The following is a 143,317-nucleotide window of genomic DNA, read 5'->3' as shown; positions in this document are numbered from 1 at the left end:
CAGTTACTGATTTTAAGATTGCCTGCCATGGCCAGTATCAATCAGCCACCAACTGCCTGGGGTAAACAGGAATAAGTACATACTAATAGCAAATTTGTTCTCCAGATGCTTAACTTTTTGTAGTTAATACACTACCATCACCCCCAAAATGGAGATAGCAGCAGGCTTTGGCTAACCTCAAGGTTTACAGAAGTAGAAAAAAATGGGGGGAGAAACGTATGTGGACAATGCCCTCTCCCACCCAAACTGGGACAAAGCAAAAGTGTAATGGACTGCTACAGAATGATGCGGGGGGGAGGAATGAAATGGAATATTGCAGAAAAGGGCATGGTTGACTGCCTTAGACAGGTGCACTTCGTGGTGCAGCATTTTGTTGTAGTTTTAGTAAATAGAGTACACTTTTGAAAGGTTATCCTTTTTTTATGTATACATGTATTTTTGGCTTCTCTCATAGTATCAATTTTAAACGATTTCCACCACCTAGAAATCTATAAAACAGCACTAAATGGTGTAGAAATACTTCTAAATAAATAAATGATAAGAGAGGCCTGGAATCTCTGAGCCTAACTCAATCTGATAAGATAGGCCAACGTTTAAAACAAGGCTTTGAACTTTTTTGGCTTTAAAGTTGGCAGACCAGGAGTCTGGCTGATGACAATAAAAAGCAGTAAGGGAGGAGCCAACCCTTCCATGGGATTGAAAGGCTGGGATGTGGCCTTCCAAACCTGCCTCAGGCTGAGGGAAAATGTAAATGGGCTGCCTTCAAGTCGATTCCGACTTATGGCGACCCTATGAACAGGGTTTGCATGGTAAGGGGTATTCAGAGGGGGTTTACCATTGCCTGAGGCTGAGAGGCAGTGATTGGCCCAAAGTCACCCAATGAGCTCCATGGCTGTGCAGGGATGCGAACCCTGGTCTCCCAGGTCGTAGTCCAGCTCCTTAACCACTACACCACACTGAGGGAAGGGGGTCTCCAGCGGAACGTCTGAATAGAATAAAATAAAATGGGTTCCTTCCTCTTCCCCCTGACTAAACATCTGCTTCTGAGGGACATCCTGTATTCTATTTTCATCGATTAAGCACTGAAATGGTGCTTATGAAGAAGGTCATCGAACGTGTATAAATTGGGTTATGCTTCTGGTAAAGACTTATTTAGCATTTGTTGACAATATTTTCAACTGATTTTTAAAGAAAATTGGAAGGGGTTTGTGGAACATTTTACATATATTTAATTGCAACTACGTTCGCTGTCTAATCACTATTAAAATGGCTGCCAGCCTCGTTTCTCGTTTCTTTCGAGGCTCTCTGGGGAACTTAACAAGCTCGAAATATCGCGAGACTGCGCCTCACAGGCAAAAAATATATATATATATATATATATATACAACCCGCGGAAGGGGCGTGCCCCAGCAGGAACGAGGAGAGGAGTCGTGCCAAGACAGCCCCGCCCTTCTGGCTTCAAATTCCCTCCCCCCATTTTTCCTTCCCTCAGATAACCCCGCTCCACAGCAACGCAACGCCATCAAAAGGCGACGCAAAGGAGAAAAAGGACCCCGAGCATTAAAAAAAAAAAAAAAACCTTTTAAACGTTGCGAAGAAAGGGGGAAGGGCCTTTGACCCATGGCGCCGCGTCGGATAGGCGTATTTCTTAAATTACTAATACTCCGCCTGATTTTTTTTTCTCCCGTCGTGAAAGCGGCTGCCTAGAGGATCGTGGTGGGAGGCTGGGAGCGAGAAGGAGGAGGAGAGACGGGTTTAAGTAAGCTGGTCTCGGCTTAAGCACGACCCGGCTGGAGTTCCTCAGCGGGTCAGGCGGGGCTGCCCGCGGCGGGGGCGAAGCTGTGGCAATGGCTGGCGGCTCCCTGACCGGAGTCGAGCCTCGGCGCGTGAAGCAGGGCCCGGATTAGGAAACGCTGAGGAGGCGGAGGCGGCGGCGGCTTCTCCCCTCCTTCTCTCTCTTTTACCTCAACCGACCGTCCTTTCCCCACCCCCGCCGCGAAGAAAGGTCTCCCGCGCCTTCCCCGCCGTCCCCCTTTCCTTCCCTGGCTGGGCGGGGATGAGGCGGCAGCCCGGCGAAGGAGGCGGTGGCGGAGGAGGTAGCGGCAGCAGCGGAGGAGGAGGAGGAGGCGGTGGAGGTGGTGGTGGTGACAACGACAGCGACGACAGCGACTTGGAGGGGCGGCCCCCTGCCTAGCCCGGCCTCGCTCCTCCTCCCCCGCAGGCTCCCCTCGCCGGGCCTGAAGCGGCGGAGGATGTCGGAGGAGCCCGACGCGGACAAGATGATCAAGGTAGCAGAGCTTGCTGGAGAGCGTTTCCAAGCGCACGGCGACCCCCAAAAACTCAAGGCGATCACTTCATTTATTTATTTTTAAGCCTGCGCCTGAAGGGGCCGTAGCTCAGTGGAACATGCCAAAGGGCCCAGGCAGTCGTGTCGTGGCGAATTCAGAAGTGCAGGGTCCCTTCATGACAGTCACAGCCACTCCCACTCCCTCCCCCTTTTTTCTTATTTTGCTGCTGGGTTGAGAACGAGATCCTTGTTAAATGCCTTCTCCCGCAACAACAGACCTCCCTAGGAGCCCGACAGCACGAAAGGCAAGAGTGTTAGCTACTCAAAAGAGTCTTCTCAGTGGCTGGCTCACCTCCTTTCATTCTGATTATCTCCAGTCAGTAGGAAAAAGACAAGGGAGCATGCTAGAAGACTCCCCTTTCATTCTGATTGGCTTGTAGGATGCTGGAGACATTAGGACCCTGCTGGACCCTGCTCCCAAAAAAGTAAGGGGTCTAAGACCACCACCGCCAGAGACTCTGGACTATTACACTCTGGGATCCAGGTTCAATCTCTGAGCAGATCTCCAGGTAGGCCTGGGAGAGAGCCCTGCCTGAAACCCTGGAGAGCCACTGCCAGTCAGTGTAGACAATACTGAGCTAGATGGCCCAACGGTCTGGTCCAGTGTCAGGCATCTTACTATGTTCGTCTTAGGTTAGAGTGCTCCTGAGCATGTACAGAATCCAGCCCACTATAGGCCTGGCTGCAATGCAGCCACTCCCACCTATCCCAGACACCACCCATTAAACATCTCTCTTCTGTATTTGTAATGTATTTAGTTATTCTCAATTTGGTGTTCTCCAGATGTTATTGGATTCCTGCTCCCATCAGCCCTAGCCAGCATGACCAATGGTTAGTAACAATGGGAGTTGGAATCCAAGACATCTGGAGGAACACCAGACTGGGGAAGGCTCATTTATGACATTTGTATGCTGTCCTGTGACATAAAGTTCCCTGGGTGGCTTGCGATAAATAAGCAAACCTGGAAACAAATAGACATAAAACCTTAACATCGACGATGACATCAATACAGCAAAAACAAAACTCATCATAGTCCTAGAGTTAAAACACAGATTTGTAAAACTGAGAGGACCAGAGGACATACTTTATTGAAAATGCCGGTATAGACAGAATGGTTTTCACCTGGTGCTGAAAAAGCTGGGAAGAAGGTCTTTTCCCAAGCAGGCATCCCTGGGAAAGCCTTTCCAGAACTACAAAAAAAGTAGTCATCAGGGAAATGGCTTGTCTCTCTTCATTTGGCAGGGCAGCCATTGTTATGATGATATACCTAACAAGCACCTCAAGTTTTCTAAGCACTGTAAAGATACTTAAAAAAGAAAACAGCCCCATATTAAAAACACCATACAAAAGGAACAAAGGATGGGGAAGGAAAAGGAAAGTAAGCGCTGGAGCAGCTGCCACTTCACTAGGCAATTTCTGTGCCAGGTTGGTCTCCCCCTCGCCAGGATATCTGGCTAATAAGTCACATGTTCTGCAGGCCTGGGCTTCAGGAGTACAGTGGCGCAGAAAATAGTAAATTATTAAATAGAAAATGTATTCCAATGTTTACAACATTTATTCCCTCAGTTAGGAACATCGAAGTGCATCCAGCTCATATTGTTTCTACAAGGACTGACCCTGATACTCCAGGATCTCAGACAGGAGCCTTTCCCAGCCCTACCCAAGATGCTGGGGATCAAACCCAGGATTTTTTGCATGCAAAGTGTCTAGTCTATTAGTGAGCTATTTGTGTTTGCTAGCGATAGTGTAGGGCCATTGTGCACGCCTGTTAAAAATCAAAATGATTACTTTGTTTCTAGCACATTGATATCATTTCCAAAGAACGATTATAATGATTTTATTTCTATAGCACCATCACCATGTATGTTGCTTTAGAGAGTATACCTACACAAGAGAGACAGGAGGCAGATGCAGGCAGAGTTAAATAGGGGAGGAATGTGTGCATATTGCAGTTATACTAGATTTGTATCCCACTTTATAATTGGAGGGATTTCAACGTGGAATATGTTAATTAATGAAAATGTAAAGAAGTTATTAAAAGACTAGTGAGTCTAGAAAAGCCTCAGAGTCTAACTAGATCAGATGATCAAGATCTAAAACCTAGAGATGCCTGAGTATATATAAAGGTCATCACATGGCGCCAAAAAGGCAAAATGCTGCTAGCTTATGTTACTCCCCTTCTCTCTCCTGCTGCCTCCCCTTTTCCCTTGTGTCAACCAATTTCCTGTCGTTGTTTAGCCAGAGGCTGTTGTAGCTTAATTTGTAATCAAATATATATAAAAGTTTCTTGCACGTAAACAGTAAAAGGCTATAATTACGGCTAAATGAGACTAAGCATGAAAACTGAATGGAACAAATGGGTATTGTAGTAGATTTGTGGAGGTGCTATTTATATGATTATAATATTACACTAAACATCTTCACTGTCCCACTTCAGGCATCTGAGGTGAACTCTTGCCTACAAAAACTCAGGCCACCATACATTCATTTGCTATTTCAGCTCTAGAGCCTCTTTGTTGTTTGCCCGCTTATGAGGGCACTAATGCAGCACAGAAGGAAGTACCAAGATTTGTGGATGGTATTGCACAAAACTCTGCCTTAGCACTCCAGAGGATGCAGTATTTCCATGTTTCCTCTCTCTCTCTTTTAAAAAAACTAGGAAACTTCTATTTTAGAAGAATACCACATTAACTGGACTCAGAAGCTGGGAGCTGGAATCAGTGGCCCAGTAAGGTAAGAAGATGCCTCTTCTTGGCTTGTGATTGAAATTTTACAATAATAATGAAATACTGAATGCTTTAATTATGCAGTGAGCAGAATTGAACATTCCTCTCTTCCCCCATTTCTTGTTTGGTACGTAACAAAAACAAAGTTGTTTTGTAACATATCTTGAATGCTTGCATTTATTAGACTTTTAACTGGCTACTGCATTGGGCTCCCACCATCAATTTGCACCTAACTCCAACAGTGCTGCAACAACAGGGTTTCCCAGACAGTTCACAGGGTTCCTTTCCAATGCTTTTTTAAAATACTTTAAAATGCCATTCAGTTGAACAGCTCTCAGATGTGTGTAATCCCAGTAAAATGTGATTTTCAGACATATTCACATATACCCTTTTGTGTTCATGTGTAGGAAAAATGTGAAGTGTAAATTGTCCTTTGATCCAATCACTTAAATAAGCACAGAGAAATGACTAGTCTTCAAAATCATTATCCCACCTATCCATAGTCAGTTGTGGCTCAGTGACGTCTTAAAAGAAAAAGAGAAACTATTCTCTCACATCCTACGAAAGCTTCTCTATCTGGTTGCCTAGAGCAGATTCTTACTTGCCATAGGTGACCAGGCATATATCTCTTTGCAAGCTGTTTGAGGATTAGCCACAGGCATAAGCTAGCCCAGCTAATGAGTCTTCCTCTGCTGAATTGGGATCCTCTTTACAGTTGACTCCAGCACTGTTTGAGGGTTGAGTAAATTCTGATAATAGCTGATATTAAAATCAAAGGAGAATGGAAAACAGTTTATGTGAGGAAGAAAAAGAGTCTCTTTCCCTGCTAGTTGTGGTTCCCAATAGCTTTTTAGGAGGCCTGGGTAGCCTAATCAGGGAGGGGTTATATCTGGGTTCTGGCCAATCAAGAAGCAAAGACCACCAGTGTTGAAACAACGATCCTCCAACATTAACTTTGCTGGACCGGCCATGTTGTTCGAATGCCTGATCACCGTCTTCCAAAGCAGCTACTTTACTCCCAACTTAAGAATGGAAAACAGAATGTCAGTGGACAGCAAAAGAGGTTTAAAGATGTTCTCAAAGCTAATCTAAAAAAATGTAATATAAGCATTGAAAACTGGGAAGCCTTGGCCCATGAGCATCCCAATTGGAGGTCAGCCATTATTAAAGGTGCTATGGACTTTGAAAAAGCACGAGTACAGGGCGAAAGGGACAAACGAGCTAAGCGGAAGGCACGTCAAGCAAATCCTCATTGTGACCATCTTCCATCTGGAAACCTATGTCCTCACTGTAGAAGGCTGTGTGAATCCTTATCTTGGAAGATAATCTTACTCGGCCACAAGTGATTGCCAATGAATGATATCTGGGTTCTGGCCAATCAACTGACTTTGGCTAGGAACCAGTCAGGACCTGTGAGTCATGACAAAACCATTGGAGAAGTGCAGGTTGATTTGAGTACTTGGCTTGCCTTTTGTGTTCATCATTTCCCAACCATTGGGTCCACAGATGTCGTTGGACTACCACTCCCATCAGCCCCAGCCAGCATGGCCAATGGTGAGTAATGATGGGAATTGAAGTCCAGCAATATCTGGGGACCCAAAGGTTGGCAAAGGCTGACACAAACCGTGTTTCAGCCTCAAAAGATGTGAAACATCTGAAGCTGTGTGGATTAACTTCCCATCACCTCTGACTGACCACAGTAACCCCATGTATGGGGTGGTGGTGGTGGAGAGGCAAGCCTGTGGGATTGGAGGCCAAGCAGTGTGTTGGGTCCTGTTGAAGCCATGTTTCCCAGCACACAGTGTCCAAACATTAATGTGGAAATAATGCAGGAGAGTAGATTGGGAAGGGGTTCTTCTCTTTTTTCCCTGTCTTTTTTGTCGAGTGATGAATGCATTCATATGTCACTAGCTTCTTTCCAGCCTCCCCACTAACCAAATGATTCTACTACTATCTGGACAGAGTCTGCATGAAAAAATCATCTCAAGAACGCTTTGCATTGAAAATCCTTCTCGATCGCCCTAAAGCTAGAAATGAGGTACAGTCCACTGTTATTGAAACATGTTCTCTAGATCTGTCTCTCCTCTTGTTTATTCCTCCCCCACCCACTCAGTTATCCTGAAACAACTTAGAGTAGTAGAAAACACTAACACAACTTGGAAAGCTGCAAGTTTTGGGCTGGCAAAGCACTTTTTTTCTCCCTTCCCCTGGAGAAAAAGCTTTCTTTGGCTGCACACACCTCTTCCCAGCAGAGAATAGGCATGTGTGGTTAACATAGCAGGATTTAATCCCTGCGTGGCAGCTGACAAGTGGGGGTTAAGTTTGGCTGTGTACGCCTTCAAAGGCAGCCTGTAAAAGTCAAGGTTCTTCCCCCCCCCGCAAAGGAAGAAAGTGCTTTGCCAGCCTTATGTGCAGCGTTTCCCAAAGCAGAGCTTAAGGCTGCAATTGTGCTGTGATTCACATGTGCCTGCCAGCCAGCAACACCTGCCCACCTGTCAAATTTGACCCTAGAGGCCAATCCTGATAAGGATCTAGCCTTGAAGCCCAACTTACAGTCTGTGTGGAGAGCCAGTGTGATTTGCTGTCTAATAATTTATCTCTTTCTTTTCTGTACCAAATAAGCTCAGACTGACTTCCAGTGTAAAATAAGAAATCCCAACATGACAGAATCCTGTGGGAGATCAGGCAGTCCCCTTCCTTGGCCATGCTGGGCAAAATCTGAAGACACTTTTATTTGTCCAGGTCTTTGGAGATTGATAGGAACTTTTAAGCGCTGCAGTTTTTATAACTCTCATTTTAATTATTGGATACTGGATATGGTTTCATCATATTTTTTGTTGTTTAGTGGGAGAAAGGGAGGGGTATAATGTCACTAATAAATAAAATGCAGCATAAAATGTGAATTCTGCAGCAGCATATAGCAAAAGGGCACAACTAAATAACTGTGCTGCTGCGAGTTGTCAGGCAGAATCAGCAGGAAGCTCTCTGAAAGAGCCGAGTCTTGGCCAGGCATCTGAAAGCACTATCCTGTCAAGCTCTGGGGAACTCCTTTGGGGAGGGCATTTCACCAGGCGGGGGGCACTGCTGCGAAGGCCTTGCTCTTTAGCAGGTCCTTGCCTGGCTCCGTTAGGCAGCAGGGCCCAGCAAGGCCTCCAGCGTTGACTGGAGCGTATGCAGGGGGCATACATGGAAGACAGGGTCATTCAGATATCTGGGCCACAAGTTGTTTTGCCCCTCAAAGTCAAACCACCCCGTTAAACTGAGCCTGGAAAGAAGCAGGCAGCCTGGTTTATGATTGTATTGCATTTACTTGTACTGTACCATATCTATATTCCCTTTCTCAGCAAAGGGGTCTCAAAGTAGTTCATCTAACGCAGAATGGCTTACAGGCACGGTTGAATAATTGTTTCTATTCACAGCGAGGGGAGCTTTCTATTTGTAGGCCTTCCACCCTAGAACAAAGGAACAGAATCCCTCACTCTCTGTCTGAGGTCTGCTCAGCTTCTGCCTCACAGGAGGTGGCTTGATGGAGTTGCCCACCTCCCTTGCCAATGGCAGCAGTAGTTCGGATGGGGTGAACTCGGGAGCCATCCCCAAAGGCCAGATCTGGAAGTGGAGCAGGGAACAGTGGCCAGGTTAGGAGGCCAGGGCTGCTCCCACAGACTCTTATCTGTTGCTGCAACATGGGTGAGATTTTGGAGGTACTCCCAACACTCTGGTGATCCCACGCAAGGGTGCTGTTGCTGAGTTTCTCCGTGGCACCTTGGGCTTCCATTAGCCCTTTTCTGACTCTGCAGCCATCAGGAAAATTCCTTAACCCTGCCCGACTGCCCTTGGTTCTGCTGCTGGAACCAGCTTGCCTTCCCCCAGCTCCCTTGAGCCCAGCTCTCAAGCACCCCGACAAAAGGACTCACGGGAGGCTGACCAGCATACTTGCTCAGAGCAAACTGACCTCTTGGAAAACTTTCTTTTGCTGCTTCCGCTTTGCTTGCCTGTTTGTGACTCTCCTTGTCTTTGCCTGCCTTACACCTTCTAGGAACTAAATCAGCATCCCTTCTCTTCCCTCCCCTTCAATTCCTTCTCCCAGCCTTGTTTGCCTTGTTGCTTCTGTGCCTGATCCTGCTGCTTTGCCTCTTGTCTGATCAAAGCGTGGGCTTGTCTTAGCTTGACAAACACTGCAGCTCAAGCTAGAACAGCCTCCTCCCAAGCTGGTGCCTTCCAGATGTTACAGACCACACCTCCCATCAGCCCCAGCTAACATGGGATTTGGAGTCCAAAACATCTGGAGTTGGGGAAGGCTAATATAGAACATCCCAGGCAACTAGTGTAATTTGGGAAAAGAATGGAATGCCTTGGAGCATGTGGATGATGTGTTTCCCTCACTGCTAAAATACGAGTAGTCGGTCCCCGTGCATCAAAGAACCAGAGACAAAGAGCTTCAGGAGAGGCAGGATCATTTCCGTGTCACTGATGCTGGCAATGGTCCTCACGGTGGCCTTAATTCTGCCCGCAGGCGTAGGCATGCAAAAATGCTGCCGGTTTTTATGTTCTTGGGGTGGGGGAGAAGCCGAGGCTCGGGGGGCTGTTGCCATGCCAAAGCAGAGGGTCCTGCCTGTCTGGTGACTCGCCTTCTCTTTCCCGTCAGGTCCGGCTGCACATGATGTGTGCAACACATCCCAATATTGTCCAGATCATTGAAGTCTATGCTAACAGTGTGCAGTTCCCACACGAGTCCAGTCCAAGGTAAGACTCTGCAAGGTGGTTTGATTTTTCCACGACACCTTTTCTACTTTTAGGCCACAATAGCGTGGGATTCTGTTTTGAATTTCCAACTGCCTTTTCTCCAAAGCAGACTGCAGCTGCCATTTGTCTTGTTTTTCTCCCCTCTCCTCATCATAGTAGTGTGTGTTCCTTTTCATTGTGACAACTGTGTTGTTCAGAGTGTGTTGACATTTTTTTCTTCCTGCTGGTCTAACTTCTTAGCCATCTGGCTCCCAATTGCCATGTTTTGGATATTGGGATGTGTGCAGCATAGATCCTGGCCTTTTTTGAGAGGGCCAGTAGGCTTTGTCTTTTTTTCCCTTGGCTTTTTAAAATACTGGTGCTCTTGCGAGGTAAGGTAAAGCATCTCCTGAGATGCATCTTGGGTGCCATTAAGGCTGGCAGAGCAGCAAAGCTCAGGCCTGAACCTGGGGTGTGATCTCCTAGGAGGTTCTGCTGCTTAAGCCTCACAGAAGCAAATGTGAGCTGTGTTGGCCAAAGGGGTTTCGACTTGGCACTTGCTCTGAGCTTGCATATGCATCAGGTGGCAAATGGCGCTTTGCTCACATGCACATTCCTTCAGACGCCTTGCCTGTAACGTGTTCACTTTTTCTTTTCTGTGAGTAAGAGGGCCTCCCTATTTGCAGTTTTCCTTTCTCAGTGACGTCCAGAAAAATGGAACCCCTCAAACTCCTAAACCCTAAACTGCTCATCTTCTCTTTGATGTTGAACTGGGTAGTAGAGCAGTTGCTCTGGCCCCCTTGGTTTGAAGTGTGGGGTGTGAGCTGAAGTTTTTAATTAACGTTTTGACCTTTTTTTTTCATGTAACAAACTGGAATGCTTTTAAAACAGGGCTCGGCTCCTAATTGTAATGGAGATGATGGAAGGGGGCGAACTGTTTCACAGAATCAGCCAACATCGGCACTTTACTGAGAAGCAAGCAAGCCAAGTAACAAAGCAGGCAAGTTCTTAACACACGCACACACCCAACCCCCCACCCTGCCCTTCTTTAAGCAAAAACCACTGGAGAAATGGTTCATAAAGTAACTGTCCATTTTTTGGGGTGGGCAAGAGGCAAGCTTTTTTAAAAAACCAAAAAAAACCAACCCCAACCCTCTGATATGATATTGCCTGCTTTGTTATGATCTGCCCATTTGTCTCCTACTTCCGGCTGAGGCACAGTCTTTCTCTATTATTAGTTAAAACTGGAGGAACGGGTCACACTTTGCACTCCCCAGATTTATTTTTTAGAGTGTATAAGAACAGGAATTGCTTCCCTTAAAGGAGCCCACTCCCCTCTCTCTGTGTGTGAGTCTCTGTTCTGAGAGGAGGCCAGCCCAGCGTCAGTTGCTTATGCAAAGACTGAGTGGGCTTCCTCCTTTGGAGGTGGGTGATTTTGCAGCGTCTGTCTTGGGAGTGAATGAATAATTGCGCCTGACAGATTGGGCAGGATTGCCTGCTACCAGCAAAGGCTGATGGGAAGGAGGCAATGCCCACACTATGATTTGTGCAAGGCTGTAGCAGGCAGCTTCCTTTGTTGGCAGATACTTTGGGCTCCCAGGAACCTTGAATTTATTCTCTTGTAGCACACTGTTTTGGGATTTTCTGGTCTGTGCAAATGTGTTAAACAGAAGAAGAAAAATCATTTAATGTTTTGGTTAAAGATCAAATGAAATTCTTATCAGCAGGCCCATGATTCAGAGTAGATTTATATAGCTATGAATTCCCTGCCAACCCCACCACTACAAGGCCATTGAAGAAAGGGTGGCCAGGGGTGTATTGAGACGGCTTTCAACACAGCTGGATTCCCAGCATTATTAATTATTTTTTAATTAAAATTATATCCCACCCTTCCTCCCAGTAGGAGCCCAGGGCAAAACCTTGGTCTCGGGCAGGGGTTCCCAAACTTCCCCTCCATGGACTGCTTGAAAATTGCTGAGGGTCTTGGCCAACCACTTAATGATTTTTCTGCCTGTTGTAGCCATTGTAATGTGCTGTGCTAGATTTCATAGAATTCAAATTGTAATACAACACAAGAAATATAGGAAGCAAAAAAAATACAATTAAAATCAATATTAGTATTTAATGGAATGGAATTCCCATCTTCAACCACAGACTCACAGACATGCCACAGACTACCTGATTGTAGCTCATGGGCCACATTTGGGAACCTCTGGTCTAGGGTCAGTTGAATCTCTTCCAGCTCTTGACCCTTTGTTAGAGGTTCATACCGAGTAGGACATGTGGTGAGTAGGACAATGTATGACCTGGTCACAGCCCAGCAGGTGCCAGATGCATGTCTTGAAACTCAAACCCCCACACCTGTGTGCGATGTGGGCAGTCTGTGCAACAGAAGGAACAGTTGTTTCTGAATACTGTAACGTATCCAGAGATAGGACAGTGCCTTCCCAGTGGTCTAGTCTTCAAAGTTACCTTGTCATCTTCAGACCATGGGGACTAGCAGGCTGAGAAGTATTGTAGCACAAGGCTAAATAAATGCAATGTTTCTTTTCTGGGAGTACACATTTTGTATTTTTGGTGTTCATGTTGATGTGGTTGCTTCTTCCTATCTCTCTTGGCATGATTTGTGTTGCTGGTGAGTTTTAGGAATATGGTACAGACAGCGGGGACAAGGGGTGAGGAAAGAGATTTGAGTAATCTAGCCTGTGGAGCACCTCTTTTCTCCAGATGTGTGTGTGTGTGTGTCACTGGGTGCCTTGTTTCTTGTTCTAATGAAGTCTTACCCATGAGCCTCCCTGCCTTTTGTTCCCTCTGTGTTTTCCACCGCGGCTGTTCCATCGCAGTGTACTTTGCAGTGCTTTGCTCTGATTGAACATAGGAGAATTTCTTCAGGAAAAGCTCTTTCCAGAAAAGTATCTTATGGAGAAACATTTAATCCTAAACTTTCTGGGTGTTTTTTTATTAATAATCCTGTATGAACAAAGTGCTGTTCGTTGAGGATCTGGTGAAATGTGTCCATTCAATCCTCCTTCGCCTTGCTTGTAAAGTAGACTCACTGAAGAGTCCCGCTAGTAACTATTCTAAAGTGACCGTCTCGAATGTTATAACATTTATACTTCCATCTAGCTCCATCCATTTCAACAGGTTGACAACTACTTTTTAAAAACTCTTGTCTCTAAATTATGTTTTTTTCAGAAATACCTGAAGTTAAATATATGTTAATCCAGCTGAATTTAAGAACATTGATTTAATGGGAGAGGATTTTAATCTAATTTCCAGTTAAAATCTACAGAAATTTAAAATGCTTAACTTTGGCTGAATATTAACCTGGTTAAGAGTGTACAGTTTAATCCAAGGTTGGTTATGAGCAAAGTATAGAATTGTGAATTCTGGGTCAGATTTTAAAATTTCAAGTCCGCATGGTTGCTGGAATTTTTGTTTGAAAATAAGATCAACCTAAAAAAAAAGGAAGAAAAAAATATTGGAAACGAGAAGGCTTGGATTTCTAATAATTGAGAAGAATACTGTGAAAAATAAGTGCAATGTCTCCACCAGCCTGTTGTTATTACATTTATTAGTTGCTTTATACAAAGAAAAAATTTCAGAGCAACTTGACAAGATAAAATACACCACATAAAACCAACTTTAAACCAGAACAAAAGTAAAACAATGAACAATACAAAACACATAAATTGCCCATCCAGCAGGTCCTGCCTACCCCACTAAAAGACTGTTCCTGTTTTGGTAATGACAATACTAACATAATTTTCTATTCCATGGAAGTAATTGTGCATTTTAGCCTGACATTCTGTGTTAAACAAATTGCCTACCTTTTGGGGTTTTACCTTCCTTTTTGATTTCAAAATGTGATTTTAACCAAATAAAAATGTTTAGCACTGAGCATCTGTAGACTTGATCTTTGTTTTTGGGCTCACCTTTTAAATGCTGCCATTCATTTTGCTCTGGTTCTAAATGGTCTTAACCTTTTCCTTTCGTAGGGATTTATGATCATGATGTTTCATGTTAGCACTGTGGTTTGCTCTGAGGGTGGGGTGGGCAGCAGTGACTGAAGCTGCCGATTGTCCCTGGAGCAAGTTGCAAGGAAGGGAAAGTATGTCAAAGATTCAGTTAGCCTGGTTACTGCAAATGAAGGGACACTGTGGTGATGCATTCTCAGTACTGATTTTTTAAAAGTCGGATTAACACTTTGGTCTTGAAATCTAAAAGTAATTGGCAATAAACTGGGATGTGGAGCAAAATCTTTCCCTTAATGTTTTCACTTGGCTTGGCTCAAGGCAAGACAGTTTCAAGTACAACATGTCAAACTGTCCCTATCCTGTGGCAAGGTGAGCTTTTGAGGTGTTTCCTCCTCTCCCCCACCTTGGCTCTCCAGGAATGCTAAAAAGTCCCTGCTCAGGTTCATTGAGAAGATTAGTAAATGCCTGCTGTGCTTCATCCAGCTTAAATGCCCAGAGAGGTGAAAGCAAGGGTTGAAAACTTTCCTTAAGGACCCAAGCAGCAGACATCTTAAAGGTGGCTTTGCACAGCTTACTTGTTTTTCTTACTCACGCCCTCTCCAGCCGAATGGCCTTGCCTCAAGCCAGGAACATCTGTGCTGGCAAAACAGGAGGAAGCGTTTGCTCCGTAGGCGCCACTTGCCTCAAGCTGGAAAGGATGGTTTGCTTTATAGAAGCAGCTTGCAAGAAGCTTTGGGAGGAGCTTGCCTGAAGACAGAAGCCGCTGCTTGTTTTGTAGGCGCAGTGTCTGTGTGCCTCTCCCGCCTCAGGAGCAAGCTGCCCTCGTTGCTGTTTGCTCAATGGGGTGTCTTGCCTGTTCCTAGGTAACCCTTTCGAACAAATGCTCAGTCTGCTGTTTTTCTGATCTTTGTTTAAGGCCTGCCGAAAGGGGATCCCCACATGTGCATACGGGCACGATGGGGATGGTAATCGAGTCGAGATTTGTGATCTTGGAACCAGAGCACAATGACTGAGCCAGAGCCGAGGGCTGCAGTCCCGTGTCTCCATTCCAGATCTCAAGTTGCCCTTTGGCCTCCTGCACCCTTTTGAGGCAAACACTCTGTGGCGGTGCTGCTGCTGAGGGCGTCAACCACGTCCCCCACTTTTTGTTTTGGGAGCTGCAAATGCCATCCTGTCAGCGAGAGCCTTTCAGTGACTGTGTTCTGACAACTTGTGCCCTCTTTCCAGATAGCTTTGGCTTTGCAACACTGTCATTCTTTAAACATTGCCCATCGAGACCTCAAGCCTGAGAACCTTCTTTTCAAGGATAATTCTTTGGTAAGGTGGAGATTTGCTATTCTTGGTATTGTTGATTCTGTCATGCTGCTGGTTAGTTCAAATCAGGATGTGAAATTGAGCCACCTGGCCGCTAACATTTTGCCCCTACACTCACTGCCTGCCCCTCCAGCCAATAGCATGCAGCCCCTTCTCTCCCTGGGCCCTGTGTGGATTTCCCCCTCTCTCTCCTTGGCTCTTCTCACTGCTGCCTCTCTCCGTTGTTCCCTCCTTTCCAGCTGATGAGTTATTCTGCCCTCCGCTTTTCAGCCACCAAACTCCCAGTCTCTTAGCTTCTGTATCACCCTCAGCATCTCAGCCCTCAGCTGCTGTGTGATTTACTCACCCACCCCCACTCCATCCCACTTCACACAGACCTGTCACTTCTCTCACAGAAGTTGTACTGGTTTGCCCACATTCCATTGCTGACTGTTTCACACTGAGCGACGGCAGTGTTCGTGGAAGGGGATGAGGGGTGGAATTGGGGTAGAACTAATCTCTCAGATAGCCCTTGTTGCTTGTCTTCAGGATGCCCCGGTGAAACTGTGCGACTTTGGATTTGCCAAGGTGGACCAAGGTGACCTGATGACACCGCAGTTCACTCCTTACTACGTTGCACCTCAGGTAAAGGAGGGATTCCGCCTTTGGGAGGAAGGGGGGATATAAATTCAGTAAACAATAATCATACAGTAGGGCCCCACTCATACTGCAGGTTACGTTCCAGACCCCCGCTGTAAAGTGAAAACCACTGTAAAGCGGATCCCATTGACTTACATTGACCAAAATGGCGCCCGGTGGCAAAAAAACACCGTAAAAGCGGAACAAGCGCTGTAAAGCGGGGCCTTTCTACAATTCACAACCGTTGTATTAGCGGAACGCTGTAAAGCGGGGCCATGCTGTACATGTAAGTGGCTTAAACGGCTTGCAGAGGCAATCCAGTTCTGCCACCTGTTGGCCATGACACGTAATCTCTTCCTAGCCCAGGGGTGGAGAACCTCCGGCTAGGGGGGCTGAATGCGAATGTGACTCTTCAGGACTCTCTCCACACCACACCCTCTCTGTTCTGGCCACACCCATCACCAGCCCTTTTCCACACCCTCTCATAAGTGCCTTTGCCTAGCTGAAATGTCTCCTGGGATAATGCCTCTCGCTGGCCTGGATGGAAGATGAAGAGCTGGGTTGGTGTTTAGAAACCTCTTGATGGCTGGGTGGCTGGAATGTAGCCTCCTGTCCAAAGTCACAAAGTTTGTGCTCTGGCTGCACGAACCACTGGCATGTAGCTCCTGGAAGGTGTACAGGGTATTTGCAATATGCAAAATGTTACATATGGAACACAGAGAAGTTTCTAGTCCCTGTGATGATAATAATCTGATATATCTTGGGACCAGGATACCTGAGAGATCAGCTCACCTCTTTTTTCCTGGTTGAACTTTGCGCTCTACAGGTGAGGGTTAGCAAGAGGTCTGTTCCACACAACATAGGAAATGAACCTTTGGTGTTGTGGCATCCACTTTTTGGAATTTCCTCCCCTTAAATATTAGACAAGCCCCATCTCTGTTTCTCTTTGGCGCCCACTGAAGACCTTCCTCTTTCGAGTATCTTTTAAGCCTACCTTATCCCAGTCTGCGGCTATATTGGGATTGTTCTTAAAATGTTTTTAAGATGTTTATTTTTATTGTTTTATCACTTGAGTTTTGCCACCGTGGGGTGCTTTTGGGAGGAAGGGCGGGGTATAAATGTCATTCGTAATAAATAATGAAACACATGGAAGCTGTGCCTTGTGAAATCTTGGGAGGAAGAGGGAGGATAAGCAGCGCTTCACGGGAGCAGGGCTTCCATGCCCTGCATCACTCCTTGGCTGTTATAACCAACACAAGCAAAATAAATCAGCAGATATTTGCAAACTTTTTTATTATTCGCAGGCTTCAGCTTTTATTTTGCCGGAGTAACAACAGCTTTATTTGTTCCAAAATTTTTGTGGCTCTTTTGGAGCAGAATTGCAGTAGCTGTTGACTTAATGAGGAGCTTGCTTTTTTAAATTCCTTGGGCAAGCGGCAAGCACTGACAAGCTATAGTGTGACAAGCTTTGTCCCCTATCCTTGCAGAAGATGCTGAAGCTGGGTTGTGTCCATATTGCTTGACTACAAAGGTGTCTTTTGATGGAAAGTGTGCTGTTAAATGTCTGAAGACTGCCCGTTTCCTCTCCGTCCCCCCAGGTACTAGAGGCACAAAGAAGGCATCAGAAAGAGAAATCTGGTATCATCCCTACCTCACCAACACCCTACACTTACAATAAGGTATGCTTCTCCCCCCCCCCCCGGTGTCCTTTCCTGACTGTGTTTCAGGTACATTCAGTGGACGTTCTTCCATCTGCCCAGTTTTTCAGGCCTTTTAGACCTGGCAGCGCAGAATGACAAGAAGTATATAATTCTGTGGTGTTAAACGTTCATTTTTATGGCTTGCTCTTGTTGCTTTTTAAACAGCTAACTCTTGTCCTCAAGGTTAGGGAAATGACTGAAAAGTTGCAGGCACCCTCTGCAAAAGTCTGTTGTGTACGAGGGTGGGAACGTGTCTCTCCTTGGCAACGTGGCCTGCTACTGTAGACTCTAGTCAGTTTCCCATATATGTTCCCACTTACACTTTGCCTCCCATGGCCACATGGATTAAAAACTCTGTCCATGGCAGTCCCTACGATCAAGGGGACAAGATGTCGCTCGGGGACAGAGCCTCTGCTGCTTTCCATGCATCCGGTCTTTGGTTCAAACACTTTGGGATCTCCTGGTAGGGTTGGGAAAAGATCCTTGTCTAAAACTCTGGAGAGCTGCTGCCAATCAGTGTGGATCGTACTGGAGTAGATGGACTGACAACCTGCTGGTGTTGGGCAGCTTCCGATGGACTCAAGTGTCCCTCTTAGGAATGCCATCTATGCATGTTGTTTGAATAGGATTTTTGCAAAAAAGAAAGTTGGGGGGGAGAATCTGTTCTGCTCATTGATTTGCATAATTTAAGTACTGCATTTCACTTTCCCTAATGTAGAGTTTGCCTCTTCAATGTAGGATGTTTCCATAGCCTCCTCTGTGCCTGTTCCTTCCTCTGCCCCCCCCCACGAAGCTGTGCCCTTTATTGACAAACTTTTCTGCTGTTTCATCTTGAGTGTCAAAATCTGTTGTAAATCGCCTAGAGGCCGTTTGGTATTAGGCGACTAACAAATGAAATAAATAAATAAAGTTAAGCTTTCTTTCCCTCCCTCCCCCAGAGCTGTGACTTGTGGTCCCTGGGTGTCATCATTTACGTGATGCTGTGCGGCTACCCACCTTTCTACTCCAAGCACCACAGTCGGACAATTCCCAAGGACATGCGGAAAAAAATCATGACGGGGAGCTTTGAATTTCCAGAGGAGGAGTGGAGCCAGATCTCCGAAATGGCCAAAGACATTGTGCGCAAGTAAGTCCGTCGCTGGGTGTGGAGGAAGGAATTGTTGTGTGAGACTCTCCTTGTTCCTTCTCTCTCCTACCAAAGGAGCCAGGCACTGCCCGGTGGGTGAGTGGGCTCCACAGCTGCCTGTGGTGCCCTTGGAAGCCACCAGTGATACAAGCAGGTGGGTGTTTCTGTTCCCATACTGGCTGCTTCTCAGGCATGAATCAGTCCTCTGTCACCGGTATCTTTGGAATTTGAAAAGCTTTCTCTCATTTTAACTATCACTTACTTTGTTACCTGCCCCCCACCGCACCCCACCCCCTGTTTACCAGAATGTAGCATAAAATGATAATGTTGGCCCACTTATCAGGCACACACAACATTTTTGTAGACATACCCTTAGAAGGGTGATTTTCTTTCAAACTTTCCACCCTCACAGAACCTTTTTTTGTCACAGGACCAGTTTATCTGACATAGAATTTCTGCCCGTTGCCAAGGAGTCTGAAGAGGGACTTAGGGGGCCCCACTTGATTCTTGTATGGCCTTGGCCTGGCCACCCGGGCCTACATCCAGGTGGGGAATGGGAACTGGCCAATGAGCCACATTGTTATCTCACGCCCCTTCCTGCGGGCCAGATTTATCTGGAACTCGCATCAGGCTGATATTGGGGAGAGAGAACACAACATTTTTATGGCCTGAAAAAGCAGAACTTAACTGCACTAAGCTGGGGAAGGCAGAGTCTCAAACAGGTGCGATCCCACCCATCTCTCGGCCTCACTGGGGCTGCCAACTTTCTGACAGTGGGAGGGGTATGTGGCCACTTCTCCATCTTTTGGCTTGGAGAAGCAGTAAACGGGTCTAAAGTCCAGCTGCTGAAAAGAAAATTCTGCCACATGCAGCCAGCCAGAACAAGCCCCAGGCAGCCGAGCGCCAGTATCCCTCACTCCTAGGTAAGTACAATGATTTGGCCTCCCTGCCCGCCGTGTCCGGAGAGGAAAGAATCCTCTTGGGTGGGTTGGCTGCCAGCATGCCCTTTGGCGGTGAGGCTTTGGCCCAGCCGCACGTTGTGTGACCCACCCACTAGGATGGGGCATCTGCTGCACAGTTGACTTCAGGCAGAGCCTGAATTTTTACCCTTCCCAATTCCAAACGTGTGCTCAGCATGGGCATGTTTTAAAATCAGTCGAGACCAATTTAATGATTAAGCGAGACTGGCCTCCTCTTCCATCAACTTTGCCTCCACAGCCAAGTGCAACTTGCTAAAAGATGGTTGGATTTTGGGAAGTCTCCAAGGCAGGGAGGGTTGTTTCCATGACTGAGGGCGGGGCCAGCCAAGTGAAGCAAGTTGCTTCTAGTGCTAGAATTCAGGAGGACAGCTAGAGACGGAGATTGATGGCTGAAGGGGTGCGGCAAGACCTCTAGGGTTGGTCCGAGCAAGGCCTGGGGTGCCGTGGCTTGGGGCAGCAATGGCTGCTGCCTCTGTGTGGGTTCTGGTCACCTAACTTGACACCCTGAGCTCACTTTCCAATCTGTGGTGAAGGAAAAGGATGGCGGCAGTAGATGGGCTGACCTCGAGCTGTTTAGGGCTTCCTAGGTCAAAAGCAGCAGCGGGAAGAACAGGACAGGGTAAAGAAACAAGCGGTTTGGGATTAACGTTTTAAAAATACCTTTTTAAACTCATAGGCTGCTGAAGGTGAAGCCAGAGGAAAGACTGACCATAGAAGGTGTTCTGGACCACCCTTGGCTGAACTCCACGGAGGCTCTCGATAACATTTTGCCCTCTGCCCAGTTAATGATGGACAAGGTTCGTGCCACTTTGTTTTTCCTATTTTTTTTTTTAATTTAAAATTCCGTGCTAAGCTATTTGTTGCCAGTCTAGTCCAGTATTTCCTACTCTGGCTGGCAGTGGCTCTCCAGGGTCTCAGGCAAAGAGAAAGATCTTTCCCATCGCCTGCGACTGCCTGATCCTTTCAACTGGAGATGCTGCCAGAGACTGAACTTGGGACCTTCTCCATGCAGTGCAGGTGCTCCACCACCGGCCTCTAATTTTAGTGCCATCTGCTGTTCTGAGAGAGCAGCCCTTAATCCCCTCCTGTTGCCCATCTGTGTACATGCTCAAACAAGGCATGAATCAGAAGCTGAAACGAATACAAAGGAGGAAAGAATCCTTGGTAAAAAATCAGAGGCTCAGTACTCCTCTCAGGGGTAGACGGGAAATATGCAGACCTTTTCTTTCAGCCAGGGGTGGGGAGCCTGGGGGAGCCCTCCAGATGTTGCTGGGCTCCCAACTCCCTTCGGCCCCAGGCAACATGGCCAGTGGCCCAGGATGATGGGAGCTGTACTCCAGCAACATCTGGAGGGCCACCGGTTCCCCACCGACATTGGGCTGGTTTGCACTTTGCACTAAGCCAAGCCTGCCTGTGCATGAGGGCTCCAGGAGAGGAGGCTGTGGCCACTTTGCTCCTCCTTGGTTGTTCTGCAACACCGCCCTGAGTTAAGCCATGTTGCGTGTCATCCGAGCCCAGGCTTGTGGCTGAGCTCTTCCTCCAAGCTAGCCGTGAGCTGGAACCAAGATTTGTCCTATGATTTACAGCTCGCAGTCTGTCCACAAGCCCAGTTTTGGATGATAGGCTAAGCCCAAACGGTGGCACAGCTCAGGGCAGCCCAGCAGCGGATGCCTTGGAAGGAGCAAAGTGGCCGCAGTCTCTTGCCACAGTTTGACGTAGTGCAACCCGCACGCCAGCCCACCGTCTCTCAGGCTGGTGCAGAGATCATGGAGCCAAACCACAGACTTGTGCGGATGCACATCCCACACAGGTCACATGGCACATAGGAGAAGTCCCCTCCTCCACTTCTTGGTTTTCTCTAACCATAATTTACCGGGACCCTTGAGACAGCAATCTTGGTCAGCTCTTTGCTCCCACGTTATCCTTTGAAATGCGTTCGCAAAGCATGGTTTCTACGTCAGCTGTAGTTTGCAGATGCAAAATGTGTGTCCCTAAAACCTAAGAAGTGGGGTGGGGAGGATCCATGCATGGGGGAGGGGGGAGCCCCTGGCATGTCCATGAACCTGCTAAGCGTGGCTTGGATTTTTATTGTTTGAGCCTTAGAAAAGCAGTTTGCAAACATTTAAATAAATAAAACAGGAGGTTTGTGCTGTCCAAATAAGGCCTTTGTGTCTTCAGGGTCCATTTATGAGGGTTTTCATTTATTTAAGATATTTACAAATTGTTCCCCCTCCCAACGAACATGCAGCAAATATATAGACATCATAACACAAGTAGCAATAAAAACACAACCCTAAAAGAAAAGCATTAACAGATCATTAAAGCCCCAATTCAAACACGCTGCTGATAAAAGTTGTCATGCTACAAGAATGAGGATGACAGGCGTACTTCTTAAGGGGAGGTCATTCCAGGATCAGGGCCCCACAACAAAGAAGGCCCTCTTAGAAGTTCCTTCCCCTAAATCCTCATGATGACCACAAGCAGAGCCCTCCATGCCAGTCATATTGGCTGATAATGGAAGAGAGACTCCTGTAGATATTTGGATACCAAGCCATTGAGGGCTTTGTAAACCACTGTTAATACCTTGAATTGGGTGCAGTAGCGTGCACACATCCAGTGCAGATTTTTTTAGGATCGGTGTCATATGATGCCATCTTGCTTGCCCCGGTTAATAGCCTGGCAGCCAGATTTTGCATAACCTGCAGCTTCTGGGCTGTTCTGAAGGGGTAGCCCCACATAAAGCGCATTGCAGTGATCCAGTTGTGGTATATGGTAGAAACACCCTGAGAATCTTTGCCTGTGTGGGACAGGATATTCCAAGAGGGGATCTGGGGACTGCTACAGCCTTTCTGGGAAGGTGTTTTGTTGCCAGCCAGCTCCCTGTGACCTTAGACCAACCTACAGCTCTTGGCAGCACCAGTGTACTGAGCCATACCTGGGCCAGGTGTAGCAGTCAGTTGATTTGCACGGGGACAGGCCTCCCCCCATTCCCCCTGATTGGCTCCTCGGTGAGCCAGCCTGCTCAAAGTCTGATCACTGAATGCCAGCCTTCAGTCAACAGTCTTGCACTATCTTCTTGCCTCTATGTGTGTGAATTCTTACTTTGCCCAAACGATGTAAGCCAAATTCTCCCCAGTGCCTTGTGAGCAAGGATCATTCTGAAGTGTTGCAGTCAGTCCTGCTTAACGTAACTGTCCTGATGAGTGCTGGGCGATTTGTCAGCTTGCGCTAGTTGTTGTTGTTGTGAGGGGAAGGGAAGAGGTGTACGCTAAGGTGTAGAGCAGCAGTTCATAAGTATAGGTGGCCAACGTGTGGTGCTGGGGTTCCCAGAGAAGGAAATTCCACGGTTGAGGACAGCTGCAGAGATCACTTATCTGAGTGCCCTTGAAGTTCTGACTAGATACACACCTGGAATCTGAAGAGGGAAGCCCCTGTCTGTCTTAAAGTCTGAGCTGGATCATAAGAGAGGAAATGTCCCCTTGCATCTGCCGGTCCCAGACCATTGAGGGCTTTGAAGATCAGAGCCAGGTCAGACACTGGAGCCCTGATGGCTGGGTGCTTCCAGTAATTCATCCTTATCACAAGTCAGGTGGTGACATTTTCCTGAAGCTTCCACGCTGTTGTTGGTTAACAGTTGGCCACTGCTGTTGCTGAGCCCACTGCCACTCAAGCACTGTCTGTGCCCTTGATGGAACCCTCACGTGGCAAGTTCACACCAGGCAGCCCTGAGAGCTTTCCAGCCAGAGGGTTTTGTAAACCGCTCTCCCTCTTTCCAGCCGGTAATCTAATACTGAGGAGCTGAAGTGGCCCACAGTCTCTGTGTGATGTTCAAGAAGCACGGGCTATGTTCAGGCATGAAGCTCCTGCTGCTGCTGGTTCCCATTACTGCATCGATTCACAACCTGAGATGTCACTTCTTTTCCTTCTTCCCCCTCCATCGTACAGGCAATGGTTGCTGGGATACAGCAGGCACACGCAGAGCAGCTGGCAAATATGAGGATCCAGGATCTCAAAGTCAGCCTCAAGCCCCTCCACTCTGTCAACAACCCAATCCTGCGCAAACGGAAGCTGCTGGGGTAAACTGCCAAAGACAACTGATATAAGCAAACACAACCGGTCTGTCCTGCACCAGATATTGGGGCCTCATCTGTGAGCAAAACCTACAGGAGGGACAGCCAACGAGAGCCTAACTCTTGCTTGGGAAGGGAAGCCTTGCAGACTTCTGGAGCAGGGAATGGGGAACTCGTGGCTGTCCAGATGCTGGACTGCAGCTGCCATCCGCACCAGCCAGAATGGCCAATGGGCGGGGGTGGTGGGAGTTGCGGCCCAAAGGCCCAGCGACATCTGGATGGCCACACGTTCCACACCTCTGTTTAAAAAATAATCTATTCAAGGTGGATGCCTCTCCCTTGAGAAGGAGCTGGACCATGTGGCCTGTTTGAAACAGAGACATGGAAGACTGTGTCTCATTAGATACCGAGCAGGCACCGCTCTTGGCTGTCTTCCGTTTCCTCTGGATCAGGGAAGGGGGATCTGCAGGTCTCCCAATGTTGCTGGGCTCCAGATGCCAACACGACCAGCAGTCAAGGACGATGGGAGTTGTAGTCCAACAACGCCTGCAGGGGTACGGGGGCCCCTTCCTGTGGTGGAGGGACCAGGGGCCTCCCAGGAGCCAGCCTGCTTCCCTCCTGTGCCTTGGTTGGCGTCTGAGAACGGTGGCTGAGCAGATCGTGAGCTCGGGGGGTGGGAAGGCACCCGTTGTCTCTAGACGATGGGGGGCACCCGCAGGTTGCTCCCTTCTGGAAGGAGGAGCTGCTCCAAGTCTCCTTCAGCTCAGTGCCTAGAACAAGACTGAACAATTCGACTGAATGTCAGGAAAAAATTCCTAACTGTTAGAGCCATACGACAGTGGAGCCCATGACCTAGAGAGGTGGGGGGCTGTCCCACATTGGAGGCATTCGAGAGGCAGCTGGACAGCCATCTGTTGGGAATGCTTTGATTTGGATTCCTGCATTGAGCAGGGGGTTGGACTTGATGGCCTTATAGGCCCCTTCCAACTCTACTGTTCTATGATTCTAGGACAGTGGAGGCAATAAAAGGAAGGCTTTTGTGTTTTAAAAAAGAAACAAACAAACAGAAGAAGCTCTCAAGTGTCCAGTCCACCCTAGTCCACAGGTTCCCGCATGCCGTAGCGGGATGCATACCGTTGTCGAGGGAGAATCTTCTCTCAGCCACCAAATACACGCTTGGCAAGGGGTTGGGGCGGTGGCAGCGAATCTCAAAAGGTAGAATACATTCAGAGGAGGGTGCCAGGCGCAAAAGCGGAGGATCCTGTGTTGGTGGCTCTTTCTTCGTGGGCATCTTCTTGCCTCACTTGGGTGCTGCTGCCTCCCAACAGATGAAACAGCAGCCCAGAACCACTGCCTGATGCTAGCCGGAAGAGGGCCTGGGGGACCCTGAAGCTTACGCCCGAGTTGTGCTCATATTTCCCCATCATCTCATTACAGAACAAAACCAAAGGACAGCGTATATATCCACGATCCTGAGAACAGTAGCGAAGACTCCAATGTCGCCCTGGAAAAGCTCCGCGACGTGATCGCCCAGTGCATCCTGCCGCAGGCTGGTAAAGGTCACAGATTTTAAGACAAGCTGTGTTTGTGGGAGGGGGAGAGGGTGGGGGAAGCCTGGGGACTGGGAGGGCAGTGGCACGAGTCTGCCGTACTCTTTTAACCCTTTCTCCAACAGCCAGTTTGTACGTTTGTATGTCACGCTGGTTTACAGCAGCATCAAAACAAAACAATACAATATCTCACAAGAAGGCCAGAGTAGCAGTGCAGCAGATCAAATACTAAAGCGAGCTAATAAGAGCAGGAAAATTTTAAATGCCTGGAGGAGGGATAACACTCAAGGGCTTCCTTGACAATAGCGCTTCATAAGCAGGGCACCCCAACTGAAAAAGCCCTCTCCCTCGTTCATCATTTTACCTAGCAGTGGAGCTTTCCTTACTGACTCTTCACAGGTGAATCTCTCTTTGTTTTTCATGTGTGTGTACCTGTTGCTAGGACAGCTGTGGCCCACCCAGTGACCTTGCAAAGGCCCAGGCTGGGCAGATAACCCTGACTATCCCTCTGCTGCCCTCTGCTAGCCACTTAGCATTTTCCCACAGCCGACTAAGATTATTTTCCAGACTTTCCCAACCTTCTGCTCCAGGAGTGAAGAGAAGAGGTGATAAATAATTTTATGTCCTGCCTTTCCGCCTTTAGAAACAGGAGGCCAACTAACAATCATTTTTTTAAAAAAATTATAGTTAATTAACATAGCAATAAAAGGCATGTTGGTGACAAAACTAGAATAAAATAATTTGGGGGAGACGTGCCTCACTACCCTACTAGGCTTGCGTCAGATGCGTTGCAAAAAGCCAGGTGTGGTTGGACTTGATGGCCTTCTAGGCCCCTTCCAACTCTACTATTCTATGATTCTATGATCTAGACCTCTTAAAATACCTGCTGCCGTCACCTACTGACTTAAAGAGAGCAGTAGGAGCCTCTTTTTATAAACTACCCCTGTACCAACTACGTGAAGCAAGATAGATTTGCTTTGGAATCCGCCCAGACCACAATATAGGCGCTCAACCATAAACATACATTTTATTAAGGAGCATAACATTAGGAACAAAGTAGTCTTTATTGCAGTCGATGGCCAGAAAGTATTGCCACAGTAGCACAGGTGAGGAGAGGAAGGGTGGCAGCAGCTGGTTGCTCCTCCTTCCTCTCCACCCCTGCCCCGCCTTTCACTCCATGCTGAGTAGCTGGGGAGGGGGGCAAGCACTGAGGGAGGGGGCACGAGGAGCACAAAACAAACCAGGGAATCAAAAAACAGCAGTGAAAATCCACAGAGAAGAGGAAAATCAGCTCCAAGGACCTGTAACTTCCCGATACGTTTCAACGATATCTTTAGCAAGTGGCAAGCTAAGCTGAGTCTAGTTAAGTGTAGGAAGTAGCTTTATTGGATTAGTTTTTATGACAGAGCAAATGAGAGAACTTTCCCTTGACAAATGCAAGCTCAACCGTTCACTTGGACCTTTACCAGATCGGGAGTGGTCTGTGAACTTGTGTGCTTCCCCCTCCCTTGCAGAAATTCCCCGTTGCTTTTCTTTTGGGGCCAGATGACAGAGCGGCAATACATCTGCACTGCACTGGGGGATGGGATGTGGGGGACAGCAGCCCTCCCTCTCTCTATGCAGTCTGGCATAAGCCATGAGAAACACTCCTATGACCTTCTTTTCCATCCTGAAACAGGCGAAAATGAAGATGAGAAGCTGAATGAAGTGGTGCAAGAAGCCTGGAAATATAACAGGGAGTGTAAATTGTTACGAGACACCCTTCAGTCTTTCAGCTGGAATGGTAAATGTTGCTTGGCATTGCTTGCGGAGGGGAGAGGGGGCACTCAGGCTGAAGTGGCATTAAGGGCAGTTCAGCTTCCCTCCTCTTCCAGCCTCCAGTTTCCCACGTGTCAAAATGTGGCCCTTTCATCACTGGGTAGTTGGGAGATTTGAAAGCACGTAGAGCATCTCATGTTGTATCAGTGGGAGACGTTTTGTTCCTGGACGCTTCTTCATCTGCTGCCATGCTGGAGTCAGTGGAAGAGGATTTTGGGGAGCAGGGAGAGGGCCTCTGTGTGTACCTTGAAGCTCTTGACACACAGTGGGGTAAAAAAAGGAAAGCTCAAGTCTCTTCAGCAAGGATAGACGGAAGAAGCAGCCATTGCTGTCATTCCATCAGCTAGAGCAGGAAGTAGAACATTGAGCCTGGACTCTAGAAACCTAGGGTCAAAGACTCATTGGAGTGCCCTTGATATGTCTCTCAGCATAACCTACCTCACAGTTGCGAAGATAAAATGGGGCAACCCATGTGTACACTCTTGAGCTCCTTAGAGGACATTCAGGGTACAGATTTCATAACAAGAATCATGGAAAGCTGCCTCTCTGTCTGCTCTCAACGATGGGCCTTTTCATCCTTCCACTGAGTGAGTGGTTTGCAAACACACTTGCCAGCTTTTATAAACTTAGGAACTGTCGCAAAGCCTGAGAAGGGCCCCTTCCTCAACTTCTGCTTCGGGCCAAGAGAGCTGCCTCCTCTGGCATGATTCCTTGTCTGATCAATGTCTGCATATACACATAACGCTAAACCATGGTTTGTTTTAACCATAGTTTGTTCAGGAAACCACAGTTCGTCCCTCAAATGGGCACACAAGTCACAGTTTGTTTCTCAAAGCTTGGCTTGTTTTGCAGATGCTCTTGACTCATGCCTCCGTAGCTTGGTGAGAGTCTGGAGTGGGGTGGCCGAGGAAACAACAGTTAAGCAAGACTTTTTGATTCAGACATCATGCCAAACCATAATTAAAATAAGCCACAGTTTTTAAGCAAGCAGCATATCATTGCTTCACATTGTGGTTGTTGCCAGAAAACAAGCCATGGTTTAGTGCTGCATGTGAACCAGGCCAATGAATGCATCTGAAAGAGTATTCCCCCCTTCTCCTCTGGCTGTTTTCTTCGTTTCACTGGCTTGGCACTAACCAGGGTCATGTCTTATATTTTAGGCAGAGGATTCACAGACAAAGTGGACCGACTAAAACTTGCAGAAATTGTGAAACAAGTTATTGAAGAACAGACAAATTCCCACGACTCTCAATAGCTGGAGCTGCTTATTCTTAACAAAAGAAGAACACCCCCCCTTTTTTTTAACCATTTGAGATTTATCCTTTAAAATGTAAAAAGTATTTTTATGTAAATTAATAAATCATAATTATTTCATTAAATTTTCATGCAGCTTGAAAATTGCTGTATAGATGTAGATAGCGAGAATCATTGGTACTGTAATATTTTTTTAAAAGCTCGGTTCCTCAAAATATATATACTTATATATATTATATATTATATATGATTTTTATGTACTGTTTAACACATGACTCTGTGAAATGGGGCACATTATTATTGTGTTCTCTTCTTCAATAACCAGATGCTGTAGGCTCTCTCCCCCTCCAGCTGCCTTGATCGAATGGTTAAGAGCCTCTATCGGTTAACATTGTTCTGTTTCTGTCCTTTGCATTTAGCTCACTAAATTACTTGAACAAAGCACTGAAGGATATGAACAGCATGATTGTCTTTTGTAACTTTCTTCCGAGGCAGCCACTTCAGTGGCAAAGAGTTGGCTGTGGAGGACAACCCAACCTCTGGCAATTGCTAAGGCTTCCCTGTTCCCTGGTCCCCGAGCTGCTTCAAGCTCTTCCCCTTTCTTCTGGCTTCCCAGCGTGAAGCTGAAAAAGGACAGAACCTCACTCTCTAATCTGGATATGTTTGCTTTTTAAACTTTTTTTTAAAAAACAATTTCAGTTAACAAAGATCTGTACATATTTCTAGTTTTCTATCTTACAACACTTTTGCTTTTTAAGGCTGGGCTGATGACAGTTTTATAGAATTATTTTGGTACAATCACCTGTGCCGTTTAGTATGTGAAGCGCCAGTTCAAGGCTGCTAGGAGCTGTTGACTTTTCAAATTAATGTTTTTCATAGCTCATTTACTTCCAGGTCATTTACACTTGGTTTCCTTAGCCATAGTGGCTCATCATTTGCTGCACACTATTTTTGTTCTTTTACTGCTATTTAGCTAATTGCTCAGTGGGTCTCTCTCCAGTAATTTTTGTAAGTTAGAACTTGGAACCCTCCCCTGACAGAGATGCAGCCTCATTGCATCACAGCCTCTTTCTTGGTCCTTTCCAACAATTCCCAGTGAATAGCATTAAATTGTCTCCTCACTGTTAAATTTTAAGGTGGGTAACGTGTGCTTTTAGGTGAGCTCTTCAGCACTGATCATGAAGCAAAGAAATCTCTACTGGCAGGAAGGAAGATGGAGGGGCTTGATACATCCACAGGCTATCCTCCTTCATTTCTGTTCACAACTAATAGATTGGAATACGACATAAATACAAGACCACGATCTGATGTGGACATGAAGAGCATGCACCCAGAAACTAGTAAAGCAGTCCCTCTCTGGGCATGTCCACAAACTAAGTGTCTCAAGACAAGAGTAGATCGGCCTTCTCAACTCTTCCTCGCAGCAGGAAGTATTTTAATCACTGATGCCAGGGAGAGATGGAGGTCTCCATTCAGAAGAACACTGCCAAAGTGGAAATGTGGCTTTTGGATGCTCTTCAAAAGACCTAGGCGAGGTGGGTTTTTACCACCAGCTTGTTGATAGTTGCCTGGTGGGAATTTGCTTCTGCATGGGAACATCAAGCCAAAAGCTGGTATTTCTGATGCTGTTCTTCCATGAATGAAAGTAGCATCTTCCCTTCCAGGATATCGCCAGAAGTGGCGTTATTTTGCTCTGATAATTGGCATCCGTCGTGTTCAAAGTTTTACACATACCTTTCTTTTGGAGCCACTGTTCCTTCATTGCCCTCCATGCAGAGGATATTACAGCCACCAACTTGAGCTGCTGTGCTGCAGAATTAACAACAGTGTTTGTCTTGCCTTTTTTATATTTTTTTGCAGAAGTGCTGTGAGAACTTCCATGCACACACATGTGCAAAGAGAAGGCTGTTGTGAAAGAAGTGCTCCTTTGAGGTTGTGCTTAACTTCCAGTTGAAAGTGGAGGGAACTGTAAGTGGCTGACGGGCAACAACAGTTCCCAGAATGCTCTTGTCTTCACCACTCTGGTTACCAGGTTGGCATCCAGACCAGATCAGTCACTTAGAACATTAAGCAAAGAAAAAGTAGAGGAAGGTTAGTATGACAGTTTGAGGCTGAAGATCAAATGCTGTTGTTTCTGTATTACAAAGGATTAGTTTTATGGCCTTAACTATTTTAAGTGGTTTTTAAAAACATATTTTTAATGCCTCTATGTCTGCCTACCCTTTTAATGGAGGTTAAAGGGCTGAAATCTTTTGACCGGTTTGGGGTTTTAGTACGTGTTTCATGTTCTGCATCATAACAAGGCAAAGCAGATTCTGGATAAAAGTCTTGCTTTCAACAGAGGAGTCCCTGGTGAGTGGATTGCTGAAGAACACTTCCTCTTGTAAACACCAGCAGCCCACTCCGTAGCTCTGTGACCAGTGGTTAAGCGAGCATAAAACTTCTTGCATGTGCATAGTCTGCCATTTACTTCAGAGGAATGCTCACACGGATTTGCTGCCTCTTTCAAAGTAAACTTTCAAAGAGCCCTTTGTGTATGCCTAGGAAACCTCTGCATCATCATCTGTTTTCTGGGTTGGACCAGTATCGTGCAGGAAGCAACATGACGAAAGTAATGCCAAGTGAGTTGTGTAAACCAGTCTGTTTTTCCACCCTGGGAGTGCTATTGGGATAATGTCTATATTGCTGCCTTCCCCAACCTCGTGCTCCCTAGATTTTTGGACTGAAACTCGCAACACCCTTGACAATTGGCCACACAGCTGGCTGGTGGGAGTTGCACTCCAAAACCTCTGTTTGGGGAAGGCTGTTATAGTTAAATACATGTGGAAAACAGGAGACTTTCCTGTGGCCAGAAAAGATCCCAGATTCATAGTAGCACCTGCCAATCATTGAACTGAAAATGCATATGGATTTAGTTTTCATTCCGATGCAACCTTTTCCACATTGATTTTCTCTGCTGGGATTTTTTTTTTTAAGCAGCACACCTTTAGGATAAAACTACGGTCTGTTTATGATTGGTCATCCTATAGAAATTGGCTCAGATGATAACATGACTGTTTGCTTATTCAAAAATGCAGGAACTTGTTCAGGAAAGGGAATTTGTTCTGAGACTGAATGGCAGCATGCATGCACTTCTTTTTTGGTATCTCTGTCCCCCTACATCCAAATGCTGTATCACAGAATCATGTTTTTTTTCTTCACCATTGCAGTGTGTCCTTTTGCTTGTACCATGGTTTTGTTTTCTCTTTTTCAATCAGTATTATATAAATGTAAATATTATGCATTGGTGTACATAAATTTTACTAAAACTGATCGAAGTTTCTGTCTCTTTTTAAAAAAAATTAAATTGCAGGCTAGCATCTCAGCAGAGGGTGTCACGTACTGTGAGGAGCAATGGGTGCTCTCATTGCCAGACACCAAGCTCCTGTTCCCCCCTTCTGCATGACAAATTTGGGCAGGGTGAAATTCCCTCACCATGGCAGAATTGTGAGCAGAGCCTCTTGCCCCAAGAGGTTTGATAGCTTTTTGCTAAGCTCCACCAATTTTTGATGCATGGCTTGCCCATTGCCCCTGCGGTGCATTCAGAGCTTGCTAGCAGCGTAAGTATGGTGCTTGGGTTACGAAGGTGTGGGAGCCTGTGCTTTCCAAATATAGTTGGACTCCCGATTCCCATCAACCTGGGCAGGGATGATGGAGTCCAGCAAGATCTCCCATTCCTGCTGTAAATGCTTGTCCCATCTCAGTTATGCCCATGGGGTCTGAAGTGGCAATCAGGAACGGAATCTTAAGGTCGTAGTGGATCACTTGATGAAGATGTTGATCTAGGGTGTGGCAGGTGTGAAAAAAGCAAATCCCATGCCAGGCATCATTTAAAAAGGGATTGAAAATAAAACTGCTGCTATTGTAATGCCGTTATATAAATCTATAGTGACCCACATTTGGAATACTGTGTACAGTTCTGGTCACCTAAAAAAAGATATTGTAGAGGGAGTAAAGGTTCAGAAAAGTGCAACCAGAATGATCAACGGGATGGAGCGACTCCCCCTATGAGGAAAGGCTGCAGCATTTGGGGCTTGGTAGTTTAGAGAAAAGTCAAGTAACAGATGCCATGATATGAAATTATGCATGGTGTGGAGAAGGTGGATAGAGAAGTTTTTCTCCCTCCTAACACTAGAACTTGTGGACATCCAATGGAGCTGAATGTTGGAAGACAGGAAGGAGGACGTATAAAAGAAACTACTAACTTCACACAGCGCACAGTTAAGCTATGGAACTTGCTCCCAGAGGAGGTAGTGATGGCCACCATCTTGAATGGCTTTAAAAGAGGATTCAAAAGAGGGTTCATGGAGGATAAAGCTATCAAAGGCTACTAGCCACAATGGCTCGGCTCGGCTTCCACAGTCAGAAGTAGTATGCTTCTGAATACCAGTTGTTGGAAATCACAGGTGGGAGAGTCCTCTTGGGCTCAGGGCCTGCTTGCTGGCTTCCCACGGGCATGCAGTTGGCCACTGTGTGAACAGGATAGTGGACTAGATGGGCCACTGGCCTCATCCAGCAGACTCTTCTTATGTTCAGTTTTGTCAGTTGCCTCAATCCATTAAGAATGTCTACATGCTGCAAAGTCTTGGATCAAAAGACTGGATTAAGTTAATACTGAGTACGGGGTGGAATGCCACCTTCCGTTCTATGCACTTGTGCCTCTCTTAGCCACTTTTCCTCTGTCACCTCCTTCCCTTCTGTGCTTATCCTTAGTCTATCTCTGATCAGACTCTTCCATAGAAGACCCATGTATTACTCGTATAGCACCATCAGCATGTGCTTTACCAAAGTAGAGGTCTCTGCCCTGGGGAGCTTACAATCTACAATTCAGCACAGGGGGCATTGCAAAAGAAAGGTGAGGTGAAACTATCTGGATGGCCTCTTTCAGTGGAATTCAAATTGTAACACAAGAAATAAAAAGAGCAATCAAATGCAACTAAAAATGCAGCATCCAGCACAGCGCATTGATTTTTAATTGCCTTTTATTTCTTATATTGCCTTTTATTTATTATTTTATTATTTATTATTTCATTTCTATCCCGCCCTTCCTTCCAGCAGGAGCCCAGGGCAGCAAACAAAAGCACTAAAAACTTTAAAACATCATAAAAAACTTCAAAACATAAAAGCAAAACATCATAAAAAACGTTTCTTAAAACGCTTTCAAAACAGCTAAGATTAACATTTTTAAAAAGGTTTAAGAACATATTAGAAAGCCATTCCAACACAGATGCAGACTGGAATAGGTCTCAAAAGGCTTGTTGAAAGAGGAAGGTCTTAATAAGCACTGAAAAGATAGCAGAGATGGCGCCTGTCTAATATTTAAGGGGGAGGGAGTTCCAAAGTGTAGGTGCTGCCACACTAAAGGTCTGTTTCCTATGTTGTGCAAAATGGACCTCCTGATAAGATGGTGCCTGCAGGAGGCCCTCACCTGCAGAGTGCAGTGATCGACTGGGTATATAAGGGATAAGACGGTCTTTCAGGTATCCCAGTCTTTCAGGTATCCTGTATTGTACTACAACTTGAATTCTATGGAATTCTGTAATACAATAAAATACAATATATCAAAAATAGAAGCAACAAAATAGTTTAAAATCATACAGCATCTAGCACAGCACATTACAATTGCTACAACAGGCAAAATAAAATTAAGTGGTCTGCCATGACCCTCAGTAATTTTAAGTGGTCATGGGGGGGGGGATTTGGAAGCCACTGATATAGATTAATCAAATCCAGTGGGTCCTCAAAATACCTTAACTGTCAAAGGCCGGGGTGAAGAGGTGCATCTTCCAGCATATGGCTTCAGGGTAAAAGTCCAGGGCTCTTTATCAGAATGAGCAGGAAGGCCCCCAATGGAGCAACGCTGGTGTGATGGCACAGGCTGCACCACAAGAAGGGAGGGAGGCAAGCAAGCCAAACCAATTCGTCCTCCTTGTTAACTTCACAATCATCACCAAGTGGATCATTCCTTTTTCTTCTGGCTGCCTCCATTAAACAGCCCCTTTTTCTTCTGGACTTGAAGTGGCCCAACCTACTCCCAATACTGGGTAGAGTGGCATGGCAATTAAACATGGGGTGAATAACAAGGTGTCATACCAAGTTTTTCCCAACAAAATATGCTCTTACTTAAGGTTTTAGTAAAACAGCAAGTTAAACAGTGGGAGAAAAAGATTTTAGATAAAAGTAACTTTACAGTTTGAGTGACAACAAATGAAATAACTGTTGGGTTTAAGCAAGCTTGCATGCTGCCTCCTTTGATAGGGAGATGTCCCTTCTAGTTAGAATTGAAGCACATCTCTATGCTTGCTTGCTTACCATGATGCAACTTCCTAAAGGGTGGAGTTATTTACCTTTTCTTCCTCTTCCCTTTGTTAAAGGATATTGATCCTTTCCTGCATATTCTCCATTAAGCTTGAGGGAGTGACTAAGACTTCTATTTTTCTATCCAAGCTAGAATGAAAGGTCGTGAGTAAACATTCTTTATACTTTTTACCTAAGAAGACTGTCTCTGTTCTTTATTTAACTAGTGTGCATGAGATGGGACTGGTTATTCTCAATTCCACTGTTGCGTATATACTTTGCTAAGTATTAGGACTACAAACTGTTCCTCAGGGCTGTGGAGTCAGTATGCCAAACCTTCAACTCCGACTCCTCTATTTTTCTACTGTCCGACTCCAACTCCACCCAAAATTGCTTCCGACTCCATGACTGCAACTCCAACTCCACAGCCCTGGAAAGGGCTGTAAATGACTTTTTAAATTGGAAGCTCATGGGAGCATTTTTATCGCTGCCTGAATATGCGCTGATCTTGGCATCACAGCATTTGTCTTCATCTGGGTCCTGTGTCATACACTGACACACAAAATGTTTTCCATTTTGAGTTATGGTGAAATGGTCAAATACAGCTGACTTCATGGGAAGCTTCTTTGACATTTTGAATTTATATTTTAAAAAAATTGTCAATCAAAATTTATTTTGAAGTCGGAGTCGGTACATTTCTACCAACTCCGACTCCACCCAAAATTGCTTCCGACTCCACGACTCCGACTCCACAGCCCTGCTGTTCCTACTTCATTTAAACCAAACAATAACTACACATAACTAACTTCATCCAGCTGTACTTATTCTAGACCATTTCCCTAAACTGTCTGCCAATTTTACATCCCTCAGTTCAGCTTCTGGGTCCTTTCATGGTCCACTCCTGGCTTCTGATACAGTGCCCAACTGCTGTTTAAACACTTTCCAGTATTTCAGCTCTTTAAACTGTTTCAGCCCTTTTGCAGCTCTTCAAGTTTTTGACTCCAGAGCTCTTCATTTCTGCAACCAAGTAATCTATGCAGTATTTCACTCTCTCTTGCAACCTTTTAGCCAATCAGAAGGAGAGTAAATTCCTAATTCTATTTCCCCTTAATTGCCAGGCTCCTGGGTTGAACTTTTGACTCTCCTGTGTAGGGGAGCCTTTAAAGCAAAAAGCAAGTTTTACAGCCCACACAAAATGGCTGAAAATCCTATTCCTTTGCAACTGTCTTGCCGCATTTTGGATTTAGTGAAATAAAGAACCGCACACACACACACGTACACAAATAATAACAATACCACCAATAAGTCCAGAATCTAACATTACCTAATTTGATTACTGGTTACCAAGCAGTGTGGTTCAGACGTTATAAAACCGAGCAGAGAGACAATGATAACAATGACAGAATGCTTGTTTTATACTGTCACATGGAATGTTCATATTCAAAGAGTCATAGAAGGACAGAGCTGTTAGTGTTCCATTTCCTTGGAGTAGTTTCTAACCTGACCAGGGTCGTTCTTTCTGCAGCACCGCCTACGTTTTCCAAGCCATTAGCTTTACCCTTCCCTCCCTTCAAGGATTACTTGTTCTCTTCTGTTGTGGTGAGCTCCTACCTGTCTGGGCAGGTGTTTTCTGCCTCTTCCGTTGCTCTTTGGCACTTGGTATCGCCCCAGAAAGAACATGATCCAGTCATGAAGGAGGTGGTCACTGGGGGAAGGAAAACACACACGCGAGCAGGTGATTTGGTGTTACAGTTTTAAAAATTGGCAAAACCAGTCTGCCCAATAGATCCAAAGAACACCAAGGGTATGATGGAGAGGTGACATGGTAGAGGGTTGTGGAGTATTTGGATGCAACCTCTTCTTCAATTTGGGGGTCTCCTTTGTGCTCCTGGAATCTTTCTCACCATACTAGACAGCCTGTCGCCCATTTCTACAGGGTATGCTTCCTATGAAATGGTCATTCCAAGACAGCTTTTCAGGCGGACAGGCGAAGCTACCAGAGACCATCTCTCCTACATCATCAAGGCAGAAGGCAAGAACTGTATTGTCCACTTAAAAAAGAAAGACCTCTTGGTGAAGAGATTCCCAGTCTTCACATACAAGAATGGTAAATGAGAGGAAGACTATTATGAGATCCAAGATGGCTGCTTCTACCATGGTTCTGTGGAGGGGGTCATGGTGTCCTTTGCAAGCCTCAGTGCTTGTTCGGGACTCAGGGGGTTTATCCATGTTGAGAACCTAACTTACAACATCAATCCCATAGAGAGTTCCTCTACATTTCAGCATTTAATTTATCGCACAGAGGAGGAAGAGTCTGACTCAACGGCATGTTGGCTAAGCAGCGCAGAGATGTCTCATTCAGTGACCGACTTGGTACGAGAACAGATTTTGGGAAAGCTAGACATTTATCATCTGTGGAAACAGACAAAATACCTGGAGATTTTCATACAGGTGGATGTGCAGCTGTTTCGAATGTATTCTGAAAATGTACAAATCACTCTGCGTCATGTCGTTCGTCTCACCCAAATGGCGGATGACATGTTTTTTACTCTTGGCCTTCGTGTCCTCCTGGTTGGGGTTGAGATCTGGACAGAACAGAACCTGGTTTTGGTTACGGATTATATGAAGGAGAGCATGAAGCAGTTCAATGTGTGGCACATAAGAAATGTCCTTTCCCAGCTGAAGCATGACACAGCTATACTCTTAGCCCATCATAACAGGGGAAACGCAATTGTGAAACACTCACACTTTGGATCGATTTGTCATGCTAACACAGCAGTAGCCTTTATATCCATCAGGAGGACTATGCCCTTCCAGTTATTTACCATTGGCATTGCACATGAATTAGGGCATGTTATTGGCATCCCAGATGACCACCTAAAGACATGTTACTGTGCCCCCAAGGTGAAGTGCATCATGGATGTTAAAGGTCCCTTTGGTGAAAAACCACTCTTCAGCAACTGTTCTACAAAAAGCTATTTTGATGTTCCCCAGTCCAGGAAAGCTCAATACTTGAACACCATCCCAAAGAATATAAAAATATTTGCTGTGAGTGCTTGTGGGAATGGTGTTGTGGAAGACGAAGAGGAGTGTGATTGTGGGAAACATCCAATGTGTCAGGCAAACAAATATTGCCTTGATGACTGCACAATGGCCCCTGGGGCTGTCTGTACTACTGAGCCGTGTTGTGAAGGCTGCCAGTTTGCACCTAAAGGAACCACCTGTAGAAGAGCCACAAATGAATGCCACTTGCCAGAATATTGCAATGGGACAGTGGCGGAATGCTTGCCCAATGTCCTCATACAAGATGGAACGCCATGCAGTGATGACGGCTACTGTTTTTTAGGGAGCTGCTCAAGCCATACCTTGCAATGCCAAAAGATTTTTGGCATGAACTCTAAAGCTGGTCCCCTTGCTTGCTTCAAGTGGGTCAACTCGATAGGGGATCGCTTTGGCAACTGTCGTGGTGAAGGAGGGCACGAGTTGCCAAACAACTTTTCAAAATGTACTGCTGATCACGTCCTCTGTGGGCGGGTGCAGTGTGTCAACATCCAAAAGCTCCCTAATTTGGAGGGATCATACAAGTATAATTCAGACGCCGGTCAACAAAACGGTTTGCTGGGGATTAGAATACCACTTTGGATTGCCTCTCACTGACGTAGGAGATGTGGAATCAGGCACCAAGTGTGGCAAAGACAAGTTCTGCATAAACAACAAATGTACAACAATGACAAATTGGGTCAAATCCAACATAACGTGTGATCCTTTGATTACTTGCGGTGGGAAAGGAGTTTGCAACTCCGGACATCATTGCCACTGCTGCTACGGCTGGGACGCTCCAAACTGTCTGTTTCTGGGCTATGGGGGAAGTGTTGATAGCGGGCCTGCCCCATGTACCCAGCATTATAGCCAGCTAACCTTATTTGTCGGGATCTTGGTCACTTTGGCTCTTGCCATTGTTGGAGGATCCATTGCAATTTTGGTGATAAGAAAAATTGTGCTGGCCACACCTCGTCATACAGCTGATCCTCTGATAATGGCAGAGAAGACCAACCTCTCCTAACTCAAGGAGTGCAATCTGCAAGGTGGGGAAATAGCATTGGTACTCTGGCTGAACATTAAGGCTAAGATTCCTTTCCTTTCTCTTTCAACAGCTAACATTTAATTTTATAGTTAAACAAATAAATAGTGTTTGTTGGGTTCCAAGCATACCTGGATTTCCACCATCCAGCCCAGAGAAATGCTTGCTGTTCAAAATTCAGGTTAACTAGGAATAATTGAGACTGAATATAGGACTTTGTGTGTGCAAAGCCAACCCTCTGCTATGCAGCTGTGGGCCTTCTTTCCCATCTTGCGGAGATGTGTGGAGCATTCCTTTCATTTCTTTCTACATTCCCCTCGTCAATTTCTAGGAATGGACAAATCTGTCAGTTTGGCTTCTCTCTGTTTCACATTTTTCCAATCTTAAGCACATTTCCACACCAGGTTGCAATACATCTGCTGGGAGACTTCTTAGAATTTCCCAACACTCAAAAACATTGTAAAGAATATGGTTCTTCCTTCATCTTTCACTCCAAATGTCTTGCTCACCTATGTATTGTATATATATATAAAAACCTCTTGATTGTAATGGCCAGTTATTAAGATTGTCAGGAAAGGGCTTAAAGTCAGAATTAATTTCCAGATCAAACCATAAACCTAAAGGAACAGGTGCGTAGTCTGGGAGTCATCTTAGACTCTTCCCTCACACTTGAGGCTCATGTAGCCTCGGTGGCCCGGAATGCGTTCTACCAACTTCGGTTGGTAGCCCAGCTACGTCCCTATCTGAGTAAGGAGGACCTCACATCAGTGGTACATGCTATGGTAACCTCGCGTCTGGACTACTGCAATGCGCTTTACGTAGGGCTACCTTTGAAGACGATTCGGAAGCTACAGCTAGTGCAAAATGCGGCGGCCAGACTGCTAACAAGAACTAAGCGGTCTGAGCATATAACACCTGTGCTAGCCTGTTTGCACTGGCTTCCAATATGCTTCCGGGCCAGATTCAAAGTGTTGGTACTTACCTATAAAGCCTTATACGGCGCGGGACCACGATATCTGTCGGAACGCCTCTCCCGATATGAACCGGCCCGTACACTACGGTCTACTACGAAGGCCCTCCTCCGGGTTCCGACTCATAGGGAAGCCCGGAGAGTGGTGACAAGATCTAGGGCCTTCTCAGTGGTGGCCCCCGAACTATGGAATGGTCTCCCCGAGGAGGTGCACCTGGTGCCGACACTATCATCTTTTCGGCGCCAGGTTAAAACCTTTCTCTTCTCTGAGGCATTTTAATTCCTGTTAATTCTAAATTATTATATTTTGATTTTAGACTACAGTTTTTTGTACAGTTTTGTATTGTGATATACTGTATTGTGTTATTTTTATTGTATTTTTAATGTTCACCGCCCAGAGAGCTGTTGCTAGTCGGGCGGTATATAAGCTTAATTAAATAAAATAAAAAAATAAAGGCTGGTGGTCATTACTGAGCCTAATTTCTGATTCTAATATTTGTGGGGGGAAATCCTTCGGAACTGAATTCCCACTGGAGTACCTTTTGGTAATCTTCAGTCTCTCAAACAATTCCAATAAAATGGCCATGGGGATTATAGCATAGAGACTGCAGTTGTAATCCTTTCCCCACTTAGCTGGGAGTCAGCTCAATGAACTCGGTAGGTCTTCTGTTAAGTAGATAATGCAGAGGGTTACACTTTAAGGGACCGAACTGTGATGGCACAGGAAGCAGCCAGTTCGAATTTTAGCTCTGCTGTGAATTCACTAACTCAGCCTTTGCTAACCTGGTGCTCTCCAGATGTTGGATTCCAATTCCCATCAGCGCCAGCCTGCATGGCCAATAGTCAGGGATAATAGGAGCCACTGTGACGCCCTTCCCTGGCTCTCCCTGTCAGGTTCCTACCTGTGCGTGGCTACTGCCTGTCACTAGGCACCACCAGGAACTCCACCAGTCCGGACTGTCCTTTTTTATTGTTTCTCTCCCCGCTCTAGCACAGATCTCAACAGATCCCCCTGCTAGGCAACCACCAGTCACGTCCTAATACTAGTATTCCCAGAGACTCTGAATACTGGTATTGTTATTCTCTTCACTGCTGCCACCATTTGTTACAGTTTCCCTTCAGCCTTGGTCATTACCTTACCCTCCCTTCTGGTCTGTGAAACCCCAGCCAAGGATCAGGCCTTTGGTAAACCAAATTAAGTATTTATTAAAGATAACAAAGATAACAAGATTAACAAGATTTCTTCTTAAGGCACATAAGCATATGGTTTTACTCAATACTAATCCGAACTCCACCCCCCTCCTTCTCCACTCTCTCCTGACAAACCACTCTCTCAAACCCACCAAACAACCCACTCTTTCTCTTCTTCCCCCCAGATTCCACTGTCTCTCTTCCTTTTATACGTTCAGCCATTTTAAACACTCAGCCAATCATCTAGCATCCTACTGCCCATTCACTCCCCCTCCTCTTTCACTCCACTTACCATGTATCTTCTAAACAACCAACACTTACCATATATACACTAATATAGGAACATCACATTCCCACCCCCTTAAAACAACGGCAGAGTATTATTCCTGTTCCAGGATTTATACGTCGCGTTAACAAATAAAAGTCTCTATGGGGAAAATGTCTTTCTTTGTTCCTCCGTCTGGTCACGTCACTGCAGTCCCAGCCACTTGCCTGGAAAGTCCATCGGCCAGTACATTGTCCTTGCCTTTTATGAACTGGAAGTCCACTTGATAGTCCTGTAGGGCCCAAGACCACCTCTGCAGCATAGTGTTATGGTTTTTCATAGTCTGCAACCATAACAAGGCCCGATGATCCGTAGTCACTGTGAATCTTCGTCCCCACACGTATGGGCGCAACTTGTTCAGTCCCCACACGACCGCTAGGCACTCCTTCTGGACCGACGAATAGTTTTTCTCCCTCGGTGTCAGCTTGTGACTCAGGTACGCCACTGGATGTCTGGTGCCTTCTCTCTCCTGTAGCAAGACGACTCCCAGCGCTAGGTCTGACGCATCTGCAGCCACGATGAATGGTTTCTCATAGTCCGGTGCTATTAATATGGGTCCTTGGCACAAGGCTTGCTTCAGTAGATCAAAAGCCTTCTGACATTCATCTGTCCATACCACACGCTCAGAACACTTCTTCTTTGTTAATTCATGCAAGGGGATAGGCCATGATTGCACTGCCTCTACTTCGCTCCATAAGGGGGTGACTTTCCCACTCCCCACCCTATGTCCTACACAGATTACTTCACTCACAACTTTCCCATTCACAAGGTATGGCATAGATCTGATTGGGGCATGATCTCCAGTATTAATGGAATGTTTGGCTATACTGGTTCGGCCAGGTTTATTACTAAAGAGATTCCCATAGTTTTTCAAAACTCTCAGAATCTCTTCTTTTACTTCCTCCTTCACCTCTTCTGACCATTCCACTTGATCTACCCCTCCTTTGTCTTTGCTTTCCTGTACCAAATCTGGAAGTTCAGGCTCACTTCCCTCAGGGAATAAGGTAACTTGCAACACCTGTACATCCCTGGTATGGTAAGGCTTCAACATATTTACATGAACCACTTTGCTTTTGTTTAATTGGTCTGTGGTGATTACATACGTCACTGTGTCAAGCCTTTCTCTGATGGTATATGGTCCTTCCCAGTTAGCCTGTAATTTGTCATGTTTCCTGGGTATGAACGCCATAACCATATCTCCCACATCATACACACGTTCCCTGGCTGTTCTGTCATACCAGTAACGTTGCTTCTCCTGTGCTTGACTCAAATTCTTTTCCACCACCTCCATCATTGATGTTAATTTATTGCGGAATTCCAATACAAAATCTACTACAGATGTTTTGTGCTCTCCCAGGGTTCCTTCCCATGAATTTTTTAATAGTTCCAAAGGTCCCCTCACTTTTCTAGTGAACATGAGTTCAAAGGGTGAGAAGCCTGTTGACTCTTGAGGGACTTCTCTGTATGCAAATAAGAAGCATCCCAACCGTTCATCCCAGTCTTGTGGGTGATCTTGAACATAGCTTCTGATCATGCCCTTCAAAACGCCATTGAATCTCTCTATTAACCCATTCGTGGCGGGATGGTAAGTAGTGGTCTTTAGATGTTTTAGACCACAACATTTCCACATACATTGCATCACTTCTCCCATGAATACACTGCCTTGATCCGTCAGCACTTCATGAGGGAAACCCAGCCTCATAAAGATTTTTAATAAAGCCTCTGCCACTACAGGGGCTTCTACAGATCTTAGTGCTTCTGCGTCTGGGTACCTGGTGGCAAAATCCACCACCACCAATAGATATTTCTTGCCATGCCTTGTGGGTTTGGAAAAAGGGCCCACCAAATCTATTCCCACTCTATAAAAGGGTTGTCCAATTATAGGAAGGGGCTTTAAGGGTGCCTTAGTCTTTACTCCACTTTTTCCCACCTTTTGGTATATTCCACAAGATAGACAATGTTGTTTTACATCTTTGGAGATGTTTGGCCAATAATAGTGTGCTGCCAATCTCCTCTTGGTCTTTTTTATTCCCAGATGTCCTGCACATGGGACATCGTGGGCTACCTCTAGCAATCTGGTTCTGTATTTGCTCACATTCATCCTTTCTCTCAGCAGGCATCCACAGTCTATATAAAATCCCATTCTCACACACAACTTGATTCCTCAGTTTGTCAGTGAAAGGAATCTGTTGGGTCAGAGCTTGTTCCTTTATCTGCTTCAAACTTATATCTTTATGCAGCTCTTCCCTGAATTGCTCTGCTTCTTTCTTATCAGAGACCACTTGATACAGTTTGTCTCCTTCAGCAGGCCTGATAGTGGTTGCTATGGCGACCTGAGGCTGGTTAACAGATTCCACCCTGTTTGTTTCAGCCCCCCTTAATATGGCTTCTTTTTCTCTGCCAATTTGCTGTCTGGTCACTACATATATCTTTCCTTGGGCTCCCATTACATCTCTTCCCAGTATTACTGGTTCTTGTTGCTGGGCATTAATGCCTACTTTATATTGGCCCTCTCGGCCTCTCCAAGTCATTTCCACCAGGGCCACAGGCAAACTTTCTGGTTGACCCCTCACTCCTTGGATAGTCACAGTTTCCTGAGGTAATATTACCTCAGATTTTATTAAATCTGGCCTCAGTAATGTCTGAGCGGCACCAGTATCAAGCAATGCCCAATAATTTGCCCCTTGTACACTCACTTTCTCTCTCAGACTTGAATCAAGGTCTGTTACTTCTGTCCAGTTTATCTGGCAGAACTGAACCTTTTTCGCTGTTTCTAAAGTCTTGGGCTCTGTTTTCACTGCCCTTGTCTGAACAGGATTACTAATGGGGTTGGCAACCTCACACTGAAAACGTAGGTGCCCCGGTCTACCACATTTGTAGCATAATTTCTCCTCACTTTTAGGGTACACAGATCCACTCTGGGGTGTCCTGTGCCCTTCAGATTTTACTGGAGGACTCACTCGCTGTGGTACCACATCCCTTCTGCCAGCGTTATATGGTCTGGGTTTAAAATCTCTCTTTTTTTTATAATAATTTTTTTATTATTCAAATTTTTATAAAACAAATACAAATACAACAAAAACAATACAAAAAAATAAAAAGAAATAAAAAGAAAAACTTGACTTCCGATTTGTTACAGATCAGCTATAAGTATATAATATATATCAAACCTGTCTCCTAAAACATACGAAATTCACTTTTTTCCAAAGTCTATCTTAATTAATCGTCAAATCCCATTATCATCATTTCATTTTTTTCTTTCAACAAAAAGTCCAAAAGAGGCTTCCATTCCTTAAGAAATGTATCTGTCGTTTTTTCTCTAATAAGACATGTCAATTTGTCCATCTCAACTAAGTCCATTAATTTCAATAGCCATTCTTCCATTGTTGGTATCGAATCCATTTTCCACTTTTGTGCATATAGTAATCTTGCTGCCGTGATCATATATAATATTATTCTTCCATATTTCTTTTCCTTTTGTTTATCTATAAAACCCAATAAAAAAAATTCTGGTTTTGACTGAATATTTATCTTTAAGATTTTTTGCATCATCCTACCTATCTGTGCCCAAAATAATTTTGCCTGTTTACACAACCACCACATATGATAAAAAGATCCTTCTTGTTGTTTACATTTCCAACATACATTAGAAACATTACTATACATTTTTGACAACTTTTCTGGAGTCATATACCAACGATACATCATTTTATAGAAATTTTCTTTAAGATTATAGCATAATGTAAATTTCAAACCTTTTTTCCACATATTTTCCCATTGATCCATTTGTATATTATAACCAAATTTTTTTGCCCACTTAACCATACACTCTTTTACTTGTTCTTCTTCCATGTCCATTTTCAATAAACATTTATACATTTTTGCAATTATACATTCATCATTTGTACACAAACCTATTTCAAAATCAGATTTATTTATTTCAAACCCATACATTTTCTTGTCCATTTTGAATCTTTCTAACAATTGTAAATAGGCAAACCATTGTGAACTATATCCTTCCTTTATTAGTTGTTCTCTCTCTTTCATTATATATTCACCATGCACATTTTCTAATAGTTCTTGGTAAGTTAACCATTTCTCTTTTCCAACCATTTCTCTTCTATAAAATGCTTCTTGACTTGAAACACATAGTGGTATTTTTAAAAAAAACCTTGTTTTGTATTTATTCCATATATTCAACAAAGGACGTCTTATAAAATGATTATTAAAATCCACATTAACTTTTACTTTATCATACCATAGATATCCATGCCATCCCCACTTCAGGTTGTGACCCTCCATATCCAATAATCTTTTATTCCTCAATAGAATCCATTCCTTTATCCAGACTAAGCAACAAGCAGCAAAATAAAGTCTCAAATTTGGTAATTCCAGCCCTCCTCTTTCTTTGGCATCTTGTAATAATTTAAATTTAACTCTTGGTTTTTTCCCCTGCCAAACAAATTTAGAAATATCTTTTTGCCATTGTTTGAAAGGTAGATCAGAGGATATGACAGGTATTGTTTGAAATAGAAACATCATTCTCGGCAATACATTCATTTTTATTACAGATATTCTACCCATTAATGACAACTGTAATTTATCCCATTTTAACAAATCTTTCTTAATCTCTGTCCATAGTTTTTCATAATTATTATGAAACAACTTTGAATTTTTAGTTGTCATAATGATACCTAAATATTTCACCTTTTCTTCTATTTTAAAATCTATCTTCTCCATTAACTCTTTTTGATCTCTTAAAGATAAATTTTTCACCAACATCTTTGTTTTTTGGTTATTAATCTTAAATCCTGCTAATGGTCCAAATTCTTCTAGTTTATCCATCAATACTTTGATTCCTTCCAAGGGATTTTCTAATACAATTATCAAGTCATCAGCAAATGCTCTCAATTTATATTCCTCTTTTTTTATCTTTATTCCCGAAATCCTTTTGTCTTCCTTATGTCTCTAAGCAGCACTTCTAAAACCAGAATAAATAGAAGGGGGGACAATGGACATCCCTGTCTTGTACCCTTTTGTATTTCACATGAGTCCGTTAAATCCCCATTGACAATTATCTGTGCCTTCTGTGATGTATAAATCGATCTGATCCATTTTATAAAATTATCTCCAAAGTCCATTTGCTCTAGAACCTTAAACATAAATTTCCAATTCAAATTATCAAATGCTTTCTCAGCATCCAAGAAAATCAAAGCAGCTTGTATGTCATTTCGTTGTTCTAGATATTCCAACACATTCAAAACATTCCTGACGTTATCACGTAATTGTCTTTTAGGTAAAAACCCCGCTTGATCTTCCTGAATAAATTGTTGCAATATTATTTTCATTCTTTCAGCCAAAATCATTGTAAAAATTTTATAATCATTATTCAATAAAGATATTGGCCGATAATTTTTTGTTTTGGTTAAATCCTGCTCCTCTTTAGGTATTAATGTTATATTGGCATTTTTCCAACTATCCGGTATCTTCCCCTCTTGTAAAATAGAATTCATTGTATACTGTAAAGGTAGTAAAAGTTCCTCCTCCAAGCATTTGTAATACATTGCTGATAGTCCATCCGGTCCTGGCGCCTTTCCTAATTTAATTTTACTTATAGCCTCAGATATTTCTCTTGACGTAATAGGACCATTAATAGCTTGTCTCTGAAGATCTGTAATTTTAGGCAAATTCTGTTTGGATATATACTCGTCTATTTTTTCTGAGGGAATTTCCTGACACTTGTACAAAGTTGAATAATATTGATGGAAAACCCTTTGGATTTTTAAATTGTCTGTCAACACCTCATCTCCTTCTTGTATCTTTAAAATAAGATTTTTTTATCGTTCTTTTCTTAATTTATATGCTAGCAATTTCCCCGGTTTATTTGCAAATTCAAAAGTCTTTTGTTTAGCAAAATTTAATTTCCTTTCAATTTCTCTAACTGTCAACACTGACACTTGTTTCTGTAACATTTTAATTTGATTTACAGTAGAAGCTTTAGTTGGATTCTTTTTCAATTCTTCCTCTTTTTGTTTTATTTCTTCCAAGATCAATTGCATTTTCTGTTGTTTCTTCTTTTTTAATTCAGAATTACATTTAATAAAATATCCCCTCATAAATGCTTTACTTGTATCCCAAACAATATTTTCATCTGTTCCTTTATGTAAATTGTGTTCAAAAAACTCTTTTAATTTCTTCTTACATTCCTGCACTATTTTAACATTCTGTAATAAAGATTCATTTAGTCTCCATCTAAATCCAAGATTTTTTTTTTTTAAAGTCAATATCACTGGATTATGATCCGAAAAGGTTTTTGGTAACACATCCATCTTGGAAATATCTTTCACTAAATTTTTAGACATCCAAATCATATCAATCCTCGAAAATGTTTTTTGTCTTTCTGAAAAGTAAGTAAATTCCTTTGCATTGTCATTTATATATCTCCAAGCATCCACCAATTCTAAATTTTCCATCAATTCGAAACAGATCTTCGGCAATTTGCCCTGTGTCTCTTTAATATTTTTCTCAGAAAGTCTATCCATTTTTGGTGAGATTACCCCATTCCAATCACCCATGACACACCAATGATCATATGCAAACTCTGATAATTTTTCCATAATTCCAGTATAAAACCTTGTTTTATCTTCATTAGGAGCATAAATGCCCACTATCAAAATTTTTGTACCCTGAATGGTAATTTCAACTCCCACAAATCTGCCACTATCATCCAATAATATCAATTTAGGAAACAATTGTGAATTAATATAAAGAACCACGCCATTTTTTTTTGCATCCTGCCGAAATAAATTCTTCACCCAAATTTTTACAAATTAAATATTTAGAATCTTTCTTCTTAATATGAGTTTCTTGTAAACAAATTATATCCAATTTTAATTTTTTCAAATAATGAAATACTTTCTCTTCTGCGACGGATTAGCTCCATTTATATTCCAAGTTAGATATTTGTAATCCATTTTTAAGCATGTATTTTAGAAAAGTCTGTGCCTGTTGCTCCCTTTGATCCATCATCATCCTTTTCTTCCTCTACCTGTTTCTGTTGACTTTGTTTCCCAGGAATTATGTCCATATCTTTGAGTTTATCTTCTTCCATGTCTTTTGAAGCTTTTCTCAAGAAATCCCTTGCTTTTTGAACAGTATTTAATCGATACTTCTGTTGTCTAAATGTAAAAATCACTCCCTCTGGAACATCCCATCTAAATTGAATTGTACATTGTTTAAGTTTTTCTGTGAAGAAAGCGTAATCTTTTCTCTTACGTAGAAGCCTAACAGGAATTTCCTTCATCACCTGTATTTCTTTACCGTCAATTTTGAAGACATTGTTAAAATGATGTTGCAAAACCATATCTCTGGTCCTCTTTTTTTAAAAATAAACAAGCACATCTCTTGGGATTTTTTTTATTGTTGCATATCTGGAATTAATTCTATAAACTCTATCTATTTCAAATTCCATCCGATCTTCGTTCCTGTCGAAGGATTTTGCCAAGGCATTAACAATTTTCTCTCTGATATCTTCACCTGTTTCCTCAGGAATTGCACGGAATCTCAAGCAATGTTCTTTATCTCTAAGTTCCATAACAGCAATATAGTCCAAATTTTTTTCCAATTCCATATTTGTAATATCTGTTCTATTCTCTAAGGTTTGCACCTTATCTTTAACATTTTTTACATCCTGTGTTAATTGCCCAATGTTATTTTTAATCTCACCCACTTCTGTTTTAATATGATCTTGTAAATCTTTAAAATCCTTTTTCATATTGCAAAATTCATCTTTAAGTTGTTGTCTGTCCTGTTTCATCTCTTGTTTCAACTCTTGTTTAAAATCACTAAATCCCTCCATAATTTTCTGGAACATGTCCATCCCTTCCTGTGTATCAATTGAAACTCTTCGCTCCAAAACTTTGGCTGCTTTCCTAGTTGTCATTCTTGAAAAAAAAACCTTTTCTATTATTAGCCAATGTAGAGGCAAACAGTTTCTTTTCTCCCAGCAACAAAAAAGTTAATATTCCAGGCCTGTTTAACCAACACAGTTCTTATCTCCAGCACATTCAGGAATGTAAAACAAATCCAGTTCTCAGCATCCAGCAGTTAGTAAGATACACGAACAGCAGATTCGTTCAAAAAAAAAATTAATCCAAAATAAAAAAAAATAAAGTAAAATATTCTCAGATATACTTCCTTCAAATAATCAAATCATCTTATCTATTAAGTTGCCTCTTATCCGTTTAATCTTTGTAATTCCAGCTTTAAGCCAGCTTTTTGTCTTAAAAAATAAAGCAGGTTCTTTGAATTGCTCCCTTCTTCCTTAGCTTTGTATAATACGAAAAAAGTGTGACTCACCCAAGTTTCTGAGTTGCCGATTCGTAAACAAGTCTCTTTTACGATAGTAATTTAAGTTAGTTGATAAGATTTAGACAGAAGGCTAGCTCGTTAAAAACGTTTTTAAAAGAGAAAGAAAAAAAGTCTCGCTTACTTTCAGCACAGCCTGTTGGAAATCCAGACTCTGTCTTCCGCTGCCAGAAAAGCCTTCTTATCTCAGGGGGATTCCTGATCAAATCTAGCAATCTGCAGCTCGACGGAGTTCCGTGGATAATCTCTTCGGTTCCCCTTTTATCTTGGAGAACATTTACGCCAGTCAAAAATTCCTCTTGACTGGCTTTTAAATGAAATAAGCTTCCTCTGAGATAGAGCTCACTCAGAGACAACCACCAGCCAGCACTCCTTCCGGGAAGTCTGGGTTTAAAATCTCTTGATGTTTCCCCCCCCCCAGCCAGTTCTGTTGGAGGGGAAGTGATCCGCCATCTCTGCGGCCTCCTGCACCGATGTAGGGGAACAGTCTTTGACCAGGAGCCTTATTTCTGGTGGTAACTGATGGTATAATTGATCCAATATCATGAGGTTTTTCACCTCCTCCACAGACTGAGCTTTTGCACTTGTCAGCCATTTCCCAAATATGTCCATCAGTTTTGCCCCTAGCTCCACAAAAGACCTCCCTGTCTGTATCTGGCAGTTTCTGAAAAGCTTTCTAAAATAATCAGGCCCCAGTCTGAATCTTTTAAACACTGCTTCTTTGAATTCAGCATAGGTGACGGGCCTGTCTGAGGGGAAATATTGGTATACCTCAGCCAATTCCCCTTTAATCAGGTTTGATAAATACTGCATGTATTTATCTTCAGGTAGCCCCCACAACTGAGCTGCTTTTTCAAAGGTGCTGAGGTAAATTTGAGGATCTTGACCAGGCTCATAGACAGCAAAGTCCTTTGGAGTAATTTTTATTTTTGCTCCATCTCTGTCCTTTCTTGTTTCATCAGAATGAAACTTCTCTCTTTCAAATTTTAACTTTTCTACTTGTAATTCGGCATCCACTGCTTGTTGCTTCTCCCTCTCCTCAAACCCCATTCTCATTCTCTCAGTTTCCATCTTCAACTTCTCAGTTTCCAACTCCCTCTGCTTGTCTTTCCCATCAGCTTCCATCCTCAATCTCTCAGCTTCCAACTCCCTCTGCTTGTCTTTTTCCTCAGCCTCCCATCTTAACTTCTCTCTCAAGTACTCTATATAAGCGGGATTGCTTAAGTATCCTTCTGGGGTCTCTTCTCTGACAGGTTGTTTTTGTTGGGCAGTAGCAAATCCTATAAGTGCTACCCTCAATTCATCTACCCCTTTACCCTCGTGAGGTAAATTGAATGTTATGCACTTCTCCACCAGCTCCTCTCTTTTCATTTTTATGTATTCAGCCATGGTGTTTGAGTTCACTCACTCTTTGCCACACACTCTTTGCCAGTCACTCTCACAAGAAATCTTGTTTTGTTATTTCTGTTTGCCACACCACTGTTCTGGATTTTCTAGTATTCGTATCTGGATTCTCTGTTGTTCGTATCCCACCGCTACTGCCACCACGTGTGACGCCCTTCCCTGGCTCTCCCTGTCAGGTTCCTACCTGCGCGTGGCTACTGCCTGTCACTAGGCACCACCAGGCACCAGTCCGGACTGTCCTTTTTTATTGTTTCTCTCCCCGCTCTAGCACAGATCTCAACAGATCCCCCTGCTAGGCAACCACCAGTCACGTCCTAATACTAGTATTCCCAGAGACTCTGAATACTGGTATTGTTATTCTCTTCACCGCTGCCACCATTTGTTACAGTTTCCCTTCAGCCTTGGTCATTACCTTACCCTCCTTCTGGTCTGTGAAACCCCAGCCAAGGATCAGGCCTTTGGTAAACCAAATTAAGTATTTATTAAAGATAACAAAGATAACAAGATTAACAAGATTTCTTCTTAAGGCACATAAGCATATGGTTTTACTCAATACTAATCCGAACTCCATCCCCCTCCTTCTCCACTCTCTCCTGACAAACCACTCTCTCAAACCCACCAAACAACCCACTCTTTCTCTTCTTCCCCCCAGATTCCACTGTCTCTCTTCCTTTTATATGTTCAGCCATTTTAAACACTCAGCCAATCATCTAGCATTCTACTGCCCATTCACTCCCCCTCCTCTTTCACTCCACTTACCATGTATCTTCTAAACAACCAACACTTACCATATATACATTAATATAGGAACATCACAGCCACCACTTGCAACATCTGGCAGCCCTGTGCTAGGTAAACCATGGGCATACGACTCTCAGCACGTCACTTCCGCAACATCGTTTTTCTCCTGTTGCTTTCTAATACCTTTTAACCGGCTGTTCGACTGTTTCACTGATTCTACTGTGTGTTTTTTCCCCATTTGCTCGTTTTAATCTGTGTGCTGTGATTGTTATTTTTATTGTTGTCTTTATTATGTATCTTTTGTGTCAGCTGGCTTAGGCATTGTCTGCAGAATGGCAGGATATAATTTTGATAAATACCGTGCATTTAAGAACTCACCTAGTCGCCACAGGTGACCTGGACTACTCTGTAGGTGGGCAGAGTGGAAAGAGACAGATGGGTCTCTCTGTTCCTCCTCCACCAGCCTGTCATTGGCTCTCTAGCTCCACCTACTGTTGGGCTGTCTGCTTTCTGGCCCACTAGTCCCAATGGGCGCCAGCCGCCACTAGGGTTGGGGGACCTGTGGCCCTCCAGCTGCATGGGACCAACTCCTATCCAGTAGTGTCAAACTCAGAAGTGCAGGACCCCTTCATGTTAGTCACAGCCATGCCCCCCTTTTTTGGCTGTGGGATTGAGAATGAGACCCTTGTTGATGCCTTCTCCCACAACAGATATCCCTAGGAGTCAATAAGGATTAAAGAGGAGAGTGTTAGCTACTGAGAAGAGTCTTCTCAGTGGCTGACTCACCTCTTTTCACTCTAATTGGCTCCAATCAGCACGAAATAACAAGAAAGCATGTTGGAAGATTCTTCTCCGTGGCTACCACACTCCCCTTTTATGCTGATTGGCTTGTAGGATGCTGGCGATACAGGGGCCCTGCTCCCAAAAAAGTAAAGGGTCTAGGACCCCCTGAGACCCTGGACAACTACACCTCTGCTCCCATCAGCACCAGGTAGCGTGACCAGTGATCAGGGATGATGGGAATTGTAGTCCAGCAACATCTGGAGGGCCACAGGTTCCCCAGCCCTGCTTTTAGATGGCAATGTGCAGTACGTCACTCACTCAAACATGCAAAGAGTCAGCCTGGCTGAGGTTGGGGGTCCCCATGTGCATTCAGCTGAATGGGGCCCTGGACTTCTGCCCCAAAGTCCTACCCTGGTGGTGCCATTGCTGTGAAGGAAGGAAAGCCCAGCCTGCAGCTCTGCCCCTCCTCTGCAACCCCATTCCTTGTTCATTTGTTTTTTAAACTAGCCTGCTAAGCAAGTGCTAGTCTGCATTTCCATGCTGGCTCCAAAGGACAGGGCTTTTCCCCTTCTGCAGGCAGCAGGGAAACACTCACTGCTAGCCTCTTAGAAGACCAGCAAAAATGCAAAGCGGATGCTCTGCCCAAATAGCTATAGAGATTTGAGGAATGAGCTAATTATCCCAGTGCTGACTGCTACCCTTTCCAGGGCATCCAACCAACTTCTACGTGGTTTTTCTTCTTGCAGACCAAGAACAGAGGGTGACAGAAATGTCTGCAAAATTTTTAGCAGGTGCCATTAGAATAAGATCTATAATGGTACCTTGAGTTTTAATCTGTTACAATTCCTTTTTTATTAGTTGTTAGTTCTACTTATCCACCTCTCTTATGTTGGATTGTGGATTTATCAGTTTTACTGATTGGTATCTTATAGAAATGTTAGAATCCTAGCAGGAAATCTGATTAAGCTGTATATTTGCTTTTTATTGCTTTTATTGTATGCATTTCAACTTCAATTGCAATGGCTCGTAGGTAATGCAAATGAGGGATTTGATTTGATTTAGCAGGAAGAGTACCCAGCTCGACAGAGCTAGAGAGAGGGGGGGGGGACTCACTCTTCTCATCTCAACAAGACCCATCTCAGTAATTACCAAATGTATTTGCCCAGGAATCCAATTGTATGCTGGCCCCAATCCACGCCAAGGCTAGCAAACCACCGCTCTCCATTTTGTTCCGTAGCCTCCCAAGGGCCCCTTGGAACGATGGAATGTCCACATTCAAAACAGCAGGAAAAACTGCTGCCCTTTGGAATTGCCCACTACAGGAGAAACCGCGGGAGAGAAACTATGAATCAGGCCCATCAGGCCCTTCACCCTCTTTGTTCCCTGTGTGTTATGTACATACCCCTTATGAGATTAAAAGATAATAGCCAGCACTGGAGAAATTGAACTTTTGGGATGCCTCCCTCTCTCTGGTGCCCTCCCCTCTTCATTTTGGTACTTGGTATCACCCAGCTAGTAACCCAAAGGGCTTTTCATAAGGCCAGGATGATGGCAGCAAGGCCAGGGAGCCATTGAGGCCTTCAGAGGCAGAGAGGGTTCAGGAAGCTCCAGAGAGATGTTGTTTGATTGCTCATGCCCCATTTCCAAAAGCCAAAGAATAGCGGGCAGCCCATCCCTTTGGAAAACTCTTCCATGGGCAAAGAATGTTGATGACCGTCAAGAAAGAGAGATGGTGGATTATGGTCTTGTGTTGTCTTGGGGGTACTGATGAGTTTAAAGAAGCCCCCTGAGACCTAATGAATGGTTGTGCTTTTCCATTCAACAGCCCCTCAAACTGTCTCCTCTCTACTCCAGGCAGTTTAAGAATAGCAACTTCTGTTTGGAGACAAGCGGGATCTCTAACTCTGACACAAATCATGGAGAGTGGCAATAGAGGCCTCCAGAACTGGCTTGTTCTCCAATTGGCAAACTCTGTTACTTTGCTAGGATTCCTCCTTCTCCCCATCGACTGCAGCTCATTTCCTCCTCCAGAGTACGCCTCCTACAAAGTGATCGTCCCAAAGCAGTTAGCACTTTGGGGAGGAAACGCTAAGAAGGGTGAACTTTCCTATCTCATCAAGGCAGCGGGACAGGATTACGTCATTCAACTGAAGCCCAGGAAGGACTTTCTGGTCAAAAACCTTCCCGTCTTCACATACAGTTCTCAGGGGAGAAGGATCGAAAGTCATCCCTACATCCCTGTCGAATGCTACCATGAAGGGTTTGTGGAAGGTGTGGCTGATTCCCTTGTAGTTCTTAAGACCTGTTTTGGCCTGACAGGATTCCTAAAAATCAGAGACAGAAATTATGGCATAGAACCTTTGCAGGATTCATTGACTTTTCAGCACCTTCTCTACTTAACCAAAGAATCAGGGCCTTTGGTGTGCAGAATACGAGCTCCAGCTGCAAAGCACCAGGCAGGAGAAAAAATAATAAGCAGACACCCAAAGTATATCGAGATGTACATTGTGGTGGACCACCGACTGTTTCATTTTGAAGGTGCCAATGAAACCAGAATGACCTACCAAATATTGGACCTAGTTAACTTAATGAATGCACATTTCCAGGTGCTCCACGCAAGCATTGTGCTGATTGGACTGGAGATCTGGAACACAGGCAACCCTATCGATCTTACACACGATACCAGGTTTGTCCTGAATATTTTCAATAACTGGAGAGTAAGCAATATTGCCAAGTGGGTTAAACATGACACGGCCCAGTTGTTCATTCATCAGCAGTTTCATAAAACCCTTGGGAAGTCCTACAGAAGCGCAATCTGCACACCCAGCTATTCTGCAGGGATGGTAGCCTATCTAGATAAGAACATCTTATTTTCAAGGACTGTTTCCCACGAGCTGGGTCACCACCTTGGCTTTGAACATGATGGCTCCAACTGCGTTTGTGGTGCATTCAAGGCCTGTGTCATGCATTCATATCAGACAAACACCAACCAGTTCAGTAACTGCAGTATTCAGACTTACAAAGAGCTTGTGCTGTGCGGGAACTTGGCCTGTCTGACCAATGTCCCGAAAAAAGTGTTCATGTTCAAGCGCTGCGGCAATGGGCTGCTAGATAAGGGAGAAGAATGTGATTGTGGCGGCATACACAAATGCAAGCAGGATCACTGCTGCAATCCTGACTGCACCTCAAGGAAGGCGCGCAATGTTCCTCTGGACCATGTTGTAAAAACTGCCGGTTCCTTCCAAATGGGCAGATCTGTCGGAATCAGGTCAATGAGTGCGACCTTCCCAAGTACTGCAGTGGGAAATCTGGGTGGTGTCCCAATGATGTCTACATGCAAGATGGGACGCCGTGCAGCAAACAGGAATCCTATTGTTACGCAAAGCAGTGTTGGACTCACAGCTTCCTGTGTTCCAGAATCTTTGGCCAGGGAGCCATAGCGGCCATCACCATCTGCTTCCAATCCCTGAATATCCTTGGAGACCAGTTTGGCAACTGCGGGGGCGATTCCGCTGGAACCACTTTTGTGAGATGCAAGCCTCAAGACGTTCTGTGTGGAAGAGTGCAGTGCATGCGGGTCAAAGCCATCCCCACAATACCGCACTATACAATGGCCATTCAGACACCAGCCGCTGCTACCATCTGCTGGAGCGTTGCGTACAAAGGTAGGACAGATATGGTAGATCTCGGTGCTGTGCCCGACGGCACCCCCTGTGGCCTCAAGAAGATCTGCAGGAATCGGACGTGTGTCCCCAGGGAAAGGATGCCGTGTGACTCCAAGAAAAAGTGCAGCGACAGAGGGGTTTGCAATAGTCACCATAACTGCCACTGCAATAAGGGCTGGGCCCCTCCCCATTGCAAGTATTGGGGTGCAGGGGAAAGCGAAGAGGGCGGGTGTCCAATGTTGACCTGGAGTACAACTCTAGTGAAACATATCTTCGGAGCTGTGATCCCTCTGGCGGTGCTAGTGGTTGCTGCTGTCACTGTCATCGTGCCGAGACTGGGGAAGCTGAAGAAGTGGTGTGGAAGGCAGTGGAGACGCTTGAGCAGAGCAGGCAGCAGAGGGGTTTTTGAAAGCAGCAGCCCAGTTGGTGTCAACACTGGGCACCGCAAAGAGTAACGCTCGCTGTCATTTCAAGGCATCCTCAGGTCGCCGGCTATGATGTCATCCAGCCTGCACAATTTATCCAAAAGCATCTACACGAGTAAAGCAGGGGTTTTGGGGGGTGCGGCCCTCCTGATGTTGCTCAACTGAAACTCCCATCATCCCTGGCCGTTGGCCATGCTGCAACTGCAGTTGATGAGAACTGTAGCTCAACATCTGGAAGGTCCCCCATCCCTGGAATAAACGGCCCCCTGTATATAGTCCTTGTACTAGGAACAGTTGGAATACTGCCTTTGCTCAAATAAAACTACAAAACGTTCCCCTAATTACAAAAAATAAAAAAGAAGAATGCCCTGAAACAGTTTCATCACATGCCATGCTGGTCAACCTGGCCGTAAATCAGCTTCTCCGGTTGGGTGACTGTGAACTGTAAGGACCACAGTGATTAACCGTCGGTGGGATGAGGCCGCTGAGTTGCCTTATGGCCCCCCTTAAAAAGTCTAAATATAATTAGAACTATACCTCTCTCACACACCCAAATCCAGATAACGTTACAGCCTTATTTTGCTAAAAATAAAGGAGTAAAAAAAGTGGAATGAAACCAGTAATTTAACAGCCCTGATGCACCCCTACAGACTAATTAGAGGGTAATTTATTACTACTTGCTGAGGTGAGAAAAAAGCCATAAAATGGGCTGAACTTGCAGACAGGGAGCTTTCAATTAACATTAAAAAGGATCTTTGCTGAAAGGGGCTTACATTGTGAGTATGCATTATTGCCAGGCGGTATAACTGACAGTATAGTACTGTGTGGAAACTCCATTATTAATTCCATTTTCTAGCTAACTGTGGCAATGCAATGGCTCTGCAATGCTGAAAGGTGGTAGTGGGGAAGCCAAAAGTCTTGCCAGAACCAACAGGAGAGGTTTGTTCATGGTTAACTTAACTGCCCATTTATTTCAGCAAAGACATAAGGATGACTTTCTCTGGATGTGGACACTCTTCACCCTGTAGTAGAAAGCAGGTCAGACCCAACCTGTGTATGGCCACCAGCAGGCTGGTTCATCATATCCACCTCATCTTAACATAATATTTCTTATTTAGATTTTCTTAGGAGGTGGCCCAGAGGACCCCGAAGACCGAAGCACTGAACCACTGATGATGATGATAATTTTGCTTTGCTTACAACACTGTTAAGAACCCAGCCCCCCATCACCTTAATTTGTTCAGAAACCCAAATATGCATCTGTACATATTAATTAGCCATATGCAAATTGTAAGCAAATATGCACCATGGGCCAATGCCCAGAGTCTTTTCAGTGCCCAGCAGCCCCCCTGCATTTAGGAATCAGGTCTGCACAAACGGCAGCAGGAGCTTTTCATCCAGGATGAAATGGCAGAGACAGACGGCCTTTGCCAACTTGGTGCCCTCTAGCTGTTTTGGACTACAATCGCCCTCAGCCTCAGACAGGGATGAAAGGATCTGTCCATTTAAGTTTCCACAGGCTATCATTTTTCCAGTCTAAAATTCAGTTCTCCGCATTTCTGTAGCAATTTGGGATTTATTTATATTTATCATCAGCATTTTGCTGCACATTTCCCCCAAGTTCTCCAAATTTCTTCCCATAAACACATTTTTGTATGCAGTTTTGGCTAATGTACGCATTTTTGCAAGCAATTTCCCCCTAATATATTTTCATCAATACATTCATTTTTATCCACACTTTTCCCTAACGTGTGCATTTTTGTATACTCTGCTTAATTGGAGAACTGCATTGCAAAATTCGGATACGTGCAAATTTCAAAGGACAGCTGTGTTTCAGTTCTCTTAGAAAGTATGAATTTGATAAGATTCGCCTTTAAATGTGAACATTTACATTTCTCCACCCCACCCCCCAGCCACAGCCAGCATGGGCTGAGGGGAGGGGTTGTCCAAATGATAGTCCAAAAGACTTGGACTCCCAAGGCTGGTGTAGAGGCACCTGTTTTTCCCCCTTCCCTAGAATGTTCTGTCCAGTGGGCGTTAGTCTCTGCTTTGATCAAGGCAACAGCTATAGAGAAATCCCTGTTCCAATCAGTAAAGGGCAGCGAAGCTCTCACCTCCTTACCTCTTCCCAGCCGTGCACACACACATAATGCAGAAGATGCTTGCTAAATGTTGCCATTATTTTTAATTGGCCTTCTCCCTGTAACATTTTAACAACAGCCCGACCCACCCAGACGGGGCACTTGTTGCAGCTCTTCTCAGTTCACATCAGTTCAGCAGACACCAAATGTCTGCACGGAACAGCCACCGCCACAGCACAGCAAGTTTTAAAAGGGAAGAGAGTTGGCAACACTCTAGCCAAGCCTTATAATGGGATTTGCCTGATTTCTTCTTTGCTTTCTGGGGGGGAAAACCAGACCTCCTCCCAGGAGGTTAGGAAGCTGGATGAGAATTACGAGGGTTCCCAGCTTTTGGAATCTTGACACTGTTGTTTCCAGCAGGGAGAGGAGAGAGTCAAACTTCATGGAACAATTGCCTCATGCATAAACAAGTGTGCTTTTATTTGGGAGTGAAAGCAAGCCACTAGAGCCGCAGTCTAGAGCCTGTCCCTGATCTGGACTGCCCTCTCTCTACCTGTCTGCTACATTTGTCTCCCATCCCCAAGCATAAGAGGGATGTGCAGGATCAGGCCAAAGGCCCATCTAGTCCAACATAATGGCTGTCCTATGGTCCATGGCAGCCTTCCCCAACCTTTGGGACCCCAGATACTGCTGGACTACAACTCCCATCACCCCAGCCAGCATGGACCATGGTCAGGAATGATGGGTACTGTAGTCCAGCAACATCTGGAGTGTCAAAGGTCTGTGGGGATGGGGGAGCATGGCCATGCTGGGTGGGAGTTGTAGTCCAAAACATCTGGAGGGCACCAGGTTGGCAAAGGCTGGTTTGTGTTCAGCAGATGACAACAGAGGAGCTGGAGCATGGTGATGGCTGCCGTCCTGTGTGCACTTACCCAGGAGGAAGTCCCACTGCAACAGTGGCATTTACTTCTTGGTAAGCACACATCCAAGGGCCTCCCCTTTTGGTGTGCCCAGCCCAGCCCCGCCCTGCCAAAGAGGTAGCCAGAGAGGGGCAAAAAGCTCTTCCTGATGCAAGCATGATGTGTTTGCAGAGCACCAACAACAATGTGCTTAGTTAGCTGCACTAATTAGGGCTGCATAAGACGTTTGCAACCCTTAGGAGACAGCCAGACCATCTAGGTGCCCCTTGGCGGGCACGACAGGTGGACAACTGAATGTGCCAATTCAGAGGGGCGATCAGGAGTGTTGCTAGCAGAGGACGGGGGGGGCAGGTGTGCTCTAGGTCTCCTTTCCCCATCTTTGAAAGATGCAATCTTCTAATTTTTGCTCCGGGAGGGCACCTGGGAGTGCTGCAAAGTCCGTTGCTGCTGAAATGCCTCAGCCTCCCACCATCATGCCCAGAGGCACTCTCTACCTCTACACAAACATCTAGATCATGGTCCTGTGCCCAGAGTCCCTGCTAAGGGCCCGGTAACATCCCTAGGTGTGTTCATCCTCTTACTGGGGCCTGTTGTGCTTTCCCCTCTTTTCAGCCGACAATCCCCATGAGGAGGAGGAATCTACTCTCCCCCAGGGCCAGTGTCAAGGGGCAGCATGGCCCCTGACAAGACACCCCCCTCCTCCCCCTTGCAACCTGCTGGCTTGCTTGCCACCTCTTGCTCTGGCCCAGACAACAGTGGTGGTGGTGGTGAAGAGGCGGCTCAGGAGATGCTGCTGCCTGCTTGCTCCTTGGCTGTCTGCGGGGCACACAACACAGGAACCAGAGCAGCTGTCTTGCACTGAGTCGGACGCTCAGTCTGTCTAGCTCAATATTGTCCACACTATCTGGCAGCGGCTCTTCAGGGGTCCAGGCTGGGTTCTCTGCCAGCCCTACCTAGAGATGCTGGAGGTTGAATCTGGGACCTTCTGCATGCAAGGCGGATGCTCTCCCACTGAGGAGGAGCTGGCAGCAATGGCAGTGAAAAGGTTGGCGAATTGAGGGAAGGGGCCTCCGGAGGGCAACCTGCCAAAGGGCCTCTCAAGGAGCCCCGGGGCCAATCTCCTGGCCCAGACATCTATTGGCAACCTGGATAATATTCAACCCCCAATCCCACCCCACCCAAGAAAATGAATGCCACATGCCCCCTTTTGGTCTTTCTGAAAACAGGAAGCAACAAATAAGCAACCAGCTCTGAAATGGTCACCCTCGCAAGGCGGGCGTTGTCACACTGGGTTTCAGCAACACACTGCACCCAATTCCTTGCAATTCTGGGAAATCCTCCCATACAGAATCCATTACAGAATTAAAAGAAGCAACCCCCAGGCTCCAAAAATAAATATAAATAATGACCATCAGTTAAATGTAGAGTTCATCTTGCTCACACGACTAAAGTTTCCATTATCTGGCTCCACCAAAAGCTCTGGGCATGCGGGCATGCGAGGATCTGTTGGCCCCCATCTCGTGGTCACGGGCAGGCCACTTGATGAGTGCCTCATTTATTGTGCACAACTATGGGCTAGAGAGAATCCCTGGCTCTTCATGTATAGGGGCACAAAGGGGATCTGACGGGCCCCAGTGGGCTGCCAACCGTGCCGTGTCCCAAGTTGCAGAAAGGGGCCTGGTGGGTGTCAAAGGCATGGGAGGATGAGAGTTTCAAGTGCTCTGGCAGAGAGGCTGGCTGGGCCTCAAAACATACTCTTGTTCATAGCACCGTGGAGGTGGAAGCGGGCTTGGCCTCAGCCTGGTAAGGGGCAGCGTGGAGCACGCTTCCGTAGAACCTCTTCTGGGAGCGCAGGAGTGGTGTCTGCGTTTCGCCGTCTCGGCAGGCCTTGCGCTTCAGCCGACGGAACACGTGCTGGGTCCAGCAGTAAACGGCACAGTTCAGGAAACCCTGGGAGGATGCTGTCAGGGCCTAAGAGAGGAGAGGAACGTGCCTAGGGTCAGGCAGCAGACTCGGAGGACAGCAACAGTCCTGCTGAAGGCCAGTGGCATGACCCTGTGGCACACAGTCCATTTTAGACTCTGGACTACGGGTGGAAGGGAGACTCGCTATAGATCAGCAGTGAGGACGCTGGGCCCTCCAGATGCTGCCGGACTACAGCTAACCATCTAGCTTAGTATTGTCTGCACTGACTGGCAGCAGCCCTCTTGGGTTTCAGGCAGGGAGTCTCTCTGTCTCTCTCAGTCTCAACCCTACCTGGAGAGGCTGGGGATTGATCCTTTTGACCTTCTGCATGCAAGGCAGCTGTTCTACCACTGAGCTATGGCAGGGAGTTGGAGTCCAGCAACATCAGGGGGGTGGCACAGGTCTCCCATCCCCGATTTAGATGTATTGCGCTATATTGCATTACTGGCAAAAGGATTTCTATGAAGCTCAAACTGTAATACAATAAAACACAGCATAAGAAATAAAAGAAGCAATTAAAAACACAATTAAAATTCTTGCAGCTTCTAGCACAGCACATTACAATGGCTACAACAGGCAGAAAAATCTCCTGCTGGGCGGGTGGGATATAAATCTAATAAACAAACAAACGGATAAAATTTGTCAGGTGGTCCACCAGCACCCGCAGCAATTTTCAAGTGGTCTGTGTGGGTGGGGGTAAGTTTGGGAACTTCTGGCTTATGGGATTTCTGTCCCAAACAACTTCCTTCAAAGAGCTTGGTGCAGTCTCTGTTGCTCTCCCTCTCTGCATGCCCATTTTATTCTCAAATCAACTCAGTACGGTATGGTACGTTAGTCCAAGTGGCAGCTCAGAGGTCACCCAGCGAGAGCCCATGGCTGATGGGAGGGTGGGTAATTCATTTCATTTTATTTCACAGTTTCTATTGGAGAGGGGACACAGCTCAGTGGAACAGCGTCTGCTTTCCATGCCATTAGTTCCCAATTCCCTCCCCCCCAATTGACTACTTGAAAATTGTGGAGGGTCTTTGCAGACTGCTTAATGATTTCGCTGCCTGTTGTAGCGACTGTAATGCACTGTGCTAGATGCTGTATGGTTTTTAACTGTAGTTTTATTGCTTATTTCTTATGTTGCGTATTATTGCATTACTATGGAATTCAAATTGTAATACAATATTAGAAATTTAAAAAAAACAATAAGAATACTATTTAAATCTATATGCCAATTTAATGGGATGGATGTACTGTCTCCCATCTTCAACCACAAATCCACAGACAAGCCGTGGACTACCTGAATGATGCTCATGGACCCCTGGTGGTTTGTGGCCCACACTTTGGGACCCCTGTTCTATGCAAAAGGTCCCGAGGTTCAATCCCTGACATCTCCAGGTAGAGCTGGGAGAGACCATTGGCAGTCAGAATCGACAATACTGGGCTAGATTTATGTCAGCTTAGGGACAAGTTCCCATGTAAATCAGCTCTTTATTCAGGACCGTGAAGACTAGAATCTTAGGGCTGGTTCACACGGCGACTTATTGCGAGATTGGTGCTACTTGCATCCCTGTTTAATTTGCATGGTTCACATGACGTTGCAGGCAATCAGCAGCTATCATACAGTTTTCCTGTATCAAACCAATCAAATTTTAATGTGGAAAGGAAAAACTGTCTCAGGTTCACTGTAGGCGCTTTGCCTCAATTTTTTTTAGTGGGTGGTCTCTCTTATGCCCCTTCGGCAGTTCCCACTCTCTCTGCCGCCTGCAAAAGCTGCCTTTCATTCACTCCTCCCTCTATTCAGTTTCATGTCAATTGCACCCTCACTCTCTCCCTTTAGAGGAGAGGCATGCAATTGACAAGAAACAATGAAACTGACAAAAAAAGCCCTCCCCTTCTCCATTAGCAGTATCCTACTCTGGAGGGAGTAAGCATGAAAAATCAGGGGGGAGACTAAACCTTTCCAGAGGAAAGCCTACTTGTGTGAAAGGAAAAGAACAGATTTGAAGGTAGGAAGTGTGAACCTTGCAAATCTATCACGATGGCAAAAGCTGCACCTTTACTGCGAAGTTCAGCTCCTGTGTGAATGAGCCCTTACTTTATCTTTAGGGGAAGGACCATAACTCAGCAGCAGAGCAGCTGCTTTGAATGCAGAAGATCTCAGGTTCAATCCCTGGGATCTCTAAAGTAGGGTTGGGAAAACCTTCTGTCTGAAACCCTGGAGAGCCGCTGCCAGTCAGTGTAGGCAATACTGAGCTAGATGGACCAATGACCTGACTCATCATAAGAGAGTTTCTATCTTGGCCTTCACCGTCACCAATCCCAGGGTGGGTTGTATTATATCATGAACATGCCGCCCTGGGCTCCTTCTGGGAGGAAGGGCAAGTTATAAACTTAATAAATAAATAAATAAATGTGGCATGGCAATGCAGTAAAATGGAGCAGAAACCATACAAATACCACAAAAATCCCTGTCAAAATCCCTGTTAAAAACAGAGAGAAAAAATCCATGGATTGTTATCACCTAAGTGCCTGGAGAAACTGGGACATTTTAAGTTGGTGCCAAAAAGAAAGTACTCTTGGGGCCAATTGTGCCAACAAAGGGAAGGCATTCCATAGCTGCGGTGCCACCACTAAGAAGGTCATATCCCACATTACCACTAAAGGGACCATCCCTGGCAGTACAATGTTTAAAAATGGCTCCTGCTAAAGATCTTAAATATCCAGGCAAATTGAGGGTATTTTTGGGGGGGGGGGAATCCTTCAAAAAAACTGAATCTCAAATTGTCCATTTGATTTTTATTATTTTCCTTACATTTCTAGCCCACCTTTCTTCCATCATAGAACCCAAGATGGCATACATATGGTTTGCCAGTCATTCAGGCAATGACCAGCCCCAGACCTGCTTATCTTCAGCAAGATGGCAGCCTCATGTGTCTTTAGACTAGCATCTGCCAGCTTGGTGTCCACCAGCCGTTTTGGACTACAAGTCTCATCAGCCCTAGCACCAGATTGGGCGGATGTAGTCCAAAACAGCTGGAGAAGATCGGGTTGGCAAACGCTGCTTTCGACCACACTCTGGGCTTTCAACAGCACTGAGAGTCAGCACCAGCACCTGAGTCCTGACTGAAAGCCTAACACTGTTGCTGTCGCTCTGAAGCTCAAATGAATGAGACAAGCAGAGAAGGTCTTTTGGAAGACTCCAGTATCAGGGGGCAGGAGTGGAAGTGCGCTAAGGAGGGGTGGGGAATGCTTACCTCTAAAACACAAAATGCCATGTACACAACCGTATGATCCAAATGCACCAGGTTGATAATTCCAAGGATAAAGGCTGCAGGGAAATGGGAGGGGATGGAGAGAGAAAAACAACCAATAAAATTGTATCGTTACAGCCGGTGGAGACTAGTGGCTCTGGTGTCACTAGGGCAGTGAATCTGCTCCAGATTTTAGTCTTAAGCACCCTGGACAGCTCTGTGAAAGTCCAAACTCGACCCGAAGCGGATTCCCCTGCCCCACTGACCTGGAGCCACCAGCCGCCACTGGCTGCAACTCCAGCTGTTCAGCCAGGCACTGCTTAATATTTATATTCCCACTGACAGTGTTTTCATAGCCCTTGATATTCCCATTGCCAACATCTCTTCAATTACATCATCCTTATATGATTATCTCCAGCCTGGGGGGCAAATATGGCCCCCGGGACTCTCTCTTGGCCATTCCCCTCACCAGTCCTGCTCCACACCCTCCCCAAGTGCTTTTGCCTGGCTTGAAGGTGTCCCTAACTGTGCGCATGGCTCATGCATGCTTCCCTGGCTTGGAGGATAGGGAGATTGGTGTGTGTGTGCGTACGCTGACCGTATTATTCCTCTTTATTTTTACCCCGCCCTTTTCCCAGAACTGGAACTTAGGGCGGCTTACAAATAAAAACCACACGTAGGTGGAAAACATACAAAGATATACAATTAAAATAGAATTAAACTATTTGTAACATTAAAACCATGAAACATACACTTAAAATACTAAGACAATTTAAAACATTAAGAATAGGACCATAGAAATCTCTGGCTTTTGCATGGCTGAAACGTAGCTTATTGCACAAGGGTGAAAATCACAGCCTTTGTCCTGCCCATTTTTTTGTCCCTGGCAACATCCTCTAAATAGCATGTGGCCCCCCAAAATTCCATGAGGGAGTGCAGCCCTCAGGCTGGAAAACCCCGTTTTACACAAAGATGCTCTTTCCCCACTACCTGATATGGTAGTCATGTTTTAACAGTCATTTGATAGCTTCTCAATTCACGAGAGCCACTAAAGTTCCTAAATGTGCCCTTGAGGTTTTTTTTTTCTCTCAAGTGTATGAGAAAAGCAGATAATTTGGTTGCAGGCTCAGGATTCAGCTGAAAAAGTCAACATTGATTTAGAAACAAAACAAAACATGCCACCACACCAAAATTTCTAGTCCTCAAGATTACAAAGATAGGCTTATTTTTGTCCTAATCCATCCTCTCTCTTTTTCTATCCTTTGGGGTCCCTGTAATGTTTAGATCATGAGCCTATAAGAAAGCACTTTTAAAAATTTTATCTGTACAGTTTTCACTAAACAAAAAGAGCAAATAATGCAAAATAATCTGAGAAAGATTCATTACTTTGTTTGGCAGAATGTATTATTAGTCGCCCTTTAAGTATTTTTGCGGGGACAGGGATTGGAGGGTCTGTGGACTATGAATACAGTTTCAGTATTCAAGCTCCAGAATTTCAAATAACTTTGGTGCAAGAGATTTTACATATTCATTTCATTATATGATTATTTATATCCCACTTTTCCTCCAAGGAGTTCAAGGTGGCATACAAACATGGCTCTCCCCCTCCAGTTATTTCATCTTCACAACAACCCTAGGAGGTAGGCTTAAGCTGGGAGGCAGTGACCAGACCAAGGTCACCCAGCAAGCTTCATGACCAAGTGGAGATTTGAACTCTGGTCTCCCAGGTCCCAGTCCGACACTCTAACCACTACACCACCACTGGCTAGACAGAAATGTATAATACATATAAGTTAACTTATTGGAATTCACAGAAGGAAAAATTTCCGTTTCCCCCCCTTTCCTCTTCATCCATCTGCATCCTCAAAACACCTTTCCAGAGTCTAAGAGGCTCCTGACCTTTCCGAACGCCTTTTTGTGGGACATAGGGAGGAGCAGGGAGGAGAGATTTGAAACTTTCCTTCCATTAAATGGAAATTTAATTGTTTTCCCCCTCCCCAACTAAATGGAAACTTTCCTTCCACAAACTTCCTTTGAATGAACTTGCCTTAGAACGCAAGCCATATACATGTTCCAGGCAGCAACCCTATATCCACTCATCTGGCAGTAATCCCCAAGGAGGTCGCTGGGCTTACTTAGAGATTTGCATCAGGGTTGGACTGTCAAGGGCACAGCCTTCCCTGGCTTTTCCTTACCTGGGCCCCAGCAGCAAAAAAACACCACGGGGTACAAAACCACACCTTGCTTGACCACCTTTATCACTGCCCACTCCTGGTCACCCAGGTAGCCAGTCGAGTTCACAAACCTCTTGTACAACGCTCTGGCTCGAATGAGCAAGACCTGTAGGTTGGGGAGGGAAACAAGGGGGGGAAAACACCTATTAGTTCCTTCTGATCGAGCTCAAACAGGCTTGTTGCGACATAGCGGATAAAGTGCTTGACTTAGACAAGGAGGACTTGGGTTCAAATCCCCAGGCAGCCAGGAAGGCCTCCACGTGAACTTGAACCAGTCGCTCTTTGCCTCTCAGTCTAGCCTACTTGCAGGGTTGTCGTGAGAGTAGATCAGGATGAAATATACCCCTACAGCCCTAGAGGGGCAGTCAGCCAGAAATAATTGCTGTGACTGAAGAACGATCACGGGGAGGGGGGGAGTCTGAAATGCCACACCGAGTGATGGCAGCCATTCCTCCCGCTGTCCAGAAACAGCTCCCCTGACTGTAGTCCAAAGATGGAGAGCCATCGAGATGGCATAAGGCATCTGGGGTGCGTGTGTTGTAAGGCACCCAGGGGGTTGTGTGTGGGTGGGCTGTTGTTTCAAATTGGGATTCACCTTCCCTTTTCCATAGCAAGCCTGGTGAACTGTGCTCTTTGATTCACTAGTACCTCCCGGGATGCAATACCAGCTCACCTGAGCATTCTGTCAGCTGACCCCCAAAAGCCAATCACGGCACGGCAGGCGCTATAAAGCCTCAGCCTCAAAGCTTTGTTCTCCAGTCTAAGCAATGTTTCTCTCATGCCAAAGTCTTTTCCCCTAGTTACCTCCTTTGATCCCTGGCTGGTTTGGATGATTATCTCTGGCCCTGATTGCTGTTCTAATACCTGCCACCCCTACCTGTATTGGACCACACCATTATTATTTATTATTATTTATTTTATTTATATACCGCCCTAAGCCCGAAGGCTCTCTGGGCGGTGTACAAAAAGATAAAAAACAAGCAATATATAAATACAATAAATCAAGAAAACAAAACAAACAAACAATAAAAGAACCAAACAACATCCAAAAATACAAATAATGATGAAAATACCATTAAAACACTTTAAAATGCCTGGGAGTATAAAAAGGTTTTCACCTGGCGCCGAAAAGATAGTAGTGGCTGCCATCACTCGGTGTGGCATTTCAGACTCCCCCCCCCTCCCCGTGATCGTTCTTCAGTCACAGCAATTACTTCTGGCACTCTTCTCTGCCCTTGCCCCTAATTCCAGGAGCTTGGTTCACGCTGAGGCCCCGCACACATTCTGCCAAGCCCGCCATTCGGGGACGAGTGCCTGTGTCTCTTACCAAGACAGCGACGAAGCTGGCCAGGAATGAGATGAAGAAGACTCCAGCGCCATACAAATACATCGCATAGCAGGTAGGCTGCTGGGCGTTGACCTCCACGTTCATCATGAGGCACCTGTCGGGTAGAAAGGAGGGAAAGGGGTGAGGTGGAGGGCAATGCTGGCCTCCGATAAAGCACAATATGGAATCACTGGCTTGTCAGTGGGGCAAACCAACACTCCTCTGTGGAACAGTGGTGGCTAGTCCATGAGAGCAAATAGGGCACTGCCCTACTTACCAGTCTCAGTCTGCCCCCAGCTAGCCCCCACCGGCCTGCCTTCTTCCTTACAACCAGTCCAGTGGGGTGGCCCTGCCTGTCAGCTCCCTTCTTCGTAAGCTCATCGTTGGAGGAGGACGTCAGGGGCCAAATTAGCCTCAATTGGTTCTGCTTGCCACTGGCTCTCTAGCGCCACCTACTGTCGGGCTGCCTGCTCCCTGCCCCACCAGTCCCAACGGGCAACATGCACCACTGTTGTGGAGGCTCAGACAGGCCAGGCTGCTCCTAACATTACCACGAAGAAAGATGAAGAAGAAAATCCCAAAATGCTGAGAAACAAATATTACTTGGGAAAACCCAAAGCATTTCGGCCTCTAGTATATCGGGCCTTTATCAGGGGCTATGCTGTGAGCCATGAAGGGAGGGGGCGAATAGACGAGGACAACACCGATGAGGAGGCCTTGGACTGGGAACCCAGGGATGGGGCAGGCGGTGGGGTGAACTCACAGGGTGCCCCAGCCCCCATCTTTGACAGCTTAGCCCCCCTGGCTCCTGACCCTGGCTCGTCGAACACTCTTCAATGGGATACACCCCTGCTGCCCATGCCAGAGGTTCAGCCTTGCATGTCAGATGTTTCCCAGCTGAGCCCTGCCCAGCTTCCCACGCCCAAACTGTTAGCAGCCCCCCTCCGTCAGAATGGGTAGTTGAGATCAAACCACCTTCACCCCAAGCTCAGAGGCGCTTGAGGTGGGAATTTCAACAGTCAGAGCAGAGGTGGATTCTTCATTTATGCGTGCAGTCCAAACCTACTTAAGCTGACTTGAGGGCGGGAACCCGGTTGCTAAGTCAACATCTTAGAGTTGATTGATTGATTGATTGAAACTTTATTTCTACCCTGCCCTTTTTCCAAACTGGAACTCAGGGCGGCTTACAAATAGAACTACATGTAGTTAAAAACATACAAAAACATACAATTAAAATACAGTTAAACTATGCACAACCTTAAAACCGTAAAAGGCACTTAAAAATCTAAAAACAATTTAAAATAATACAAATAATAATATAAAACAATAAAACAAGCCTTGTAAAGCCCAATCCTAAACACCTTCTATCCCAAAAGCCTGTCGGAATAAAAAAGTCTTTACTTGCCGACGGAAGGATGGCAAGGAGGGGGCCATTCGTGCCTCCCTAGGAAGGGAGTTCCAGAACCTAGGAGCAGCCACTGAGAAGGCCCTATCTTGCGTCCCCACCAATCGCACTTGCGAGGGTGTTGGGACTGAGAGAAGGGCCTCTCCTGAAGATCTCAGGGCCCAGGCAGGCTCGTATAGGGAGATACGGTCTGACAAATAGCCCAGACCTGGGCCGTATAGGGCTTTAAAGGTCAAAACCAGCACTTTGAATTGTGACCGGAAACAAACTGGCAGCCAGTGGAGCTATTGTAACAAGGGAGTTGTATGGTAACCAGCCCCTGTTAATATTCTGACTGCAGCTCTTTGTACCAGTTTAAGTTTCTGAACAGTCTCAAAGGCAGCCCCACGTAGAGTGCGTTACAGTAGTCTAAACGGGATGTAACTAAGGCATGCATCACCATAGTCAAATCAGGCATTTCCAGGAACGGGCGCAGCTGGCGCACTAGTCTTAAATGGGCAAAGGCACTCCTGGCCACGGCCGAGACCTGGGCCTCCAAGTTCAGAGCTGAGTCCAGGAGCACACCCAAACTGTGAACCTGTGTCTTCAGCGGGAGTGTAACCCCATCCAGCACAGGCTGAATCCCTGTTCCCTGATCTGAGTTCCTAGAAAGAGTAGTTAGGTTAATGAGGTGAACTGCTTTGGATGTATCTATCACTTTAATAAAAAGAGAAAAAGCCACGGTCGGGTCTGAATCCCTCGACTTCAGGCAGGACAGGCTATACAAAAGACGTAAACTAAATTAATAGATATATATGGACAATTACAAATCACAACATGAAATACAGCATTAAAACGTAAGTACTTAATACATCACTAACTCATCTTTGGATGATATCTTGTAAATTTAAGCATTTTTGCTATTAGAGATCTCTGCAAACTATTTTATGTAAGTATACTAGAGGCCAAAACGCGTTGGGCTTTCCCAAGTAATACATTTTTCTCAGCATTTTGGGATTTTCTTCTTCTTTCTTTGGAGGTCTTTGGATGTTGACCATTTTTTGTTTCCTGCCATTAGATGGCCAGAGACAAGTTGCACTCCAAATGTTTTGATTATTTGGGGGCTCCACTGCATGCATTGGCAGGTATAGCGTTGGTTCAGCAAGAAAACCCCCACCCTCAGATAACTAAAGTGTGGCCAGATTGACTCACCCGTGCTCTGCGGTGACATTTTGATAACATTCGAAACTGTTGCCCAGCCCAAACACGGGAGCCATTAATAAGAGAGGAATTAAACTGGAAGGAGAAATGGACACCGGGGTGGTTAATAAGACACACCTCACTTTCAACTTCTTTTCATTGAAAACAAAGAAATGGCATCTGAAGCTGCCTTATATGGAGTCAGACCTTTGGGCCATCTAAGGAAGGCCCTGCTGGATCAGAGGCAAAGGCCCAGTTAGCCCAAAATCCTGCTTCTCACTGTGGCCAATCAGATGTCTTCAGGACATTTAGCAAGCAGGGCATGAGAGCGACAGCCCTCCCCAGCAGCTGATATTCAGGGGTGCATGAACTCAGCCATGTTTCTCGGAGCTCACACACACTTTGCCACACACTTTGCCACACACTCGCAAGTAATCGTTATTTGTTATTCCTTACAGTCACACCACTGTTTAGGGACTCTCTTTTGTTCATATCCCACCACTACAGCCACCACATGTGACGTTCCCAATGTGATGTCCTTATAGGTTAAAAACTGTAAATATGGTAAGAGCGGGTTTATATAGGGATATATGGTAAGTGAAATGAGTAAGGGGGGGAGTACATGGACTAGAATGCGGGAGAATGTTGGGTGATAATTGGCTGAGTGTTTGAGTGGCTGAAGGTACAAATGAGAGGATGACAGTTGGTTCAGGGTTCTGTTTGGTGGGGGAAGTTGAGAGGAGAGTGATTGGAAAGGAGTTGAAGTGGGAGGCAGTTGGGATTGAGTTGACAGAGTTCTGAGGGAGGTTTGGGTTCTATTAGGCTGATATGTGGACAGAATATATATAACTGGAAACATAAGAGTGACACTATAGGAAACCATACGCTTGTTAAACATCCCTAAAGTAATCTTGTTATTTCCTGGTGTTATCAAATAAATACTTTTATTGGTTTACCAAAAGCCTGATCCTTGGCTGGGGGATATACATACCAGAAGGGAGGGCAAGGTAATTACCAAGGCTGAAGGGAAACTGTATCTAATGGTGGCAGCGGTGAAGGAAGAAACTGTAACATCGTCAAGTATCCAGAGCAACCCAGGATTGTATGCTTTATAGACAAAGATACAGGGGGGTTGTGGACAGCAAGGGCACCCAGACACAAAGTAACAAGCCATAGGGAGACTAAGGCGAAATCTCTAGCAGTATTGTTTACAGGGAGTGGCTGGTGGTGCTGCCTAGCAGTGGGATCTTGAGAGATCTGTGCTAGAGCGGAGTGAGAAAAAATAAAAACGACGATCCTGACTGGTGGTGTCTTGAGGTGGTGCCTAGTGAAAGGCGGTAGCCACAAGCAGGTGGGAACCTGACAGGTGGAGCCAAAGGTGGGATCGTCGCACTCTGCGGTGACGTTTTGATAACATTCGAAACTGTTGCCCAGCCCAAACATGGGAGCCATTAATAAGAGAGGGATTAAACTGGAAGGAGAAATGGACAGCACCCTGGTTAATAAGACACACCTCACTTTCAACTTCTTTCATTGAAAACAAAGAAATGGCATCTGAAGCTGCCTTATATGGAGTCAGACCTTTGGGCCATTTAAGGAAGGCCCTGCTGGATCAGAGGCAAAGGCCCAGTTAGCCCAAAATCCTGCTTCTCACCGTGGCCAATCAGATGTCTTCAGGACATTTAGCAAGCAGGGCATGAGAGCGACAGCCCTCCCCAGCAGCTGATATTCAGGGGTGCAATGCCTCCGAACATGCATTCCCAACAGACTACTTTCATACTTAATAGACTACTAACACACCTCTCTTCCTAAGCCAGTGGCTGTTGTGGTGGTGAGTTCCAATATATTAATTAGGCAGAACATCTCCATCACACATAATTCCCAACCCCACTGGCTGAGGGAAGATACTGGGGATCAAACCAGAGGCCAGCTGCTTGCAAAGCATGCGCTCGACCACTGAGCTTACAACCCTTCCAAAGCAAACAATGCGCAGACATGCACATAGTCTGAAAACCTGCATGTTCTTCTACCCAGGTGATGGGTGGTTGGAAAGCGGAGCGGGACCTCAGACTTTATGTAACCTTTCTGCATCCTTTGCCAGCCTTATGGGCACCGCTCTCTGACTACTCCTGAGCTAGAAGCTGCAGTACCACCTTCTGGCCACCCACAATGGGGGCACCCTAAGCACAGCAGAGAGAAGGCTCCTTTTTCTTGCGAGGTCCCAACGGGACGCAGGGAAACTGAATCTCCCCATTTGGAATCAATTACTGACAGTTATTCTGCTACATCCTGGCTGGAGCCCTCATTTTGCAAAGCCCTGCATTCTCCCCTCAAAACTGTCTGTAGCCGGCCAGCTGTGCCCATACTTTTTGCACAACTCCCATACCGTTTAAATGAGCTTGCACAGGAGCTGTTCCCAACAGATTGGGCCCAATTCAGTCATGTGAAATTAGGCGTGTTTGTTGTTGTTTGGTTACTTTGTTTAAATACATACTATTTTTGCTTTTCTGAACGGAGATGGTGCTATTCCAAACAATTTAAACTTACCTACACAAAATGATTGCTGTTCGGCCAATGTGATTTGTGTAGCTTAAAATCTACAAAAGGTGGGGGGAAATAGACACAAGGGTGTTAATACCACAATTTGTCTCTTTGCATCATTTTTACTCAAGACAGGTACTCACCATTTTGACATGCGTAAAAGAAAGTGTATTAATATGGTGGGGGAAATTGCAAATTATATTTTAAAATGTATTTTCCTACTTATTGAAAAGATTTCTTGCCTGCTGTTCATTCAAATAATTTCAGAGCAGGGTACGCTATAAAAATATAACACATAATCACACATAAATTATATAGACCAATAAAACATTAAAACATCAACACACATAAAAATCACACCACAGACATGTCCATTTCCAACAGTGAACACATTAACAACCAGGGCAAATAAAACTGATTTTTAACTGGCACGGGAAACCCCCCAGGATATGTCCTGTCATACATATTTCAGCCACTAAAAGCTTATTTACCATTCTGCATATATTTCAGTACAAAAATTGGTACCAGCATCATCCCAAAAGGGAAGAAGCTTTTAAGGTTTCTTACCGCCTTTTTAAAAGGGGCAAGGTTTTGACCTAGGCAGTGATGTATCAAGAAAGGGAAGCATCTTCAGCACACACCTTATAACATCACGCAGCTGATAATTAAACTCTGCAACTCCCAGAAGATATAGTGACAGTTACCAACTTGGATGCCTTTAAAAGGGGATTAGACAAATTCATGGAGGGTAAGGCTACCAGTGGTTACTAGCAAGGTGATCCGCAGGGAGGCGGCAGAGGGCACTTGCCCCCTCCCTGAATTCTGTGGGTGGAGTTGGTTGCCAATGGCCTGTAGCAACAATTCATAGACCCCCCAAAAAATATTTATGTGGATGCCCTTGGCTACTAGCCATGACAACTATGTTCTGCTTCCAATGTTGTAGGCAGTATGCCTCTGAATGCCAATTCCTGGGAATCTCAAGCGGGTGACTGCTGCTGCACTCATTTCCTGCTCACAGGCTTCCCAGAGGCATTTGGTTGGCCATTGTAAAAACAAGATGCTTGATGAGATGGGCCTTTGGCTTGATCCAGCAGAGTTCTTCTTATATACCTACGATCTGGTCTAGCTGCAGTATTTTGCACCAGCTGGAGCTTCTGGGCCAGGAGCAAGGGTAGCCCCACATACAGAGCTTTGCAATATTCAAATGCATGAATCCCAGTATGGATGCTGCCTTGTTTATGGGGACTGGCTTTAGAAAACGTATGGACAGTTTTGAAAGAACTTCACTGACTGTTGGTCTGTTTCTAAGTGCAATTGGAAGGGACCTAGATTGCTGAAGAAGCACCTGTCCCCCTAGAGCAGCCTTTCCCAACTAGTGGGCCACCAGATGTTGTTGGACCACAATTCCCATCTTTTCTGACCATCGGCAATGCTGGTTGAGGCTGAAAGGAGTTGTGGTCCAACAACATCTGGTGGCCCACTAGTTGGGAAAGGCTGCCCTAGTGGGTCCTCAGCTGTTGTTGGACTACAACTCCCATCAACCCCAGGCAGCTGGGCCAAGGTGGATGGGAGTTGTGGTCCAACAGTAGCTAGGGAGCCAAGGCTAAAGTACAGTGCCCAGTGCCCCAGATGCCTCCCCAAGTATTTTGTTAATCCCTGGATGCCTTTCTCCAGGTGCCTGTGGCTCTGAGGTTAGATGCATAGCAAGTGGAGAGAAGGTGCTGTTGATAGCAGTGCCTCTGGCACAGCTCCTCGTGTGATGCCTTATCTCCTGCCTCAACCGTTCAGAGCTGAGCTACAAATTTAGGCCTCAATTACCTGGCTGCTGGTGCGCAATAGAGAAACACGCAAAATCATTTTCATTACCAAACAACAAAAAGCATGCAAACTCAGTCGGTGGGACAAAGTGCTTCCTACAACTAAACTCCTGCAAAAATTCCACAAGGATTTTTATAAAATGAACACTGAGCATTACAAAACACACAAGGACGCTGTTCCAGAGGTAATTCATTAGAATGCCCATCCAAAAAAAAAGCAGAGGTGGAGCTAAGGAAATTCGTTTCCTCTAATTTCCTCCAATTCTTGCTGTGGCTTGTGGTCAGCGGAGGCGCTATTCTTAGAGAAACAAACTGAAAAGTCCCCCTGGGGACTGTGTAAGCTGTTGGGTGGGCTCTGAAGTGTAGACCGGCTGTTGTGGGAACCTCCGGTGAATCATTGCCTCCAAGCCTCCAGGAATGCCAGTTTGTCAATTGCAAGCTATAGAGCCCTTGGCTGCTGAGGAAAAGGCATGGTCCACACAGGCACGACTGAAGCCACAGTAAGCCAAACAGGATTCCAGAAGTCAGAGCCAGGGCATAGTCCAAATGGACACAGCCAGTACCCCTTTGGGTGTGCTTTCTCATAAGACAGCTTCCTATGCCTAAAGAGGGAAGGGCCTGGAGCTCAGTGGTAGAAAATCCCCAAGATCCTAGAGTGACGGCTGAGAGAAAGTTCCGGGTCCAATGGACAAATAATCTGACCTGCAATAAGGAAGATCCCTATTTTCCTTCTCTGGCTTTCCCCCCAGGTCTGGATTTACTGGTAATGAGAAGGCTGAAGTGGACAGAACAGAGAGAGAAAAGCAGAGGAAGGTGACCTAGAGCTCTGGTGGCCCAACAACCTCTCAGCTATCCCCCACTTCCCTCTCTGCCTTCTTACTCACAACAACCAGGCCAGGGAATGGCCCTGCCTGCCAGCTTCCTCCTCCACCTCAGTCAGGGCTGTGGAGTCAGAGTTGGAGTCGGAAGCAATTTTGGGTGGAGTCAGAGTCGGTAGAAATGTACTGACTCCGACTTCAAAATAAAATTAATATTTTACTATTAAAATTAATTTATTAATATTAATACATTAATATACATTTGCCATTTATGTAGGAGTCAAAGTCGGACAGTAGAAAAATAGAGGAGTCGGAGTCGAAGGTTTGACATACCGACTCCACAGACCTAGCTTCAGTCCAGCATTGCTCTTGTAGGACTCGTCAGGGACTCCAACTCTCAACAGCCCCGGTCAAGAGTCAGGCATGAGAGGAGACAGAGTCCAGCAACATCTGGAGGGTCGTGCCTTCCCAATACTTCTCTGAAGCCCTGAATTGAATGGGCCCAGTCAGGGAGGGCTCATAACATTTTGTTAGCCGAGGCAAAGGACAAGATGGCGCCTCCTCCTAGACTTCACACAAAAGCCTAGTAGATTGGCGATTGACTCTTGCTTGGATGCTGGCAATAGGGCAGTGCCCTCCACCACCCATACAGCTCTGTTCTCCAATATCTCCCTCCCTCTCCCCCCCCTCTCTCCCCTTCTCCCTCCCTCCCCCCCCCTCTCTCTCTCTCTCACACACACACACACACCATCTGGCTACTGCCTCATTCTGTCTGACAATAGGGCCGGCCCTGGGTCCAACAGGAACATCTCCATACAACCCTTTCCCTTGATTTTTGAGATTGCCCAGGGAAACCTGGCTCTTGGCATCTTCTTTTAAAGAGGTAAGATCCCACAGTACATGAGGCAGAGCCTTTTGTGGAATAGTGTCTTTCAGGTTCCTTCGCTGGTTAACCATCTGAGTTTTTGGCTGCAATCCACTACACACGTAACTGGGAGCAAGTCTCATTGGACTGAATGGGATTTACTTCCCAGCAGATATGTACAGGATTGCATTGTTAGTCGCTTAACGGGTTCATCAATCAAATCTACACACGTTTGTGCATGAGGAACAAAGCAACAGTTCTGAAGATGAACGCAAGCTGGCTTGGATTTCAAAAAGATGTACATATGAGTCATGGACCAGCTTCTTAGAAGACACATTCCTTTTCTCACAATGCTTTGATTTGGATTCCTGCATTGAGCAGGGGCTTGGACTTGATGGCCTTATAGGCCCCTTCCAGCTACTATTCTATGATCCTGTGACTCTCCAGTGAGAATACATTTTTAAGCTGGCTTTTGTCACCCATAGTTTTCAGAAACAATTGTGCTTTTTAAAAATTAAAAACTTTAATTGAGGCTACCTTTGTAGTCAATTAAAAGGTTTTTAGTTGATCAATCTAATTCAGGGGTTCCCAAAGTGCAGTCTGTGCACCACCAGAGGTCCATGAGCTTAATTCAGGTGGTCTGTGGCAGGTCTATGAATCTGTGGCTGCAGATGGATGCTGCTGCATCCATCAAATTAAATAATTATATTGATTTTTAATTGTATTTTAATTGCCTCTTTTATTTCTTATATTGCATTTTATTGTATTTCAGTTTGAATTCCAAGATCCTCAGCAATTTGCAAGGGGTCTGTGGGGAAAAAGTTTTGGGAATCACTGGCCTAATTGATTTACTGCCCTACTTTTGTCTGGTAACAGCTGGATATCCGGGCAATCCAAACACAGTATGCAGGTTCTTCAGGAGAAGCTGAGGACAAGCACAGAGAGGGAGTGCAAGTGTGGGCACAGTCCAATATAGGGATGGAGGAAAAATTCAGTTTGCTTGGGATTGTAATATGAATCTATGTCATTCACATTTTCCAAATAATACGTGAACTGAATCAAAGCTGTCCTTCAAAACTTGCACTCCTGTGATGCATTTCTCCAATTAATGTGTATGAAAATGTGTACATCAAGGGATTAATTTTCATGAGGACTTTTTAAAGGGGGGAAAAATGGCAAACAGATGTGGAAAAATGAAACACTGAGAAAAACCAAACTGACAATCACCCGTCACTAGTCCAGTGGCAGGGTCATGAGGCAAAGTAAGGTATTAGAAAGGGTAAGCAGCAGGAACAAACCGCTGGACTGCACAGAGCGAAGGGCCAGTGTTGTTCCAGCAACTGGGAAGCTCAAAGTAATTTATTTATTTATTTATTTATTAACTTTATTTATACCCCGCCATTTTTCCAAATTGGAATTCACAGCGGCTTCCAGATAAAAAACAGATACAATTAAAACCTACCAAAGTTAAAAGCATATAATACATAAATAAATAAATATAGACAGATATAATTAAAAAATGAACTTTAATTTAAAATAGCATTAAACTGTTTCTGATAATTAAAAACTATACTCATAAAATCAGAATAATTAAAAAATAAACACGCAAGAGCAATATGACCTCCTTTTGGGCCTATCCTTAGCCGCCTTCGGAATCAAAGCCTTGCTGAAATAAGAAAGTTTCTACCTGTCGATGAAAGGACTACAGGGAAGAGGCTTCTTATCTCCTTAGGGAGGGAATTCCAAAGCCTAGGGGCGGCCACCGAGAAGGCCCTATCTCGTATCCTCACTAGTTGTACTTGTGCGGATGAAGGTATTGAAAGAAGGGCCTCTCCTGAAGATCTCAGGGCCCAGGCAGGCACATAGAGGGCGATGCAGTCTGACAAATAGCCTGGACCCAAGCCGTGTAGGGCTTTATAGGTCAACACCAGCACTTTGAATTGTGTCTGGAAACAAACTGGCAGCCAGTGGAGCTTTTTTAACAGGGGAGTTGTATGGTCCCTGTAATCAGCCCCAGTTAACATTCTGGCTGCAGCACGTTGTACCAGCTGAAGTTTCCGAGCAGTCTTCAGAGGCAGCCCCACGTAGAGCGTGTTACAGTAATCTAAACGGGATGTGACTAAGGCATGTGTCACTGTGGCCAGATTGGACGGGTCAAGGAACGGGCGCAGTTGGCGCACTAATCTCAAATGTGCAAAAGCCCTCCTGGCCACTGCAGAAACCTGGGAATCCAAATTTAAAGCTGAGTCCAGGAGGACACCCAAACTGTGAACCTGTGTCTTCAGGGGGAGTATAACCCCATCCAGCACAGGCTGTATCCGTATTCCCTGATCTGCCTTATGACTGACCAGGAGCACCTCTGTCTTGTCTGGATTAAGCCTCAATTTGTTCACCCTTATCCAATCCACAACTGACGTCAGACACCGGTTTAAAACTAAGAAAGCTTCCTTGGAAGAAGGTGGAAAAGAGAAATAGAGTTGGGTGTCATCAGTGTACTGGTGGCACCGAACTCCAAACGCCCGAACAACCTCTCCCAGCGGTTTCATGTAGATGTTAAATAACATCGGGGACAAAATTGAGCCCTGAAGGCCTCCACAAGCCAGCGGCCAAGGAGTCCAACAGGAGTCCCCCAATACCACCTTCTGGGTTCGCCCCTCCAGGAATGACCGGAGCCTCTGCAAAACAGTGGCCCCAAGTCCCATCCCAGCTAGGCGGTCCAGGAGGATACCATGGTCGATGGTATCGAAAGCCGCTGAGAGGTCCAGCAGAACCAACAGGGACACCCTCCCCCTGTCCAGTTCTCTGCGTAGGTCGTCCACCAAGGCGACCAAAGCCGTCTCCATCCCATACCCAGGCCTGAAACCAGATTGAAATGGATCTAGATACTCTGTTTCATCCAGGAATCTCTGGAGCTGGGAGGCCACCACACGCTCTATTACCTTACCCAAGAATGGAATATTGGACACTTGCCGGTAGTTATTCATGTTTAAGGGGTCCAGGGAAGGTTTTTTCAATAAAGGTCTCACAACTGCCTGAGATACTCCTAAACATATGGGGGGGGCTCATAATAAGGAGGTGATGCGCAAAAACGGAATAACTTTCATGCTTATGGTTTCCAGATTAGAGTTGGCCAAAAACTGGAAGGATGCAAACAGATTGACAATGGAGAACTGGTACAGCAAATTGCTGTAGCCGAAAAATTAACATGTAACTGGAAGGTAGCCAAGGGCAAGGATAATGTACTAGATTTCTGCTTTATCCAGTACACCAGACACCACCACTTGGCTTTGATGCTTGCGCCTGCCTTTCAAAGGTTTTGGGAGAGAGGGTGAAGGTGGAAATTGTTCTGTGTGGACTACCATTGAGCAGAGGATTTAGGGACCTGGAAATGGGGTCAAGAGTGGTACAGTAATCTGTTTTCTGCTGGATTGGACACTCAGACATTGACATCGTATTCTGCGTACTTATAACATTCTTGCAGGACTATCAGGGAACGGAAGTTCAGATCTGAAATAATCCCTGTAAGCTGTCTGGGTTTTTTTTTTTTTTAATGTTTTGTTCTGTTGAGGTGCATTGTTGTGTTTGTGCACACTGAAAACACACACTTTTTTTTAAGTAAGGGCTGAGATAGCCTGGCCTCCCAGGCCTAATCCCAGTTGCTGGTTTTGAAGGGTGCTCTGAGAGGCCTTCCGCTCAAGGAGCACCTTATTCATAAGGAGTCCTTGAGACCTATGTCTCAAGGCAACTTTGGGCTCTCAAGTGCCCTTTCGCAGAGATCTGTGGCACAGGCCTGATTTTTTTAGGCCCCTGCACTCTCGGGGGCTGGAGGAAAACTTTACTGGACTTCAACAGAGGCTCATCCATCGACACCTGGACTGGAACCCACCCCAAGGACCCCTCAAGAGGATTCTTTGCAGGCAGCCCTGGGGAGGCTCCTCCAGCACTCTCAGGATTTCCAGTGCCTGCCCCACTACCCCCTCAATGGGAAGTCTGGTCCTTCCTTGGAAGAGTTGGCATCTGACGCCAGGTCAGAGCCAGGCCATGACATCAATCAAGTAAAAGATACAGTTGAAAGAAAGAAATTGTTCCCATGTTATACTTCTTAACATTCTTACTCAGTTTACCTGTTTGGTCAATAAAGGCAGAAAATTAACTAATGGCAATGGAGGAGTTGCTAACCCCTCTGACTGGCAGAACACAAGAGCAAATGGGATTTCTTACCCTTTGGGGCAGGGGTGGGCAGATTTCCGGCTTGCAGGGGATCTATTTTGTTTTTAACTTTTACTCCAAGGCCCAGGTACAAAAACAGGCAGGTGCAAATGTAGCCAGGTGCAAAAACAGTGGCTCACCTGGGCAGACAAGTATGAAGGACTAGGGTGCCTCTGGGCACACGCTCAGCCCAGAAATTTGTGATTAGTACCAGAACCAAGCTCCCACGTCCTTCCACATGAATGTCCACTCCTGATTTTCCCCCAAGCATTTTTCCATCAACCCAATTTGGGGGAGGGGTTAGTTTGTTGGGTTCTTGCTGTTGGTAGATAACTGGAAGTCAGAAACCCTTTGATGATCTCCTGAAAATTATCCAGAGACCTACTAGTAGTTTCCTGGTCTACCTTCTGCCCACCTGGGCTCTAGGGGGTGGTGAGGAGCTCACAAATCTGGCTGCTGCCTCCGCCTGCAAGAGGTTTAACAAAGGGCTCCTTGTGCTCTGAGGAGGGTGGTGTCAGACAGCAGCTGATTCCAAGTGTAGCCAGGTGTGAAGGAATTGCTGATCACAGAGCAGGTGGAGTATTTATTTAGCTTGTCCTCCAAGTTTGTGTTTTTTTCTCAGAACTGGGTCTTTCCATTCCCAAACACTGACGCTCACTCCTCAAGAGTGTTGTTCGAGGGCAAATGACGACGAAGGAGAGCTCTTGTGCCTCCCTCTGTCCTGGCCAACCTGCTATGCTCAGGTTACTAATATTGCCATCCTGGCCTCCTGCCAGGAGGAAGGGCGGTATATAAATCAAATAATAAATAATAAATAAATTGTAAACAGTAACTGTTCCTTTGTGGGCCGTCCCAGCCAAACTCCACCAAACATTGCCTGCATATGCGCGGATGGAAGTGTTTGACTTACTCTCTCATCTGGGAGCAGATCAAAAGGTAAACCCCAAACCCTGCAACTTTCTCCCAATAAAAACACAGAAAGTTGTACTCGTAATATCCTTAATCTTACATCAAGGATCATTGCTCGAGACCCAAAGTGTTCACAGTAACCTGCCGCAGAAGGCTGTATCGCATGTTACAGATCATATGATCGCACATTACAGGTCAATTATGTTTTCGTCTAGCAGATAGTTAACCGAAGAGCAAACATCTTTGCTTTTTAATAATTGTGCACTGCAATTATCCTGGAAAGCAAGAAAGTGACAATCAGTTGATTGACAGAGCACGATGGACAGAGAGGATTGCATTGTAGAAGTTACAAGCAGACAAGATGGTCTCAGTTTCTGTCCATAACATTTTGGACAGTTTTCATGTCCACATACCATGTTGTCAGGGTGGCCACTTATACACCCCCTCCCCACCAAAAAAGGGGACAAAGGGGATACAGATTTGCATTGATTTTACATATGTTGACTTACATATGTTGACTTATACAAAGAAAATTCATTTCACTAGAGTGGGGAAGACCGTGACCACATGACCGGTGTGCCTGGCTCGTTCTGTTATCGAAGTGCTAAATGTTGATGGTCTGCTTTAAAGCCCTTCATCCTCCTCTCCCTCCTTATGGCTGTTTACCTTTAAACCAGACTTGGACCAAGACAGACCTTCGAACAGAGCACAACTTCAAACAGAGGACTATCCTCTGCAGACTAGGACCCCTAGCAACCCTACATGTTGTGATCATCCTAACAATACTTTTTATTTTTTGGCTTAATTAGCATAACATGTTAGGGTGCATTTGGCGTTTGTTCTGGTTTATTTTTAAACAGAGAATGTCCCCAGCCCTGCATAAAAATGTACAAATGGTTGCCGAAACAAGCCTTACCTGAGGTGGCCGGTTTTGTAGATTCTGGTTATATTTCATCTTCAAGTCCATGTAAAGATACCAGGTGTAATTGACAGTGTACAGAAAAGACGCAACATAGAAGATCTGGGGAAAAGCAAGAAAATGATATTGTTATGCTAAAACCTCAAGGTTCTAGTTTTGGTGTACAAAGTCCTACGCAGCTTGGGACCAGGATCCCTAAAAAATCATCTTACCCCTTATATACCCAGTCAAGCACTGCGCTCTGCAGGTGAGGGCCTCCTGCAGATAACATCTTATCAGGAGGTCCGTTCCACACAACATAGGAAGCGGACCTTTAGCGTAGTGGCACCGACACTTTGGAATCCCCTCCCCTGAAATATTAGACAGGCTCTGTTGCCTTCAGCGCCTACTGAAGATCTTCTTCTTTCATCAAGCCTTTGAAGTAGAGACCTTATCCAAGTCTGTGCTGTGCTGGAATTGTTATTTAAGATGCTTTTAAAGCTGTTTTTTAAAGCTGTTTTATTTTAATATGTTTTAAAGTCTTTTGTTTTTAAGATATTTTAAAGCACTTTTAGTGTTTTTGTTTGCTGCCCTGGGCATCTTCTGGAAAGAAGGGCTGGATATAAATTTAATAAATAAATAAATAATAAAGTTATGAACTGCAACAAGTATAGTTCACAACTCTGCAATCACACCATGTAAACTTGGAATCTATGGCCGCTTGGAATCCTGCTCAACTCACTTCTCTCCAGGCTCTCTTGAGATTTCACTAGGAATTGCCTGCATAGTGTCAAAACGATTTTCATCACCTTAAGGACTAGACACTTGCTTTAAAAACAAAACAAAATAAAACCTGAAACTTGCTATTTTCAGGATGCTGAATTCTGTGACCTGTACTCCAATTACATGGAATTGGAGGGTTTGTGGTTTTAAGAGGCTGTTTGCATTTCAAAATGACTGGAATATTCCTGGATTTGCTTTCCCAGTTTGTGCATGCCACAATAACCATAATCATAAGAAAAAAACAACCTAGAAAAAATATTAAAATTTAAATTTAAAAAACCAAGATCGAAAAAGGTGTGTTTATTACTCTTAAAACAGCCTGGGGCAGTGTTAGCCTCTGGAATCTCAGCTGGAGTTTGGGCTCCTCTGCACTTTCCCCCCCCTACTCACATCCTTTATTAAAAAAGCAGAGGAACGTTTTAGAATTTTATAATATTACAAAGAGCATGGAGAGTGGAGATAGAGAGAGAAGTGCTCACCCTTCTCTCACTAGATCTCAATGGGGTCATCCAATCCACAAAACTATCAGTAATGGATTCAGGATAGACAAAAGAAAACATTTTCATGAGCAACATATCCTACTTCGGGGGCTTGTGGAACTCACTGTCATATGAAGTGGTGGTGACGGTCACTGGCTCAGGTAGCTTTTTAAAAGGATTAGAGAAATTCAAGGATAAGGAAGAGAGGTCTGCCACTATTAGCTTCTGCAGCTATGTGGAACCTCCATGTGCAGAAGCAGTCAAGCAGATAATACGCCTCTGAACAACAGAGGGCACGGACGGATGGCAAGAGTTGGCCATCACCCTGACGCTTGCCTTGTGTGAACTTCCCAAAGGCATCTGGCCCAGCACTGTTCAGTATAGTATGGTGGGCCAGATAGACTCTTGATCCAATCCTGCTGGGCTTTTATGTTTTCTTCCTTCCTCTCTCCCCTTCCCCCCCGGGCCCTTTTCCACCCCGTAATTATAACTGCTTTGCATTTTCCCTTCCATTGTGCCAGTCAAATGGAGTGGAATTTTGTTAAATGCTTTCTAGGTCGCTTGGATTTAATTGATGGGGGAGCAGGTGACTTGTACAACGGCCACACGAGGACCTTGCTGCGTTTCAATGGGGCATGGAAGCCACATTTGGATAGGACAGAAGAGGGAGCTCAAAATATAAGCGGTGCGTTGGCAATTCTGGATTAGGGGCAGCACATGGAAACAACCAGGCAGACCCAGACAACTCAGGGGCGTTGTTAGGCGGTCGTAAGCACCAGCGTCTTTCGCACTGGGCCCCGGATTTCCTGCCCTCTCTCTCCTTTTCTTAAGCCTCACTTTTTAAAAATTGCTTACAATGTGCCTGCATGTGCTGCAAAGACTTTCAGCCCATCTTAACTAGCCCAGGGGCAAATTTGTATCATGGGTCTGTACTCTGAGTCATTTTAAGTGCCGCTGTTGTTCTTGTATTGATTTCATAGCCACCTTTCACCATAAGATCCCGGGGCAGATTTATTACTACTCTTTATTTTTAAAATTTATTTTATTTTATTTTAAACATTAAACATTAAAATCAGTGTGAAGTGAATTACTGTCAAGAGAACAGGGTGGACCCTAAATAGGGTTGCCAGGTCAGAAGCACCTCAAACTCTGAGATTTCAGGGGTGGGCCCGAGTGATGACACGGGGGCCCCTAGTGATGTCATTAAGCATAATACATTAAGCATCAATCACAGATGCTTGGAGCATACAATTAAAACAAAAACATTTCTCTGATTGGAAATTAAGATAGAAATCTTAGTTAAAAGATGGAGCCTGGGTAGGGGACATTTACTCTAGCCTACCTGCTTTCAGCAAGAAGGGTTTAAGTGCCCTCAGGGCAGGGCAGTCACCAGAAGGCCATTATAGGAAGAAAGGAGACTAGTGTTGTGGAGATGTTAGATGGGAGCACTCAGGACTAAAGATGGATGCCCCTGAAGGCTGCAATTCTAAACACACTAAGGGACTAAGCCCCATAGAACTCAACAGGACTTACTTCTGAGGAGAAATAGTTTGGATTGTGCTGTTGGTAAAGCTTGACTAGGGATCCTCTGAAAAGATATCCATTTCAAAGCAGGGTTGGCAACCCCCTGCCTGGAATGTCCTGCCCCTACCTTTTAACATGGCTGCTCCAAACTACAGATTTGACCCTTCACTTCAGAAAGAGGTTGAGAAATGAGTAAGAAGATTTTCTACCCTTTCTGTCTATCCTGTGAGCTGCTATAAAATCACTTTGACAGCCAACCCAATTCCAGTGAGTAATAACTGACAGAGAGAAAACACACATGGTTTGGTCTACCTTCATAGGCAGCAGCTTGGGAACAACAATTGCAGCCACACTTCCAAATATGTGAATTTTCTTTTACCACTATTGGGCAAGAAACAAACCGTCATGCAACCAACAAGGTGCATCATCAGTGGGTTTAAGGGGGCTGAGCTGACCACATGGAACCAGTTGTTGCTTCTATGGATGTAAGGGAGTGAGGTCAGAGGTAAATGAAATGCAAATAGAAAAAGAAAAACAAAATACAGTGATGCTTTCCTAAATGCAATACAATACCAAACACAAAAAGATTCCTATGAGTAAGGCAGACAACTCAGCATCCCACAACCAGTCAGGATTCATAAACAAAACTAAAAAAATCCTGGCAGCCAGTCAGCCAAGGTCACAGAAATCCCCATGCACAGCACAACCTGACCCAGGGGCTGCAGTTAGTACAGAATGCTGTGGCACGATTGTTGACAAGAGTGAGACCCTATCAGCACATAATACCTCTGCTCTGAAATCTGGACTGGTTGCTGGGTGACTTCCGGGAAGTGGTGCTGGCTGGTGGTTGTCTCTGAGGGAGCTCTGCCTCAGAGGAAGCTTTTTTCAGGTTAAAAGCCAGCCAAGAGGAATCTTGGACTGGCCTAAATGTTCTCCAAGGTATAGGAGAACCGATCAGATCTTCCACAAGACTTCGTTGAGCTGTCGGCGGCTGGAATTGATCAGGAAATTCCTGAGATAAGAAGGCAAGCCGATCGGCTGAAGACGGAGTCAGGAATTCCACGCAAGCTGAACTGGAATAAAGCGAAGCGTTTTTTCTTCTCTCAAAAAAAACGTTCTTAACCAGCGAGCCCACTTCTGCCTAAACCTTATCATTCGGCTTAAATTACTGCAATAAAAGGGATTTGTTTATGAATCAGCAATTGAGAAACCTAGGTGAGTCATACTTTTTCTCTTTTAAATATAATTAAGGAAGAAAGAAAATATAAACAACTTATATACTTTTTTTACGACAAAAAGCTGGCTTGAATTTGGACTTTTAAAGTTTAAAAACGGATGAGAGGTAATTATTATATTTTGGACTATTTTTCTCTTTGGACTATTTCTTGTTGGATGAATCCGCTGCTCGTATATGCTACTAATTGTTTAGTCTTGGCAACCAGAATTGTTTTGCATTCTTGGAAGCAGATAAGGACTGTGTTGTGCTGGCTGGATTTCAATAATAGGCCTGGAATATTAACTCTTCTTTTTGGTGGAGGGAAAAAAAGAAAAGAAATAGACTGCCCTTAGGTTCTGAAACAGTGATTAATATTAGAAATTAAAGGCCTCTTTTTGAAAATGACAACTAAAAAAACAACCAAGGCCCAGGGGCGAAGAGGTTCTATTGATACACAGGAAGAGGATATACCCCCAGAAATGTTTCAAAAAATAATGGAAGGGATTAATGCTATAAAACAGGAAATGAAACAGGAAATGAAAACTGAATTGACAGATATAAAAGACTATATTAAAATACAAGTGGATGAGATTAAAGGGACAATTGGGCAAATAAAGGAAGATGCAAAAAATACTAAAGAAAAGGTACAAACCTTGGAGAATAGAACAGATATACCAAATCTGGAACTAGAAAAAAATTTGGACTATTTAGCTGTGACTGAAATGAGAAATAAAGAGCATTGTTTGAGATTCCGTGCAATCCCTGAGGAAACAGGTGAAGACATTAGAGATAAAATTGTTAATGCTTTAGTAAAATTTCTGGACTTGAATGAAGATAGGATGGAATTTGAAATAGACAAAGTTTATAGAATTAACTCCAGATATGCAACAATGAAAAAAATTCCAAGAGATGTGCTTGTTCATTTCGTAAAGAAGACGACCAGAGATATGGTTTTACAGCAACACTTTAAATATACCTTTAAAATTGATGGTAAGGAAATACTGGTGATGAAGGAAATTCCTATTAGACTTTTACGTAAGAGAAAAGAATATGCTTTCCTTACAGAAAAACTTAAGCAATGCAAAATTCAATTTAGGTGGGACGTTCCAGAAGGAGTGATTTTTACATTCAGACAACAGAAATACAGACTGAATACTGTTCAAAAAGCAAGGGACTTCTTGAGAAAAGCTTCAAAAGATATGGAAGAAGATAAACTCAAAGATATGGATATAGTTCCTGGGAAACAAAGTCAACAAGGATATGCAGAGGAGGGGAAGGAAGATGATGGATCAAAAGGAGCATCAGGCAAATTTTAAAATACACGCTTAATGATGGATTACAAATACCTAACTTGGAATATAAATGGAGCCAACACGGCGCAGAAGAGAAAGAAAGTGTTTCATTATTTGAAAAAATTAAAATTGGATATAATTTGTTTACAAGAAACTCATATTCAGAAGAAAGATTCCAAATATTTGATTTGTAAAAATTTGGGTGAAGAATTTATTTCAGCTGGACCAAAAAAAAAAAATGGAGTTGTTCTCTATATTAACCCACAATTGCTTCCTAAATTGGTATTATTGGACGATAGTGGTAGATTTGTGGGGGTTGAAATTACTTTACAAGGTACAAACATTTTGATAGTGGGTATTTATGCCCCCAATGAAGATAAAACAAGGTTTTATACAGGACTTATGGAAAAATTGTCAGAGTTTTCATATGAGCATTGGTGTGTCATGGGTGACTGGAATGGGGTAATCTCACCAAAAATTGATAGGCTTTCTGAAAAAAATATCAAAGAGACACAAGGTAAATTACCGAAGATTTGTTTTGAACTCATGGAACATTTAGAATTGGTGGATACCTGGAGATATATAAATGATAATGCAAAGGAATTTACTTATTTTTCAGAAAGACATAAAACATTTTCGAGGATTGATATGATTTGGATGTCAAAAATTTTAGCGAAGGATATTTTTAAAATGGATATATTACCAAAAACTTTTTCGGACCACAATCCTGTGATATTAACTTTAAAAAAAAAAAATCTTGGATTTAGATGGAGACTAAATGAATCTTTATTACAGAATGATAAAGTAGTACAAGAATGTAAGAAGAAATTAAAGGAGTTCTTTGAATATAATTTATATAAAGGAACAAGTGAAAATATTGTTTGGGATACTAGTAAGGCATTTATGAGGGGATACTTTATTAAATGTAATTCTGAATTAAAAAAAAAGAAACAACAGAAAATGCAATTAATTTTGGAAGAAATAAAACAAAAAGAGGAAGAATTGAAAAAGAATCCAGCTAAAGTTTCTATTGTAAATCAAATTAAAATGTTACAGAAGCAAGTATCAATGTTGACAGTTAGAGAAATTGAAAGGAAATTAAATTTTGCTAAACAAAGGACTTTTGAATTTGCAAATAAACCTGGGAAATGGTTAGCATATAAATTAAGAAAAGAACGTCAAAAAAATATTATTTTAAAGATACAAGAAGGAGATGAGACGCTGACAGATAATGTAAAAATCAAAAAGATTTTTCATCAATATTACTCAACATTGTATAAGTGTCAAGAAATTCCATCTGAAAAAATAGAAGAGTATTTATCTAAACAGAATTTGCCGAAAATTACAGATTTTCAGAGACAAGTTATTAATGGCCCTATTACGTCAAGAGAGATATCTGAAGCTATAAATAAAATTAAATTAGGAAAGGCGCCAGGACCAGATGGGCTATCTGCAATGTATTATAAATGTTTGGAGGAAGAACTCTTGCTACCCTTACAGTCTACAATGAATTCTATTTTGCAAGAGGGAAAGATACCGGATAGTTGGAAAAATGCTAATATAACATTAATACCTAAAGAGGACCAAGATTTAACTAAAACAAAAAATTATCGGCCAATATCTCTACTGAATAATGACTATAAAATTTTTACAATGATTTTGGCTGAAAGATTGAAAATAATATTGCAACAATTTATTCAGGAAGATCAATCAGGGTTTTTACCTAAAAGACAATTACGTGACAACGTCAGGAATGTTTTGAATGTGTTGGAATATTTAGAACAACGAAATGATAAACAAGCAGCTTTGATTTTTTTAGATGCTGAAAAAGCATTTGATAATTTGAATTGGAAATTTATGTTCCAGGTTTTGGAGCAAATGGATTTTGGAGACAACTTTATAAAATGGATCAGATCGATTTATACATCACAGAAGGCCCAGATAATTGTTAATGGAGACTTAACGGATTCATGTGAAATACAAAAGGGTACAAGACAGGGATGTCCATTATCTCCCCTTTTATTTATTCTGGTTTTAGAAGTGCTGCTTAGAGATATAAGGCAAGATAAAAGGATTTCGGGATTAAAAATAAAAAAAGAAGAATATAAATTGAGAGCATTTGCTGATGATTTGATAATTGTACTAGAAAACCCTTTGGAAGGAATTCATATATTGATGGACAAATTAAAAGAATTTGGACCGTTAGCAGGATTTAAGATCAACAATCAAAAAACAAAGATGTTGGTGAAAAATTTAACTTTAAGGGAACAGAAAGAGTTAATGGACAAGACAGATTTTACAATAGAAAAAAAGTTGAAATATCTAGGCATCATCATGACAAATAAAAACTCAAAGCTGTTTCATAATAATTACGAAAAATTATGGACAGAGATTAAGAAAGACTTGCTAAGATGGGATAAACTACAACTGTCATTAATGGGTAGAATATCTGTGATAAAAATGAATGTATTACCGAGAATGATGTTTTTGTTTCAAACAATACCTGTAATATCCTCTGATTTACCTTTTAAACAATGGCAAAAAGATATTTCTAAATTTGTATGGCAAGGAAAAAAACCAAGAGTTAAATTTAAATTACTTCAAGACGCTAAAGAAAGAGGAGGACTGGGATTACCAAATTTGAGACTTTATTTTGCTGCCTGCTGTTTAGTCTGGATAAAGGAATGGATCTTATTGAGGAATAAAAGACTATTGGATTTGGAGGGCCACAATCTGAAGTGGGGATGGCATGGATATCTATGGTATGACAAAGTAAAAGTAAACGTAGACTTTAACAATCATTTTATAAGACGTTCTCTGTTGAAAATATGGAATAGATACAAACCAAGGCTTTATTCGAAAATACCATTATGTGTCTCAAGTCAAGAAGCGTTTTATAGAAGAGAAATGTCTGGAAAAGAGAAATGGTTAACTTATCAAGAACTATTAGAAAATGTACATGGAGAATACACAATGAAAGAGAGAGAACAATTGATAAAGGAAGGATATAGTTTTCATTGGTTTGCCTATTTACAATTGTTAGAAAGATATAAAATGGACAAGAAAATGTATGGGTTTGAAATAAGTAAATCTGATTTTGAAATAGGTTTGTATACAAATGATGAAAACATAATTGCAAAAATGTATAAACTTTTATTGAAAATGGATATGGAGGAAGAACAAGTAAAAGAGTGCATGGTAAAGTGGGCAAAAAATTTTGGTCATAACATACAAATGGATCAATGGGAAAATATGTGGAAAAAAGGCTTGAAATTTACATTATGTTATAATCTTAAAGAAAATTTTTATAAAATGATGTACCGTTGGTACATGACTCCAGAAAAGCTGTCAAAAATGTATAGTAATGTCTCTAATGTTTGTTGGAAATGTAAACAACAAGAAGGATCTTTTTATCATATGTGGTGGTCATGTAAAAAGGCGAAATTATTCTGGGCACAGATAGGTAGGAAGATGCAAAAAATTTTAAAGATAAATATTCAGTCAAAACCAGAATTTTTTTTACTGGGTTTTATGGATAAACAAATAGAAAAGAAATATGGAAGAATATTATTATATATGATTACGGCAGCAAGATTATTATATGCACAAAAGTGGAAAATGGAATCAATACCAACAATGGAAGAATGGCTACTGAAATTAATGGACTTAGTAGAAATGGATAAATTGACGTGTTTACTTAGAGAAAAATCGACAGATACATTCCTTAAGGATTGGAAGCCTCTCTTAGACTTTTTGTCGAAAGATCAAAATAAAATGATGATACTGGGATTTGATGATTAATTAAGACAGCTTATGGAGAAAAGGGATTCTGTATGTACATATTAAGGGACAGGTTTGATGTATATTATATACTTATAGCTGATCTGTGACAAATCGGAAGTCAACCATTTTATTTTTATTTTTTGTTGTAGTATTGTTATGTTTTTTCTTACTTTGTTTTGTTTGTTTTTTGGAAAAATTTGAATAAAAACTATATAAAAAAAAAAAATGAAATCTGGACTGGTTGCTGATTTGCTACCAGGCCAAGTTCAAGCTGTGCTTTCCATGTTATGGGTGCCACATAGTACTTGTTCTGCTCTTTTAGAAATCAGTCCTTTAATGTGGCAGCACCTATGCTTTGGAACTCCCTGTCTATTGACATTAGGCAGGCGCCTCTTTTCAGCAGCTGCTAAAAACATTTTAGCATGTAGAAGTTATTGTGTTTTTAAATCTGTTTTTAACTCATTGTTGGTTTTATTATTTTTAATGATTTTAAATACCTGTCTTTAACTGTTTTTGCCAATTATTTTATTGTTTAATTCTTTCTGTAAACCACTTTGAGATTTTTTTTAGAATAAATGTATATAAATGTTGTAAATAAAATACATAAATAAATTTTGGAGTCACTGTGGGTCATGAGTCTCTTCCCACTTTTAGGAACAAAGGTATCTGCCTTATACTGAACCAGGCTATTTGGTACCATCTAGCTCAGTACTGATGACATGGACTAGCGTTGGCTCTCCAGGATTCCAGGCAATAGTCTCTTCCAGAGACTGAATTTTGGACCTTTGCATGCAAAGCATGTGCCCTGCCAATGAGCTACAACCCTTCCCCTGATTAAAAAAAACTCTATAAAATTGTTCTTTTCAATTCACTCTTGAATGCACATTATACCTAGGGAAGATCCACACCATTCATTTAAAACACATTCAATACCCATTTGAAGCACATGAATCCCACCACAGAATCATGGGAACTGCAGTTTGTTAAGGGTGGTGAGACTGAGAACTATAACTGTGAGGGGAAAACTACAATTCCCAGGATTCTTTAGGGGAAGTCACACAATCTAGATGTGAGTTGGATGCGCTTTAAATGTATTGTGTGGATTTACTTAATAAACTTTGCCTGTATGTAAATTGTTTTAATTAATTTTCAAAATGGAAATGAGCTATAAAATGTACTGGGTTACCATGGGCTACTCACCATTTTGCAGCCTATCTGCCCCTCAAGGTGAAAACAACGGAGAACCTTGACCACCCCAAGGAAGAAGAGCACATTTAAAATGTAGAGGAAATAATATACAACCATAGTGTGAAATCAAATACTTATTACTTATTTATTACATTTATATACCGCCCCATAGCTGAAGCTCTCTGGGTGGTTTACAGTAATTAATTGGGACAAAATATGAAGAAATATTTATATAAGCATGACTATAAATTATATTATTTATACAACCTGTAAAGATATTTATAGTGCAATCCTATGTTTGTTTACTCAGAAGCAAGTCTCAATATATTAAATGGGGCTTACTCAAACAGGGAAGTGTGCAGTGACTGCAGCCCTTAGGTGATAAGGAACTTGTTCTTTCAACAAGCCTTTTAAGTTGAGACCTTATCCCAGTCTGCCTCTCTGTGGGAATTGCTTTTTAATATGCTTTTAAGTTGCAGGAGCGTAGATTCAGATTGGACATTAGAAGGAACTTCTTGACAGTAAGGGCAGTTCGGCAATGGAACCGACTGCTTAGGGAGGTGGTGGGATCCCCTTTGCTGGATGTCTTCAAGCAGAGGCTGGACAGCTATCTGCGGGAGATGCTCTAGCTGTGGATTTCCTGCTGTGAGCAGGGGGTTGGGCTCGATGGCCTACAAGGCCCTTTCCAACTCTATGATTCTATGATTCTAAACCTTTTCTTTTTTTAAAAAAGATGTTTTTAAAGATTGTTTTAAAATGTTTTTAAAGATGTTTTGTTTTAATATATTTTAAAGTCTGTTTTTATGATGTTTTAAAGTATTTGTAGTACTTTTGTTTGCCGTCCTGGGCTCCTACTGAGAGGAAGGGTGGGATATAAATCAAATAATTAAATAAACATTCACCCAACCCAAAATTCAGAATCATGCCACTTTAAGCTGTTTTGCAACTGTTTATACTTGTTTTATGGTTATTGGATTTTAAAGGGATTTATTTCTTATTGTGAACTGCCTTGGTTTCCAATCACCTACCCTACTTTACAGGGTTGTTGGAAATACTCCATATATACACACACACACTGGAGATGTAAAAATACATACACCCCATATAATAGTTTATTGTCAAACCAGTTGGTCATGGCAGAACAATTTTTAAAAAAATCAGTATTAGTTTCCTACATAATAAAAACTGTGGTGCCTAAGTAAGCCCTGACTAATGGCTTTAAAAAATAGGATTGGATGGGGAGAGAAAGATTTACAACACAAACACAATTCTTTGCTATGTTCACTCAAATGTCCCATTAATTTACAGCACAATCCTAACCATGTCTACTCAAAATTAAGTCCTACTGAATTCAATGGGGTTTATTCTGGGTATGTGGGATTATCACTGCAGCTTTACTCCCAGAAAAGCGAGTATTGGATTAAAGCTTCATATTGGAAAGGTTTTCAAAGCACTGCCCTCTTCAACAGCCCTCTTCAAAGTCAACAGGGTTTGACTTTTGCACACAAGAGAAAAAACCCTGAAAGCTATATACTTACTCAATTTATCAGATTTTCAGATAAACAGGAAAAAAACCCAACCATTTTCTGGAATTGCAATGAGGTCTAGGCACTGCCTGTAGGTCAACAAATCACAGCCCTGACTTCACTTATCGGCTACAATCCTGAAAGGGCGGGATTAGAGCAGCCAACTAAGATATCATTTCACGGAAGTTGCAGCGGGTGGCTGGCTGATGTTTTGGTGTATGTCTTGTGAACCAGACCGCCTAAAAACTTAATTTTTAAAAAAGAAATTAAACCTGAGAGTCCAGAGATTAAGGTGACTCACCTGGAGAGGACCCCCAAAAGCCAGAGTATCTGGCCAAAACCTGGACACCTGGTAAGCCTAACCCTAAAAAATTTCTCTCTCAGGAATCAATGGCCAGGGAAAAGAGGTGCCTCTTCAGCCTGTGACAGAAACTTCATAATGAAAGTGCTAGAAGCATCTCTGTGGGGAGGGAGTTCCACAGTTTAGGGGCTGCCACAGAGAATGCCCTGTCCCAGGTTGCCAACCCACCAGACTTCTGAGGGCAGAGGAGCTACCAGAATGATCAAGGGGATGGAGCGACTCCCTTACAAGGAAAGGTTGCAGCATTTGGGGCTTTTTAGTTTAGAGAAAAGGCGGGTCAGAGGAGACATGATAGAAGTGTATAAAATTATGCATGGCATTGAGAAAGTGGATAGAGAAAAGTTCTTCTCCCTCTCTCATAATACTAGAACTCGTGGACATTCAAAGAAGCTGAATGTTGGAAGATTCAGGACAGACAAAAGGAAGTACTTCTTTACTCAGCGCACAGCTAAACTATGGAATTTGCTCCCACAAGATGCAGTAATGGCCACCAGCTTGGATGGCTTTAAAAGAAGATTAGACAAATTCATGGAGGACAGGGCTATCAATGGCTACTAGCCATGATGGCTGTGCTCTGCCACCCTAGTCAGAGGCAGCATGCTTCTGAAAACCAGTTGCCGGAAGCCTCAGGAGGGGAGAGTGTTCTTGCACTCGGGTCCTGCTTGCGGGCTTCCCCCAGGCACCTGGTTGGCCACTGTGAGAACAGGATGCTGGACTAGATGGGCCACTGGCCTGATCCAGCAGGCTTTTCTTATGTTCTTACCAAGACAGCTCCCTCTCCTGATCTTAACACCCAAGAAGGTCTGTAGGGAAGGGGAGGCTTTTAAGATATTTGGGGCCTAGGAATGCCTGTACAACAGGCACTGTAGCTAACTTGGGGACACAAATCTGTCTCCTACCTTTAATTTGTAAGCAAATCATTTATTATTATTATTATCAGCATCACCATCCAGCTGGGACACAACAATTTAAAATAAATTAAAACAGTTCAAAATTGTCACCTTTGGTCAGGTTACAAACCTAGGAAGATCAGACCAAAGGCATCTAGTTTTCCTGTTCCCCTCTGGAGCCTACCAAATGCCTCTCTATTTGAGACGCACATCACACACGCCTTTCAAAGGAGGATTGTGCATGTGTGTATGTGTGGGCAGATTACAAAGGACCTCACGTCTTGCTATTGAGGGCACCTCAAAGATGGGCAGGGGCCCCTCTGTATGCAGAGCCCAGCAATGTGGTTTGATGCTAAGGCAAACTCCCCTCCTGCATTGCCAGCAGGCAATCTTTGTATATGGTCAAGATGCTCCAACTTCCTTTAGAAAGTGTAAACAGCTTTAGAACGACACAAATGCTCTGTTAAAGTCAAGACCAAGCTAGGGAATGGGGGGTGTCATAAAGACCAGATGTGTTCCAAGACAGGCTTTGCTCAAATGGAAAAAATGAAATCACAAAAACAGGATGATCCAATTTCCTGGCACGACTGACAATCATACTAGGGCAGGGTTAGGGAAAACCCATTGTTTTTTTTAAAACAATGTAGCCCAGTAGCCCATTGCTGTTTTTTTTAAAAGAAATAAAAGAATAGAGCTGCTGTTATAACCTGCTTTTCCAGGGTAGCCCTCAGTGGTTTCCCATTCAAGGAACAGATCAGGTCCATCCTAGCTTAGTCTCAAATGCTCCGAGGCATCCCCTGGGAGTCTGGCTGTCCACTCTCTTATTTATCTCTGTTTTATTTGTGCAGCTGAGCTGGATGGAGCTCATCTCATTCTGTTTGCACACTTTTTCACCAGGGCCCAAAACACTTCTTCAGGTGTTTGAACACTTCAAACACTTCAAGTGTTCTTGCACTCGGGTCCTGCTTGCGGGCTTCCCCCAGGCACCTGGTTGGCCACTGTGAGAACAGGATGCTGGACTAGATGGGCCACTGGCCTGATCCAGCAGGCTCTTCTTATGTTCTTATGTTCTTATGTTCCTTTGGGACAATCTTTCAGCACTTCTTGCACAAATGTCTGTCGTTTGTTGACATGGCACCCATATTCAATTGCCCTGGCGATGTCATCCTGCATCCTAACTGAATTGGCTGCCTACCATCATGGCATCATCACAACATGAAGAAAGAAGAAGAGTAATATTCACATAAAATCACTATTATGATCCTAAAAATCAAAACTGGAGAATATTCAGTACAGGCCATATTTTTAAAAATGACTCTCACAACCCTGGTCCATGTGCCCTTTGAGTGCTTTTGCTTGAGTGTATGGACGGGTCAGAATTTCGATTCAGTTCACATTTGGAGCAGAATTTATCAAATTCTCAATTTCTGAAACAACATGAGAACCGAAACACAGCCATCCTTCAAAATTCGCATTTATTGGAATTTTGAGATGCAGTTCGCCAACTAAACAACATTTACAAAAATGCATATATTAGGGGAAAGTGTGCACAAACATGAATATATGAGTAAAAATGACAGGCAAAAAGGCATGATGTGATGAGAAATGGCTTGCAAAAATGTGTCTTTGTTAAAACTGCCTACAAAAATGTGTTTATTTGGAGAAGTTCACACTAAAACGGAGAATTTTCATGAGGATTTTTTTCAAAAAAAATTTCACAGGTATCTGCAGAAATGTAGAGAACTGAATTTAACATTGGAAAAATGAGAAACTGAGAGGACCGAAACAGACAGATCTTTCCATCCCTACTTCAGTGGAATGTGTTGTTGAACTGTGATGATGCCTCTTGGCGCGTGTGTGTGTAGGTCTGTAGAAACCTCTGGCGTTTGTGTGGCCAGAATGTAGCCAAGTGTACAAAGGTCAGAGTTACCTCTGCCCCTCTGCCCACTTTTTGCCTCTGGCCTTGTCCGTGTAGGAACGTGGTCCTCAGGCAGAGAGAGGGTAGGAGAAGCCAACATAGTGCTCTCCAGAGGTTGGGCTCCAGGTCCCATCATCCCTGACCCTTGGCCATGCTGTCTGGGGCTGATGGCATTTGGAGTCCAGCTACACTGGAGGGCACCATGTTGGCTACCTCTGGCCTAGGGAAGCAAATTCCAGCTCCTGAATATTGATATGGCATGCTCTCAGTAACCTCACCCCCCCAGTGGAAGCAGGCTGTTGCGTTTTGCACCAGCCATTGCTTCCCAGCTATGATCACAGGCAATTTGATCTCTGGAATTACAGGCATAACAAACATCTATACAGCACAGGAACGATGTGCAGCCTTGAGCACTCCCTTGCCTCAATTCCTAAGGTTTTTCCTGTAGAAAATTCTGCACAGGGGTGTCTTGGGGGGGAGGTGTCTTAGACCCCTTACCTTTTTGGGAGCCAGGTCCCAAATCTGGTTTCTGTGCTGGACTGATACTTGGGAGCAAAAGGGAGGGATAAATATGGAAGGACCTCTGAGCTGGTGCAGAGTGCATTTCTCCCTTCACTGAGGGTCCACAGAGCAGTCTCTACACCCCAAGGATTTGTGGGGAAGGGCTGCCAGAACAGAAGGCTGTTTTGTTATTGAACTGATTGATCAGCCAGAGTGACAAACAAAATATAACAAACTCAACACAACCCAAAGAAAACAGAAAAAACAGCACCAATAAGATATGCAAGATATTTTTCTTGTTTAGTTTTTGTAATTATTTATTGGTAAATGTATAATATATATATTGTTTAGTTGCCTTTTGGGTTTGTTTGTATATTTATTAATTTGTTTGTATATTGTTTTTATATGTTTTGAAGTCTTGTTTTTAAGATGTTTTAGACTGTTTTTCATTGCCGCCCTGGGCTCTGTCTGGGAGTATATAGATATATATTTGATTGTGATTAACCAAACAGATATTTTTATTGTATTAGCAAAACGTTTCCGCCTTCATCAGCTGCCAACATACAAATGCTGTTACGAAGGTGGCAGTTATAGAGCTTTGAGGATGGAATGCTCAGAGGGGCTTCATGTATATATATATATATATTCACTAATAGGCAAAAAACCTTGCGGTTTAAGAAAGTACCTATAGCCCACAGATCTTTCTATCAAACTTTAAAAAGCAGGGAAATTAGGCAGCTATAGTGAATGCACCAGGGGAGCAGGAGACCTGACCTCCTCTCTGAGATATTGGACTGCCCTACAAAGTTGTCAAAATGCAAACACAATTTGGGTTGGTCTTTCACAGTCCAATCCACTTCCTGTGTAGCTTGGAAGAATTTGGTAACATGTGCCTCTGAGCATACGGTGAGTGGTGGCAACACCTGCCATCTCCAAAGATGGAGAATTATATTTTTGTATGTTTGTTGGTGTTCTTCTTACTTTGCTTCTTTCCTGTGTTACTAATGTTTCTACAGAGAATCTAAACTAGAAAATTTTATTTCCCTCATTATACATCCTAGAAACCTGTGTCAAATTTATTTTTATTAATTTCAAAGCCTTTTTATTGGTCAGTGTCATATGATGATGAAGACAGCCTTTTGTGTTTCAAACTGGAGGTTATGTTCTATTTCTATTTTGGGTGCATTAACAGTTGAATCTGAAACTGCAGTTTGATGTAAAATCAGACTGATTACAGTATGTTGCTACTTCAGCAATGACTCTAGCTGTTGGAAAAAAAGAGAATGCATGTTTTCAGCCTGCTATGTTTAAACTACTTTATTCTTCCAAACTACACAGGAAGTGGATTGGACTGTGAAAGACCAACCCAAATTGTGTTTGCATTTTGACAAATTTGTAGGGCAGTACAATATCTCAGAGAGGAGGTCAGGTGTCCTGCTCCCCTGGTGCATTCACTATAGCTGCCCAATTTCCCTGCTTTTTAAAGTTTGATAGAAAGATCTGTGGGCTATAGGTACTTCCTTAAACCGCAAGGTTTTTTGCCTATTAGTGAATTTCCCTGCTTTTTAATCCGGGAGGCAAGAAATGGGATCCTGTGCAAGTTTGCTGAGAATGGATTGATCATTTGCATGCTTATTGAGTTCAGTGGGATTTACTCCCCTGACGAATGCAATTATGCCTTGGTGAGTGCCTCTTCTAAGCGGTATATAGTAGCGGTGAGGGCAGCAAAAAAGAGATATTTTGCTGCCACAATTAAGGCATCTCTCTCCCGCCCGGCGGAGCTCTTTAAAATTGTACGAGGGCTTTTACATTCTGGCCCTCGGGATATCATAGATTCATCTGTAGCCCGCTGTGATGAGTTCGCGAGGCACTTCCAGGATAAGATCGCATGCATTCGCCGGGACTTAGACTCCAATATTATGGCAGTGGGATCTAATGAAGCATCCAGAACACGGTCTTGTCCTTGTTTATTGGATGAGTTTCAGTCTGTACAGCTTGAGGATGTTGACAAGATCCTTGGACTGGTGCGGGCGACCACATCTGTGCTGGACCCTTGCCCCTCTTGGCTGGTGAAAGCTGGCAGGACTGGAACCGCTGGCTGGGCCAAGGAGATAATAAACGCCTCTCTGAGAGAGGGAGTGGTCCCTGACTGCCTAAAAGAGGCGGTAGTGAGACCGCTCCTGAAGAAACCCTCTTTGGACCCAGATAACCTGAACAACTATAGACCTGTGGCGAATGTTCCGTTCTTGGGCAAGGTGCTGGAACGGGTGGTTGCCGGCCAGCTCCAGGGGCTCTTGGATGACACTGATTATCTTGATCCATTTCAATCCGGTTTTAGGCCCGGTTTTGGCACCGAAACAGCTTTGGTCGCCCTGTATGATGACCTTTGTCAGGAGAGGGACAGGGGGAGTGTGACTCTGTTGATTCTCCTTGATCTCTCAGCTGTTTTTGATACCATCGACCATGGTATCCTTCTGGGAAGACTCACGGAGTTGGGAGTTGGGGGTACTGCTTGGCAGTGGCTCCGCTCCTACTTGGTGGGTCGCCACCAGAAGGTAGTGCTTGGGGAACATTGCTCAATACCCTGGACTCTCCATTGTGGAGTCCCGCAGGGATCGGTACTGTCCCCCATGCTTGTTAACATCTACATGAAGCCGCTGGGTGCGGTCATCAGGAGTTTTGGGGTACGTTGCCATCAGTACGCTGATGACATGCAGCTCTATTTCTCCTTTTCATCCTCTTCAGGTGAGGCTGTTAACGTGCTAAACCGTTGCCTGGCCGCGATAATGGACTGGATGGGAGCTAACAGACTGAAGCTCAATCCAGACAAGACTGAGACGCTGTTGGTGAGTGCCTTCTCTGCCCAGATGGAGGATGTTCAGCCTGTTCCTGATGGGGTTACACTCCCCTTGAAGGAACAGGTTCGTAGCTTGGGAGTTCTTTTCGATCCTTCCTTGTCACTTGAGGCCCAGGTGGCCTCGGTGGCACGGAATGCTTTTTACCATCTTCGCTTGGTAGCCCAGCTACGTCCCTATCTGGACAGTGATGACCTCGCCTCAGTTGTTCATGCTCTGGTAACTTCTAGACTGGACTACTGCAATGTGCTCTACATTGGGCTGCCCTTGAAGACTGTTCGGAAACTACAGCTAGTCCAGAATGCAGCGGCCAGATTGCTGACGCGGACCAGAAGGTCCGCTCATATAACACCTGTTCTGGCCCGTCTGCACTGGCTTCCTATTTGTTTCTGGGCTAGATTCAAAGTACTGGTTTTGACCTATAAAGCCCTACATGGCATGGGACCGCAATACCTGGTTGAACGCCTCTCCCAATATGAACCTACCCGTACACTGCGCTCAACATCTAAGGCCCTCCTCCGAGTGCCATCCCATCGAGAAGCTCGGAGGGTAGTGACTAGAACCAGGGCCTTTTCCGTGGTGGCCCCCAAACTGTGGAACAGCCTCCCTGATGAGGTGCGCCTGGCGCCGACGCTACTATCTTTTCGGCGCCAGGTGAAAACCTTTTTATACTCCCAGGCATTTTAAAGTGTGTTTTAACAGCATTTTCACCATTATTTTGTATTTTGGACGTTGTTTGGTTCTTTTATTGTTTGTTTTGTTTCTTGATTTATTGTATTTATTGTATTCATACACTGTGCTTGTTTTTATCTTTTTGTACACCACCCAGAGAGCCTTCGGGCTTAGGGCGGTATATAAATTAAATTAAATAAATAAATAAATAAATAAATCATGCTTAGGATAGGTGAAACTGACCACAGGGGATGGGGAAGGGAGGAGGAGGAGGAGGGAGGGGTGGAAAGGCAGAGGGTAGGACTGGGGTGGGAGCAGGCAGGAGGGGGAGGGGAGAAGGACCGATGTGATCATTTGCATGTTTATTGAGTTCAGTGGGATTTACTCCCATGCAATCATACTTAGGATAGGTAAAACTGACCGGGGGGGGAGGGCTGGAGGGCTGAAGTGGGCAGGGGAGAAGAAGGAAGAGGGGAGGGGAGGAGGAAGGGAGAGGAAAGGGGAAGGAGAGGAAAGGCAGGTCTGATCATTTGCATGACTATTGAATTCAATCGGATTTACTCCTATGCAATCATGATTAGGATAGGTAAAACTGACCATGGGGGAGGGGGAGAGGGAAGGGGGAAGGGGAAGGAGCATATTCGACGGGCGCAAATGAAGGGGGAGGGCAGGTTTGATCATTTGCATGCCTATAGAGTTCAATGGTATTTACTTCCGTGCAATCATGATTAAGATAGGTAAAACTGACCATGGGGAGGAGGATGGGAAGGGGGAGGAGGGGGAAGGGGAAGGAGGGGATTGGAAGGGGAGGGGGAGGGGCAAAGGAAGGGGGAGGGAAGGGGCAAGAGGGAGGGGATAGGGGGAAGGAGAAGGGTGGGTAAGTGTGGTCATTTGCATACTTTTTGAGTTCAATGGGATTTATTTCTGTGCAATCATGTTTGAAAATGGAAATGGACTGCCTTAAAGTCGACCAGACTTATGGCGACCCTTTGAATAGGGTTTCAATGGAAAACGGTATTCAGAGGTGGTTTCACCATTGCCTTCCTCTGAGGCTGAGAGGCAGTGACTGGCCCAAGGTCACCCAGTGAGCTTCATGGCTGTGTGGAGATTTGAACCCTGGTCTCCCAGGTCATAGTCCAACACTGACCTGGGGGAGGGGCAGGGAGGGGGGAGGGGAGGAGATTGAGTGGGTGGGCACTGGGCAGAAGGGAAGCCCCTTTTCTTTCCAAAGGGAAAACATTGTGAACAGTATCACTGCTTTTCAGCGTTTCCCCCACCTTTTTATTCTACAGAACGCACATGTAGCCTCCCACTAGGGTTGCCAGGTTCAGGGCCTGAGACTGATCCTGTATCTTTAGAAGAAGAAAAAGTCAGCCAAGTGCAGGCGTTCTGCAACACTGTAATGGGAAAAACCACAAGGTGGAATTCTCCCTGCACAACTTTTAAAGATACAGAAGACCTCTTGGAGGCTGGGCCTGGCAACAAAGAGGTTTTCTGTATCTTTCAAAGTTGTGCAGGGGGAAGGGAGAATTCCACCTTGTGGTTTTTCCCATTACAGTGTTGCAAGAACGCCTGCACTTGGCTGACTTTCTCTTCTCCTAAAGATACAGGATCAGTCTCAGGCCCTGAACCTGGCAACCCTACCTCCCACCCAAATTTAAAACAAAGCTGTCCCTGGCCACATCCACACCAGGCCTCTATTACACTTTGGACAATCATTATTTATTTATTTATTGTATTTATATACCGCCTCATAGCCGAAGTTCTCTGGGCGGTTTACAATAACTAAAAACATTAAAAACAAATATACAAATTTAAAAACATATCTTTTAAAAACAATTTAAAACAATTTATCATGGCTTCTCTCAAAGCCCTGGCTCAAAGCCAATCATGGCTTCTCTCAAAGAATCCTGGGAAGTGTAGTTAGTGAAGGGTGCTGAGAGTTGCTAGGAGACGCCCTGTTCCTCTCACAGACGTTCAATCAGAGTGGCTGACTGTTAACCATTCTCTCAGGGGAATAGGAGTCTCCTCTCAGCCCCCTTCACAAACTACACTTCTCAGGATTCTTTGAGGGAAGCCATGACTGTCTCAAGTGAAATCAAGTCTGGTGTGGGTGTGGCCCTCTTATTAGCCAAGCCCAGCAGTTGTGACACTTTTAGAACACTGACAGTTGGTTTTTACTGAGCATGCCTGCCCTTACCATTGGCTTCAAGCCAAAATTTCTTAAATTAATTAAAAATAAGCCAGGCATTTTTTTTAACTTTTAAACTTCAGAAGATGAAGGTCAGAGTATGGGGCAAGGTCAGTATTAGGATTACAGGTACTCTGTGAACATGGCTGATTTTTAATGAATTTCAACAGATGATGAGAACTCTCAGAGAAAAAAGTCCAAAAGGGCTCTGGAGTTTCTCTCTTTTTAGACTTTGAACTCTATACTCTCTCAGACTGTTTTGTGTATCGCCATGAAAATGGAGAGGGTTGTTAAGCAAGCGTTTCTGAGTTCAGGGCTGTAAGTTTGGTACGGTTTTATTTTGAAATGAGCTTATGGGAAGCCTCAGAATGGCATGGGGGGTATTTTCAATTTAACATTACGGAATGTGAAAAGTCCACGCTGGCTATAGTATACAGCCACTCTTGTGGCTGTATAATTAAAAAGTAGAATGGCAGCATAAAACATTATAAGATAGGAGTGGCTGTAGCTCAGTGTCAGAGGGCATGCTTATTAATGTGCTCCACTGAGTGCCAAGAAACTACTCATTCCAGCAAACATCAGACCAGCTAGGCTGGATTTGCATAACGCTTGGCCTCCCCAAGATCCTGAGTTCAATCTCTGGCACCTCCAGTTAAAGGGAGCAGGTGATATGAAAAGCCTCTTGGTGCCTGGATTGCTGCTGCCAGAGAGCAGAGAATCCTGAAGTAGGCAGACTAATATCTTGACCTAGTTAAGGCAGCTTCCATCACACGCTTGTCACACATACACCAGAATGCCGTATAAATACAGTTGCTTTGATCCATCCAGTGTGAGTTTCTGGACTCAACAAGTATGTTTTCATCAAAGAGGCAACTCGTCTCATGCATCCTACTTAGAAACCCAGTCAGCTCCTTGAAGCCTTTCCTGCCCTCTCAGGGTCACCCCACATCGTTGCCGAACCACAGGTCTTGTGACAGAGCATGGCAGCTGGACAACCAGCCAAGACACATCCAGCCTCTCTAAAGGAGCCCAGGGCAAACAAGCAGAAATCGCTGAGGCCCAGGACAGGTGTGTGCGTGCCATGAAAGTCGTCTTCAGAACCAGCAGGCTCTCTTTTGTTAAGATCATCTGAGGAAGCCCAGATTCTGGAGCCATCTCTGCCTTCGGGGAAAGGTAGACTGTGGACCATTTGACCTTGGGTCAATTTCTGGTGGATTATCTCATGCCTCTGGGTTGTTGGTATGCTTTCAAATCATGTGGGTTTTTTTAAAACAGGAAAACATGACAGGTGCTAAAAACACAAGAATAGGCAGAGATAGTCTGCTTGGAACACTAACAAGACCACAATAATAAAAACCCCTGAAACAAAAACCAGGAAAAATATATCAGCAGCAGCACAAACAACCCAGCACAATCAGAACAGAATTAAGACCACAAAAGCCTCTTGGGATGTCAGCCATATCCTTACCAAACAGCAAAAGGTCAACAGTGACAAGGTCAGGCTGGCCTCTCTATGGAGCGTTTTCCATGACATTGGAGCCACACTTGAGAAAGCCCTGCCTTTATCAGCCATCTGCTCCACCTGTTGGATTTTGCACTGATCCTGCAAAGACACTTCTAATGTTCTTAAGCAAGAGTGTGTAGATTTCAGATATCCTAGGGAAGGTTAAGGGTGCATTTTTGCTTTGTAAATTTTTTAAAAGATCAGTGGGCCATGTGAATTCTATTTTTTTTAAAGGGGGTGAGTGGGTAGACCACACAGGTTGTTGTCTGCCCTAGGCTCCTTTGGGAGGTATATAAATGTAATAATAAATATCTGTGCGCCATGCAGAAATTCAGCAGGTAAAGGTTTTCCCAGTATAGAGATGCAGGGTGGAGAAAAGCTTCACTGATAAACGTCTACCCGTTACAGGATGCGGAGCCAAACTGTGGTACAGATGCCACAGGTGGCAGTGGTAACAGGAGGTGGTGGCATATCTGGAGGAGAGCAGGAGGGTCTGGGTGCTGACAAGGCCATGGCACAGGGTCAGACCCTCACCACACGCTCCTCTGCTGCTCCATCTCCACACAACAAGACCTTGGAGGACTCCATTTATATTGTGCCTTTTTAAGTGCTGGAAGCGGTTCCGATACATTATTTTGTGATTTGTAAAACAGCTCTGGAAGGTAGGCCTGCATTGTCATCCCAACTCCCTGAGTAGGAGTGTGGTCTCTTTTTCCACCACACCAGCACTAGATAATGCTGGGCATCCTAGAATGAATCTCACACTTAAGCCTTGTGGCCACCGTGGCGTTGAAAGCTTAGCAGCCCTGGCAGAAAGGACCAGGAGGAAAAGCTGGCAACCTGAGCTAGTTTCACCACAGGGCTTCCTTTTCAGCATCAGTCCTCCGGACAGAAGGGGCATAACAATAGTGGTGCCATTGAACATGCACAGAGTGCTTTCCCATGATTAATGACAGCCTGAGCTGCTTCTCATGAGTGACAGAGGAGGTGGGGGAGGGTAAGGCTTGAAACCCACAGCCATCCCCTGCCCTTCAAACACAAACACACACTAACTGCTAATCTATTCAAAGAAAGGCATGCTATGAGTTTTTTATTCTTACTGACTTTTGCCTTAGATGCCCCCTCTGGTATCCTTATATAACCCTCAGGTGTCACTCACCTCAAGGGGGGATGGTGGAAGGCAGGAAGGAGGAGGTTTGTCTCGCACACCATAGTGACAGAGTTACACTTGTGCTTTCTTACCGGACACCCCCCGCTCCGTTAACCTAGGGCGCTGCCTCCTCCACTTTCAAGCAGCAAAGTGGAGCAGCCGAGGGAATCATGGTTTGATTACTATTCCTTCAAAAAAGTGCAAAGACTCATGGGGCACCTTTAATCAGCTTCTGCCAACCTGGTGCCCTCCAGAGGCTTTGGCATATGAGCCCCAGCCAGCAGGGCCAATGGTCGTGGATGACGGGAGTTGGAGTCCAGCAACAGCTGGACAGCCGCAGGATGCCCGCTCCCAACTTAGATGAACAACATTCCTTCTGGCCACCAGACATTATCCCAGAAGTCCTGCCTTCTGGCTTATATATTTGTATTAAATGTATATCCTGCCCTTTCTCCCAGAAGGTTCCAGAACTGAGGGGGGGGGCACTGTCCGCCGTGACCCCATTTAGTTTTAGTAGAAGGCTTCCATAAGGCATCTTTCAAGAAAACACAGCAGGTCATCCAAACCACAAAAATCACACAGTCAAGACCACCACCCCAGCTCCTAATTCAAGCAGCTGATTTTCAATCTTTGACACCCAATCTGCGCACCTCTCCAGTCCAGTGGACCCCAAGGCAAGTGCCTCTATTGCTCCAGTCAAGCTATGGACACTTCCCCCCCGCCCAACTTTACTTATTATCACATTTATATTCCACCTTTCCTCCAGAGAGCTTAATGTGATGTACAAGGTTTTATCCCTCCCCGTTTTATCTTCACAACAACACTGTGAGGTAGGTTAGGCTGAGAGACAGTGACTGGCCCAGTGAGCTTTACAGCCGAGTGGGGACTTGAACCCAGGTCCTAGTTCAACACACTGTCTACATCACACTGGCTCCCTAGCTGGCTTGTTGCTAGAATCGCAGACAAAACCACCCTCCATCACCATGATAAGCCCAAGTGCAAGCACCACTTTACCTGTCCGGTGGTTTGCAGGTTGTAGCAAGAGGCCGCCTCCTGGTTCTTGGGCTTAGCAGCCTCTCTGCTGAACAGGAGAGCCCCGACCAGCCAGCTCAGGCCCAAAAAGAGATTCGAGAGGTTCAGGTAGAACAAAGGCCGGCCCTGAGGAGAAGCAAAGTGAGCAACTATGGCATTGTCTAGCACCTTCAGCTGGGGTCAACTGCTGACAAGAGCCCGTTTCCCCAGATTAGATCATTGCCCCAACAGCACATCCACTTCAAAGGCGCCCAGCTTGTTTCTGGGCCCAGTTCATAGTGCTGGCTTTAGGTCCAGGCCCTGGTCATCTTTGGCCCTCTTCCTGCTACGCCGGCTACTGATTCATTTCTGGGGTTCCAGGGCTGTCCCAAGACATGCTGCCAGAGGCAGCGAGGGAAAGACAGGCCCTCGTCTCCCCATACCACGTTCAGGTGCCAAGCGGACCGGCTATGGCAGCTGAATCTCGCTTCAGCGCTGCGGGCGGGATAGCGTCCTTCGCCAGAAGGGCTCTGAGGTAGCAGGCCAGACGAGGCGGGCCAGGACAGGCTAGGCGGCAACAAAGGGGGATAGGGGAGGGCTCCTGAAGAGGGCAAGAGACCCCCCAGCAGAACACAAGTGAGGTCAGCCCAAGGGTAGGAACCAGGGTCAGTCCAAAGTCAGAGTGCCTCAAAGCCAAGGGGGTCAGGGTCAGAGCAGTCTGGGGGTCAAAAGCCAAGCAGCCTGTCAGCAATGCAGGTAAGGGGGAAGGCAAGAGACCAGGCTGGGGCCCACAGGTAGACAAGGCAGGTACAGAGCTGCAGTGCAGATGCTGTTCCAGTAGCCCTTCTAGCCCGGCACTGGGGTTTTCATAGAATCGTAGAATAGTAGAGATCGAAGGGGCCTATAAGGCCATCAAGTCCAACCCCCTGCGCAATGCAGGAATCCAAATCAAAGCATTCCCGACAGATGGCTGTCCAGCTGCCTCTTGAATGCCTCCAGTCTCGGAGAGCCCACTACCTCTCTAGGTAATTGGTTCCATTGTCGTATGGCTCTAACAGTTAGGAAGTTTTTCCTGATGTCCAGTCGAAATCTGGCTTCCTGCAACTTGAGCCCATTATTCTGTCTCCTGCACTCTGGGACGATCGAGAAGAGATCCCGGCCCTCCTCTGTGTGACAACCTTTCATGTACTTGAAGAGTGCTATCATATCTCTCCTCAGTCTTCCCTTCTCAAGGCTAAACATGCCCAATTCTTTCAGTCGCTCCTCACAGGGCTTTGTTTCCAGTCCCCTGATCATCCTTGTTGCCCTCCTCTGAACCTGTTTCAGTTTGTCTGCATCCTTCTTGAAGTGCGGAGACCAGAACTGGACGCAGTATTCAAGATGAGGCCTAACCAGTGCTGAATAGAGGGGAACTAGTACTTCACGCAATTTGGAAACTATACTTCTGTTAATGGAGCCTAATATAGCATTTGCTAGAGCTTTTTATGCTGGAGCTGCTGACCCACACCCCAAACCTCAGCTGACTCCCATGGATCACCTGCAGCCAGACCTTTACCCCCGAGGAGCCCTTTACTCCTGAGGAGGCTGGGACTGTGGTCGGGCACTCCTCTGGATGGGCGGGTCTCCACATGGCGTCGGAGGAGACGCCTCTCCTTTGGGCTTGGGGGCTGTTCAGCCTCGATATCAGAGGGCGAACTTGCCCTGAGTGCGGACAGCCCGTCCTGGACCTTGTCACAGGACCCCGGCCCCTCACCCTCATACGGCACCTGAGCCAGGGCTGGGTCCAAGGCCGGAGCCTCCTGGTATTCCTCTGATGAGGACTCCCCTAGCCGGGACCTGATGCTGGTTGCTGCTTCCTCCCAACATCTCCTGCCTCAGGCAGTTGCCTCACTCTGCCTAACAGTAGGAACGGTTGTGTGGATTTGAGATAAAGCGCTGGTATTATTGACCTTCAGACCTTGCTGAAGCTTTAAGGCCTGTCCCACTGAGCTGGTTCTTAAGACACACTAATGCACACTAACTTTGACAGGTGGGCAGGGCAACCCACCTGCCAATCAGATGACATCATTATGCCATCTCATGACTGACTGGCAGGTTGCTCAATGGGGGGGAGAGTCCCCTCGTAAATACATAAAAAATAATATAACTCTTTAGCAGAAGCAATGGGAGGGGAAAACCTTTTTAAGAGGATATGAATCAGACTCTTGCAGCAGCAGCAAAGAGTCTTGAAGCAGCTTGAAGAAGAACAAATGTATTATGGCACAACTTTTTTCTGGAGCAAAGTCCACTTCATCAGATGCAGGGAGTGTATTCTCAGTTGGCAGACATTTAATTTGTAAACAGAGGTTAAGTGGTAATGAAATGTGGGAGGTACCGCCTGTGACCATTCAAAGCTTAACTGTACGTGAGATATGCACAGTTACCATTCACAAATGCAGGAACCAGTGATAACACCGACAGTGGGAGAGGACGCCATTTGTCTCCATTCATACCCTAACGTTGAGAACCACATTTTGTCATTAGCTCCAATTGTTGGTGTTGATTGTAGCACTGTGACGCAGATGTGTACGTAGGTGAAATCTGAAAAACTATCTGTCCATCTATCTATATTTGCCAACCTGGTGCGCTCCAGATGCTTTGTGCTTCAACTGCCATCAGCCCCAAACATCTGAAGGGTACCAGATTGGGGAAAGCTGTGCACCCCACACAACGTCATCCCTCAAAGGTAAATAATTGATAAATTTATCCTGTTTCTTCTGCTGTGATTCTGAGAAAGTTTGGCAATAAAGTTAACAGTTCCCCCTGCACTCCTGCCACATCTTTAGCAGTGGCAGACAGAAATTCAACAGCAGAAGCTCTTCCCATACCACATTGACATGCAAGGAAAAGCTTTGCCAGTTGAATTTCTACTTTTCATGCCACTCAGGATGAGTGGGGGAGGGGCAGTCCTATTTAAAACAAGGGGAGAAAAATATCCCTGTGGTACTGTAAAGACCAACATATATATATATATATCGGAAGATATTTCTCTGGAGTACCACCTGCAAATCTCGGATGGGATTATTTTTTTAAAATATGTTTTAAATATGTTTTTAAAGAGGTGTTGTTTTAATATACTTTAAACTCTGTTTTTTAAGATGTTTTAGAGTGCTTTTAGTGTTTTTGTTTGCCGCCCTGGGCTCCTACTGGGAGGAAGGGAGGGATATAAATTAAACTATCTGCAAAGCTTAACAGACTTGTAGTCTATTTCATGGATGAAAACAGCAGCACACACACACACACACACACACACACAATCCCTATCACACATTGCTACAGGCATGCTGCACTCATCAACAGTATCCTGTCCTGTGCTGCTTTAAAGGCTAAGCAATGGTTTGCCTTTGAAGTCAAAGGTAGATTGGGAAATCAGAACTGTCCTACACAAGAGAGTCCACAGAAATTTTGCAGGGGGTGGTGGCAAAGTCAATAAATTTTTACTACAGGCCATTGGCAACGCACTCCACCCACCTTTAAATTTACAATTTGGGGGGAAGAACATCCCACTGTAGACACCCTTGGTCCTACAATCTGTTACAATAAGCACCTCTGCTGGAGGTGCTTAAAGCAGAGGCTGGGTGGCCATTAGTCAAGAATGCGGCAATTGCATCCTGCATTGCAAATCCTGTGTTGAACAGGGGGTGGGCTTGATGACCTCTAAGATCCCATAACTATGTTTTTTATGGTGAAGAATTGAAAGAAAGCCACACAGGTCTGCAAAATGGCAGACCATAGCAGCCACACGTGTGTGTGCGCATTAGACACAAGACATACATACACTCACATCCTCTTAGAGGGATCATATCAGTACAATTTTAACACAGCATTCCCAAAATAGGGACAGTGGTTTACCAGGGACAACTTCCAGAAAATAGAAGTGCCCAACTTGGAGAGGGCACTGAATCCCTTACCGTTTGTGATAGCTCCTTAACTATTGTTCTTCAAAGACTATGGGGGCATGATTTGATTAAAATTGGGCAGTTAGAGGATGGGGCTTCTGGATTTAATTAACAGCTGTCCTAGAAAATACTGGAACAGTCTAGCAAAAAACCCCAAAAAACCCTAACACACAATTACCCAACTTAGCTTGTAGAAGAGGTTCGTTACGTTTTGTTTATTAGCCAGCAGAGGAGCTGACCTCTTGCAAGGGGCTCTGCTTTGATCTTGCAGCTCTGCTCTTGCACAGCTTTTAACAGGTAAGCACTGGGAGCATTGCAAAATGCTTGATCTGAAAGGAAGTGATCGGCAGCTGAACAAGACTGATGATTCAGCCAGTAACCTCTAGAGTGAAATATTTGCTTAGAAATTTTAAACATTCTTCATAGTGGCGGATGCCCCTCCCATCTGAGAGAGTTTCATAAACTGCAATTTAGCAGAGAGAGAGGAAGCAAGGAAGCAATAAAATAAATTCCCGTACCTCGGGGGATCTGGCTGTGTTCTGGAACATCGCATAGCCAACCATCGAGCTGGACCCTATTACACTAGGAAACAAAGAGTTGCTTGGTTGAGCAGAGGGCTGCCAGCTGTGCTTCTGGTGGGGCCTCTATGCCTTGAACAGCTGGGTGGCCAGCAGAAATTCTGCAGGCGAAGGTTTCTGCATCATTGTACCTGCATGATGGAAAAAGCTATCTGCTTCCTTTTCAGCTGTTAAAAAGGCTGAGGAGCACCACCAGAAAAAAAAAAGTTGAACACTGGAGTTGAGCTTTTGCAACACCCCCACCCCTGACCATCTCTGATCCCAGCTTCCACTGTCCCAGCCAATTAATGCAGAAACAGTAGCATGACCGCCATACACACACAAGGGTTGCCAATAATTTTTTTTAAGACGCCTCCTTTTGTACCTTTAGCTGCAGCTTGATCTGAGGACAGAAGCAGGCAATAGAAAATGCTTTACCTCTGTCCTATGAAAAAGCCGCATCAGCCAATGTCTGCAGATCAAACTGCTTTTAATGGCACAGGAGCTCATGAGCTGTATTTCTTGGTCAGCTGGCAATCTTAACACACCCTTGATGTCTTAAAAAAGAAAGAATAAATGACCTTAAGCATATCAGAAACTGGTAGTGAGGTTTTTGCTCATTTACATAGAGCATAATGCACCCACTTTGCCTTACTCCAACACAAACACATGTCTGGCTACAGCCATATAACACCAGCCGTGATCCTAAGGGAGACATGTGCAGGGGGAACTAGGCTCCCTTATTTCTGGAAGGAGCTTTGCTGGACAAACTGCTTCCAATGTATCCAATTTTATTTTTTACTTTGGTGCTGGGGGAAGGAATTTGTTAAACGGCTTGCACAACTGTGCAAAGATAAGCGTGCATGCGTACAGGTCTTTGCACGAACCTAAAGGGATTCTTTATATTATGGTTGATAATGGCAGAAAGAAGGTTTGCGTTTGTCAAACCTCCTGGCTGATGACATTCTCATTTACTGAAAACATTTCTCTTTCACCTCTCACACACTCGAGGTGACCCACAACAACAAAAACCCATAAAGAGCAGTAAAACAGAAGAGGACAAATCCTGAAGGGGATTTGGAGCAGTGGGAGCCGGTGGCTTTGACAGTGCGGCAGTGAATCCGCTCCGGGTTTTAGGTTGAAAGTTTGACCTAAAACCCGGAGCGGATTCACTGCCGCACTGACATCAGAGCCATCCATGGGAATGTTGACAACCCCTGAAACGAGAAACTGCCTGCAGTGGCACTTGAGAACACAAGCAAGGAGAAAGGTCTTTGCCAGGGGCTCTCCCTCAGCACTGGTTTACGTGGTTGGAAAGAAGAATCTTTGCAGTACCTCAAAATAGCCATGGACGCTTGAATCCAGTGGATAACAGCAAAAAACTGGAAGTGGGGAGAGAGAGAGAGAGAGAGCAACCTGAGACGCAGTCCTGCATATACCTCAAGGCCACCCTTCAACAACCGGGGGGCCCTCCAGGTGAGACTAGTTGGACTACAACTCCCATCAGCCCCAGCCCTGGGGGCCAATGGTCAGGAATGATGGGAACTGTAGTCCAGCTGCAATTGCGGACCAAAAGCTTGGGAAAGGCTGGTATGGGGAAAATGAAAAGAGATAACCCCCCCCCGGAAATGCAAGAACCAGAGGTCATCCAGTGAAGCTGCATGCTGGAAGATTCAGGACCGATGTCATGGCCCCGTCAGAGGACTCATCAGACGAGGATGACTCTGGAGTAACAGCAGCAGACCCAGAAACAGCAGACCCAGAAGGAGAAATGGAGGAAACTCCTAAGAACCCAGCTCCTTCTCCCCCTCAGCTGCAGAGCACCCCAGACACAGCTGAAGCCCATCAGCTAGACGCAGACAGTGAACAGGATACTCCCCCCTCATCTGCAGAACGTAGACAACAGAAGGTCAGGCAGAAGAGGGGCAGGCCTGTCCACTTAAGGCCAAAACGCTGAGGGCTCACACCTGCTGACAAACCTGCTCCTTAAAAGTCAAACCTTGGCTTCAACTTGTTGCTGACTACAACGTCAGGCGTGACCACTCTGTGTCTTCCTATCCCCTGAACCTTGACTTGGACTGATCTCTCAGCAAACTAGACCCGGACCTTCACTGACGTCTCTTCTGGATTTCTGGCTTGGCACGTAAGCTTTGAACGGCCTCTGCCCTTATCTTGCTTCCTCCTTGTTAGCCTGGCAGATTTATAGCCAAGCTGCCGGCTGAGGACTTACGGCCTGGCAATTACCAAGGAATCTCCAGCCCTACCTGCACCCCCACCGACACTGCTGTCTCAGTGAAGAGCTGACAACCGAAGGGCTTCTTCACACAGCACACAGTTACAACTATGGGATTTGCTCTCACAAGATGTAGTAATGCCCTGTAACGTAGTGTCAAATTCAGAAGTGCAGGATCCCTTCATGATAGGCACAGCCACACACACACACTTTTCTTTTCTTTTTGCTGCTGGTGGGTTGAGAATAAGATGCTTGCTAGTGCCTTCTCCCACAACAAGAGATGTCCCTAGGAGCCAATAAGCATGAAAGGGGAGTGTGTTGGCTATTTAGAAGAGTCTTAGTGGCTGGCTCAACTCTGTTCACTCTGACTGGCTCCAATCACCAGGAAAGGAGAAGGAAACATGTTAGAAGACTCTTCCCAGTGGCTAACACAATCCCCTTTCATGCTGATTGGCTCATGCGATGCTGGAGACATAAGGACCCTGCTGGGATCTGGCTCCCCATAAAATAAGGGGTCTAAGTCCACCCTGAGACCCACTAACTTGGATGGCTTTAAAAGGAGTTTAGACAAATTTGGGGCAGAGGATAATGCTATCAGCAGCTACTAACTAGGATGGCTATGTCCTACTCTAGGACTGGCAGCAATGTGCCTCTGAATCTCAGATGCAGACATCACAAATGGGAAAGTGATGTTCCTTTCAAGCCCTGTGTCCCATTGGGGCATCTGGTTGGCCCCTGTGAGTACGGGATGCTGGATTAGATGGGCCTTGGGTCAGAGCCAGCCGCCAGGCTCTTCTGATGTTCTCAACAGTCTGTGTCTGTGTTAGAATTGCTTTTAATATGTCTTTTAATATGTCTTTAACCCTTTTTTAAAAAGATGTTTTTAAAGGTTTTTTTAAAATGTTTTTGATGTTTTGTTTTAATGTATTTTAAGGTCTTTTTATGATGTTTTAAAGTGTTTTTAATGTTTCTGTTTGCCGCCCTGGGCTCCTGCTGGGAGGAAGGGCGGGATATAAATAAAATAATAAATAAATAAAATAAACAGAGAGGCTCCACTGAGCTAATAGCCACTCATGGCCTTGCTCTTCATGAATTTGGATAATCCACTTTGAAAGACATCTGAGGCAATGGCCACCTCGGCATCTTAAGCAAGTGAAGCTCCGTGATTATGTATTGTGTGATGAAGCTGTTCTTTATAAGACTGCCCATCAAAAAGTATTTCCCAGGCGGCTTTTTGCATCTGCTTGAAGATTTAACTCAAATCCATATTCGGTTCCCTAAAGCACAGTTGGAATCATTCCAACTATTGTGTGTGTATATCTTACCTTTGAAAACATTTAAGGGCTCAAAGGAATCCCTTCAAAACTGTCACCAGCACTTGTGCGCTCACTTACATTCCGAATGCTTGCAGAGTCCTCCCTGCAAAGTTAATTGGATCGTCCTGATGCATCCCGCAAAATGCAAATTTCCAAGGGGAAAACTACCAGAAGGGAGTGATTTTAGGCTTAGCTAACCAATTTCCTCTAGTCGGAATCAGAATTATAGAGTTGGAAGGGGCCTATAAGGTCACCAAGTCCAACCCCCTGATCAGGGTTCTGAATGGACTGCCCAGACTACGACACACTCCACCCCAACCCATGCAAGTTCTAGCATTTTAAAAGTAGGACAAAAGCTTTGCTCTGCTCGCTTTCTCTAAACCAGGCACACTTTTGTAACCCTGAATACACCTGCATATTACACGCAAGTGGTATTCCGGGGCATGAAGCACACAGCCATCAAGAGCAGTAGCCAGACAATCGTGGCCTTACCCTGAATTTGTCTAATCCCTTTGTCAAGCCTTCCAAGTTGGGAGCCGTGACTACCTCTGTCTTGTGGGAGTGAATGCCATAGTTCAAGGAAGTGCAGAAGTGAAGAAGTACCTACTTTTCCCTGACCTGAATCTCCCCACCTTTCAGCTCCACTGGATGGCCCCAATGGGTCCTAGTATGATGCATGTTTTTATGCACCGCATTCACAAGGACATAAGGACAGCCCGGTTGCAGGATCTTGTCCAGCACTCTGTTCTCACCATCTGCCCATGGGAAGCCCACAAACAGGGCCTGCATACAAAGAGCGCTCCTGTCCGTGCATGTGTGCGTGCATTCATCTACACATTGTCTAGGGCCACACCTAAGTAGGTGCCAAAGCAGCTGGCCTTTTCAACAGGAGGGGCTAGAAACTTGATGCTGCTGTAGGGAGCGGCGTAAGGGTCTCAAGGAGCAGGGCGGCCTTATCTACTGGGAAAGGCATGGAGAGCTTTTCTCAGGGGTAAAATTCATCATACAACTCACGAAGGGGGGAGGGAGTTGTCCCTGAAGGACGATCGGGAAAGGATTGCAAAGAGAGAGATGGGGAAAGGGACTCCACAAATTGAGAGAAGCAGACTCTGGGGGGGGGCGGGGAAAGCGGGGGAAACGATGATGGGATAGGAAGGAGAAAGGAAGGGAGCAGAAGCCCTTTCCTCCCGCCTGGAGAGAGGCCGGCATCCCCGACACACCCTCGCTCGCTCACCTGGGGCCAGTCCACGGCTGGGGTCAGCAGCCCCCCGGAGGCAGCGCCCGGCGTGAAGAAGGCCATGCTGGCAAGCCGGAGCAGCAGCTGCTGCCGCGGGAGCCAGAGCAAGGGCAGGAGCGGCCGGCCAGGGCTCCGCCTTCCCAGGGCCCGCCCCAGTCACCAGCCGCGGGGGCCAAGGGGCGCAGCAGCGAGCCGGTTGCCCAGGACTGAGCCGCAGCCCCCCCCCCAGGAAAAAAGAAAAGGGGGGATGGAGAGACGAGGAAGAAAGAACGAGGAAAAAAGAAAGAAGTTCCTGGCTTGTTTTTTGCAAGAAGAAGAAGGTCCGGGAAAGGATGGAAGGAAAGACGCGTCGACGATGTCAAGACGAGCGGAAGGTCTGAGAAGGAATAAACGGAAAAAACGAAGGAGGTTGACGCGAAAAGAGCAAACGGAGGAAGCCAAGGAGTGGGAGCGAGCGGAGTGGGGGGAATTTGCGGCAGAAAAAACGCAGGAGCGGCCCCCGAGGAGCGTCCCTCCGGCCCCCGCGCGGCTCTGCTCGCCTGGCGGCGCAGAGTCGCAACGGATAGCTGCTTTCTGGAAGACGCCTCAGGGGCAAAGGGGCAAGAGCGAGGGGGAGGGGGTGTCTTCCCCCCGAACCCCCCCAGCACCCGTTTTTTTCAGCCTCCTCTCCGTTGATCGTTTTATTTATTTATTTATTTATTTATTTATTTCATTTTTAAACCGCCCATAGCGAATAGCTCTCTGGGCGGTGAACAAAACAAGATTAAAATACAATATTACAATAAAATTACAATAAAATCAGCAACAAGTTAAATGAAAAAAAAATTAAATGAAACACATTGAACATTAAAATGCCTGGGAGTATAGCCAGGTCTTAACCTGGCGCCTAAAAGAAAGTACCGTAGGCGCCAGGCGTATCTCCTCAGGTAAGCTGTTCTGGAGTTCGGGGGCCACCACAGAAAAGGCCCTAGATCTAACAACAATCCTCCGGGCTTCCTGATGAGTTGGTACCCGGAGGAGGGCCTTGGATATTGAATGAAGTGAACGGGTAGGTTCATAGCGGGAGAGGCTTTGCCTCCCATTCCAGAGGCTTTTGCCTGCGGAGAAATCTCTGTTTTGGCTGCTCTCCAGAATAATTGCTGCCCCCCAGCTACCCACACATTTGTCACAGTATCCCCTAGAAGAGCACGTAGAGAACCCCAGAAGCCATCTGGGACAGTTCCGTTACTTGAATCATCATTCCTTCTACTGATAAATCAATATCGCCCCCTGCTGGAGGATGAAGAACGCTATGCAACGCACTCCAAGGCTGTACAGTTACTGCTACTGCACAAAAACAGATTGTGACAGCATCTTTCCCAGGTCCAGTGCTACAGAGGGCAGGATCCAGGAAAAAACACACCACACCAGAAGATGTCAGAGAAAAGACTGAATAAATCAGACCAGGTATTAAATAAGTAAATATAGTAAATAAGCCACACCTCTTTACCCTGGCCTTTGATACCTGAGACCAGTGCTGGATTTAGGCATAAGCTAAACAAGCTACAGCTTAGGGCCTCACAATCTGCAGATTTTTTGGGGGGGACTTTTAAAATTTTATGTGTACTGAATATATATATATATATGGTGTAATTTTTTAACAAAGGGCCTCCAATCTTTATATAGCTTAGGGCCTCACCAAGTCTAAATCCAGCACTGCCTGAGACAAATGTTTGCTGGACCCACCTGATTTTTTACTGTAAATTGTGCAAACAGATTTTAATATTGTCCCCCAGGGCTCCTTTATTATTTTAATAAATAATAAAATATTGTATTTTCCCATTGCTGAAACTTGTCCTGCAACCTTATGGTGAAAGGCTGTAAGAAATGATAATAGTGAGGATGATGATGATGTAAAGCGCTTAGAGCTATTTTTTTTAATTAAGCAGTATATAAACAGATAAGTAAATAAAGAGTATTCTCTTCCATCCCTTGGTGGTTTGGTAATGATTTAGAAAGAGGGATGTTTCCTCCATGGATTGCACATGCCCTTGTGAAAGTTTTGCTGGGTGTCACTGGGACTCCTACCCTTAAAATAAATTGGGTGGATTGTGCCCTTCCTGGCTCTGTGAAGTGCCTTCCAGCAGTTGAGTAAAGCATGAGCTCCATCTGCTGGCTGATGGGAAGAAATAGTGGCACAATTCACTCCAGGGTGCTTTGCTGTTCTTCATTTAGCTCTAATGCTTTTTGTGGGAAATGCCAAATTATTCACTCAAAGTCCTGTAAAGAGAAAGTGAGAAAAGAGGGAAAGAAGGAATGTTCTGGAGCAGAGGTGGGTTCCTCTGTGTATGTTTCGTGTTGTAAGGCTGTATAGGAGAGGGCAATGTACACAAGTCCCCATCTCCACACAACTACAGTCCCTGCAGCAGCACCCACCCAGCCACATTTGTGATTTAATGGCAGCCTTCTCTACTAAAATAAAATTATGAGCTCACACCTTCTCCTTAAAGGATGTTTGTCTCAACAGCTCAGAAATCCAGTTTTTATGACTGATACAGCTATTGTGGCAGCGAACTTGATCTTTTTAAAATCCAGTTCAACATTTATGAGAATAAACTTGGCCTCATCTTGTGCTGACTAGGTAAATGTTATGAGGAGACCAAGGGCCTAATTAACCTAATTAATTTTTAGCTAGACCTATGACTGGTCAGTTGTCTTGGCCTAAAGTTCTGGTAGGCAGTGGACTTGAGCGAGCAGCCTTCGCCAACCTGGTGCTCTGCAGATGTTATGGACTATAGCTCCCATCAGCCCCAGTCAGCTCATGTGCTGGCTGGGGCTGATGGGAATTGTAATCCAAAACATCTGCATGGCACCAGGTTGGCAAAAGCCGCAGCAGAGGTTTATAATATTATGCAGAGTGTAGAGGGAATAAACAGAAATTATGTTTTTTTAAGTATTTATTATTTATTTATTTAAAAAATATTTAAATTATTTCTGTCCTGCCCTTCTACCCTGCAAAAGGGCACTCAGGGCGGCTGCAATAAAATTGCACACATTTATAGTAAAATACACAATAAAAGCACAAACATTACAGTAAATTAAAATGCATAGATACAATTAAAATACATAAAATGCATCATGCATACACACACATACAAACGTGCATACATGTATATATCTGCATACACATATGAGGGAGTGAGAATAAAAGAACTTAAAAGATAAAAAAAGATAAAAATATTTAAACAGTGTCAGGCTGACCCGTCAGTCCCAACCAAAGGCTCTCTGGAACAAAATAGTTTTTACAAGTTTCTGGAAGACCATCAGGGAGGGGGCAAAACGGGCTTCTTAGGGCAGGGAAGTCTGGGAGCCACAATTGAGAAGGCTCTCTCCCGCGTGCCTGTCAGTCTAACTTCTTTCATTCCAGGCATGCAGAGGAGACCAGAGGGAAATGATCTTAAATCCAGTCTAGGAACATGTGGACATAAGCGGTCTCTTAAGTACACTGGTCCAAGGCCATTTAGGGCTTTAAAGGTCAAAACCAGCACTTTGAATTGGGCTCGGAAACAAATTGGGAGCCAGTGGAGTCAATAAAGCACAGGGGTGATATGCTCCCTGCGCTGTGCTCCAGTTAACATTCTGGCTGCTGCATTTTGGACCAACTGTAGTTTCCAAATCGTTTCCAAAGGCAGCCCCACATAGAGTGCATTACAGTAGTCAAGCCTCGATGTCACCAATGCATGTGTCACTGTGGCCAAGTCAGCTGCTTCCAGGAACAGACGCAGCTGGTAGACTATTTTGGGATGGCCAAAAGCACTCCTGGCTACCGCAGCCACCTGATATTCCAGCAGCAGGGCAGGATCTGGAAGAACTCCCAAACTGCGGACCTGCTTTTTCAAGGGGAGCGGAACCCCATCCAGAACAGGTTGCAACCCTGTCCCTGATGCAGTTTTTCCCTTGACCAGCGGTACTTCCGTCTTGTCTGGATTAAGTTTCAGTTTGTTAGCCCACATCCAGCCCTTCACAGCCTCCAGGCACCGGTTTAGGACAAGCACTCCCACCCTGCCATCAGATTATGATGATTATTAAATAAAATTTATATCCCACCCTGCCTCCCAGAAAGAGCCCAGGATGGCAAACAAAAACACTAAAAGCACTCTAAAACATCTTAAAAACAAAAAAACTTTAAAAGAGATTAAATTAAAACATATTTAAAACATCTGAAAAAGCAATTCTAGCAGACACAGACTGGGATAAGGTCTCTACTTTAAAGGCTTGTTGAAAGAGGAAGATCTTCAGTAGGCACCAAAAAGATAACAGAGATGGCACCTGCCTACTATTTAAAAGGAGGGAATTCCAAAGGGTAGCTACCACAACATTAAAGGTCCGCTTCCTATGCTGTGCGGAACAGGCCTCCTGATAAGATGATATTTGCAGGAGGCCCTCACCTTGTCTCATATTTACTTACTTATTTACTTATTTATTTGTTTATTTATTTATTTATTTATTTATTGTATTTGTGTACCACCCCATAGCCAAAGCTCTCTGGGCGGTTTGCAGCAACTAAAAACATCAAAAACAAACATACAAATTTAAAACACATCTTTTTAAAAAAAACAATTTAAAACACAGTTTAAAAATTTAAAACTATTTAAAAAACACATGCTAAAATGCCTGGGAGAAGAGGAAAGTCTTGACCTGGCACCGAAAAGATAACAGTGATGGTGCCTGGCCAACCTGCAGTTGGAGCCAATAAACTTTGGAATACCAGTTGCTGGAAATCACAGGGGGGGGGGAGAGTACTCTTGCACTCAGGTCCTGCTTATGGGCTCCCCACAGACATCTGGCTGGCCACTGTGAGGACAGAATGCTGGACTAGATGGACCACTGGCCTGATTCAATAGGCTTTTGTTATATTCTTATGTATTACTGGGGGGGGAGAGATTTCTTCACACAGCATGGAATTAATTTGTAGAATTTGCTGCCGCAAGAAGTCACTGGTGTGGTTAGTCAATTTTAGAATCTGGACTGAATGGTCGAGAGGAGTCTCACATCGCTTATTTCAAAATGCGATAAGAGAGCCTAGCCCTGTATGTGTGCCTCTGTGTGTCGGGAGGCTGTTCATTCTGCCAAGTGGGGCCGCAGACTTCTGTCCCAAAGGCCTGTGTTGATGGTACCTCGGGCAAGATGTGGGGATATAGCTGCAAACTTGGATGGCTTTAAAAAGGTTTGATTAAATTTGCATCTCACTTGTCCATAAGAACTTGCCCAAAGCAAATTAGGCAGTTTCTGGGTGAACAGGATAGATAGACTATTGGGTGACTATTTCTTATGACAGTTAAACCCCCATAGACAGGCGCAGTCTACCTCCAAATACATCACTGGGATGCAACAGTGGAAGAGGGCTGAACAGACTCTTGTTTTTGAGCTTAGTAATGACATCTCTTTGGCCACTGTGGGAATCTGGATGCTGAACAAGAACGGACCCATGGCCTGATGTAGCAGGGCTCCTAGAGCAATTGGGGGGCTGGGGCAGAGAAATGGACTATAAATGTGTCACTGAATGGCTGACTCACTCAACAGAATTTTTAAGGGTGTGCGCATGAGGTGGGGGGACAGTGCGAAAAGGTGATATGAGACCAGATCACTCCTCTGAGACAGTGGGAAAAACGATCCTGGTTCCAAGAAAGCCTAAGAGCGCACTGGCTCTGTTAGGCAAGTGTCTGTGCTTAACCGTTTCTTAAAAATAAAATGGCACACAAAGGAAAGCAAGAGAGATGGCAACCTGGGTTCACAACCCTGTGGCCCAAACAATAGGGCACCTGCAACTATGCTTGAGTAGCCAACTGTCTGGGCCTATTAAGATGCATCTTCTTTCTGGATATCAGCCATCATCTCGTCCTTAAGTGGAAAATGAACCATCAAGGGGAAGCTCTGTGGTTTTCTGGCCCACTCGTTTGGGTCTCAGAGATAATGTTATGCTGTCAGTCAGATTGGCTGCTTTTTAAAGTTTTGCCTTTGGCCAAAGTTCAGAAGGCTTATTATGCATGTGTCTTTGAACTGAGAAGGGCTAACATCAGCAGAAGTCTCCTTTCTTTTTCCGTACTGATCTTTTAAAAAAAAGTTGTACCAAAAGAACAAGAGAATCTGTTATAATACAGCCGCAAGAGTGGCTGTATACAATAGCCAGCATGGATTTTTCACATTCATATTGAAAATACCCTCCCTGCCATTCTGCTACTTCCCATAAGCTCATTTCAAAACATAGTCCTGAACTCAGAAACGCTTGCTTAACAACCCTCTAAGTTTTCATGGTGATATACAAAACACTTAGAGAGACTCAACAGTTCAAACTGTGAAGAGAGAGAAAAACCAGACCCGTTGGACTTTTTGCTGTCAGTGGTCTTGTAATTTGTTGAAATTAATTAAAAATTGGCCATGTTCACAGAGTACCCGTAATCCTATTACTGACCTTGCCGCATACTCTGATCTTCATCTTCTGCAGTTTAAAAGTTTAAAAAATTCCTGGCTGATTTTTAATTAATTCAAGACATTTTGCCTTGAACTCAATGATAGTGTTGGGCATGCTCAGTAAGAACCAACTGTCAGTGTTCTAAAAGCCAGACTCACAGCTGCTGGGCTTGCCTAATCAGGAGGCCACACCCACACAAGACTTTGATTTCACATGAGACAGTCATGGCTTCCTCCAGAGAATCCTGGGAAGTGTAGTTTGTGAAGGGTGCTGAGAGCTGCTAGGAGACACCCTCTTCCCCTGACAGAGCTCCAGTTTAACAGTCAGCCACCCAGATTGAAGCTCTGTGAGGGGAACAGGGTGTCTCCGAGCAGCTCTCAGCACCCTTCACTAACTACACTTCCCAGCATTCGTTGGGAGAAGCCATGACTGTCTAAAGGGAAATAAAGGTCTGGTGTGGATGTGGTCAGGGACAGCTTTGGTTTAAATTTGGGTGGGAAGCTATATGTGCCTGCTGTAGAATAAAAAAGTGGGGGGAAAGCTGAAAAAAGAATGATACTGTTCACAACGTTTTCCATTTGGAAAGGGGCTTCACCACTGCCCAGTGCCCACCCACCCAATCTTCTCCCATCCCTTACTCCTCTCCCTTCCTCCCTACCCCTCCCCTTCTTTCTTTTCTCTCCCCTTTCCCCCTCCCCCCGCCCCTCCTCAGTTTCACCTATCCTAAGCATGATTGTAGGGAAGTAAATCCCATTGAACTCAACAAGCTTGCAAATGATCAGACCTGCCCTCCCCTTCTCCTCTCTCCTATCCCCTCCCTCCTGCCCCTCCCCTCCCCCCTTGTCTCCCTTCCCTCCTGCCCCTTTCCTCTCCCTCTCTTTTCCTCCTCCCCCTCTCCCCTCCTCTCCTCTCCTCCCCCTCCTCCCCCATGCTCAGTTTCACCTATCATAAGAATGATTGCACTGGAGTAATCCTATGAACTTAGTAAACATGCAAATGATCAACCCCGCCTTTCTCCTCTCCTCTCCCTTCTTCTCATCCCCAGTGGTCAGTTTCACCTATGCTAAGCCTGATTGCAGGGGAGTAAATCCCACTGAACTCAACAAGCATGTAAATGATCAAACCTGGCCTCCTCCCACCTGCTCCCTTCCCCCCCCCATTCGCTCTGCCCTCTCTCCTCTTCCCCTGTGTTCAGTTTCATCTGTCTTAAGCATGATTGCAGGGGAGTAAATCCCATTGAACTCAGTAAGCATGCAAATGATCAATCTATTCTCAGCAAACTTGCCAGACTCCCATTTCTTACCTCCCAGATTAAAATAAAGAGAAATTCACTAATAGGCAAAAAAACCTTGTGGTTTGACAATGTACCTATAGCCAACAGATATTTCTAGCAAACTTTAAAAACCAAGAAAATTGGGTAGCTATAGTGAATGCACCAGGGGAGCAGGAGACCTGACTTTCTCTCCGAGATATTGTACTGCCTGTACTTTTGTATTTGCCACCACACTACTGTCACCCATTGAGAGTGGGGCAGAGATATTTTAGGTGGGTGGGTGGGAGCACAGAATGTGGTATTGGGCAATGAATTCAGCTTCCTAAGCATCTGGCTTTTCACTTCCCAAAAATGCATACGTGTTTCTAGTCCTTATGATGGTGGATAGTTTTAGAAGCTTGTGGGCAAAGTCTGGTGGAAATGGAGATCAGGGCACTCAAGCAGGGTCTTGAGGCCTTAGCGAGTGATAGTGCTTGAGGATGCTCTGTGGTTTCCACTGCTAGGTGGAGGGCCCAACTAGGCATTATGTGGGAAGGCCCCATGATTTTCTTTTCTTACAAAGCAGCTGCTTATAAGAACATAAAAACTTAAGAAGAGCCTGCTGGATCAGGCCAGTGGCCCATCTAGTCCAGCATCCTGTTCTCACAGTGGCCAACCAGGTGCCTGGGGGAAGCCCGCAAGCAGGACCCGAGTGCAAGAACACTCTCCCCTCCTGAGGCTTCCGGCAACTGGTTTTCAGAAGCATCTGCCTCTGACTAGGGTGGCAGAGCACAGACATCATGGCTAGTAGCCATTGATAGCCCTGTCCTCCATGAATTTATCTAATCTTCTTTTAAAGCCGTCCAAGCTGGTGGCCATTACTGCATCTTGTGGGAGCAAATTCCATAGTTTAACTATGCGCTGAGTAAAGAAGTACTTCCTTTTGTCTGTCCTGAATCTTCCAACGTTCAGCTTCTTTGAATGTCCATGAGTTCTAGTATTATGAGAGAGGGAGAAAAACTTTTCTCTATCCACATTCTCAATGCCATGCATAATTTTATACACTTCTATCATGTCTCCTCTGACCCGCCTTTTCTCTAAACTAAAAAGCCGCAAATGCTGCAACCTTTCCTCATAAAGGAGTCGCTCCATCCCCTTGATCATTCTGGTTGCCCTCTTCTGAACCTTTTCCAACTCTATAATATCTTTTTTGAGATGAGGCGACCAGATCCATGCTTAAATTGGGTCAGGGCTGTACAATGGGGGAGGATCTCACCCTCTGCCCTCCTGTACCGTGGACCCAATCCAAATTGCCTCCCCATTTAAAAAGAACTTGGGAGTGCTCTAATATCAGAATTCCCACATAATATGTAGTTTTGCCCTAAATGCTACAAAGTTGATTAAAAAAAAATCACAAAGAGGAAAATGGATATGTAAAAATGATCAGTTTCCACATATATTAAAACCATCAATTTCCACAACTTTTGCAGGGACCCTGAGCAAGACTTTATTTTTCTATAGCTCGGCAGAGAGGACAACACTTTTGTTAACAAAACACAAGAAAAGGGGCAGGGAAAAAAATGAGAGTCTTATTGTGTATCTTTTCCCATTAACCTTTATTAGCAAATTAAGTACCATCATAATTTTCCCCCAAAACCATTTTTGCAAATACTGGTGAGTTAAGAGACGGAGAACACTTTTGTCTCACCCTCTGAAACACATATTTTGCTGTGACCACACCTGTGCTCCTAAAAACACACACACCACAAAAACAACTCCACCACCCTTTTGCTCAGATGGTTGAATTCCTCAGCACAGACCACACAAACACAGGCCGCCCACCTGCCGTTGCCTGTCAAGAACACTGAGTGACGTTCCAAAGGCGGCCGTTTTGAGCTATGACTTGCCAAGCTGATCACCAATGACTCAACGAACCTTCTGTTTTTGTTGCCTGGGACAGCTGGAAGGCCGCATCCCATGACGGGTGGGCCAGGATGAATTGGACGTTGAGAATTCAGCCTATGGCAACAAGTTGCCCAATGTTCCAAGGGAAGCCATTTTGGAAACCCCACTAGTTCAGAAGAAGCTGCGCCAAGTCCTGAAGGCGGCCATCTTGGGACCACGCCTGGTAAGGACAACACCTGCAAATATAGACTTTATTCTTTGAAGAGGTGAAAAGAAAAGAAGAAGGAATTTTGCCTTTTTAAACAAAGGATTAACTGATCTTCCGCCTGCAAAGCCTTCAACAGTATTGGGACTGACGACAGCCTCGAGACTGTTCTTAACGGCAGTGTTCTGCACAGTCCCTCAAAAAGGGATCCTGTTTGCGAATTAAACAAAAAAAAGTTGTGTGGGAGGAAAGCCTTTCTATGAGAGGGATTCTTTTAAAAGAGAGTGGGGCATTTTTGCTTGCGTGAAGGAGCACCAGACTGGGACCTGACCCACTTCAGTTTCACAGCTTACAGCACCATTTTCTCCTTGGCATGTCAAAGTTCTTCCTTCTCGTCCTTTGTCTTTTTCTGGAAGGAAGCTAGGATGTTTAGCCGCTTTTGGAGCTCCTCTTTCTTCCCCTCGCTCATCTTGTTCTCCTCAATGAGCTTGCTGATCCGGGAGATTTCGCTGGCGGCAAACTGATCTCCCTGGGTGAGGATTTTGCTCATGATCTTGATGTACTGCTCTGACGATTTCTGTTCCATCTCCTTTGCCCTGGCCAGGCGTGCCTGCCCTTCTTCCAGAAGAGCCCTGCGCTCCGTCTCTTGGGTGGTGCTCACAAATTTGCCGGCCAAGGTGTCGAACTCCTTTAGGCACCCCGGCATACCCATGTAGATCCCTCGGTTTTTCAGCCAGCGCTGCAGGGCGCTCGCTTTGACCTGTCCGCTGTAAGGCAAAGGGTTCTCCAGGTCGCCATCTTGGAACAGGTAGAAAACAGGGTAGGCCTCTTTATTCAGCTTGTATTTCTCCCCCAGTTCAATGTTCAGCTTGTCGCCATAATCTGTAATTAGAAGACCGGTAACAAAATAAGAATAGGGTACAGGATTTTTTTTATAGTTCTTTAAAAAACAGCAACATATATATTAATATAGGTAGTCCATATGTCCAAATAGATATCCAAATGACTGATGACTATAAGCTATATGTTCAAATGTAGAAATGACAGTGAGATCTTCAGACCACTGAGTCATGAACAGCGGGTGTTTTATCCTTCCAACTTCCATATGCAGGGGTGTAGTCGTCCAGGATCTCAGAAAGTCTTAGACCCCTTACTATTTTAGCAGCAGGGTCTCAATGGGGTCCCTATGTCTCCAGCATCCTAAGAGCCAATCAGCATTAAAGGGGAGTATGTTAGCCACTGAGAAGAGTCTTCTAACATGCCTCTTTGTCCTTTCCTGCTGATTGGAGACTATCAGAGGACCTGGGAGGCCAGAGATCAAATCCCTACTCAGCCATGAAGCTTGCTGGGTGACCTTAGGCCAGTCACCATCTCTCAGCCTAACTTACCTCACAGGGTTGTTGTGAGGATAAAAGGGAGCAGGAGGTGGAGAGCACCATGTATTGCATCTTGAACTCCTTGCAGGCAAGGTCGGATATAATAATAATAATAATAATAATAATAATAATAATAATAATAATAATAATAATAAGCCTTTTAAGTTGAGACCTATCCCAGTCTGTGTCTGTGTTAGAATTGCTTTTAATATGTCTTTTAATATTTTTAACCCTTTTTTAAAAGATGTTTTTAAAGAGTTTTTTAAAATGTTTTTAATGTTGTTTTGTTTTAATGTATTTTAAGTTCTTTTTATGATGTTTTAAAGTGTTTTTTAGTGTTTCTGTTTGCCACCCTGGGCTCCTGCTGGAAGGAAGGGCGGGGTATAAATAAAATAATAAATAAATAAATAAATAACAACAATAGATCTCAATGTCATCTTTCATTATCTTTGGAAATGCTTGCTATGGTGTCATGCCTTGGTGGTGGTGTGGGCTAACTGTCCTTTTTCCTTGCCAAGCTCCTCCAAACTCCTCCAAGAAGAATAAGAAAGGACCAGTGATGGTTCTGCTGTGCAAAGAGAACTCGAAAACTCTGTTCCTGCATCTCACCTCTTTGCCCTTGTCCTGCTCTCTAATCTGGGCCAGGAGAATGGCAGGCGCCAGTTGTATGCATGTGTGTATTTCTGCTTTGAAAACAGCACCTGATTTATCAGGGGTACTTTTAAAAATAATTTTGGAAGTCTTGAATGGCTGCAGCCCCCCATAAAAATGTGGCTTTAAAGAAATGAAAGAAATGAAATTGGGCCTTTTCTCTACTGTTGAACAGTGTTAACAGACAGAACTTCTTGTAATTCTGTGCAAATGCCAAAGAAGATAATTCAGCATAAGAATACTTGCCTTCATTAAAGAGGAAAAGTAGGAGTAAAATGTAGTACAGAAGAGAATTCAGCATAAGAATAATTGCTTTCATTAAAAAGAGAATGTAGGAGGAGTAAAATGTAAGTTTCTAGACCCCATGTCTGGAAAGATAGCCTGGAAATGGTGCCTATCCTCCAGAGATCGGCGTGCAAGTCTGCCACAGCATCTCACCTGAGATCCCCACTTCGGCCACCAACAAATCATCGCTAGATTCTGAGCTTTCAGCCACCTTTTTGAACTCATCCTGCTTCTCTCCATAAGGGTACTGGGTGTCAAATTTCACCAGGACAAACTTGTGCTTTGGGATCACCTGAAAGAAGAGCACAACGAAATCTGAAGTTCCCATATTCCCCCCCCCAGACCACTTGAAAATTGCTGATGGTCTTGGCAGAGCACTTCATGATTTTTCTGCCTGTTGTGGGTGCTGTATGTTTTTTTAAATCTGCACCAGCTCAGGCCTCCTGAGACAGGCTTTTGTCCAGGCCAGAAGAGGGAGGAAAGCTGGACCCTTGGCTATCCTCAAGGGAATGCTTTCACTATGCTGCCCTGGGCTCCTGTCGGGAGGAAGGATGGGATATACATCAAATAATGAATAAATAAATAATAAAACATGCCTGGATACAACACCTGATGGAATGATGTGTGTGTCGAGGGGATGGAGAAAGTAGTCAGAAGTTTATTTTCCTTCTCTCATAGTACCAGAACTCAAAGGGGCCATCTAACGAAGCTGACAGTGTATACACAGCCCTGGCAGGGAACTGACAGAGGCATTGGTGACCTCAAGACTTGATTACTGTAGTGTGCTTTACGTGGGGCTGCCCTTGTATCTGTGCAACTAGTGCAGAATGCAGCAGTCAGAATGCTCACAGGAGCAGATTATTGGCAGCATGTTACTGGCTGCTGGAAGAGGTGCACTGGCTGCCAATTTGCTACCAGGCCAGGTTCAAGGTCCTTGCGATAATTCACAAAACCCTAAACAACTTGAGCTCAAAATACCTGAAGGACCACCTGACTCCCTATGTTCCATTTCGATCACAAATCTTCTGATGGGGCCCTCTTGGTGGTTCCTCATGCCCCTGAGGTTCGGCTGTCCTCCACCAGGGACCGAGCCTTTAGTGTGGCAGGCCCTGCCCTGTGGAACTCTCTACCACTAGAGGTTTGGCAGGAACCACCCCTCCTTTCTTTCAGGCATCTCTTGAAAACCAAACTTTTTAGACAGGCCTTTTAACATTATTTTTCTTCTTCCAACCAACGCAGTATTTGCTGATGCTTTCCTTATTCTTTTTCACGATGCTTTGATTTGGTTTTTAATTTTTAATGTCTTTGTACGTTGTAAGCCACTTTGATGGACCTTTATGACAAGTGCGGCTTATAAATATTTAAACAAACAAACAAGATACGGTAATGCAGATACAGGTAAACCTGGATTGTCGAACTCTAACTCCCGTCAGTCCTAGCCAGCATCTCCAATGGTTGGGGATGATGGAGGGTCACAGATTCTCCACCTCTGCTGCAATGCTGCATAGGCAGGGGGCTTCTGTTCCAATCAGAGGTTTCCCCCAGCACCTCTCCAGCTTAGCCAAAACTCAGCTTCTTCCCTGCACTTTTAGTGCTTGCTTAGGTGCTGCCAACTTAGTGAAGGGATCCACGTTGCCTAGTCAGTGGCCTCTAACTGGTATGCTGGAAAGGACCACAGCTTAGCTTTGCACCCAGGAGATCCCAGGTTCAATCCTGAGCACCTCTAGGAAGGGCTGAAACCCTGGACAGCTGCTGCCAGTCAGTGCGGTCAATACTGAGTTAGACAGATCAATGGTCTGACTCTGTAGAAGGCAGCTTCCTACCTTCCCATGTGCAAGGAAGCTGTACTTTAGCAATCAAGTGCTGCACAAAGGGGACTTTTAAGAATAAGGACAGGCTGTGTGGGATTCAGCCCAAGGTACCTGCTCTCCATAGGAATACGCAACACTGCCTTATACTGAACCTCAGCCCATTTCTGCAAAATGCTGGCAGTTTTCTGAAATCTCAGGCAGGGAGAGTCCTTTCCCTGCTACCTTAAACCCTTTTCCAGCTGGAGATAGACCTGAATCTGGGATCTTCTGCATGCAAAGCACATATTCTGCCATTGAGATGTGGGGCCTTTCCTGTAACAGATGTGTTGAGTTGGACCATTAGTCCATTTGGCACAGTGCTGTCTACTTGGGTCCCCAGATGGTGGTGGGCTACAACTCCCATCATCCCTGATCACTGGTGAAGCTGTGTGGGGATGATGGAACTTGTGGGCTCAGTTAAAAGTGCTGGCCAGCCTGTAAAGCCTTATGCGGCTCAGGACCCCAACACCTCAAGGACCGCCTCTCCCCATATGAACCAATCTGGACCCTGCAATCATCATCGGAAGGCCTTCTTTGTATGCCCCCTGCACAGGTGGTTCAGAGGGTGGCAACACAGAAAGGGCCTTTTCAGTGGTGTCCCCCCCTCTGGCTGTGAAATGCTCTCCCCGGAGAGGCACTGCCTTGGGCCATCTTTAGGGGCTAGGCAAAGACCTTTTTTCCCAGACCTTTTGCCCCAATGCGAGGGGCCTTGGCAATTGATTGCCTCTTCTAGTGCAGTGGGACCTGTGTACCTGTATAAATACATTTGTATTTATTTGTATTGATGGTGTTTATTTTAATTGGGTTTTAATTGTCAGAGGTGTTTTTATGTTTTAGTGATTCTGTTGTTTTAAACTGGTTAATGTAAGTCACTCTGGGTCACCTTGGTGTGAAAAGTGACCAACAAATAAGTAACAACAACAACAACAACAAACAAACATACATCTGGGGACCCAAAGTTGAAGAACACCGGTCTACACACTGACTAGCATCAGTTCTCCAGGGCCTCACCCACTGGTGCCTACCTGAAACCCTTTTATAACTGAAGAGGCAATGATCTTTAGCATGAGCGCTGGCCCTTTCCCTTTATTTGCCCAGAATCTCAATTAAAATTAGGGCTTACAAAGCACTTCTAAAGTGCAATCCTGATGTGAATTATCACCCGGCTCTGCAGAGTTGGTTGTTACTGAACGCATTTTATGGATGGGGTAACCAAGGCTATTCTCTGTGGATAGTCCTCTTTTTTTAAAAAAAGGGGTGTCTCTAGTTGCACTCCGCTCTAGAGGGAGTTGCTGCAGCATACAAAACTGAAGGATATCAAGCCAAGATGACTCAACTCAGGACGGGACTTGCCTGGAGTTTTTGCTTAGGGTGCAACCTCTGCAGTTCTCACGCCTCAAAGGCAGCACTGCCTAATTTTTAATTACCAAGATAATAAGTGCAAACTGCTCTTAATCATCAAAACTGCTGTAAAAATGCTATGTGTTAAGGGTTGGTTAATAACATTTGGAAGACTATCACTGAGTGCAAACTGACTGCAAATACAGCTAGAATGGTACTCTTGTTTTTTTGTTTATTTCCTGGGTGTAAGCCCTTCAAGCTGGTTGAAATTCCAGTCAAGTACAGCAGGTGCCTTAATTTTTTTCTGACTGGCGTATATATATGTCATCTCTAACATATATGATCCAGCAGGGATGGGCAGACTTCAGGCTTGCAGGATCTCCTTTATTTTTAACTAGAATCCTGAGATCTGTTAAGGAGAGCCTGGTGCAAAAGCCATTTAATTTAGAATGAAAGAATCCTGAGCTGAGGAATTTGTTTTCAGGATCAGAATTTAACATTTATTTATTTATTACATTTATATCCCACCTTTCCTCCCATCTAAACATGATTCCAATACAGATGCAAACTGGGAAAGATCTCAGCTTCAAAGGCTGTTCAGTCCTTTCCTACAAAAGTCTATTCCTGGCCACCAACAAATTCCTTCATTTTAGCAAAATAATTTAGGGCACATTACGTGTGTCTGCCTTTTGGAGGAAGGCACCCACTACTGGGTTATTATTCTAGTTCTATAAACTTTCAAAATAGCATTAAACTTCATACAAGAATACACAAAGTGATTTGTTCCAGTTACATGCCCGAGTCTGTGGGTTTACTGGTTAAGCTTTAACTCGTGTTGTGTTTAAATTGGAACCCCCAGTGTTTGCAGAAACTATAGTTCACTTGTCCAACCTAAACCAGCTTGGGCTTTATGGGAAATTGAACCAGAGTGGCCTTTATTTGACTTTTGATATAAAATGTCGGTTTATTTCCTGGTGACCTGACCCTTACCTGCATTCCAGTGGCTCGCATAATAAAAGCCGGTTTAAGCTGGAAACTTCCCTACTATGCATTTCTGTATCACATTTATGCTTATGGCCTTGCTTATTGTTACTAATGTGCCTTACATAGAAATGTCAAATGCTGTTCCAATGCCCTTCATATCCTTGACTTGTATTACTCCTTTTGATATGTAAGCAAGAATAATGCCATGTCTGTATCTGGTTTAGGGGGCGCCCGGTTGCAACTGGGCCTCCCCTGAATAGTTGCCTTTGTCTGCTCCTGCATAGTGCTTATCTCAAGGACATGCGAAATATGCAGACATAGAGTCTAAGAGATAGTCTTGATGTTTCCACTTTGTCCTTCCCCCTGTACCCCTTTACCTCCTTACATATGCCCCAAAGCTATGGCAGTTAGCAATTGCTTCTTTTGTTATTTTATGACGTGAACCCGATATTGTAAACTTCGGGGTAAACCTATATAAACCCTTGAACACCAATAAACGATGTTCCCATGCTCGCCTGCTTCGGCTTGTAAGTATTGGGTCCCCTTTGCAAAGGTTTTGTTTCGTGTTGTGTGATCTCTGATAGTGGGTTCATTTGCACTCAGCTCCGCACTCTTCCCGGGTGTAATAAGCGAGTTGGGGAGACAGGGCGGCTTGCGTGTTGGGTTTGGACCTAACACTCGCTTTCCCACTGGCTTGCTGTTGAGCATATTCATTCGAACCCTGAGTGGAGGACCGAATCTGCACAATGGCCAGGATTTGGCATGGCATGCGCTGGCCTTCACTGGATCTCCAAATCAACACCGGAGGACGGTTTTATTGCTTCCAGGATACTGAGATTCATTAATTTCAATGGGTTTACTCTGAAATGGACTTAAGTTGAATTCACCCAGGATGCTAAAGTAGACCGTCCTTTGATCTAATCCAGTGGGGCTTCTATTTTTTTTTTAATAAGGTCTGGGTCTCAAATTAGCCTGGAAACAGCTTTCCAGCCACCCATTCTGGGATTGAAAAGAATTCTGCATACGCTCAGGAACACTCCCATTAAAAAAAGAAAAGAAATTAAGATTATTTTGCTCCCTGACACTGAAAAGATGGGCTGGTGCAGGTGCCCCACACAAATCCTGCCCTCCTAGCCCAGAAAGTGAAGCACCGCCCTCAGCATCCACTTGGACACCCGTGGTTGGCGGCTGTCTGAAAACCCCTCCCTTGCCTCCTCCCTCCCAATCGGGTTTCCACACTAGGATGGTGGGCAGAGCGAGATCATTTTTGCAATTAACTTGCAGATGGCAACAGCGAAACTAAGGACCGAGAAAGAAGGGGGCGGGGAGAGAATGACACCCCTTGCGTCTGCCTGCAATAGTGTGCGTGCTTACACGGGAGCAAGTGCCACTGAAACCAGTGTTTACTTCCGAGTAAGCAGGCTCAGCCTCTCATCCATCAGATTTCCCCGCAGCAAAACCCAGAAGAGATATTTCATCCTACTTACTGCAAACAAATACGAAAATGCAATCATCACCATCTTAACAGAGAGGGGATCAAATGCCCCCTTTATAAACGCCATCAGCTGCAGCAAGATTGCAATATCTTGCTGTCAAAGTGTTCGATCTGGTAAGAGCAGATAATATAACTGAAGGCAGCAAGGCTACTATGATTCAGGATAGGGGGTTTGTGTCCCAAAAATGCGACGCCTGCCTCACACCTACACAGAACCCATTGCCAATACTCATTGCCAATTCCTGCCGTGGAACCCTAGGCATGGTCACTCGCTGGGAGGGAGCCCCTCTGCGCCCAGTGGGGTGGATGTGCCTAGGATGTGCCTGGGGTCGCCTTTGTCTGGGCAGCCCCTCCCCTTTTTTCTAGCTTCATGCCAACGCGCCCGCGCCCTCCCCTCAATTGAGACAGAAGTATGCCCAATGCCACATAACCAGGAGAGGAGGGCGTGCGTTGCGCGGGCACGACCCCGAGCCTTATCCGTGGGGACCCGATCGTACTGGCAATCTGCTTTCGAACGAGAAGGGTTACCTCTTCGTTAAGAAACGTTAACAAAGCAAAGCGGGCAGGCAGAACCGGGCGACCAGTTGTTTTTTAAAGGGCAAACCCTCCAGATCCTTTTAAGAGATAAATACGTTCTTCCATAATGTCTGAAAGAGTGTGTCAAATTTGGGGAATGCCCCAAAAGGAGGAGGGGGGGAGATGCAGAGAATGCCCCCCTCCCTCAATGCAAAAAAAATGCATGCACATTTGGCCTCTTGCACACACACCCCTTTAAAAACAAGCCCCCACAAAAGAAGGAAATTGTTACCTTGTAAAAGGTGATGGTGTCCAAAGGCAAGGCGCCCTTGGTGTGCAAAGCGCAGCTGCTCTCCAGAGCCCAGCAGAAAAGCAGGCAGAGGAAAAGGAGGGCGCTCCGCGTGGGGCTCCCCATAGCCATGGCGATCATGTGCATTTCTTGCGGGGGGGGGGCCGGGAGAGCCGTGGAAGATTCTACAGGGAGGGTGGGGCTTTGCTGGGGATGGCCACGTGACCAGCCGCTCCACTGCACCAGCTGGCTTCACCCTCCCCAAGGCACTTCAAAGGACCGCCTAATGTCACAATGCGTGGGTGTGCGCGCGCCCGTGGTGTTTTTTCAGGGGTGGAGAGTTGCGGAGTAGGCATGGCTTTTCCTTGTCCACCCCCTCTCGGGTTCAGCCCCGGAACTTGCTTTTGAATCCTTCCTCCTCCCTGGTGTCATGCTTGGAGCAGGCCAAGTTTGCAACGCAGATCTTTGCTTCTTTCAACTGCTGGACTAGAAACAAACAGCCCAACCCTATGTCCAGTAGCGTAGGGGGAAAATTCAGAAGTGCAGGGTGCTTTCATGTTAGTCATAGCTATGCCCCTCCCCCTTTCTTTGCAGCTGAGATTAACAATTGAGATCATTGTTAATGCCTTCTCAACAACAGCATAAAAGGGGAGAGAGTTGCCTATAGAGAAGAGTCTTCTCAATGACTGACTCGCCTGCTTTCACTCTGATTGGCTCCAGTCAGCAGCAGAGGACAAGGAAACATGTTAGAAGACTCTTCTCAGTGGGTAACACACTCCCCTTTCATGCTGATTGACTTGTAGGATTCTGGAGCCATAGGGACCTCGCTGGGATCCTACTGCCCCAAACGTAAGGGGTCTAAGACCCCTTGAGACCCTGGATGATTACACCCCTGCCTATATCTGAGACTCTAGGGGTGAAGACATCCAAAAGAGGACAAAGAAAGGGCCCAGGGAGCACTTCCTGTTTCAGGAGAAAAGAGAAGTTAGGAGAGGTTCTCTGCCTCCTAGAAGCTTACAATCTGAAGTTAGGCAGGGAGGCAAGGAGAGGCAAAGGACCAGTTTGTTTTCCAGATTTGAGGAGCACCATGACCCCCTTTTCCTGGTGTTGCACCTCCCCCTCCTTCTGCGAAGGGAAGGCAAGCTCCCTGCTGGAGTTTGGGGCCCAGTGGGGGCCCAGTGAGGCCAACTGCTGCCGCTGGCCTGGGAAAGGGATGAAGAGGAGGAAATCATCAACATGTTGAGAGGTCTGGGCCATGTCCTGCTTTGGAGAACCCTAGCCATAATCAAATTTTTAAAAAAACACCACACCAGCACACAAAAACAAAATAAGGTACCAAATAAAGAGATGTAATCTGAATCTTAAAAAAAAATGTATTTAACAAATACTTTTCTAGCCCTTTTCTGTGCAAGTACGCTGAGGGGGGAAATGATGCATTTTATCAAATTGCATTTATTTGCTTAAATTTGCAACACTTAAGCTGAGAGAGGGCATCACATTTTGGTCAGATGCGGGTAACTACAAGTCGCAAATGTCAACCTCCCCTCCCAAGCGTCTAAATGCCCCGCAGGTAACACGCATGCCTCAAATGCAGGTGGCCTGAGCAGAGATTTAAAATCTGAGAATCCATCATGGCTGACGGGAGCAGCCTTAATGCCGGCATTTGCCAGCCCTGCTAACAGATATTATCTAAGCCAGATGTGGGGAACCTTTGGCCCTCCAGATGTTGCTGAACATCGTCATCTTTGGCCCTTGGCCGTGCTTGCTGGGGCTGATGGGAATTGTAGTTCAGCGACATCTGGTGGGCCAAGGGTTTCTCACACTTGTGCTAAAACAAGAGGCCCTGGAACTGATCCGGGGATCTTTTGCCTTGAGAGCAGGCGCGCAGCAATTTCAGTGTAAAACCATATCTGCAGCAGCCTTTTCCCAAGTCAGAGCATCAATCCCTTCACCTCCATATTATCGTCTAAACCAGCAGTTTCCAAACTTTCTTTTCCCACAGACCCCTTGAAAATTACTTGTCTTCCCACCTGTTGCAGCAATTGTAATGTGCTTTCCTAGATGCTGTGTAATTTTTAATTGCCCTTTTTATGGCTTTTTATTTCTTGCATTGTATTTATTGTATTGTAATTTACATTCCATAGAGTCACACAGTATAATATACAATATAAGTAAAATTAAAAATCAATATGAGTATTTAGTACATACATGTCACAGACCACCTGGATGAAGCTTGTGGACCACTGATGGTGCCCAGATCAGGGTTTGGGAGCCCCAGTTCTAAGCCAAATGAGAGCTCTTTTCTCCTTCTCTGGATTCAGTCAGTCTTTCTTGACCTGGAGATGATGGGGATTGAATCTGGGACCTTTTACATTCAAAGTATATAATAAGTTTTATTCTGAGCTATGATGGAGAACCATAGAACCTTCTTTTTGCATACCATGAGAACATAGGAAGAGGCCTTCAGGATCAGGCCAGTGGCCCATCCAGTCCAGCATCCTGCTCTCACAGTGGCCAACCAGATGCCCATTATGGGAAGCCCACAAGCAGGACCTGAGTGCAAGAGCAACTCTCCTCCTGCAGTTTCTCCCAGACTTATGCGCCCCACTAATTTTGTTCTCCACCCTCCCCTAATTTTTATTAAAAACTAATTAAATTTCAGAAAATGTTTTTTTCCTGGCTTTTCTTACTTTTTTGGGCGCTGCCCCATCAAGCTTTTAGGTTGGCTATTGGCCTGCAAAGAAGAGCATTCATTCATTCATTCATTCTTACCTCACTGTCACATCCCTGGACAAGTTACAATTTAAAATAAAATAATTAAAAAATTAAAAACCAACTACAATGAGAACAGGGTGGATTCTTATATATATACATGTATTGGGTGTCAAAAGCCAGAGTACACTAAGTGCTATCCAAATCTCCCTCAGCCCATCTTCTTTCCACATCAATTACCACGTAAGCCCTATACCACGGCCTGCTGTCACACATAAAAACAACCATCTTTATTACCTGCCCCATCACCATCTTTCTGTACTTTTTTTCTGTACCTAAGAGGTCTCCCTACATCCTCATTCTATCACCCTAGGCCTCTTGGAGACATCTCTCTCTACCCCAAGCCCTTAGCACATCACACCACTCTAGACCTCAGTGCGCTGCCTCTGAGCTACAATGCTTCCTACCAGGGCTGCTCCAGATCTTCCATGGCAGCTCTTCTGGAGTCACAGGGAAAGCAACAATATTCCCTCATCCATATTGACAGGACTGTTTAGTTTTACTGTTGTCCGTGGAATGGAAGAACCAGATTTCATTGGAATTGTTTTTTAATGTTTTTAAACCTTTTTTTAAAAAGTTTTTAAAGATATTTTGTTTTAATATACTTTAAAGTCTGTTTTTATGTTTTAAAGTCTTTTTTGTGCTTTTGTTTGCTGCCCTGGCCTCCTACTGGGAGGAAGAGCGGGATATAAATCTAATAATAAATAAAATTTCCCTTCTCTCGGGAAAAAAGAACTACTAGGCCATAGGCAGCTTCATGGGAGGCCTGGGTCAAGGGTTCACTGCATCACTTTCTGATGCAGCCCAATAATCTGAAATTCGACAATACTAGGGGAAAGTTAACTTGTTGCAATATTCACACATCCCCATTCCCCTCCAGTGACAGGCTTAGACCAGAGGTGGGGAACCTGTGGCCTTTCAGATGTTCGACTCCCAGCTCCCATCAACTATTGGCCATGCTGGCTGGGGCTGATGGCCGTTGGAGTCATAGGTTAGTCGCCCTGGTTTAGACGTTCTTGGTCTGCATAAATAGGTTGGCCACAGTCCAGAGAGAGGACTAAGGGGAGGTGGTCACTTTTGGGGCGGTCCTCAACTATACATGAGGACACTGCCCTAAATAACTCCTGGGAGACAATGAAAAAATCAATAGTTGACGCTCCCAGGCTAGATAAGTAGGTAAATTTGCCATTAGCATCCCCTTTCGCCCATCCATTTGCCAATATTAAATTCAGGTTAGTCAACATTTGCATAAGACATAAACCGGTGTAATAAGTGCCATTATCTTTTGAACATCTAGCTGGAACATTAAAGGGCCCATCCACTTGTGGAACCGGCATCTGGAAGCTCGAATAGAGGGCTTCGTCGTTCGAGCCAATTCTGGCCTTGGTTTAGACGTTAACTTTGTCAACTGAAAGCTCAAAGGAACTACTTTGTGGGTACCAGAGCTACTACAGAGCCTCGCTCTAGGTCCTGAGATTTCACTATATTCATACACTCTTAAGACTATCTTTGAAAGGCCTGGAAAATTCATCTAGTTTCAAAATTAAAACTGAGTTGTGCATTCTACACATTTGCAGGGTTCCAGCTCGTGCACCCACAGAGCATTGGCTAAGGACCCTTTGTCTAGATGGAGATGTGTAACTCTAAAGCCTGCAGCCTTATTCAATCAGCAGTCATTCTCTGAAACATTCTGGATCCAATCTGCCTCTTTTGTACCACCACACTTTTGTAGCTAAGCATTTAAAAAACTAGCAAAAGGGGAGGGGGGAAGAAGAGAATAAATCCTATTTTTGCAAAAAAACAGACAACCCACGTTGAAAGAAAGAGGCAGAAAAGCATTTCTTTATAAAGAAACTGACTTTATATATATATATATATATTTATATATATAAATTATAAATCCATCCAGTTTAAAGCAGATCGCTAGCAGTTTTGTCACTTAAATTCTGTTGTTTTACAGACCTTCCAGAGTCATAAATTACAGAGAGCAAATTAAGGAATAAAAAGTTCCAAGGTGTCTTGCATATAACAAACTCCTTTTTATAGGTTAAAATAAAGAGACAAAACCTTCTTCATGATTCAACGTAACAATTGCAAAATATAAATGCAATTTTAAAGTTAAAAATTACTAAAAAAGATACACACCCCTCCACCTAAATGGGCAACACAGCTGGGTGATTTACACCTTTCACCTTGATCCACAAACGAAATATTTAATCGAAGAACTTGGTTGCTGGAGGCAGGGGCAGAAGTATTTGGGCTCATAATCCCAGCACTGTATAAAAGCAATTAACTTCCATCAGTCAGTAGCTCTCTTTGTACATGTTAAGTCCATTAAACCATCACAACAAAATGATTTAAAACAGCAGCACTAAATTATTTTGCAAGTTCAGAAGGATATGCAGTACTGTGGAAGGAAAGAAAACTTCAAATTAAGATTCAAGTTTCTCATAGTTCACAATGATAAAAGTTTCTCCAAAAACGTACATTTCACTTTTTCTGGTGAATTCTATGCAGTAACCAGAAATGATTAGTGTTGGAATTTGATGTTGCCCCTGCTATTACGGTAGTTTTCCAAAAGCCAAAAAGCCCTTGTGTAACGGAGGAGAGTTTATTTCATTATGACTGGCCCCTGGGAAAAATGGTATCTAATCCTTGATTGGATACCGAGTTTTGCAAACACTGCTTCAGACTCAGTTCAAATGTGTAAGATTGCCTGTTGCTTAGAGGGCAACACTACTACTCACAGGGGCTAAAAGAAGGCCAGATTTTGGCACAAATTGAATCTAGGCCCAGTGCAGAAGGGGGATTTTTGCTGAAAGTGACTTAAGATGAACCAGCACAGCAAACAAGGAGTTACGCAAGAGCACAATTGTAAAATGTCAGCGAAAACATTCATAGCTTGCAAACAACATTCACCCACCAGCGCTATTTGAGATACTTCTTGGTTAACTTTGCTGCGTAGCACAAAGCTACATTTCTTGGTTTTATTCTCTATAGAAAAAAAGTAACATCTGTTTTTGCTCATGCCTTGAGTGATCTCTAGCATTACCAGCAATAGCAGACATCTCAAATCAAGATGTCTGTTGGTGGAATCTTTCAGAGCTGCCAATGAAATGTTTCAGGAACAGATATGATCCTTGCATAAACTCTTTTTAAAAGCCTCATTTCCAAAACGTACGTCCTAAATAAAGCACAGAAGGCATTCATTCTCTAGATCTTACTGATAAATCCAAATTTATATCCTCCTATCATCAGATTGGGTCACTAAATTTCATCTGTAGCTGAAGCGACGTTCTCTTGCTAAGAACACCTCCAGATTTGAATAACAATCAAAATGGATTTAAAGAGCCGTGTTAGGGTTGCTGGACAGGAAACAGATCTATGTAGATTTCATAGGCACATCTCTCTTGGTAGCAAGGTGATCAGCACTGGACTATTTAAAGGCAGGTTCACACAACAGCTTTCCGGGCCCAATTCAAGGTGCTGGTATTAACCTTTAAATCCCTATACGGTCTCGGCCCAGTTTATCTGATGGAGCGCCTCCAGCGCCACCAACCATGCCGCCCAACAAGATCAGCCACACAGGACCTTCTCTCAATCCCGCCAACTAAAACAGCTAGGTTGGTGGGGACAAGAGAGAGGGCATTTTCAGTGGCGGCCCCCACTCTCTGGAACTCCCTCCCGTATGACCTTCGACATGCCCCTTCCCTGAATGTATTCCGCCAAGCTTTGAAGACCTGGCTCTTCAGACAGGCCTTTGGGACTTATGGGGAGGGTTAAATTTTTACGACCAATAGCCTACTACTCTGTACTGGAACTGTTTTATTGTTATATTGTATTTTATGATGTATTTTATTATGATGTAATGTATTGTTGTTAAATTGTACGTCGCCTAGAGTGGCCATTGGCCAGATAGGTGACCCACAAATTAAATTATTATTATTATTATTTCCCTCCTCCATCAGGTGGAGTGAGGATTGTTCCTGGAAACAGCATGTGCTTCTACGGTGAGATTTGCACGCTGGGAATGAGAAGACAGCCATGAAGAATTGGTGCCCATCAGCTGTGAGGAGCGGCAAGGAAGCAAGCTGAATTGCCCTAAGCATGCATACCGTGAGGACAGAATGTGCTACAACCATGTGGATCTTAAAACCAAAGTCTTCAGACCCCTCCAGATAAAAAGTAATGGCAGAAAGAGCTCAAAAAGTTGGACTTGGGTTAATCACCAAATTCATACGGTTTGGAATTCTACACAAGGAATCCATAGTGGTTTGGAAACTGGACTCTATTTGCTTCTGGCAAAAACAATGTGACATCATTAGGACTGCCAGCGCTTTCAAAAATGTAAAGCTTGATCTTTGATGTTTTCCCTATAAACCAGGCATTTGCCAGATCTTGAAGTCCCTGCTCCCAAAACAGATTAAGACAACTGTATCTGTTATTTCTCCTATGAATAACTTGGCAGAAAAAAACAAGTTTTGTGGAACCATACAAAACAATTAACATGCCAACAAGGAGTGGGGGAGGAATATCTAACTTGGTGCCTGGATAATCAAGAAAGACTGGCTACGCATCTTATGTTTGGCTGTAAATTAAGGTCAACACCCTTTACCAAAAGCAGTTTCTTTTGGCCAGAAACCAATTTTTATGCAAGAAGTCTTTAAGCCCTCTTAAAAACTTTGAGCGCCTAAGAAAAATATTCAACAATCCAACTACACAAGTCTTCCACCAAGAGCTGTTTCAAATGTGATGGGAAGGGGTGGAATGGTGAGAGTGAAATGGTTTGAGTTTCCTGTTCTCCAAATTAGTGTCTCATCCAAAATTTATCTTATGTACATTCCCCAAAGATGTTCAGGATCAATTTTAGAGAAATCTGAAGAACTGGAAACACAACTCAGACCACACATCCTATTCCTC

General features: G+C 44.7%; 4 protein-coding genes and 1 pseudogene across 8 annotated transcripts; 3 read left to right on the top strand and 2 right to left on the bottom strand.

Moving 5' to 3' along the window:
- The first annotated feature begins 1,508 nt into the window (after positions 1 to 1,508).
- Positions 1,509 to 31,514, top strand: MAPKAPK5 (MAPK activated protein kinase 5). Of its 2 annotated transcripts, none has more exons than XM_061602478.1 (14): positions 1,509 to 2,288; positions 5,007 to 5,080; positions 7,036 to 7,111; positions 9,719 to 9,816; positions 10,687 to 10,795; positions 15,000 to 15,089; positions 15,615 to 15,710; positions 17,303 to 17,383; positions 18,343 to 18,530; positions 20,187 to 20,307; positions 23,456 to 23,586; positions 25,018 to 25,139; positions 26,809 to 26,913; positions 28,109 to 31,514. In XM_061602478.1, exons 1-14 carry the CDS (start codon positions 2,253 to 2,255, stop codon positions 28,201 to 28,203), a joined length of 1,422 nt encoding a protein of 473 aa, XP_061458462.1. In that variant the 5' UTR covers positions 1,509 to 2,252; the 3' UTR covers positions 28,204 to 31,514. The 2 variants fall into 2 exon arrangements, with proteins under 2 accessions (XP_061458462.1, XP_061458463.1); XM_061602479.1 differs by having other exon boundaries at positions 1,511 to 2,288; positions 25,018 to 25,133.
- A 3,107-nt stretch (positions 31,515 to 34,621) lies between these two features.
- On the top strand, positions 34,622 to 57,687 carry LOC133373237 (disintegrin and metalloproteinase domain-containing protein 21-like; annotated as a pseudogene).
- On the top strand, positions 36,659 to 38,195 carry LOC133373455 (disintegrin and metalloproteinase domain-containing protein 9-like). The gene has a single exon (XM_061603235.1). It carries the CDS (start codon positions 36,714 to 36,716, stop codon positions 38,193 to 38,195), a length of 1,482 nt encoding a protein of 493 aa, XP_061459219.1. The 5' UTR covers positions 36,659 to 36,713.
- TMEM116 (transmembrane protein 116) lies at positions 44,474 to 117,122 on the bottom strand. 4 transcript variants are annotated; one of them, XM_061602707.1, is made up of 11 exons: positions 117,023 to 117,122; positions 113,575 to 113,621; positions 112,201 to 112,264; positions 107,748 to 107,891; positions 82,919 to 83,023; positions 73,391 to 73,440; positions 70,856 to 70,939; positions 68,260 to 68,374; positions 66,894 to 67,038; positions 64,702 to 64,775; positions 44,474 to 44,590 (listed from the first exon to the last, which is right to left on the bottom strand). In XM_061602707.1, exons 1-11 carry the CDS (start codon positions 117,086 to 117,088, stop codon positions 44,558 to 44,560), a joined length of 927 nt encoding a protein of 308 aa, XP_061458691.1. In that variant the 5' UTR covers positions 117,089 to 117,122; the 3' UTR covers positions 44,474 to 44,557. The 4 variants fall into 4 exon arrangements, with proteins under 4 accessions (XP_061458691.1, XP_061458688.1, XP_061458690.1 ...); XM_061602704.1 differs by lacking the exon at positions 44,474 to 44,590 and adding an exon at positions 60,689 to 61,462; XM_061602706.1 differs by lacking the exon at positions 44,474 to 44,590 and adding an exon at positions 60,689 to 61,462 and having other exon boundaries at positions 67,004 to 67,038.
- A 9,207-nt stretch (positions 117,123 to 126,329) lies between these two features.
- On the bottom strand, positions 126,330 to 135,952 carry ERP29 (endoplasmic reticulum protein 29). Its single transcript, XM_061602804.1, has 3 exons — positions 135,629 to 135,952; positions 129,304 to 129,442; positions 126,330 to 127,720 (listed from the first exon to the last, which is right to left on the bottom strand). The coding sequence occupies exons 1-3, from the start codon at positions 135,770 to 135,772 to the stop codon at positions 127,215 to 127,217; spliced, it is 789 nt and encodes a 262-aa protein (XP_061458788.1). The 5' UTR covers positions 135,773 to 135,952; the 3' UTR covers positions 126,330 to 127,214.
- Between the last annotated feature and the right edge of the window lie 7,365 nt (positions 135,953 to 143,317).

The sequence above is a fragment of the Rhineura floridana genome, chromosome 19, assembly GCF_030035675.1.
Source record: "Rhineura floridana isolate rRhiFlo1 chromosome 19, rRhiFlo1.hap2, whole genome shotgun sequence".
NCBI lineage: Eukaryota > Metazoa > Chordata > Lepidosauria > Squamata > Rhineuridae > Rhineura > Rhineura floridana.
Note: the sequence above shows the minus strand (reverse complement) of the source record. Positions and strands in the feature narration are given on the sequence as shown.

Bases quoted from the DNA above. Each gene is read 5' to 3' on its own strand.
- MAPKAPK5 (XM_061602478.1), top strand. From the start codon at position 2,253: ATGTCGGAGGAGCCCGACGCGGACAAGATGATCAAG. The intron at 9,817-10,686 runs GTAAGACTCTGC...CTTTTAAAACAG, and splicing joins CCACACGAGTCCAGTCCAAG to GGCTCGGCTCCTAATTGTAA. The intron at 15,090-15,614 runs GTAAGGTGGAGA...GCTTGTCTTCAG, and splicing joins TTTTCAAGGATAATTCTTTG to GATGCCCCGGTGAAACTGTG.
- LOC133373455 (XM_061603235.1), top strand. From the start codon at position 36,714: ATGGTGTCCTTTGCAAGCCTCAGTGCTTGTTCGGGACTCAGGGGGTTT.
- TMEM116 (XM_061602704.1), bottom strand. From the start codon at position 117,088: ATGGCCTTCTTCACGCCGGGCGCTGCCTCCGGGGGGCTGCTGACCCCA. The intron at 68,375-70,855 runs GTGAGTCAATCT...TCTACCCGACAG, and splicing joins AATGTCACCGCAGAGCACGG to GTGCCTCATGATGAACGTGG. The intron at 61,463-64,701 runs GTAAGCATTCCC...CTCCTCTCTTAG, and splicing joins TGGCATTTTGTGTTTTAGAG to GCCCTGACAGCATCCTCCCA.
- ERP29 (XM_061602804.1), bottom strand. From the start codon at position 135,772: ATGCACATGATCGCCATGGCTATGGGGAGCCCCACGCGGAGCGCCCTC. The intron at 129,443-135,628 runs GTAACAATTTCC...CTCTTCTTTCAG, and splicing joins ACACCATCACCTTTTACAAG to GTGATCCCAAAGCACAAGTT. The intron at 127,721-129,303 runs GTGAGATGCTGT...TTCTAATTACAG, and splicing joins GGCCGAAGTGGGGATCTCAG to ATTATGGCGACAAGCTGAAC.